At 33.1% G+C, this 120,927-nt stretch overlaps 7 protein-coding genes and 4 long non-coding RNA genes across 12 annotated transcripts; 7 read left to right on the top strand and 4 right to left on the bottom strand.

Moving 5' to 3' along the window:
• Nucleotides 1–2,226: 2,226 nt before the first annotated feature.
• On the top strand, nucleotides 2,227–5,709 carry LOC130636247 (uncharacterized). Its single transcript, XR_008982247.1, has 4 exons — nucleotides 2,227–2,385; nucleotides 2,958–3,111; nucleotides 4,619–4,707; nucleotides 5,573–5,709. It is a non-coding gene; the product is annotated as an uncharacterized LOC130636247 (long non-coding RNA).
• A 4,864-nt stretch (nucleotides 5,710–10,573) lies between these two features.
• Nucleotides 10,574–12,618, bottom strand: LOC130636240 (uncharacterized). Its single transcript, XR_008982245.1, has 2 exons — nucleotides 11,565–12,618; nucleotides 10,574–10,826 (listed from the first exon to the last, which is right to left on the bottom strand). It is a non-coding gene; the product is annotated as an uncharacterized LOC130636240 (long non-coding RNA).
• Nucleotides 12,619–12,831: 213 nt separating this feature from the next.
• On the top strand, nucleotides 12,832–15,374 carry LOC130636232 (uncharacterized). Its single transcript, XR_008982244.1, has 4 exons — nucleotides 12,832–12,935; nucleotides 14,681–14,820; nucleotides 14,946–15,045; nucleotides 15,312–15,374. It is a non-coding gene; the product is annotated as an uncharacterized LOC130636232 (long non-coding RNA).
• A 5,570-nt stretch (nucleotides 15,375–20,944) lies between these two features.
• On the top strand, nucleotides 20,945–28,325 carry LOC130636197 (KAT8 regulatory NSL complex subunit 2-like). 2 transcript variants are annotated; one of them, XM_057445842.1, is made up of 7 exons: nucleotides 20,945–20,967; nucleotides 21,722–22,056; nucleotides 22,285–22,386; nucleotides 22,634–22,756; nucleotides 24,581–24,826; nucleotides 25,835–25,979; nucleotides 27,364–28,325. In XM_057445842.1, exons 1-7 carry the CDS (start codon nucleotides 20,960–20,962, stop codon nucleotides 28,151–28,153), a joined length of 1,749 nt encoding a protein of 582 aa, XP_057301825.1. In that variant the 5' UTR covers nucleotides 20,945–20,959; the 3' UTR covers nucleotides 28,154–28,325. The 2 variants fall into 2 exon arrangements, with proteins under 2 accessions (XP_057301825.1, XP_057301832.1); XM_057445849.1 differs by lacking the exon at nucleotides 20,945–20,967 and adding an exon at nucleotides 21,044–21,092.
• A 190-nt stretch (nucleotides 28,326–28,515) lies between these two features.
• On the top strand, nucleotides 28,516–31,608 carry LOC130636216 (probable ribosome biogenesis protein RLP24). The gene is made up of 6 exons (XM_057445874.1): nucleotides 28,516–28,677; nucleotides 29,254–29,367; nucleotides 30,087–30,159; nucleotides 30,607–30,670; nucleotides 31,073–31,152; nucleotides 31,470–31,608. The coding sequence occupies exons 1-6, from the start codon at nucleotides 28,597–28,599 to the stop codon at nucleotides 31,538–31,540; spliced, it is 483 nt and encodes a 160-aa protein (XP_057301857.1). The 5' UTR covers nucleotides 28,516–28,596; the 3' UTR covers nucleotides 31,541–31,608.
• Nucleotides 31,609–36,473: 4,865 nt separating this feature from the next.
• On the bottom strand, nucleotides 36,474–37,936 carry LOC130636225 (uncharacterized). The gene is made up of 2 exons (XR_008982243.1): nucleotides 37,898–37,936; nucleotides 36,474–36,972 (listed from the first exon to the last, which is right to left on the bottom strand). It is a non-coding gene; the product is annotated as an uncharacterized LOC130636225 (long non-coding RNA).
• On the top strand, nucleotides 36,646–38,426 carry LOC130636212 (uncharacterized). The gene is made up of 4 exons (XM_057445863.1): nucleotides 36,646–36,779; nucleotides 36,896–37,211; nucleotides 37,385–37,574; nucleotides 37,656–38,426. Exons 1-4 carry the CDS (start codon nucleotides 36,652–36,654, stop codon nucleotides 37,976–37,978), a joined length of 957 nt encoding a protein of 318 aa, XP_057301846.1. The 5' UTR covers nucleotides 36,646–36,651; the 3' UTR covers nucleotides 37,979–38,426.
• A 3,265-nt stretch (nucleotides 38,427–41,691) lies between these two features.
• On the bottom strand, nucleotides 41,692–44,025 carry LOC130636187 (apoptosis regulator Bcl-2-like). The gene is made up of 2 exons (XM_057445831.1): nucleotides 43,367–44,025; nucleotides 41,692–42,270 (listed from the first exon to the last, which is right to left on the bottom strand). Exons 1-2 carry the CDS (start codon nucleotides 43,802–43,804, stop codon nucleotides 42,148–42,150), a joined length of 561 nt encoding a protein of 186 aa, XP_057301814.1. The 5' UTR covers nucleotides 43,805–44,025; the 3' UTR covers nucleotides 41,692–42,147.
• Nucleotides 44,026–73,538: 29,513 nt separating this feature from the next.
• On the top strand, nucleotides 73,539–83,845 carry LOC130636180 (vacuolar protein sorting-associated protein 45-like). Its single transcript, XM_057445821.1, has 15 exons — nucleotides 73,539–73,705; nucleotides 73,962–74,096; nucleotides 74,216–74,276; nucleotides 74,371–74,450; nucleotides 75,288–75,356; nucleotides 75,437–75,574; nucleotides 76,282–76,392; nucleotides 76,817–76,909; nucleotides 78,025–78,177; nucleotides 78,982–79,149; nucleotides 81,027–81,185; nucleotides 81,631–81,741; nucleotides 82,258–82,379; nucleotides 82,459–82,590; nucleotides 82,965–83,845. Exons 1-15 carry the CDS (start codon nucleotides 73,613–73,615, stop codon nucleotides 83,059–83,061), a joined length of 1,722 nt encoding a protein of 573 aa, XP_057301804.1. The 5' UTR covers nucleotides 73,539–73,612; the 3' UTR covers nucleotides 83,062–83,845.
• Nucleotides 83,846–87,225: 3,380 nt separating this feature from the next.
• Nucleotides 87,226–89,645, top strand: LOC130636173 (potassium channel subfamily K member 2-like). The gene is made up of 2 exons (XM_057445809.1): nucleotides 87,226–87,677; nucleotides 87,759–89,645. Exons 1-2 carry the CDS (start codon nucleotides 87,314–87,316, stop codon nucleotides 88,283–88,285), a joined length of 891 nt encoding a protein of 296 aa, XP_057301792.1. The 5' UTR covers nucleotides 87,226–87,313; the 3' UTR covers nucleotides 88,286–89,645.
• A 7,155-nt stretch (nucleotides 89,646–96,800) lies between these two features.
• On the bottom strand, nucleotides 96,801–116,703 carry LOC130636165 (uncharacterized). Its single transcript, XM_057445796.1, has 13 exons — nucleotides 115,985–116,703; nucleotides 115,592–115,622; nucleotides 113,287–113,523; nucleotides 109,765–109,917; nucleotides 105,439–105,626; nucleotides 104,512–104,693; nucleotides 100,450–100,642; nucleotides 99,986–100,199; nucleotides 98,297–98,689; nucleotides 97,930–98,023; nucleotides 97,538–97,590; nucleotides 97,217–97,468; nucleotides 96,801–97,122 (listed from the first exon to the last, which is right to left on the bottom strand). Exons 1-13 carry the CDS (start codon nucleotides 116,024–116,026, stop codon nucleotides 97,055–97,057), a joined length of 2,100 nt encoding a protein of 699 aa, XP_057301779.1. The 5' UTR covers nucleotides 116,027–116,703; the 3' UTR covers nucleotides 96,801–97,054.
• Between the last annotated feature and the right edge of the window lie 4,224 nt (nucleotides 116,704–120,927).

Below are 120,927 nucleotides of genomic sequence, written 5' to 3'. Positions count from 1 at the left end.
GCACGTATGTTTATATAGAGAAATCTCGTCATGGTGGGCTCCACCCTCATAAACACATGTTGTTGTTTTCATATTTTTTTTGCTTTTTTGTGGAAATAAAAAAAAAATTAGTTTATTATACTTTAATAAACGACTGACATCGCATACCGACTAAATCAAAGTTTACATACAAAGTAAATTTTTTCTTCATTTTTTGCTACTTTTGACTCACGTTGCCTTCTAGAATAATTTATTTTGCATATTTTTGTTTTTTCTCTTATTTTTTGTAAATAATTACTTAACTGTGTAAATTTTTTTTCTACAAGCAATCATTTTTTAAGAAACACTAGACCGAGCATTCTCTGAGCAACACTCTTGGCTAAGATTAAACCCTTCCTAGTTCCGAACATGGAATAGATCATTTAAATAATTTTTAAATTAAATTGTTAATTAAAATCTGCTTTAAAAACTTGATCATTTTCTTGTTAATTTTTCTCATCGCTAAAATACACGATCACCCTGCATACGAGGTTCGAAATAAAGCTACGACGGAACAATTTTACGTAGAGACAGACAACCTTGATGAATATATATAGCTAAAGAACTTAATCTTCATGGTTATAAATGTTAAAAAGTTGTTATGAAAATATATATTTCTATCAGATGAAAACAACGATTTTTTTCTAGGTTGATTATGATAAAGCAAAAAATTAGGTTGGTGCACAATGTTTTGTGAGAATCAGACTTTCATCTTCGCGCTAAGATGGCGGTTAAAAATGTTCTAGTGCTTAGTGTTCAGCACAAGAATGTGATTGATACCTTAGGTGGGTTTCTGGTTGAGCGGTTGCTTTACTTGCATGATTCCTGTAGCTAATATAACAACTTTAAACAAACAAAGGTTCTCATCACAAGACTCTTATTGATAACAGTACTAGCAGGAAATGAAGAGGCTGTCTCCTGGGTAAATAGTTGTAATAAATGATTAAATAATTTGACAAGATTCAGTATGAATTTAGAGGCTTTTTTAAAAATTTAAAAAATTGAGTTTTGATTTTTATAAGCTTGGTTGTTATAAAGATTAGCGCATGCATAAATAGTTTTGTACAAGTTGTCTGTGCTTACCCTACAAAATTTTCGACTTGTCTTATTATTATTTGTCTTATTATTTCGTGTAGAAAATACTCAAATGATGCTCAATAGACAAGTTTTCTCTTAGCCTAGCTACGCGAATTTTTTGTTACAAGATACAAAGTAACGACGCTAAAATCAAAATTTAAATGTCGTTAATTTCATCTCTTTATATTTTAGAAAAAAATGAGAATTTTCCCTGTAGGTGCATATACTGAAAAATTGTCAAGTTTCATTACCCAAGTTTTATCCAATCGAAAGTTAGCTATAGTAAAATATACCCAAATCTATTACTCCTTAATAATCCGCAAAACAAGAAGGTCTATTTTTATTAGAACTAGAACATTCATTTTCAGCTAATAATGTTCACATATTTTGTCTCTTATTATTTTATTATGTTTTAGGTATATTTTTTTCATTTTGCAGCGCATTAAAAATTTTGCGACCTAAATCTAAGTTTTGCAAAATCGCAACAATTAATTATTCAAAAATTTCTGCCTTATATAATTTTCATTTTTTGTGTGTTTCTTCAGTAAAAAACAGAAAGTTAGTAAAACCTAGCCTTGCCATTCTTCTTCTTTTATTCCTATTTTCATCTATTCCTTCCTCGTTGTTGTCATAATATTGTTGATACGTAAGATAAAAAATATAAGAAGGCAAATATTTAATGGCAGCTTGAGAAGTACTTGTAAAACAAATCTTGTAAAAGTCTTGTGAAAAAATGGACAAAACATATATTTACAAAAGGAAGTATAGAGATTATCCTGAATGAAAATATAAACAGTGGAGATTAGAGAAAGATGAATCAAAACTTAAGTATTCACCCCATCCTTCCTTCCGTTTCTACGATACAGAAGAAAACTATAGTTTTTGTTGTTTTTTGTTTTCACAATAAGGATATTGTTTCTTCCATTAGTTTTAACAAACTTAAATATCTAAAACTGGAAAGTATTTCTTTAGACATAAAACATATTGTTTATTCCCTTTTATCCGCTAAAAAATACTAAATTTACACGTGCGTTTTTCAAATATTAACTGTTGCGGCACGAAGAAGCTGAAAAACAAAACTTTTTCAAAAAATTCCATTTAAAATATGGGCTTTTGAACATAGTTTGGACTCGTAATAGCTGTATTAATCATTAAATAGCAGGGCGCTTCATATGGACGTCTGTGTTTCGCGTTCCATTGAATTACTAACTTCTGCTGCTGCATAAAGGCATGATATTCACAGAGAGATATCCAGGGAATGTTTAATGTTACTGAAAAGAATAAATGCGCGTAAGTTATGACACAGATCTTGAAACACTGGTTTATTTACTTCATGTACAACCCTTTGAAAAGTGTACCGATTAGGAAATATCTATAGTTATTTTTAACTCTTGAAATCTTAACCAGAAAAACATGGTACTCGACAAAGCAAATAAAATTAAGTTGTTGGCTGTATTTTTTCTGTTTTCTAATTTAACCTGTCCAATTGATTCAATATGCGATAACTATCTACATAGATACACTGCTTCTCCCTTTTTTTTTTTTTGGGGGGGGGGGGGGGGGCAGTTTTAAGTGAAGATAAGAACCAGACCAGCTTGAGACCAGGAAGAAAGGAAATGGCTAGCACCTCTTCATTTATTTATATTCGATCCTTCGCCTCTTTTGAGATTAATAAGCTTATCTTATACCTTATTTTCCACTACATTCTCCACATGATTGTTACGGACAAAGATGCTTGAAACTGTGAACTGATAATCTCTCTTTTTCTTCTTCATCACTGATAATATCAACATACTGAGATAAATAAAGCTAATATATATTAAAGAAATACTATGATAGCTATATTATTAATTTCATCTTAGATAAGTACACAAAAAAATGGCGAAACTTCGAACATTGGTGTTGTCTTTGGTGATATCAGCTATCTTTCTTGAATGCGTTTTTACACTCTCGTTCATGGGTCAAACACATAGAGTGGATACAAAATGGGGAAAGAGAGATGGAACTAATGAATTGGTAGGTTGATATTTGTTTGGGTTTGCTTAGATTTTATAATGTTTTAATTGGAAACTCTAAAAAGTTATCACTGAAGTTTTATGGGGTATGTTAACATGTGTAGAAAACATGCGTTAACTAAATGTTGATTGCCTAAATTATATTTTCGCGTTAGTTTTTATCAAAATGATGATATAATCAAGTAAGTAACGGGAAGTTTTATTTGTCTCTTTGGATTCCATCCTAACAGTTGGAAGTTTAGAAGCTGATGGAGGATGCAATGGAGTTCTGTTCAGCTGGTTCGGGTGGAAGAAGTTGACTTTGCTGAACGTAGTGTCTCGGCGTGAAGGCCAACCATGGTTTTGTCTGTGGGGAGACTTTGAAAATTTCCACCATAAGATTGGTAGGAGACGCATTAAAATTCCTTTTATGTACGATGGATCGATTTTAAAGGGATGAGGAAACAAAATTGCTATTTTTATGTTTTTCCTTTGAAAAAACATCATTTTGAAAAAATATTTCTTCGCCCCTTTTTCTTCCACCTCCGCTTCTTACGCACTGCACGATACTAACTTTTGCAGACGTGAGCATGGCCTGTTTTTCTTATTTTTTGTGCAATCCGGTATACTTCTTTTACAGCAGAGCATTAGAAAGGCACTGCTGTTTAACTAGTTCGTAAAATAATCAAAAAAAGCTCATTTTCTAAAATTCTAAACAGAATTGTAGATGTAGTTTTCTTGTGTTGTACAGTGTTGCTTGCAGAAAGAGTGTATATGTAGGAACGAAGTTTTAATTTCTCCAAGTCCTTAATTATTGACTTAGTCAAAAAATGCTCGTCTTAGCATTTTACCAATGACGTCATCAAATTTGCAAAAATGGGAAAACTTGGCTTAACTTTGAGATTCCGGAAATTATTTGTGTACAATTGCCTGGAATGCAATCACATAATTGCCTGGAATGCAATAACTCTTTGGCCAGGAAATTAGAGCTAGGAAAGTAACAAAATACCAAGCTAAAAAGGCGATAGGCTATATCACCCCCTATCTCTCCCCCCCCCTCACCCAAACAGGAATAGGGTTAAAATAATGATCAAATAAGTCACTGCACTTCTATGCATACTAACGTCATTATTTATTTATTTTCTTAACGTCATAACTTTTTATAAATTGACTTTTTTGTGTACAAAATTTTCTTGTAGTAGAAAGGGAACAAAAGTAATAAAACTTCTTGCCCATCACCTCATCTTGAACGAAAATTGAAACAAAACTGTCCTTAATGTACTTTACATACTAAATTACAAAAGAGGGGGGGGGGGGGGGGGGGCGAAAATAAAAATTCAGTACAAAGAGGGCATAAGGGGGTCGAGGGGGAGAAGGGAGGGGACAGTTGAGAGGGAAGGGTGTAAGAGGTTGCGAAGGACGCAATGGAAGACTGAAGTGTTAATAATAATTCTAGTGATTAATTAATTGACCACGAGTATAATTTCTAATTTTATTGGAATTTAGTTTTAAGTTTTATTTCTCTATAGAGTCTTCGTGATCTTCTCAGTTTAGCAGAACGAAAACGGGACATGTTAAAAAGAATATTTAAACTAAAAAGAAATGGCTGGAAATAATGGTAAGTAAATATATAAAAAAGTCTCTTCATCACGCCCAATTGTCGAGACTTAAATATTTATTATTAATCTGTAAACAAGGTGCAAAGGAGGATAATTTTATAAAACAAATTATAGTCAATAACAACACCGGTAACGACAACGACAACGACAACGACAAAAAATAACATGATCGCGACGATAGCGACAAAAAAGGAGAACGATAAAAACATTAACGATAATAATGACAGCAACGACCATAATAACGAGACAACGACAACGGAAATAATTACAACGAAAGTGACAGTAACGATTGTAAGTACAGTTAACCGACAACCGTAACGATAGCAACGACAACGACGGTAACGACAGCGACGATAGCAACGATATAACGTCAACAATGATAACGTTAGCAACCAACGTGACAACAACGGTAGTAACACTAGCAATGATGACAGTAACAACAGCGCAAAAAACGAGTCAATCGAAGCGATCATGTCTATCATTTGTGACTTATATAAACACAGTATACTTAATCTACTGAAATCTACATAAAAACGAGACCAACCTCTTCAATCTCATTCCCAGGGCTTTCTGTCTCTCATCGGCGCTGCGACCTCTTTAGAAGAAATAAATTGTGGTCTGAACTACAAATGACTTTACATAGAATTACTTTGCCATCCTCTAGAAAAAATATTAACTTCCCAGATGGCTCAAACATATTGGTATCCCCTTCAAATAACAAAATTGATGACCGTTCAAAACAAGAGGCGTCAAAATTCATGTTTTGACATATGTCAAGTTGTCAATAGCAACAAAACTCAATCCTGATGTATAAATTGGTGTTTTTTGTACTGTTATTAGTTTTTCTTTTTCTTAATGTTTTAGCAGCTGAGCAAAACGAAGAAAAAGAACATGTAAATATATAAATTTATCTGGATTAATTATTGTACAAAAAGAATAATAAAAACCAAATTTTAATATGTTGTTTATTGCTATGCAGTCGGAAAAATCATCAGTTAAAAAAAAAAAAAAAAATTGTTTGATTGAATCGTTTTTATGCAAGTTGCATTACATTATACATAACAGAAAAAAAAATTTGCAAAAATTTTTTTTTGCGATTTCCGATGTTTGTATTACTATTTTTCAATAATAAAAATTATGAGAAATGAATAAAATTTAAAGAATTTACTTTTCTGAAAAAAAAATTAATAATTGCTTCTGTTGAATTAACCGCCCCTGCCAAATAAGCGCCTTTTGTCAGGGTTAAATTTTTAATTAAGCCCCCCGGGCGCTTAATCCCTTATTCACTGTATTTCAGACCGATCCTTTTTCTCTTTTTAAATAAAAAAATCTTTATGTCAGTTTTATTCTTTTTTCTTTAATGTTTCGTGTAATAACTGTTAACAAACTTTCTAAAACCATTCAAAATTTGCGATTTTTGCGAATTTATTCTCTTAAATTTGCAATTGTTTGTCAGTCGCCAAAGTTACTTTAGTTTTGTAATCGGAAGCTAACACGAGAAAAAGTAAGAATTATTAGTTGTGCTTAGCAGACTTATTTGTGAAATCGAAGCAAAATGACGACAAATAATAATGGTTTTCAAAATAACGCAAGGTAGATTACCTTTTTTAACATCATCATTTCATACATCGTATTCAAAAATTTTAAACCTTTTATTTTTGTTCGATACCTATTTTTGCGATTATCCAGAAGTTAGTTTTGCGATAAAGTTAATTTTTCCCCAATCAATTCTTGTAAAAATCAAGGTACCGCTTTTTTTTAATCTTTTATTACAAGAAGTAAGAACACAGTGAACCCCTATACCACACATAATTTCATCCGATCAAATAGTTTACCTGATACTCCAAACTAATGCACTAACCGACTCGTTTTATTTACATTAACCGCCATACTAACCAGGAGATCATGATTTAAAGGCCGACATAACAAAGGATAGTTTGTAACACATTTTTCTCATTCAGCAGAGCTGCCATGACGGGGAGCAGCTGTTGAGAGTTACACCATGTTCGTCTTTGCAAATGTAAATAAGAAAACATTTATTGACCAAATCAGTTCAAAGGTTTGCGAAATTTTTTGACATATTTTCCATAATTTCTTCTCCCAATATAAAATATATTGCTTATTGTCCTGCTGAAACCCTTGTCAACACGAAGCACGAAAAAATGCTAACATCAACGTTATAAAGGGCATTATCGAGGTTTTAGATATCTTCATGACGATAAATCCTTATTTATAGCATTTAACCCATTAGTGGATTAAATGTGTTACTCCTTCAGTACGCCCTTGTTTAAACAGAGGCATAGCCAGTTAACATTTTATCTCCTTCAAAATGTTTAGCAGTTTTGTGTTGCTATCGCCTTAACATCCCAGCAATTCTGTGCTACAACTAAAGTAACAAAGTCCCTACATGATTCAATTATGTCCAAATGACAGGATATATTTCTATTCATTTGACTCTTCATTATAGAATTGCAAAGCAAAATTTAGTTGTCGTTGTACATCTTGGTAACATTTTTAATAACGTGAGCAAAACAGACACAGTCGAAATGAAATTTGCTCAAAGTGAATATGTATACTGCATTATTCTATCGAACCCTATCCTAATGAATTTGTTTTTTACCGAGTTAGCTTTAAATGGCTTTAAGCAAGGGTGACCTGCGGACCAACCTGCAATTTTTTTTATAATATAATAATTTTCGTTCTAAAACGACTTGTCAAGTTGTTCCTTCTTCGTCCGAAGACTTGAAATTGGATTTGTAGCAATTTAATTAATGTTTTGAAGCATTTTTAAACTGAGAGTCATTGTACAATATCACGTGCATACATCTAGGCATTCCTGTCCCCACGGTGTTTTTCTAATCCGGAAAACTCAAAATTGGAAAGAAAAAAATTTAGGTGACGGCTTTTTTTTAATTTTGTCAAAAGCAGTGTTAATAAATATGTAAAAGTAAATCGTGACTGCAAAATCATCTCATTAATTCAAATAATAATTAAAAATTCGGAAAACTAAATTACGTACGTGATTCTAAAAACGGCTTTCATCGGATGTGACAGATGGGAGGCTCATCATTTTGACATCTGGCAGTGAAAGTGAACTCTTGTGAAATTGACAAGCATATAAATCATTGAAATTTTTGAAATATTTATAACTCAGGACCATTTAAATAACGCGTATAAAAAGAAAATTTACATTGCAGTTTTGAAAAAAGAGAGAGTGAAATAAAAAGAGGTATTTATGTATTTTTTAGAAGTGAGATGTTGAACTACCATTAGCTTCCAGAGATTCGGGAGCAGCGCAAAGACTTTATAATCCAATCTTGTTCCCAGGACTTGTAAGTTGTTTTACAGGCCATTCAAATATAAAAATTCCTAACAAGTTCTGCAGACGAGGTTTTTAAAAAGCGAGGCGACATTTACTCACCTGTAAATCCGCAATGATTGGGAAGAGGGAAAGAATTAAAATACTTTCTTATATTGTTTTTGCATTTGTCTTGTTTGATTTACCCGCGGTATTCTATGCCATTAACGGCGGCAGTTTATACCATTACCTGTGCTATTTTATACCGTCTCCCGCGGAATTTTTGCTATTATCCAGGGAGAGTTTCTATCTTTACCCGCATTATTTTGTACCATTATTTCGGTTTTTTATACCATCGCCTGCGGCAGGTTTTTATTATTACCCTCGATATCTTATATCATTAACCACGGTATTTTTTACTACCAGCAGCAGTTCATCACTCTCGAAATTTTATATTCAACCTATAGTGGTATGTTATAAAACCAACACGCGGTATTTTACACCTGAACATTGCTTAAATCATCCAAATTTGCGTCATTCCATAACGTCCTTATATGAATAAAAAATAAATAAATAATTGAATGTGAATGAACCCTTGTTTTAAAAGTAGTTTGTAAAATAAAAGCTTTTTTGATCGTTTTTTTGGTACCAGTGACTCTATTACATAATTTACCATATTCATTATTTAAATGAGAGTCTTATCAACGACCCCGAATGATGATTTTTATTCTTCTTTCACTATATTATTAAAATTCAAAAAAATTAGGAAATTATTAATTTATTTCTCAATAAGATTACGTAGCGTTACAGTTGTCTAGGAACGAAATAAATAATCAAATCGGCTTACAAAAGAAATGATATTATTGAACAAAAATAAAACGCAAAAACGCAAATTAAAAAAGTTGTTTTGTGAGACTTTATCAGGAAATGGATAGTGCGTGTTCTTATATCTTAGTTTATATAACTTTTTTTATTCATCTGAGCAGAGGAACTTAATAATAAAGGATCATTTTCACTAAGCGAAATGATTTTAAGTATTTTGATTGTCTGGAAGTAATTTGCAGAGTTTAAAACTAGACTTGATTGATATATTTAGCGAATTAGTATATTCTGCGAGCCATTTAGAATTTAATTTTTGATCATTTCGCCTCATACAGATTTTTTAGGCCTAGCGGAGATGAGCCTAAATATAATAATGCATTCTAATGTGTTGATATCACAGTAACTATAAGTTAGATGGCTGTGTATTAATGATATTTTTTGGTTTTACTTTGTTTCAGCTCTAGTAAGAGAACGAAGCAAGAAGATTTACGTTGTTCATAGTTAAGGTAAATTATCCTTCTTTGTTCCACATTGTTTTTATTTTTACTCGCATCGTTAAGATGTATTATTTTTCGTGTTGTTTTTTTTCTGTGACAAACATGCAATTCTTTGGCTAAAGGTGTGTTAGAAAATCTAAAACGGCTATTTTAAAGTGACATTTAATTTAAAGCAAAAATCAATTTTTTTATAAAATTTATTGCGAAGATTTTTTCCTTGAAGGTAATTATCGCGCATGTTAGAAATAATTTAAAATTTTGTAGAACTTTCCTGCTGTGGTCTACTAAACAAGGCGAACTTTCAGAACAAAAGATTTAAAAGATTTTTATATTTTTAAAAGACAAAAATGCGAAATACTTGCCATGCATGATATCATATGCAGATATCTAAATTAGCATAAAACCGCAGATGTTTCTTTCATTTACATCAATACGAACATATGTCAAATCTATCTCTTTTGTACCCGTTTTTTCAAAGTTGGTTCACAGTACAGTAGGCGTTCCAGGAAACAGATATGTCAATTTTTGATAGTAAGACAACTCTTCTCTTTCACCCACTAAATTTCAACATGACATATGTTATTATCCATCAATCAGATGAGGTCTTAAATATCCAATCACGCTCTTTCAAATGTAATGTTTTTTTTATACACAAGAAATATCATAGCTTTGATAGTTTCAAGTGAATCCTAATTTTTTTTCCAAATATTAAAATACATGAAAATTCGAAAAATAAACAGTTTGCGAAAATCGAAACAAACCTTTAAGTTTATAATTGAAAAAGAAAATACGTGGACAAACTGTCCACAAAAATAGGTTTGGTGGTTATTTAAGTGCATATGGGAGCATCCATAAAATACGTACGCATCTGGGGGAGGGTTGTGAGACTAAAATCATACAGGTGCGTACAAGGAAGAAGGTGCGTGCGTACACACTGTGACCGTCTGTTATTCTATTTTCTTTTTTACATTTTTATATTTCGATATCGTGTCCATTTGCAAATCTTTTATAGACTATTATTATTATTATTTGATCTGTAATGTCTCTGTAAGAGACTTACGTGGGGTTTCACTAAAAAAATCACTTGATCAAGTGGGAAGGGGAAGGAGTGGGTGAATGTATGTGTATAGGCGCAAGGGAGGGTGTCAGAGAAAAATCGTACAGGGGGAGGAAGGGTCGAAAATGAGCAGTTTGGTGCGTACGCACTCAATGGATGCCCTCCATACTGAAAAACAATTCATTTTTAGATTGACGAATTATTAATTTATTTTTCAATAAGATTACGTAGCGTTACAGTTGTGTAGAAACAAAATAAATTATCAAATCGGCTTACAAAGAAATGGTATTATTGAACAGTGTGTGTCTTTCTTTTCTGCCTAAAGATCAGCAAGAGAATGGCATTGATTTCTTCTGTGGTGGTTTAGTTGAGCGATTGTTTTGAACAAATAGGTGCTTCAAATGCACTAGCACCCCCTTCGTAGGACCATCATTGATAACAGTTCTATTAGGAATTAAAGAAGCTATCCTAAGTAAATAATAGTAGTAATAATAATCTCACATGTGAAAATATTGTTTTGTTCATATGGAGAAGAGTTGGTCCGATTGATCGCGCTGCCTTATTTAGGCAAGTTCTCGCCTTGTTTCAGAAAATCTTTTGTGACTTTCTTCAGTCCGCCTAACCGGGCCAGCTCGCCTCATATGAACGTATAATAATATCTGTCAACCGAGCTAGAACAAAAATAAAAAAACCTGTTTCAACAGGTTTTTTTATTTTTGGACCACCAGTAAATTCAACTGTTTTTCAAATTTCAAAGTTGGGTAGTGTGTTTCTTCCCGTATTACAAAATAAAAGTAATCAGATGTTCAATGTAATATAAAAAATGCACATGCCCTAATGTTACGTTCGTTTAGTCGGAATGTCACGTAGTACCACTTTCGGTTGAGGGAAAACACGAAGATTTCACACTCTAACTCTCACAGAAAAAGCTTTGATTAAACAAGTATCTAAATTAACAAAAAAAACTACACAATATGTCAGGCTAGAAGTTAAAAAACAAAGATTTTATGAAAAATTTACCCCCTATTTACGAAAAATTGATCGCGTGAATGTCGTGTCTTCACTCAAATCATAATGTTTACCTTAAGAACTGCTGCTTTGTAATTGGTTTAAAATTATCACGTGATATTTGCCGACCGGTAGAATAAGAGTGATTTAAAGATAAAAATTGTTGTATCTTACCAAAATTGAGGTAATCCTAAAAATCGCATTAGGCTTCGTGGACGAAGTAAAATTTTAGTGCTAATTCTGTCCCAAAAAGATGTTAGAGCAAGTTTAATAACATTAAGCTTCCCCAGTTTGTGTGTCTTCTCTGTTTAGAAGGATCATACAAATTTTTGGAAGATAATCCAAGTTTTTGAATAACAACACACACCAAAAACGTTCGTTTACTTGATGAATCACGCATGTTAATTATCATCTCATCTTCAATGTATTGTTTAGTTAATACTTAGACCGCGAATTTCGGTGATTTTTTTGTAGGCGCTTAATAAAAAAAGTAGTCAGAGGAATGTGAATCTTTGAGAACAAAATAGAAATAGATAAGAAGAAAAGATAGAATATGTGAACACGAATCGTAGTTGGTCGTAAAACAGAATTGTGTGTTTATTCACACGAGGTGTTAGGGTTTGTTTTAATTTTTTTTATTTCATTTTTATTGATTTTAATTTTAATTTTTTTATTTTATTTGCATAGAAATAAGAATAAAATTTGAATTTGAAAAATATGAGGATGTATCTGATAAAAATAGTAAAGAAACGGTACGTAGCCACAATGTGCCTCATGCTCTAACTGATGGATAAAAAAATGTTTTCCTACAAGAAAATAAGGCTGAGCTGGAGCTTTAGAAGTTCAAGTTAATAATAAATAGCTTTTGAATTTTCAAGCAACTTTTAAAGAACTTCGAGGCTCAAATAATTGACGTCTGAAGCTCAAAATGTATATTTTATTCCTGACTTTTCCATCATAAGAAAAATTTTAGGAACCCAAAAGTATAATTTTAAGGATTGGCGAGCCAACCTTAAAATCTAAGACTTTTGTTTATTTCGAAGAAAAAAAAAGCGCTAGATATTTCAAAATACGACAAGAACCATTGTTTAGCAATATATACAACTACCCCCCTTGCTTCCGTGACTCTACTTAGTTTTACATCTTTCATGCAAATTAGAACAATCATGGCATTGTATCAATCTGTTCACAGGAAGTATCGAAAGGGATACACTTGGAACGTCTCGTATTTGTTACCTTCTAAAAATGATAAATGATATTCAAACTGTCAATTAGCTCTCTTCTAGTGTGAAAATAACATACAAGCTTTCCTAAAAACACATATTTGTCAAAATATCCACACAAACACATTAAAGCTTGCCTCATCGGATTTCCACTTCATAAACCATCTGCCATTTGTTTATTCACAACATTTCATGTACCATCTACGTATAAATTGTAATAATTAACGCCAATTATCACTGCATAAATTAGTTTAAATATGTGTGCATCTTTATATTTTTTCATTTTCGGAGAACCTTGTTTTAGCGAAACACAGAATCTCAGGTAAGTGAGCAGATAGCTATCAATAAAAGCTGGTTTACATTGCATTTTAAGGCAGATATGAGTAGCGAAGTATCAAACGTTAGGAATTGCTAAGCAAGAGGGAACATAATGTGTATTTTGTTTCGTAAAGTTATGAAAAGACAGTTTCATTTCATTTTAAAGCTATTGCATTTTTTTCTAGAGCGAAGTTTGTTTCCAAAAGCAAAGTTAGCTTCTATCACTTCTGTTTTTAAAATTATCCTCTGACACTTTCTTCATGTTTGAATGCATAACGACACTTATTACTGATACTACTGATACTCAACATATCACGCTTGATCCCAGGCCTTTTCAATCTCGTCCCCAGAACTTGCTAGGCTTTTATTCAAATATAAAAAGCCTAACCAGTCGTTGGAACGAGGTTGAAAAAAGTGTACCAGCATTAGGACAGGACAAGGATGTAGAATTTAAAGAACTCGTGTGTTCCAACTAAATTAGAAAACAAGGATAGTATTTCTAATGAGGGTTGTTTTTCCTGTCCTATACACCATATGCGATAATCATCCTCTCTGTAAAAATCACTAGCCTCATGCTAAGCCTAAAATCTTTTTGAATCCATCAGATTAAAAATTGATGCAAAATCTATATATAAAAGTTCATCTATATTATAATACGTCTGCCCGTCTGTCTGTCACGCAAAATGGTACCTTAGCTGCGGAGGTGTAAAAAGGACGGGCGAACCTGTGGATTTTTCCACGGGCTAATAACTAGTGTATCGCAATATTCGTAAGAACGAACTTGTGTGTACCGATTAAACGTTTTTTGTGTTAGTAAGATTCACAGAAAATAAGATACAAATTTACAGAATTGTGAAGACTAAGACTGAAAACTCAGAATCGCAGTTGATAAACACAGTATTTGAGTTATTTCTGATTTCTTTGCTTTTATTTATTATTATTTTATGAATGCACTTAAAGAATTATTTATTACTCTTAGGTTTCATTCACCGATAATTCACCTTTCGTCTAAGCCGATAATGTGACGTTTCTATGACGTATCTGTGACGTTTCTTTGTTGCATTTCTGACGTTCTATGTCGTATCTGTGACGTTTATACATATGTTCCATATGTGACGTTTCTATGTCGTATCCGTCACGGCTTTATGTTGCATATGTGACGTTCTATGTCGTGTCTGTGACGTTTATATGTTCCATATATGACTTTCAATGTCGTATCTGTGGCGTTTCTATGATGCATCTGTAGTAGTAGTAGGGAGTGAGAATATACAGGAATTCGCTCCTTTTACACCTTTTAATCACAATCACCCCGCTTCCACCATTTCCACCTCCCTACTACTACTTCTGTGACGTTTCTCTGTCGTATCTGTAACGGTTCTATGTCGTACCTTCTTCATTAGTATTAATTTACACCGGGTGAAAAAATTCACAGGTAGTAACTTTCGCGAATGTTATTTCGCAGCAAATTAGCGGGTGTTAAACTTTTCAAAAGACGTTAGCAAATATTTATGAAGAAAAAAGGCAATTATTCAATTAAATTGCACATTGATCTTTTCGTCAGATTTTAAACAACAGCGTTCTATTATTTTTTAGGCACACAAAACTGTTATTTGTTTATTTTTTACCGATGGTATCGTTAAGAAAATTTCGAGGGGAACTAATTTTGGGAGTTTAGAAAAAAAAAACGCGTAGAAAAGGTTGCTAACAGATGTTTTATAATCTACGACAGGTTATTTGTTTATATTTTAGTTTGCAAGATGGCTAAATGTAACATTCTTGTTGTTCTCTTTGCGCTCACAGTGCTCACCCATACTGTGTTCGGTTTGACCTCGCTGGGTAACGAAGCACATGTCTTGACTGGTGTGGGAAAGCGAGACATGAAACGAATGGTAAGCTATGTATAAGTCTCGGTTAACTGTACCTTTTGACGTGGCTTTCAAAAAATTCATCTATTTTTTCTTTTCACTTTAATCTTTGATTTCACAATTATTATTAACCTCTGTTGCTATTGTAGAAATTCCATGACGCAGTGCAAGCAAAAAGAAGCAAATATGCGAGAGAGGCTGCAAAGTACAAACGGTTCCTTGCTCACAAAAAAAATCATGAAGACTGAGGTATACATTGTCTATTTTTATATTTAAACAACCTCGTTCCAAGGCTTTCTTCTCTCTGATTGCGTCCGATGCCAAAAGACGAAAAAACAGTACTAGAATTGAGGTTGATAATTCAACTGTTATGAATCTCAGGCACCAAAATTACAGATTTTGCTTTTCGGGATTTTTAATGATAAACCTCGTCACCAGGTTCTTTTTTTTTATACAAATAGGATGAGGTATGTTGAGTTTGTTTGTTTTTGAGACTTATTCTTTCTTTGTTTTAGATCACATCAGCGCTTCAATATTGCATCTTATTTGCGAATGAATAAAATCTAATTTATCTTCAATTTTGTTTGTTTTGTTTCGTTTTCTGATTATGACCTCCATTTTCAAATCTCCTATATGAATACAAAAACTGTGTTTACTTTTCTGTGACAGGCAAAGTCGGTGTGTTCATTGTCTTTTTATGTAGCCGACACAGTTATTATGTCCAATTTGTTAACTTTTTTGACGTTACGGCGCGACGCAGATATACTTCAGACTGACATTTTTAAATAGATTTTTTAAATTAATGAAGTCATTCCGCTCACTGCTTGGCAGTATGTTAGTGATAAACAAAGTAGTTCTTCTTGAATATGACTTACACGCATAATATTCGCCCGTCATGATCAGGGGTCTGATCGGGGTGAAGCATTCTCTGTTGAGAATGAAATACGGATGTGCTATGATAAATATTCACTTATATGTATACACACCATCCGGATAAATTATCTGAGTTCATCACTAATTGCTGCACGTAGTTCATCACTTTTGCCGCACGTAGTGTAGTGGGTTCGTCTGCGGCTCCCAGTTCTGGGGACCGCGGATCGAATCCCGCTCACTGCTTGGCAGTATGTTAGTGATGAACAAAGTAGTTCTTCTTCAACATTGCATTGTACTTTAAGTTTAAAGTTAAATAACTTGGAAACAGATGAATATAACTGACATCGTCTCCTGCGTGTGTAACTAGGGCCTGTCTGGGACCAAATTCCTGAGGTTGAGTTAATTCAATTGTTTCAGAAACAAACATGTTGATTGCGTCATCAATTCCTATTAAACCCTAATATATCTTCAGCGTTTTGTCAAAAAGAATACGATTCTATGCATTTCACGCTCTATGCAAAGAAAAAAATTTTCAAACAAATTTTTGAAAAAAATTCTTGCAAATGCCCAGTAATGTACATTACTGGGTGTTTGCTGACGTAAGCGAAATTTTTAAAACCTTATATCTCCTTAATCGATTGTTTCAATCACTTGATTTTATACATTATCAGTGTTTGAAGCTCTTAATAATAGAATCAAGGGGGTAAATTTCGTTTTCTTTTTTATGGTCTTTGCGTGATCTCATCAAAATTCAAATGACGGATCTTTTCTATTGTTCTTCTGCATAAGTGGATCTTTCCATGGGCTTACCGACTAGTCTATCTCGTTATTAATAGCATTATTTAAATTTTTTTTTCCTTTTACTTGCTATGGTTTTGAGGCAACAACAAAGACAGCAACATGCTATGTATAGAAGTACATTTCTCTCGTTTCATATTAACTATACTTGTGTTTGAGGGAAGGAGAAAGATGTCAGGTTCGGTATCGGGGATCCAGATGCGTGTGTTTTCATTCTTACCCGTATCTCTTGGAAACGTCTGTATCTCTCGTGAAAACGCTAACTAACCTGGGGTGTCTCTCGCTAAAATACCTACGTCTCCACCAATCAACCAACCAACCAACCAACAGCCGTTTTGTAGCCCTTTTAACAAAACCAATTTTCTGATAAGAAAAGAACAAAAATATAAACTTTGGGAAGATTCTGTAAATTGTTAGATTGCTTCTTTGGTAAAATTGTTTTGTTCTAAATTGTAAATAATCATCTGTTCACAGGTTCGTATAGTTCATCCATAAAACAGAAACAGATAAATATTTGGAGAACGTGAAAAAGCATATTTTTAACTAATTTTGAAACCAGTTTTGCTGAATGTGGGACCAAATAAAATTTGTGGAGATAATTATCTGTATGTACGTTACGGTACTTTTTCAAAAAATACTTAAAACACTTATTATAGGCCCCAATTTAGTTGAATTTCCTAAAATGCCGCGATTATTTGTTATCTGAAATTATCATTTTCTAACATTTATTAAGTGCCTTTACTGCAAAAAATTAAAAAAACCTAATAAACGAATCCAAAGACCCGTGACGAACATAAATAAGGATGCAAACAAACTATTCTAATTTTAGACCATTTTAGGTTTGTTGCATTGGCAACAAGATTTTCCCGCAAACGGGACCAAATAAGATTTGTAGATAAATAATCTGTGCCACCATTTGAAATTAATTATAGGAAAAAGTAATCATAATTTTTAAAGATAAAATCAAAAAAATTTCGCATATAAAAAAAAACGCGAAACTTATGGAACAAACTTTCACGTTTCACGGTTTTAGAACAAATTTCGCGGAAAAACTTTCGCTAATCGAAGAAAAAGGTTATTTTCGCGTGAAATGAAAAAACTTTCGCGAATGAGCAAAAATAAGATTTTTTTTAAAATTTTCATAATCTTTCGTTGTTTAAAGTAAAAAAACAAATTTTCTTTGACTTTCCACTCAGAATCAGTATCGTCATCGGTTTCTCCATCTTCACCAATATACACTGAATTATACTACCACATAACAATTTAAATTCTTTTACCGTGACATCACAAACGGCTAGTAGATGACTATTATCATCCACTTGCCTGTCATCATCACCAAACATTGGGTAGATGTTACGGTAAGTATCGTAAGATGGATGGCATCTTCTCTGGGCTTAAGGTGACAGTAACCCTTTTTTAGCTGTCCAAATAGCTGAATTATTTACTCAGTGTTTCATTTATACCATTCTTTTTTACTATTTCTTAAAAATACAGGCTTTAATACATAATATACTAATTTTAACTTAAAACTAAAATTGCTGATTCAGAAGAAATTTCTATTTAAAAATGTATCATAAACAAGTCAAAAATCGGCTTCTACGAGCTCCAACATTTTACAATCTCGTTATTTTTCATCAGCTTCTGATTATTAAATGAACCTTGGGTTGACCCTGTTAAAACGGTGTGCGGATTTTTTTGTTCATTCTTATTTTTTAAGCAATAGCCTTTTGTTTTTTTCAAAAGATTTTTTTGTTAGCATCCCCTGCTGCATCGAACACTGTTAAAAGAAAAATATTACGAATAAAAAGATTTCCGCACACCGTATCATGGCTGCATGGTTCACCAAGCATGTCTGAAAATTTTAAAGTAAAATGAAAATGCTATCGAAAGTTAAAGATCGTACAGTGTAGCATAATGAAGATCGTCTTAAATTTCCTCATAATGCGCCATCTTTGTTGTTATTAACGTTTCTCTTCAATAATTACGTCATTTCTTTCTGTACAATTTTGTAAGCACGTAGACTTAAACCATATTCGGCAGAACTAATTAATTATTCATGAATTTTGTTTTAAAGAGGAATTGTTGAGGCTGAATATTTTTGGTGAAAGATATTAGCATTTTAGCCGTAAAATTGTGACAAGTGTGTTATATCAAAAAAAAAATGAATATATAGTCTGTAAACAATCTTTCGTAACTAATTATGTAAAAAGAAAATTTCCGATTTTTAAAGGGTAGATTCCGGAAATTGACATTTTTATAACAACGAATTTGTAGTAAGGGACCTTAAAAAAGATTTGTTCGCGTAAAAAAACTTTTGCGTCGTGCTGTTTTGAAATTTTCAAAGACTAAAACTTTCGCGAAAAAGGGCTAAGAACGCGAAAGTTTCTGCTGGCGAAAGTACTGTGTAAGTATCCCGCAGCATGTTTGGAGCCCCTTTTTCCAAATTCGGGCTATGATGTCAAGCCGGGTTTCATCCGAAAACACAAAATCGGCTTATATTCCATTAGTAAGCATGTTGTACGCAACAAAACATGACAGAGAATAATAATGTGGCCTTATTGTTTGTTTATTATTTTCAGTTTTATTTCATAAGATTTAATTTACGGATTCTTATGATATATAGTTTTTACTCTATTTTCTTTAAGCTATCTTGAACCCAACAGATCCCAGGAGAACCCACCTGGGAAGCAAACAGCAAAACTGCCCTTTCCACAAATATCAAGGGATATACCCTGTCAATTATTTTCAGAAGGGGTCATAGCTTAGATAGGGAGTCCCAGAGTATGGATGACTTTCATCGTAACGCATTGTTTATAATCCCCACAGATCTCTTACGCAGAACGACAGGCAAAATAATGCAGATAGTGAAGCCATGGACTAGTCAGTCCATTCCAAACTTTATTTTCAGGTAGGAAGAGGCATCTTTTGATCTTGAAATTGGAATATATATAGCTCGCATGTAATTCAGATTTAGATATATATATTATATATCACATCAGTAAAAATATGCTAGTAGCCATGCGCAGTACAAAAGGTTTTAACCATAATTTGACTTTCTTCACCTAAGGTCTGCATTTTTTTGCCTGTTGATTTTTTTCGCACATGTGCTAGAATCCAATAAAAACGTAAACATTGTAATTCATTTATTTAAAGCTCATTTTGAGCTACACAGACCCAATGAGGGTCCATGCGCTCTACCAGACAACTCCTCGCAACATCCAACGACCCACACAGTGTGTCATCTCCCCAATTTCCCTCACATGGCTTAGGTTAACGCGGGGCTATGGTAACATTCATTTGCCCATATTGAATTTCCACCAAGGGTAATCAAACCCAGGCCTCCTGACCAAAGTGCGATAGTTATAACCACTAAGCTATGGCGCCAAGATTAATATTAGCTGAACATAATCGCACCAAAACCAAGCATTAAACCCAACAATAACTTTGTTAAAAAAAATGCAGCTATAGCTACCCTGCTCGCCACATAACGTCATGGAGGTCGACTATAAGCCATCCCTAAAAACAACTTGCAGGGTTGAGAGAAACGTCCTATTTCTGTGATTAACTTCTTAATTCCTTGAGGTGTTTTTTCAATGTGAGATCCACTGGAATTAATTTCTGATTAAAATGGTTGCAGTACTTGTAGAATATTGGTGAAGCCAGTTACCAAGGGATCTGTGGAGAGCACAAATAACAATAAAAAAATTTTCTTAAAAATACTCTCCAGCTTGTCTAGTGTTTCATAATAATATAGGTTTGTTTGATATTTAATGAATGGTTACAAAGATAACAATAGATTAAAATGTCATAGCCCCACTGCACAAAAATTTCTCTCATCTGTGATCTACTCCAGCAAGTTTTAGGCTGTCTGTTCTGTAAATGCACTATAGTTTCAATGCCAGTGAAAATGGTAATAGTGCTAGACGTAAGGCTTAGGATATCAGGTCATAGCCATCCATTGTTGCCAGTGAAAAGAGGAAGTTACCGAGAACGGTGAAGTTACGGAATTAGGACATTCACATGGTTAGGATGGTATGCTATATATATTTCTGTATGTACTTCAGCCCTCTGAATTATATATAGGAATTAATCAATATTTTATCTTTTAAATTCAAAAAAATAATTAAAAAATAAATATAAAATCTTTATAGCTTAATGTTGTTTGTTCCGCAGGTAATAAAAAAATTTAATTAATGACTTCACTCGCAATTTTGTGTATATACATAGGTTTAAGCCGGGAACTTTGATAGAACTTGCTATTTGTATGTTCCCCGTGTCAAAACAGCTTCTGCACAGTGTAAAGGAATTTTGTTTTGATTCTCAAAAATTCAATTTTTAAAGATCGCATGCGCACCGCACTTTTCCCATAATCTTATGAAATTATCCTGTAATGATTGTCTTTTTACATAAAAAAGTTGTGACGGAAAAATTTTGCTGCCATAAATTTAGAATATGATGGCTTGTCGACGGCGAAAGCTGAATTAGCTATTGGATGTTCAGGTTGGCTTTGAATATAGAGGTTTTTGTTGGTTAATTCTTTCTTAATAAAACAAAAATGATTTTTTTTGTTAGAACAGTGTATATACTCTCTGGGATTTCGGAAGTAACGATGATACAATCATCAGGTTTGAAAACGTTATTTGAAGCGCTAGTATGATTGTCTTTTGGAGAAAAATCAGTAAAAAATAAGAAAATGTTTGACAATAACAGATTATTATTTTAACCGATTTTCATGTTCCATCATTAACGTTGTTATTATTAGATGGCGTCTAACTTTTCGTAATTTAGTTTACATTATATTTGTTCCACAAGGAGTCAAAGTTAAATTAATGACTCAACTTACAACTTTTTGAATTTCCGGGGTGTGAGCATAGATGGTAGATGTGCATATTTTACCCAGGCTATTCTGTTCCCTTGCTGGACCTAAAGCTTGTCAAAATTTAATCTGTGAAATGCAAAAAATTCAATATTCACAGAATTCTTTGGTTTTTGCTACAGTATAATTCATGTGACATTTTAATAATTGATAACTTACTGTATCAATAAAGTCTAAAAAGTTCTTTCTCTAATCTTCTAAATCTTTCATTCAATGCCATCTCAGAAAAAGTGATAATGTATAGAAAAAAGAAAAAAAGTTGTTGCAAATATGTTAATACAAAAAATTATTTTGTTACATTTTTGGCGTCTAATATTAGCAATTTTTGTGTGTACATGTTATGTGAATGGCCCCAATGTAGCTGTTGCTTTATTTTAGGTTACACTATATGATGGCTTCAGTGTTTTCGGACAAAACTACTTCAGTAAACAAAACACCACCAGTTGAGGAAACTTGGTTTAAACCATGTGTAGAGAGTATCGAATCACCACAAGCGGTACAAGAGGAAAAAGATAAAGTTGTTGACAGCATCCAACCTAAAACAAATGCAATGTTGTGTCGGTCAACATCATGTGTTTGCACAGCGACAGCTTTGAAGGGCTTCGAGTTTTGTCATAAACACATTTTAGAAGACAAAAGTAGCCCTTTTAAAAAATGCAGTTATACATCAAGACTGGACAATGTTCCATGTGCTAATCCTGCACCAAAATTAGGTATTTATATTTATCTATTGTTATTTGCAGATTCAGTTTTGAATACAAGGAGACCAACCCTAGGTCACCACGATATATTTTTACCGAACTGTTTGTATTATTTAAAATGGGCTATATGAGACACAAGTAAATTATTTTTGTTTTGTGTTTATACACTGAGCACCCTCCATTTTGATTATTATTTATTTTATTTTTGACAACTTAACAATTTTTTTGTTATTCAATCAGGAGATAAAAGATCGTACTGCTTACAACACGAAGAAGAAGTCAAGAGGATAAAGAATGAAATCAGAAATAAAAACAGGAAGAAAAAGAGGAAAGAAAAGGCTTGTATGTATTATTTCATGAATTAAATTGTTAGTGTGATTTTTTCCAATGAGGCTAAAAGAAGTGACACATTTAAAAACAATTTAAATAAATATATATGTTCTTTTTTCCTTGGTTGGTATAAGAGTACTCTTTTGGTTTTCTCAATGTCAAAACTAATGTACAAAGCTATAAACTTTGTATCACTATTAAAAAAAATGTCTTGTGAACTTTCAATTAACTGATTGTTTTTGATTTTTGTTTGTTTTAGTAAAAGCATTAGAGCAGGGTACGCAAAGCAAGAAAGCTGCAAAAGAGTCATCATCTGAAGAGGAGGAATATAGCTTTTTTACCGATTCTGTCCAAGTTAATAAAACTGATTGCCTTTGGTTAGGTTAGTGTTACAAAAATTACGTATTCTTGTTGATTGCAGCTGAAGGATTTTCAAAAATTTTGCAAGCAACACTTTTAAATAGAGTTTTTTCTTTAATGAAAAATAATAATTTTTTTTGAGGTGGGATGTGATTTTGCCATATTTATTTAGCCATATTTATATTTTTATCCTATCACAAGGACATTTTACCAATCCCTATTCTAACATGAACTCAATTTTTTTTTTCATTGTAGCATTTCTGAAGTTTTGTAATATTTACAAATAATACGCTTTTTTACCTATATATAGGGCCATGCCTTTCGTTCCCATCCCTCTTCATTTTTTCTTCCCAGCAGGAGATAAATGCTATATTCCCCTGTGTATCCTGGTGCTGTGTGTTTGTTTTAGCGATATATTTTTAGACTGAGAAATTATTTTACAGTTTCGCATCCACCCCTGCCCGCATACGTTTGTAATTGTATATATAGTAATTATATATACTACAGCCCTCTGAATTAGCGAGAATGTTCGATGACAAAATTTTGCCGCCGTTAAGTCACCTCCGACGGCAAAACAAAAGTGACAACGGCAAAATTTTGCTGTCGTGGAAGATTTTAAAGACAGCAAAACTAACTAATTAAATTTATTGGGGAGACTGGGCATGTTCATTAGCTTGTTTCAAACTTTCGTTGGACAAAACGTCTGATAGATTTCCGTCTTGGTCGGACACCCCCCACTTTCAGATCTCAGAATTATTGAATAGTCCTGGTCCTTTTAATCCGTGAGCATGACAATTCATAGCCAACCTGACCATCCTAGCTAATTCACCGACTCCAGACTCAGTTAAAAGAACTACGTAGACATAAATCTCTTTTGCCTGGGCCCTTCGTTGTTGGTAACCAGGTCAAAGAAAAGAAATCCAGCCATGCGGTTCTTAACTAATGCGGAGGTGAACGCTGACGGAGTATGGATAAGGCCAGTCTGCAAAACTCAACTTACAGGCGGAACAGACATTTTATCATGGATTTAATTGTAGATATTTTTTTCATTTGACAAAACAATTGGAAACCACAGCAGGTCCGAATTTAATGGATTTTTTTCTTTATGGTACAAGTGTTTTTCAAACAATTTTAAAAATGAAACCCATGTGCGGTAAAAAAATGTTTCTGTATTATGAAAATGACAGTATAGTCATGCATACTATTTCGGACATGTAGAAAAGGAAGTTCAGATTGAGAGAGTCGCTATACGTAGACACTCGATCATCGTGTTTAGGGTTCACAATTCAAAACATCCCCCACTTCTCTACCGCAAAATAAATGCGCAACATGGCACGTGTAACATCCTTTGCATGTGCGTTTTACATCGCACACGTTACTTGATTCAAATATTTCTGAAAAAGACTGACATATGATCTAACAAAGACTTGTTTGAGGAAATAAATAAGTAACTAGAAAGTTTAGTTGGAAAGAGTACTTTAATTTTTGTGCAGCCTATAAACCACTCCGGCAAAAGCCAAATGCCGTCGTGGATTCAGAGGGCTGATGCTATTATAATTGCTATATATAATTACTTACTACATATTTGAATCTAATTATAGTTGTCCTAAATATTTTTAAGGCAAATTAAGCAAAAGTAAATTAAAAAGATTAGAAAATTGTTTTCTTGGAAATGTCATATATAAAATCAGTAGTAATTATTTCATGTTAAATAACTTCTGTTTTAGTCAGTTACTGTGCCAAGTTTTATAGATTACATCCCCTACTATAAAAACGTTTTAAGATTGTAAAAACTGTTAAAATATTATCATATTGCATGAATGTTGTATTTTTTATCTAACTTTAGGAAATCAAGCAAGTGATGCCGAGTCAACGGATAGTGAAGATGAAAATCCTCTAAATCATGCTGGGGTCTGGACTCTTGAAGAATGTGTTCGTATATGTAAAGAAAAAATGACACGTTTACGCTACCTGTATTCTCAACAGTTTAAAAGATTAAATTATACCCTACGTGAGGAGCGTCGGAAAATGATTAATGAATATGACATGGATGCATTTGTTTTAGCAAATGTTGGTTTTGACAAGCATTCAGGTAACGTGTTATTGTTACTAATAAATTGTATAGATAAGTTGCTTGGTGTTGCATTAAGAACAATAGACATGTGCACACATTTGCACAGGCAAAAAATATAAACAACAGACCGCAACAATTGAAGAAATTAAGTGAAAAAAGATTGATATTGGAGCTGGTAAAGTGTGCCCTTAAAAAATTCCCATGCATTTTTTAATGTTCCTAAAAATCAAGGTATAATGTGGACCTTTTTTTCTTGCCTGTCAGGATGGGCTGTCATATACGGAACTTTATAAACATTTGAAGCTCATCTATAAGCCTGTTGTTACTTTGTTTGTGGACCACTTTTCTTTCAACCAACCTGCATGTTTGTTAACTTTACATTTAATGCGCTATTAAGCAGAAGACCTGCCAAACCAATCAATGCTCGAAGTACCTGAGTAATCTAAGTGTTTCTGTTGTCCTGTTTTTTATGTAAAAAATGTGTATTCTTAATACAGAATGCACACAGCTAAGTCGTCATAAAGCTGAAACATCCATATTTCTACATACTGTGATGGTAACTCAAATCTTACCACAGTCTTATCTTTAATAACAAAACCCTTCAGGCTAGAATAACCAAACTTATATTAATACATGCTTTATGCGTGTTTGTCTGTCTTCGATTATATTTTTTATAATTTTCTTTAACAAAGTCTATAAAATAACTTGGAAACGTGTGGAATTATAACGTCATGTCCTGCGTAAGTAACTAGGCACTACCTGAGACCAAATTAGGACCAAATTCATAAAGGTGGGTCAACCCATTTGTTTTAGAACAGACAATAGCATTATCAAAAAACTTAAGTCCCCATATGCCTTCAACTGTTTGTCAAAAGCACATCATTCTATACATGTTCTTGATCAGCAACAGGTAAATACCTCCTTAACCGCTGCCCATAACGCAATCCTGTAACTTAATTTGTTCAGTATTTCAAGCTTCACGCAATACAGCTAACAGCTAAAACAAATTGACTGCATATTTTATAGAAAACGTGTTAAATGACTATTTGGAAGATGTACATCTCACCAATTATCAACGTGTGAGCGGTGTAGAACTGTTAGCTGAAAAGCAAATGAAAGAAAAAAGAAGTAAAGGAGTTTACTTGCACCACAAACGATCAGACCTACCACGGTATGAGCAAAAGTTAGTTTGATACAATAAAAAGATAAAAACGTTTTATCCCTTTACAGGTTCGTGGTCAGCAGATATAGCTCTGAGTAGAAAGACAATACTACCTTTAAAATCCGCCAAATCTACAACTTTGTGTCGAAATCGAAATCACTAGTGCTACGCCATATTCGATTTTTTAATAAAATATTAAGAAAACAATTCATGTAGCAACTTTTATGCCATTAAATATTAAGGTTTTGTATCGCAAAGAGACTTTATACCTTAGCAAAACCTCTTTTCTTTAAGTAATATACTGGGATGAAGTAAGTGGTAAGAGAACGCAGAGAAAATGTACCAATACGAAATTTATTCTGGCATAAACTTTATATGGCCAAATTATAAAAATTACACGATGAGAGAATGGTTACATGTACCACAAGGAAATTCATGTTGGTATAAACTTTTATGAGGCCTAGTTATTCTCATTTTGGGGTATGAAAATTCAAACCAAAGCTACCATTATTGTACATTCAGACACATCCAAAAAATTTGTCATGTCATTATAAAATCTTATGTTGCCTGAAACATGTAATCTTATATTCCAGTATGGAGATATTTTAACACAGACGTTAACTTTTTCCAGTATGGCTTTTGGGTCTCTGCATGTTTTACTATTAAAGCACTCTCAATTTGCAAAAAGTGAATAATAGGCAAAAGGCAATAAACTGACTGAAAAAAGATATTGGCTAACCCATGTAAATGCAACATGAAACCTTTTGGTGCGATAAAAAAGGTCCTAATTATCTGTTTTTATAAAACAATTTTTAAAAGCAAAAGCTGCGTTAATAGTAACCTTTTGTCAGGTGAAAATTATATTCTGCATGCAATTTTGTCTGCCATAAGTCGAAATTTTGTTCACTTAGCATTATTGTTTTCGTACTTAAAAGAGCTGATGCCCACATCTTCATGTAGTGCAAAAATGCGGTATTAAAACAGGCAGTCGTATAGGTTAAATGTGAAGATTAATGTTCTAGAAATCTGGCCAACTATTTTTCAATGATCTCTTATTTTCGTTTCTTGTAGTACCTTAGGAAATTTTAATTTTCGCGAAACTCGGATTGTTTTCTTTCTTAAAAAACGATTTACATCATTTCTCATTATTAATATTCACCCAGAACTATGCATGTATTTTAATTTAACCAGTCTTTTTGAAAAAAGGTATACTTTGAGGGACAAAATGTCATGAAATTCTTTCTTCGCAAATTAAATTACTTTATTATTCTACAAAAATTAGGACTTGCCAAGTTCGCGAAAATTAACATCCTAAAGGCAATAAATTCCCATAAACTGGTTTAAAAGTGTATTTACAAATACATGCATGTTCTGTGTTTTTTTTTAATTTAAGATGTCAGTTCATCAAAGACGGTCAGCGATGCACTTCAAGAGTAATGCCGTACTCTCATTTTTGTTATCTCCATATCATAAGTGATACCGATCAGTATTTGCTCTCACCGTGTACTTTTAAATCAAAATCTGGCACAAAATGCTCTGAACCTGCCAATATTTTCACTTCTACGTGTGAAAAGCATTGTGACTTACTGCCGAGTGCTTCTGAAAAATGTTGGGAAAGTTTTGAAACGTCAAAAAAAGTAAGAGAAAGTCGAAAACGAAGGTTAGAAACTAGTCAAAAGGAGAAGGACAAGAAGGAGCAGTTCCATAGAACACGAAGAACTTCCAGTCGGAAGTCTGAGTCTAGTTCTGTTACTACACCAACTATAAAAGAAGAAGATACAAACTTAGCTGAAATTTTATCATGTTCTCCTGAAGATATAAAAATAGATATTTCTCGAAAGATTCCATCTTCCAGTTGTACCCCGGATGCATTAAGTTGCTTAAGTGCAAAGAATTCCCTTCATACTGAAGAACATGTTGATATATGTTCAGTGCAACCGGCAACCGCAGAATCCAGAGCAGATACATCAATCCAAATGTTAGATACCTCAACTCCAGTAAACGACAGTTTATATAAGTCAATTCAAGTGAAAGACGGGGTTGATGCATCAGTACTTGTAAAAGACGGACCAGATGCATCAATTCTTGTAAAAGACGCGGTAGATACGTCGATTCCAACAAAACCTGTATCAGAGACATCAGTATCCTCAAAAAATGAGTTAGAAGCATCAACTGTAGTTTAAGTTGAGTTAGATAAACAGAATATAGTAAAAGATGTGCTGGATGCATCAATTCGAAATGAAATTAATGAAGCTGTGGACTCACTTTCCAGTATCCAGCAATAAAAAGAATTACATTCTTTAATGTGAATTTCATTGTAGTTGTTGAAAGAACATACTATTTATAGTTTCTGGTCTTACTTCGTGTTTAAAAACGCTGTTTTTGTGTGTGGATGAGGGAGTTTTAGTGTGTGGATGGATATGTTTTCTTCGGTTTGTTTTGCATCGTTTTATAAGTACTTAATCTTTGTCCTTTATTTATAGCAACAGAAGGTTTTTTTGAAAAAAAGGTTTTGTTGTATCAAAAATTTTTTCTAGGCCTATTTCTTTATATGCATCTCATTTAGGCAGAAAAAATAACAAAAAAAATAACAACAACCAACAATCTGTCGCCATAGCAACACAACATGCGTATTGAGAAGTGTTATTTCTGTTCATCATCAGTCTATCCGGGACATGGAATAAGATTTGTTCGAAATGACAGTAAGGTATGACAAATATTTTAGGGGATTTCGTTTGGAACTCTCTTTTTTACATCATGATTTTTTATTTTATTTAGAAGAAATGCATTAATTTTTTTACTTATAGCGTTCACCATGAGAATAAGGTCGATATCTTAAGGGATTAATTACTCGAGAGTTTGCTGTGCTTGCACGGTTTCTTTAGCATAAATAAGGGCTTTGAATGAATTAGGACACGCTATGCAGCAACCTCATTGACAGTACCAATATTAGCAATGGGAACTGAAGAGGCTGGGGTAAAGAATAATAATATACTGCAATAAAATTATGCTGGGTCGAAAGAGAACTAACGTATATCAATTATATTTTCCTTTCGCAATTCTTTGCTACACAATGTTTGTTATTCCTGTTGGCAACAGGAAGAAATACGTTAGATGTTGCTACATTAGTATTTGCGTTGGAATCTTTTAACAAAATAAGGAATTGTTTCAAAAAAAAATTACTTCGATATTTTAAAATAACTATCAATCGCTGGTGTTTGAGTACAAAAATTGCTATAAAATTAATTTTCAGCTCATTAATATGAAGACTTTGTTATTGTAGGCGTTCCAGTTCTGTCGTCGAAAATGTCATAAAGCCTTTAAAATGAAGAGAAACCCCCGAAAGGTGCGATGGACGAAAGCGTTTAGAAAATCTCATGGAAAAGAACTTACAGTGGTGAGAAACTTATTTCATACTCAAATATACTCTTCTGTATTTTAGTGTTCTAAAATTCTCCAACACCCAATGAAATAAAGTTATTTGTAGTGTTTTTTATCGTAAAGAATTTAACAACTCTTAGAATTCAAAATTATTTTCCACCATGTTGTCCACTTTGTTGGTAATGTCATGACAGTCAGAATGTTTAAGGTAATTCTGAAGTATTGGAAACGTCAGGGAAACTGGGAAACCGCCCCTAATCTTCTTAATCTTTTGCACCAAGAATGCTGATTTCTTCTAAAATAATCTTCCAAAATTGTTCATCCTTACATGCATTTTTTCTTGTCAAATGTTTCCACCTCGTAAAAAAATCGGGATTATCAATCATTTATTTAATATATATCTGAAAAATGTCTGGAATTTTAGTTTTAAAGGGCCAGACAGAACAATTTTCATTCTTCAAAATACTGAGAATGTTTTATCAATATGCTTGCACTTTAATTTACATTTCTTAGGGCAATCCAGAGCTCCAAATTTTGTAAGTATGTAGGCAAAATAAACTTAAAAACAGAGAATTGAAACATGAAGTTTTATTTTAAAATTTGTTTCTACAGTAATAGTCAGGAAATCTAGAAAAATCAATGAATAACTTAACAAAAGCTTTATAACAAACTCTGCAAAGTATTTTCATTTATGCAGTAAAAACATTGTAAGATCAAAAAATGGTGTTGTTCTAGGATCCCTCGTTCGAGTTTGAAAAGAAAAGAAACGTCCCATTAAAATACGATAGAGAACTCTGGTCTAAAACAGGTATGTATTTTTGTGTAATACTAGTCGTTGGCCCGTGGGAAAATGCGTATACCGCATTACGTGCGTCTCGCTACTTGCGCAGCTAAGCTACCATTTTGCGTGATAGAAAGACAGACAGATAGACAGACATATACGGGTATTATAATATAGATTTCTTCCAGGTTTCAACTCAGGTCTAATTCCTTTTTACAGAATGCAAGATTACTTTTACAATTTATCCAAATTATTTTTGCGATTTGCAAAATTCTTAAGTTCAGATTCACCACAAATTGCAACGCATCTTTTTTTAATGTGTAGAAATTGGTGGCTGTTTACTGGTGGAGCTTTTAAGAATTTAATTAGCGCATTATCTCAATGTGTTGTAAAGTTAAGTTGTGTACTAGGCGTTTGGATAATGAATGGTGTTGATTAATTTTATTATTATTATTATTTGTCATTCAATCGTAGTGACTGCTATAAAGCGAGTTGAAGAAATCAAAACAAAACGACAAAATCATTTCATAAAAAACAGGTTTGAACCTTTATTGCATTTTACCTCGAAGTTTAATTATATATTTACTTTCTAAACCTAAATTCTTTGAGTAATGTTTTAACCTCTCCCACATTTCATATCCTTACTATAGGGGTATCAATTAAAATAGTGACAGGGTTGATCCGAGGACGCAAAACATTAGGGGTAAAAAGGTGCTTGGTGGTTACATCTCGCTCCAATTCTCAAAGTTTTTTAGGAAATGTTTTTCAAGTCGCAAGCCACTTAGCTACACTAACACTGACGTTTTCAAGTATAATATAGCGGCACACTGGTGAAGACGGAAGGTCTAACGACGGCAGTTTCTAAACTAGATGTGTCTTTAAGTATTTATTATGCTTGTCTGTTGTAGAAGGAATAATTTTGATCGTATTCCCCGTTTAGGTTAAACAAAGCAAGAACATTAGCAAAAGAAGTAGATCGCAAAGAAGTACAGACGAACATCAACTTGATAAAAAGCCCAGGTTAGTGTTTACTTTTTTAACGGTTGTTATTGAAATTCTGCGCTCCGTTGTTAAAATATTATGGATATTTAAGAAAATATTGGATATTTGGGTTATGTTTACAAATCTTGCAAAAACCTGGGAAAAAAAGAAAGAAAAAATTAAAATATTGGAGTGACTTGATTTTGGCTTCTCTATCATAACGTAATTAACACTTCATTGTTTTCCTTGGCTAATTCTTTTTTTCTTTAAATACTGACTGATTGTCTACTTAAAATGGCAGGTGTATACAGGTTATTGATTGATTCTTCTATGCATTTTTATATTATTATTTTTAGTGGTACGCAAACAAAAAATTGCACTCACGCAAGAAATCACAACAACAGAACAACAAATGGAAATGGATTAACTGTCGTAGTTTTGTATTTAACACATGTAGTAACGCTGTCTTTAAAAAAATTTATCTTTTTTACTCGTCATGATGCGATGTTTTTGGTAAGTTGGGGGATTCTTGGAAAGTCGAAGCATTTTCGGGATTGTTTCACAATTTCGGGAAAAATTATGATTTTCTTAGACACGGTTTTACAATTTCGGGGATAATTATAACATTCTTAGAAAAGTTTTAAAAATTCAGGTAAAATTATGAGGTTTTTAGGAATTATTTCACAATTTCAAATGGTGACATTGTTAGAAATTGTTTTACAATTTCAGAGAATATTATGAAATTGCTATGACTTAATTCACAATTTCAGAGGAAGTCAAAACATTTAAAGCATTGTTCCACAATTTTAGCGAACCTTTTTTTATTTGACCATACAAGTTGATCTAATACATTAGCACTTTTATTTGCCTAAAAATTGTAAAAATTATGACATCAGCAGGTAAAAGTATACTCGCACTAGTGAGGATGTAGCAACTAATTCAAATTGGTAGTAGAGTGATTACTTGAGGCGGGTTGTCTCGGGACTGAATCTAAGTTTGTCAACCCCCTGGGCCACAAGGTTTACTGTATCAGATCACTTGGTAAAGTAATTTCATTTTTAGTTCACTTTGTTACCTCTGTCTAATCTAACAACTAATTGGCTTGGCCCGTACTATTGTAACAACTTGGGCTGGTCCTTGTATAAGCGTGCGCAAATCGGCTATTTTATATATAACATTAAATATACACACATCCCAGGACAAGCTTGTTTCGATGTATCACGGCTCATTAGTTGGGCTAGTGTGGGATTTGTACCGCGTATCTTTCGATTCGTAGTATTGAAACTCATTACACTTTTTTTTTCTTTTTTTTCCTCCTTTTTTCGCCATTGAAGAATTTACAGTTTAATAAAATACAAATCTTAAGCTATTATATCGTATAATCTAAAGATAGTGTTGCATATGTTAAAAATGTTAGCTAAAGAGGTAAAAAATGGCAGGAGCGAGAAGAAGGCTATAATACACCAAAATAGGCCACAGACGATGTACTACGTGTGACCAGAGTGCTCAGTACTCCTATGGCAGAGCTATTCGCATAGTATGCGTATCTCTTTAATAATGCCGTGTCTGTTTTTCCCACAAATGGTACCCCAAGTAGCTAGACGCATTATAAACAGAAGAACCCGTGGATTTGTTTACAGGCTACCAACTAGTAGTATTAAATGCAATAAATAGATAGAACCAAAAGCATTTAAAAAATTCGCGGTAACCCGCTTCTAACGCAGAGTTACCTTCGTATTTTAATTACATATCTACATGATTAAAAGGGGTTGGTAATGAGGAGTCAACCTCATTTTTTATAAGCTTGTTTCGTCCTCATTTCCTAATACGCAGAGACGAAGAGTCCAAGGTAACTTCTGGATATTACATTCCGAGGAAATTTTTTTATGAAAGGGCTTCCGTTCATTTTCAGTCTTGTTTATTAAAAAGAACACCTTTTTTTATATTATTAAGATAAACAGTATAAACAGTATAAAATTATTTAGCCTTGATTCTCTTTGTCGATTTATTACTGTTTTTCTTTTTCACACAGCTGTGTTCATATCATCGAAACAAAAGATCTGGGGACGAGTTAATATATATCTGATGTAAATATCACGATAATAGCGGAAGGTGTTTCTAGAGTGCACTCCCCGGATAACATTTATGTTGATAAATAAAAACTGTTGTTGAACAAAATAACAAACTCCTCCGCAGATATTTTCAACCAGTGTGTTAGCTATTCATATCCATTTATTTATCTGCATGTAGAGCTGATATAAACAAATATTGCTACAGAACTTTTGACAACCTCGTCCCAAGGTATAACAAACAGTCAACAACATCAGTCTGTTTTAATCATTTTAGTGAAATATCTGAAGATACTGGGGCCCAGGTTGTTGTTTCAATTCAATTTCAAGCGGAAAGAGGTATGACTGATGCGTATGACAAAATTAGTTCCCAGGGTTTCTTTTCTTCTTTTAGTCGAGTCAACACAGTAGTAAGAGCATTATTACTTGAAAGATCATCTTTCTGAGATTTTTAAAATATAAAATACAATGTAAATAAAAAATGCTGAATCACCAGTCTTTGATTTTTAGAATTATAAAAAGAATGCAAAAAACTGCTGAATCAGCAGTCATGTATTATACCGCCCACGGAGGTTAGATGACAGAGGTTTAACTCAATAAACATCTTGTTGTGATAGAAAATAAATAAAAGATGCAAAGACTGACTTGCTTTTGACACATGTTTCGTTCTAAGAAAATAAGCAATTGTTTGAAATTTGTGTGTTTTATCGAATCGAAAAGAAAAGGCATTTGTTTTGATGCGTTATGATTCAGTTGTGTATCGTCCTTGCCGTGTTCTCTTGTTTCAAAAAGACAGAAAATCTTGGGAATAAGGGTGTTGCGTGGCCTCGAGTTTTTTGGTTCGTTTCGCAGTTGTACAAGACAAGATATTAGGGGATCATGTTTGCGCTCTTTATTTTGAGGCTTTCCACACGGGTGATTCAAACGGCCGTACAATGGAATTTAAGCGCATTTGCCGGGAGTCTGGGGCGAGCTTCCAAAATTTTGTAACAAAGTTGCTGATAAAGGCACAACTTCTAATGTCGATAACAGAAATTTTACTCTCGCGTGGCCTTATGTAAATCTATTTAACTAGCATCTAAGGTCTTCAGATGCTGTGGAAAAAATCAAAAAACAATTTTGTTGTCGTTTCCAAGCGCAACAAACGTAAATAAGACGAGACGGTAAATGTCGAGTCAAAAAGTGACCTAGCTAACAGGTCGGCTATAACGTTATATAGAGTTTTTCACCTAATCAAACTTATATGTTACGAAAGCCCAAGGATTATACTTTCTATTTTTTAAAGTTCCATACTGCTTTCAGTTTTTTTCTGAAAAATATTTGTCATCAAAGTTGAACAAAATTCAAATTTTTAAAATGGTGGCACAGACAGGAAAAAAAGCTTATGGTCATGAAATGTGAAACTTTATGTTTGCAAAAAGCTTTTGACTAAGTTAAAAAATATAATTGGAAAGGCAACGATTAAACTGGTTACATAATATTATTTTTTAGAATAATTATAGCTATAGAATGGCAGAACATACAGATCTAACCAAACTTTGTCGCATATGTGGAAATATTTTGAATGGAAGAGTTTCCTATCTTGTAAAGGAAAACCTTTCTGGCCTTCAGTCAGCATTTCAGGAGGACTTTGAGCAAGATGTAAACAAAATACATCCACCAAAATTTTGTAATAAATGTTACTGCACAATGCAAAATTGTAATTTGCGGGGCACAAAAACATCAAAATGCCCAGTAAGATGGAAAGAAGGCAGTGCATCAAATTTCTCGAAAATTAAATCTAAAGGGGGACGGCCTATAAAATCTAAAAAAGGTGGAAGGCCGAAAAAAACCATTGAGCCAGAATTGATGACACCCAACGACATTTTAAAGCTAAGTCCGTCTAAGCCTGTACCGACAATTATTGAAAAATGCATGACACATTTGGTTGGTATCAAAATTAAACAGTCAAAACTACCGAATCAAACAATTCAATTTGCTACAAAAGGACCACAGGTATATAAATAAACATTTAGAATATACATATTTTTCTGCATTTACCTGAAAATTATTCATATTTCTACTATATATATATATATTATATATCTAACAAAGACTAAAAATAAAAAACATTTCTTTATTTTAGCCAATAACGGTTACACCGATCAGCATGCCAAGAAAGTTATCAAATGAAAGTAGTAAAAGAAGCTTATCTGATCGGAGCAAAACAGCTAAAAATATAATCAACATGATTTCAGGAAATTCAAATGATGCATTTGTGAAACAAACAGCTGCGATCATGAAAAAATGTGACAAGGAGCAGCGAAAACAAATAATCGCAGAAATCCATCATGTCTCCATTCCAGCTGAGACTGCTGCCGCCATGAAAGCCACCTTGAATTTGCCATGGAACCTTATGCGAAATATTTCCCGATGGCTTGCCACTTTTGACATCAAACTTGCATCTGAAAAAACAACAAGACAGGTTGCAGACAAGTGGATAGGGAAAGGGCTTGTTGCTGAGCTAGCTCCTCTAACTCGAAAATTTAGTAGTAGTAATAAGCAGCTTGTTGTAGATCCCAAGCCTTGGGTATACCTTTACAATGTTGTAGGTCATATATTAAACCGGTTAACAGAACTGAGTAAAAATAATCAATTAGTTCATCACTCATTTATACCGGATGATGAAATACATGTTAAAATTGGTGGTGACCATGGTGATAACAGTTTCAAAATGAGCTATCAAGTGGCAAATATTAGAAACCCTAATCGCAAAGAAAATACGACCATCTTCAGCATATTTGAGGCAAAGGATTCCGTGACAAATTTAAGAATCTGCTTAGAAAGATTTAAACCACAAATTAGGATTCTACAAAAACAGAAGTGGAATAATTTGAAGATCCGTCTCTTTATGTATGGAGATTACGAGTATTTATGTGCTATGTATGGAATTAGTGGGGCAAATGGTAATGACATGTTTTATTAAATTAAAATAAATATCAAATTTCACATTAAGGAAAAACAAAAATAGCTTCAAAAGTTCCTTCTTTGGGCACATATCACTTCAGATTCCTTAAAAAAATTATGTGTATATTATATATCAATAATACAATGTGTCTTATATAAAATAAAATCTATCTATAAAATTACCTTAGTGTTTTAAATTTTACAGGCCGTCACTGTTGTCTCTGGTGCAGCATAAAGACTGACCAACTTTGCATCCCAAAATTTATTCGTGGATCTTTTCCAAAACGTAGCTTGGACAGTTTGAACACAAACCTGCAGCGATTTCGTGACAATGGATCGTTAGTGAAAAACGCCAAACACTATCAAAATGTGATACATGATTGCTTCTTTAACATCCCCCTAGAACAAGTAAGTATAATGTACTTCGTGCAATGTTATGAAAATTCAGCAAACCTATTTTTTATTACTTTTTATATAGGTGGCTATACCAGGGCTCCACCTAACACTTGGGATATATTTAAAAATGTTCAACAACTTGGAAAGCTACTGTCAAGAAGTTGATTTAAGAATTGCCACAATTCATGCTCAAACTACTGATGGTGAAATTAATATTAAATTTGCAGAGTTTATGGCAAATATGAGAATTTTAATGTATGTACACCTTACTAGATTTTTATTATTATTAATACTACTTCCAATCATATCTTGGGCTGCATTTCTTTATAACATATCTATATATATATGTATATATATATGTATATATTTAGCAATTTACAAAATGAGTCAAAAGAATTGGAGGACGAGTATGATAACCAGCAGGAACATATGAACTGGATGGTTATATCTAAACAAATTACCAAGGATGAGTTTGAAAAAAACTACAAACCAGAGTTGGATAACTTAGAATTTGAACTGAAGGAGAAACATAGAAGCATAAAAGCATTCAAAGAAAAGTACCAATTGGAAATTGGATCTGGTCCTTGCGTATCATCCCTAGACGATACACTGCAGGAGCTTGGTGTTGAGAGGCAGGCGTACCACGGAAAAAGCTTTATTGGCAACCATTGTCATAAAATGCTCAAGGTTAGATTTATTTTTGCAATTTATAAAAATTTTCGTTTACTTTATCTTGTTTCAATACAATGCTATACAATTTGTATTGAAACAAGATAAAGTAAACGAAAAATATGAAATTGTATTATGCATAAGTATAATTTCACAAATTGGTTTACAACAAACAGTAGACAATATTATAGGATGGCAACATAAAGTATTTATGTGATCGTATTCCTGAAATTGTACAGAATCAATGTGATGATCAAGTTTTATATCTGGAGTGTCAAGAAACATGCAAGAAGTTTGAACAACTGTTCAAGCTGTATGGTTCGTGTCACTCAATATTCAATTCTTCATGTATTATGACCCAAGAAATGTTATCAAATTTAGGTAAAATATGCAAGTTTGATTTTTATGAAATGCTTAAAAGTAGAAAAGTCAATTTATAAAATTTGTTTAACCAACTTTTAGAGACATCTATCAATCAGTTCATGTGTTATTTAAGAGTTAATTGGCCTTCAATATACATCAGTCCAAAGCTGCACATACTAGAAGACCATGTATTGGATTTTGTAAACAAGTGGAGAACGGGCTTAGGTTTTTATGGTGAACAAGGTGGAGAATCTATTCACCACGATTTGCATCGTATGAGAATAAATTATTCAAACATCAAAAACCCAGTTGACAGGCTCAAATACATTATGAAACAGCACCTTTTGACAACAAATCCAGAAGCTCAAGACTTGAAGCCAGCAGCTAAAAAGCGTAAATTTACAAAAGGCGAGGAAGAGTAGTGACAGAATTTTCTACTAGCTGTTAAGTGGATGTGACTGTATTTTGTCGCCTACCTAGCATGTATATATATAAATATTTTATGTTAACCAACCTTGTGTTAACCAGTTTCTAGCAAATTTATAACACAGTAATGCCACATTGGCTTAGTTAAACGATATTGAAGCTTTCATACGTATTTGATAGTTATCGTGAAACTGTGAAAAATATGCCTACTTCAAAAGTCATTTTCTGATTAAAAAAAACTGAAAGCACTTCAAAGTTGTATTTTTCTCTTAGGGCCATGTGTCCTTGATGTAAAATAACTTTTCTACAGCCCTAGAAAACTCTGAATAACAAGTTAATTACCTTGACGTTAGCAACGTAACGCAAATAAGCAAAAATCTTGATTTTTTCTTTCATCTACTTGAGTAGTCTTGTTCCTCGTACCTAGCTCCACTACAACAAAAATGTTTCGCTGAGCCTCTTCGTTGACTTATCACATGTTCGTTTACGGCTAAATTAGATCTATTGGAATATTAGATGGGAGGATAACAATAGATTTAAACTTGCTCTTGGTTTGTTTTGACTACGTAGTTTGATGCCGGCCGCCATTATTCCTCCACGGATGTCGTTAAAAACCCGCGCATGCGCTAACTCTTAGATTCCGCTTCGAACCACCCGTGTCCAGTCTTTCTTCCCTTGTGTACAGTTTATAGAATATATTTAAACTCATTCATGTAGCTATGTAGAAAGTGTATTAAAACAAAAATTAAGAATCCTTGAAAATAAGGTTAGGAATATCATGAACCTGTCCAATTTAAAACCAGGACCTGTTTCTCTTTTTGCATATCGGACAGTATGTCAATTTTTTCTTCAGATGTGTCAAAAGCGCAGCGCCTGGATAAGAGACAAGAAGGTCCGGGGATGAGGTTGATAAAGCTATGAAATATGGATGGAAAATGGAAAAAGCAAGTACAAGATTTTCAGGAAAACTTACGAACGTTGACGAAGTATATCGTGTGTGTCTAAATTATCGGAGAAGAACATGTCGGACAAAATTGACGGAATTTTTACTACCTGATGAATATTTTGTCCGACGAAACATTTTATGCGCAAGAAAATGTTGCTCGACGAATTATATGTAGTACATGAACTTCAAACCTTGAAGAGATTATGAAAAGTGACTGAAGAATTTTCAAAAGTTAACAAAACATTCCCAAGTGGCAAATAGTCTAATCTTTCCGACTAAAATTTGTGCCAGCAAATTTTGTCTGATAAAGTAAAACGGTTTATGTGTAGGAGCTCTTTAAGAAACGTACACGCATCTCTGGTTCCATGTTCTTTTTGTTGTTTTAACTAAAACCATACTAAAACGAAGTTCACAAGTCACATCTACATCCGACCACAAACATGATGCAAAAATTTATAAAAAGTTATTATAGACATGTTCGGGTATTCAAGTATTTTGGCACAAAGCATCATTTCCTTGGCACTTATCAGACATTAGGAAACGTTACAAGGATATACTGCTTGAACTATAAGATTAAATGGTCATTATAACATTCCTTAGTACTTTTATATAGATGCTCTAACTGGGAAACAAAGTCATACTGTGTGCAGTCATAAAGCCACCCTCGTTTCCAGGGATTTTTGCCTATTTGATATTTTCATCAAAATGTTAAAAATTCCTTAGGATAGGAACGAAGTTGGTCATAATGCATTTTTTATGCCTACTTCGGACCCAGAACCTTAAGCTTTTTTATACAAACGTAAAAAGTTGCTCGGGGACGAGGTTGTATTTATGCGTGCTTTTTATATGTATATTCCGATTATGATGTCGCTATGTTTCTTGAAAGGATGTAGAAGTTGTTGTAGTGAGGAAGAAGTCAACCTTGTTCCCAATGCCTTTTGTCTCTTTTTTATACCAGCACGCGATATCTCGCTGTCCTGTTGCCAGAAAAAATACAAGATGCCCTGAGGGGTTGGAAAGAATAAGGAATGGGAAAACATTTGCTTTTATATCTCAACCTCGATTTTCTTTACATTTTCAAAAAGTTACTGCTTAAAATCAAGTCCCCAGAAGTTTTTTTTAATTTTGATATGCATGCTGACGCGAAACAAGTAAAAATCGAAAAAGAAGTCCTGGTAACGAGATTATTGCTAGGTATTATTGAAGGTTGATAAACAATTCATAAATAATTGTAGCGGCGACAAAACTTATTTAAACATAGTTGTTGTGTTGAAGGAAATTAAAAAAACAAAATTATAAACCAAGGAGTTTTCTAACAAATGTTTACAATTTAGACAATCTTAGCCTGTTGTTAACTTTACCAAAAATGCATTTTCTTACCAAATCCCAGACTAATCTGTAGTTTGCACACTAAGTCCTTTCTTTTTGTTTTAATGTTTGACTAACTGCGTTTACAGTCCCGCTTCCACATTTAGCCCCAGGGTTCTTTTACCGCCTTTTCTGATATCAAAAAGGCAACAAAACAAAAATTGGGGACGAGGGTGGTCTCAACTCTTAAGTTTGACAAGGAGTTGTGGCGAAATTGAATAGCTTTGCAAAAAATCCCTGCGAATAAGGGTGGTCGTTTTGATCAAGTATAAATGATTCTGTTATGAAATTTTGGTCGTTTTTACTTTGCTACCACGCGAACTGTCATGCGGTAAATACCGCTATGAAATATCGGTAGCATGATGGGCTACCCACAACACATAAACCTAAATTCAGCTAATAGTCAAACTGCATGTCTTAACAGGCTATTAAAATGTGAATTGTAAAAAATCGGCATGCTTAAAATGTAAAACCCGTTGGAGATACCACTGATTACAAGAAGATTACCTAACCTCTTACCTAGGATTCTTTTCCTCTTTTTAATAAAGGCAAGGCAATTATTACAAAATGAAAAAAGCCCTGGGACGAGGTTAGAATAATACCGTGCGATAGAAAATGTTTCAAAAACTGCATGCGTGACATAAATTTGCTTTCCTTTCTGTTGACAGTACAAAACTTTTTTCAAGTACAAAATTACCACTGACTATCAAAACGTTTTTGTTCAATATGAACAAGTGATACATTCCCAGAAAATTAGGTTAAGACCGCATTATACAATTCAATTGACGATGGAGTCTGTTAATTGCATTTTTGCAATATTTTTTAAGATAAGGAATTCCTACGTATCTATGTACAAAATTAAAACGCGTTTATTTAAAAATTGTTATAAAATCCCACGAAAAATTGCTGATTAAATGCTGTGGTGATGCAACCCCGTCCCCAGATTTTTTTTTACAAGATTATCAGAAAAAGAAAAAAAGACCTGGGGACGACGTTGGTGGTGATGCAAATCGTCAAATTAGTTTTTTACCCACAGTAGCCTCTTCAGTTCCTGTTGGTATCGGCATTATTCAATTAGGGTCCTGGGCAAGAGGTTGTAGATGGTCTTTTCAATAAACTTTGCTTGACAGTTTAACTGTTTAGTTAGATGAAAAATAACAAAAAAAGAATAACAAAAAAGCCTTGTATTCCTTCATGTCGGTAATCTTAACTATTTGATATCTTTATTGCCAACTGCGATGAGAAGAACCTCATTCTTTTTAAGCTCTGACGAGCAACTTTTAGGCGTAAACATGGCTACTTATCCAATGATAAATGAAAGAGCACCCTTTAATTTTTTTCTTATATAAACACAGTTGGCGTTCACACGAAAAACAACAACAACAACAACCAAGCTATTTTTAAATTATCTGATCTTTTATTTGAACTAAAAAACATCTGTATTTATTAAAATAAACATATTTACAATATTCTCTTATCGACATTTTTACAAGATATAAATAAAATATAGTAAAGAAATAAATATCTTCTTTGCTTTTCTTATTGCCAAGAAGTAGGATAGAATTTAGTGTTACCATTATGACCAAACGATTAAATGGTTACAGGCAATAGCTTTTAGCTATAGTGTTACCATTATGACCAAACAATTACGCGGTTACAGGCAATAGCTTTTAGCTAACAGAAAATGACCATACAAAACGTATCGATCAACATGTTTTTTTGTCCACATGCCAGTAATATCAACTTACGGAATGTTGTAAAATTGACATTCCACCGGCATTATCAACAGTGTGAAGAATAACCAAGAGATGACGAAAGATGTCATTAATGTGATCCTTTAATGTTGGACATCTAGCTTTTGATTAGCATCGCTGCTGCAAGAGTACCAAAGCCAATGGTAGCCGCAAACATACCTTGAAACCAATTGTTTTCATTCTCACCTTTTGATTCACCAAATGCCTGAATAAATCCAGTCTAAAGAAATAAAGGTTTTAAACGTTTAACTTAAAAGCTTCAATATCTTATAATAGAGAGCTGAGTCTGAAGTTGCTGTCCCGATTTTAAAATTCGTCCAACAGTTTCCTTTTAGGTTTACCTATAGCAAAAACACCTGTTTTATGATTATTTTTTATTTTCAAGCTTTATATTTAACACTGGAAACTAAATTTGTTTCAGTTCAAGCACAAACACAAATATATCAATTATTTTTATCAAAAGAAAATTTCTCTCTGTGGGGAATGTGCGGAAATTTTTAAGTGAACTTTAAACCGAAAACTGAGAACTTATAAATAAATAAAATGTGATTCATAATTTTTAAAAATAATAATAACAGTTGGTTAATCGAGACAATGTTGATACCCGATCAAGTCAGAAAATTCTCCGTCACTACGTTGGCATAGTGACAATTTCGAAAGAGGTGTGTAATGGTTCATTCATTTCATGATGTTAGGAAAAAGAGCGTGGGCTTCAAGATGTCCTTAAATGTGTTAAGATGTCCCTTAATGAGTCTAAGTTTCTGTGTCATTTTCTGGATTTAGGAGAAAACAAAATAACTTGTAATAATGTTGTTAGTTAAACCATTTTCCAAAACGTATTTTATATATTTCATGAATTAAAACTCTGTAAGAATTTATTTAATCGGAATTTACACGGAATCTGACGACATTTTTTGTGGTGTCGTTTTGACGTTGTGTCGTGTCGTTAAATTAAAGTGTTTTCGTGCAGATAGCGAGTAAAACAGAAAAAATATTTTCCTTAAGGACTTTCTGTTATTTTTTTTGAAAAAAATGTTAAAGAAAACTTTTTTAAATCTTTTAATTGCTTTATTGTCAACAACCGACCGGAGAATATTTTTTTTAACAGCTTTGATCTGTTCGGTTTTCTATTATTAACAGTAGAGCTTGCCAAAGTAAAGTGGGTTGGCCGTTGAAAGAAAGGACACTTTTCCATACTGTTTCGTCAACTGTTAAAAAAACCATTCGTAAAAGGCCATAACTCATGGGGTTTTCATCACGGAAATAAAAATAGAATAATAACGGTTTAAATAAATAAAAAAATATTTAAAACTTACCCATCCATGTCCGCAGTCCCGTATCCACATAGATTTTTTAGAAACAGCAGTTCCAACCCAACTGCCTACTTTATCAACAAGTTGTTCGTTATTTGTTCTTTTAAAATGTTGCGCTAATTTGCCAGCAAATGCGTATAAAACTATAATTCTTCCCCAGTTTATTCCCTCTTGAAATATTTCTTCAGCGATTTCCATAAACACGTAATGAGCGTTTTCGTTGCTAACATTCAAGCGATTACACATGTTGGCTAAGTCGTACATATTATCTATTTCATCGGTCAGTCTCAACATTATTTCGACTTCTTTTCGCAGTGCTATGTTCTTTATTGGCTTGCCTACTTTCTTGGCAATGTATTGCGATGCGACTTCTCTAGCGATTTTACCTTCAGGGGTATTATTCGCGTTTCCAGTGTCGTCAAATTCGATTTTCTCTGTCATTATCTGTGAAAACTCTGTCTTTAGATTTAACCACTTTAGAAATAAACCAACTCTCTTTACCGTAGCGCGAGATTGTACGTCGATAGTCAAGTGTCGATATATATTACAACAACAGTCAGAAAACTTTAAGTTCTTTCGAAAAGTTTCTTTCCTATAATATATAAGTTTGAACTTTTTTTTGTTTTTTTTCTTATAGTACTACCTACTACGTTCAACCTTTATACAGCTGTCTGTTATATTATCTATTCAATCTCGAATTTGATTGGCTAATACATATTACTATTCATTGTTTTCATTGGCTCTTTGTTGTTTCGATTAATTCGTTCGAAAGAGCGAATAGAAAGCAAGTAATTTTACTTAATTCATTTGGGGAAATTAAATAAAAACGAAAGTACACTTAAAAATTATGAATAAAATTTTCTCCCGAGATGTAGTAAAAAGTCATGTGGACAAACTACAAAAATATTTTAGTTTGTTAAAAATATATCAAAAAAAACATAAAACTAAAAAAGCATCTGCAATGGAGTGCTGCTTATACATTATTTACCATAATAAAAAAATTACTATAATTTACAGGGGAAAATTACTTTGTGCCCAGATCGTTTTGTAAAAACACAAGAGATCGTTTTGTAAAAACACACTGGTGACGAGTTGGCTGTACGATTAATACAAGCTTTCGAATAATTATGACGTCACGTAAGTATTCGGGAAATGTGTAGAAGTTTACAAAGACATTAAATTTTAACCATCATAGATTTTGTGGATTTTCGGGAAGAGATTAGCAACAAGAACTTCTCCTTCACGGATTTTTAAATATTGTAATGTCAGCGAGGTCTCTGAGTTATATTCCATCGCCTAACCATCAGGAGAATTTGTCAGAAAGCGCTATTGACAAATGTAGACCTGGAGATAGGGCTCTAAAATAGCAAAAACGATAACGTCGCTCCCAGGATTGGCTACTTGCCCAATTGCCGCTTTAATGTTAGTTAGGGGAAATACAAAAATACCTTGGAGGCAAGGGTAATGACTGGATTCGTTATCCACTTCAAATATAAGATGAAGGACGAGACATTTTAGGAAGATGGTAAGGCAAATTACATTTGCAACCTGAAAATAATGTGAAACATGTAAGGGAGACATCAAAAGATTTCTAAAGTTCCCAAAGACTTACTAAGGCATTCCCACAAGCAAATTAAAATATTGTCCTGCAGAAATTCATACTGCAGGGGGAAAAGGAAAAGGAATCACATGTCTCTCAAATGAGCTCGAAGCCTTTTTTACTATGCACAGGAAATAGCATTTATACTTGCTCATGGGAAAATTGACATCAATGGGCAACCTATACAGCTTTTGATCCAAAAGCGTCAATAAGCGAACGATGACATTCATATCAGTCATTTTTTTTTCTTGCGCAATCTTTGTACAAATCCTTTATAACACATCGATTCCATATTTGGGGTGATAAAGGGAAATATTTTATCACACTGTTTGGAGTTAATATAGCGTTTAAGATATTAAAAAGGTGTTTATATGTTAATATATGTCGTTTTTAAATTGAACTATAAAATCTTAAATTAAGACGAGTGATATTTTGTTTTTCTCACAGTTTTTATAAAAGTTATGCACTTTTATAGTTGAAATGGTAAATAAAGTTTTCTCCCGGTTTTAATAATAGCTATACACTGAGGTCGTTAAAATACTAAATATAATTTTATTTATAGTTTGGTTTGTTCAATGAATGTTCTTATTCTAGCGGTTCTGTAGTGACATCTTAACGGTGTTACCCGGGAAGGATGTTCCTAATGCACTTTTTAACGGGAGGAAGCCCTTGTGGGAAGCACTGGAGCGCCCTGCTAAGTTGGAGTGGAAGAAGTTTCAGATTTTTTGCATACCAAATTAAAATTTAGATGTAAATTGTTTTTCAAGTAACCATGTGTTTAACCAGCTACATCATTACTGCACTTGACAAATATTACTCTATTTGCTTTGGGTTGAAACTCATCAATTTTTCTCCTTTTTATTTAAAAGGGAAGAACGAGCGTGGTTGCAATAGGGGAACCATTTCGTTTCTCAACTCGTGATGTGTTTGCAAACTACACCAGTAGACAAAGCAATGAATTTAATTTTTTCCATGACAACATATCTAAAATACCTGAGCGTTAAAAATTTTCTATGCCAACATATCTGTAATTCTATGTTTTTTGCGTTAAAAAAGCCGATAAGAAATCAGTTTTTTTATATATCAAATGATGAGCTTTTTTATTAACACGACAACAGTGAACGCCCAATTTATCTCGTGATGGTGCTCCTGACGTAATATCTTCATTGTTTGGTGTTTAATCTACATTTCGTGGTATGCCAAGACAGTAATGAAAGGTCTTCATGGAAGCACTAAAACAATTTGTTTTCTTTTAAAATATTTTTTGTTCATCTGTCGCATGTATAACCGAATGACCTATGGAAATATTTTTGAATAAGTTTACTTTAATGCACGATTTAGCAACTTTTTACGATTTTTGACATTAAATAATAGTGCAATTACCGCAGTAATAAAGGACTGTCTTTGCATTTGGAGTTCAGAAATGTTAACAAGGTGTCATTGACTAGTTGTATTTCCAACCATAACGTAATTTTTTAATTTAATCAATTTGACCTATTATTTCCGTTTTGTGGCCAACATGACGAGTGCGGTGGCCTCATAAAAACAATCAGGCTGAGAAAATTGTTCTAGAATTTTTTAACTCTATCTATTTCGTGCCAGATCTCTCTCAAAACACATGCTATGTAGCATGTTCTATAATCAGACAAGGTTTAACCTAATGAATAATTCAAAATTATTTCCGAAATTATCCATTAAAACATAATCAGTATATAGATGGGTTGAAAATGTTTACAAAGTTCCGTATATGCGCGCGCATCCTGACAGGCAAGAAAAGAAGACCACATAGCCAATTTGAATCTTTATTCTAATTTATAGATTTTTAGGAAGGTAAGGTTGAAGATGAATCGAAATAGTTTTTTCTCAACTATTATCTTCTCTATTTAAGAGCAGACATTACCAATTTTAGCGTCAGTTTTTTTTACACTTAACATTTTCGATCGTCGCGGTCCGCTGTTTATATTTTTTGCCTGTGCCCATGCGTGTCCATCTCCATTGTTCTAGATGCAAAAGCATTACTTTACACCGCGACTTGTCTATATATTGGTCATCATGTGCAGAAAGGCCAACGCCATTTTTATGAGTGATAGAGGCAGCCTTTACAAGATTCATTTCAGCGTTGATATTTTATTTCGCCCTTAAAATATTCAGGTAAACACGATTTACCCAATATGAAACGTTATTACGCATGTGTATAAAGCTATTGCGCATGCTCAGAAGGTTATTGCGCATGCGCAGTTCACACAAACACGATGTGAAAAACTTCATGTGTCTTCAAAACACAACGCCATTATATTGCAGCTTGAAATCTTATTTCGAGTCCATGTAAAGACTTCCGTAGTCTATCGCCTGAACACACGATTTAGTTATCGGCATTCTTGACCCAAAAACTCTTTGGGATCAACCTCGTTTTCAGCACCTGTTGTCTCTCTTCTATAACCAGGGTATCGCCTCCTCGATGTCACAGAAAAGACACAAGACGCCCTGGGGATAAAGTTGCTTTGAGATAAACCTCGAAAGTAGTGACAGCTTTACAGGTTTTCATTTTAAAGGGACGAGAATAAGTTATCGGGCGTTTATTACAAATTCCCCTTTGACGGGCATTTAGTAGGGTGGTATTAATAAAGGAGAAATTAGAAATGGTTGACTTAAGGGCGCAAGTTCAAGGTTATGTTCTTTTGTTAAAAATGAACACTAATTAATTCCTAACATGGTGAGTTAAAATTTTTTCACCTGGAATTTCAAATTCTGATTTGGAACATGCTGATTGAAAATGACTTTTAATCAAAATTCATATTGACGTTTGGAAGTGAAGAGACCACATTTCACTTCAGTCCCTGGTTTGACAAGATTACACACCCATAAATATGTTACAACCTTTCGGAAGTAATAATGTTTGTATATGCCTTGTGTTCGATACATAAGAACAGTTTGAAGTACTAAAATATACTATCCATTGAAATGATCCATACAGTTCATTTTGTTAACAAGTTTAAAATAACCTTCTATTTAAAACATGCAGGATGTATGGTTACAAAGATGGTATCGTTGCTGCGAAATTACTTCCTTGTCAGCATTGTTTACAAATCAATTTGTTTTCATTGTTGTTAACGTCTTTTAAAAATATCTTTTATCGCGGCAAGGGAAATTACCTACACATAAAAATTCCATTATTTTGCAAAGATGTTACGTAGGTGATGTGCATACCATCCGACTAGCATGGTCAATTTCTCCTTTCCCATATTCCCCCCTTTGTTCAACTGCCTATCTTACAGGGGAATTTCTTCGCAACCTTTTTTAACTCGGTCCCACATAATTGTACAATTGTTTAGTGAATCTTAGTAACCACTCTGTAATAATGACTCTTAGCAAGATCCCCTACAACCGAGGTCAAGGGGAATACGTATTAAATGTAAGTTCTTTTCACGGTAAGCCAACGCTCTCATTATAAACTGCATTTTTGAAATTTAAGTCTAATCAGAATGAACTTTGGACCTTCACTAAATTTTATAGAGTGGAGATAATATAAACGTATTTTAGTGTGAACTCAACCTCTTCCCCGGGTCGGATTTGGTTGTATAAAAAGCCTAACAAGTCTAGAAAACGCGATTTGTGAGTTCTTCAACTTTATTTTATGAATTACTACCCGTGACCGTAGTTCTCTACAACGACTATGATATGCTAACGGGACGGTTCCTTTAAAACAATACACCAGTGGTATATTTTATAACGTTGGCATTTTAAGGACAAAATTAAAATTTCACCCTAATCGTAATAATGCTGAAGAAATATGTTTAAACAATAATATTATGGAATACACAGAGCTGCGCATAGATATGAGTCAGAATAATACGTAGCTAGTTTGTCAATTACGATCAGTTTTTTAGTACGTTTTTATAATAGCAAAGCAAAATGTCATGATGAAATAATTGAAAAGGGATCATCCACTTCTTAAAGAAAATGCTGATTTTAAATTATAACGTTTGTTACCAGGGCAACAACAGCTAATTATAATTGCGTACTTCTGTAGGTTTTTTATTAAAAAACGCTTATGGGATATTATTATCAACAGATATTAAAATCAAATTAGCATAAATAGCTTTGTCAGCAAAGTTCCGTCAGTTTGACGTCAACGTAATAGAATGTCGCGTCATATAGTGATGATGGAATATTTAGAAATGCACGAGACGGATATTTTTAACACGTGCGACAATTTTTTTTGCCGGCGCGACTTTATCTTCCTGGCATTGTTGGCACGTTCAATCAATTTAAAAGAAACGTAGAAGCTTCTAGGAACAACCCAAAATAAAATTCATCAATAGTATGGACGGAAATGACATTTCTTTTCATATATTTTTGCCAGTCATGATTCAAAGCTTAATGCATTTTAAGACCACCTAATCACACTGTGCTTTTTCTAGAAGGTTTTCTCTTTGCGTAATATGTTTTTGCCATCTATTGACCGCCATGTAATATGTTTGAAGTCTAACTTTTGCAATTTGCTGACCGCCAACCGAATCACGTGGCAAGCAAGTTAGAGTTACGTTCCACGTATATCTGCTGATAATGTATAGTAAGTAACGCCATAAGACAGAAAAAGCCAACTGTTAGGTTGAAATGTACAAAATGTTTTGTTGTTTTTTCCCGAGAAAATATTTTACTTTTTATTTTTGGTGTAATACTTGATTTCCAGCTTGTTACCAAGTCTCTCATAGATAATTGGGATAATAAACTCTAAATAGGACACTCTTGCGCTAGTCACTGCGCTGAGATCTTATTCTGAGACCTTTTCTGTTCAACTAGCTAGAAAATTCAGGACTGTGCGTCTGAGTATCGCGCCTAGTATCAGTAAAGCATGGCGTACATTTAGAGTGACGTACTTAGTACAGATATGTCATCTCGCACATCTAATTGAGAGTTTAGAGGTGCAATGTCTCTTTTAAAAACTAAGTTTGCCTCAACTTTGGTTCAAGTAAGTTCATAAAAAAATATTTGCCCATCATTTCTAGCAGAGAAATCGTTGCCTTGTGTTAAGATTAAGTTATAACTTAATAAGTTATTCTACTTTTTGATGCCCCCTATCTTCAAAACCCGAGGTTTATTACATGGCAGTATTGCTAAATGAGAGAAGCTGACTTTAGAATCTTCGTTATTTTTAATGCCTTTATTCAGTTCACATGCTGTATTCAATTTGGTTGTTGTTTTTAACTTCAAAATTTTTTATTCAGTCGTTGTGTGTTAACATATTTCTTTTTCGTAGCTTGAGAAAATAAGACGAGTTACTCTTTAAATATTAAGAGGTGTCGTCTTACAGTTGAAAGATGAGAACACTTAAATAGAAACTGGCTTTTGATGAGCGGTTGTTAGTTTTACCTCATAAGAGAAAGTTCTATCAAATTCATCATGTAGCACCATTGTTTTACAGGGCTATCACTAAAAAATTGCTGATCAAGTCATCCTTGGTAAACGATAATAAACAAAAGTGTTATTACTAAGTATCCTTACCTCAACAATGTAATATTCTTAATCTCATCCATTATTATTATCATAAGGTAATGCCTATATTTATATGTGACGAAGAAATCAGTGCAATTGAGGACTTTCCGCAGCAATAAGCCCCAATTATGTATAAGTAAGAGCAACCCACGGTTGTAGTAAAATAATGTTCGAATAAAAGCCCTTTTTTATTCCCTTGAATTTGTTATTGCTGTTACTCGCAGATATTCCCAGGTAAAACACATAAGAGCGTAGTCAATATAGGGGTTGATGTGCACTGACCATGGTGGAGTTTCCTTAGTCACGTAGCATGAAAGCAGGTCTATAAATTTTATTTTTTGCCCCTGAAACTGAAAGCTTGTCGATACGTTTCCTGATGTTAAGTGTTCAACATTAAGTAATATTTTCTACAAGTCGGGGATTGAATAGCGCTTAGGAGTCATTCCGAATTAACTGTGGGTCTTAAATTCCAGATCAGATCTTAAATTTTAAAAGTTGATTAATAGAGTATTAAAGGTTTTTTCTGACAACTGCTACACATTAGTGGTAAGAAAATTTACAGCAATCGTCCAAGAAATTGATTTTGAATGTAAATATCGCTATTATAAACATTTACCGAACTTCTGTTACACAATTTAACTAGTTGAATATTACCACAGTGGAATTTCTCTATCTCGAACTCGCAAGGGACCAAACAATTTGTTCGAGATAGAGAAAGTTCGAGATCAAGAAAGGAAAATACTTTAGGCGGACCACAAAGGGACCGAGACTTTAGTTCGAGATAGAGAGTAGTCGAGATAGAGAGATTCCACTGCAGTTTATATTAGCAAGATATTTTATGTGTGACTATACACATTCAGAGACCAACTTCTTCACTGTTTGTGTCATCGAGTTCCTGTGGACATTTCGACGTGTTATTGGCTAGTATAAACAAAATAAGCGCACGATCGATTGGTTTTTGGCAATCCTGCGCGTCAAACAAACAAATTTCATCCTGCACATTGCAACAGTAACGTGCAATAATAACAACTTATACTCGTCAAGCCATAGAAACAAAGAGGTTTTAAAAACGATGACTGTTATAAAAATGCCCAAATTCTAACCAGGCTGGACATTATTTTTATTTCTCTATTGTTCTAAACAAAACACCTTTTGTTTTCAACCTGAATTCTTAGCGTGATATTTTTATAAAGCGTATTCTGATATGAAAAAGCGTGTATTCACTGATGACGTTGTTTCGTCGAGTGTTTCGTGTCGTGACAAGTTGCAAGTTCGTTTATAAAATGACGGCAGGTAATTTGGCTTTTACAGACAGGGATTCGAAACACGTCTTAATAATGATACAGGAACACCACTGTTTTCCGTCCCGTTCCGTCCCAATCTTGCAACTCATCGGAACTTTCTCCATTTTCCATTGTTTCCATCATTTTTCATGTAGTGTCTTCTTTTTTTTCCACGTTGTTACGTCATATATAAATGAATGACAACATCATGTGAACAATGAAATTCCTTTATGTATACCTTATATGGATGTATCTATGAGAAAATGGTCCAATCGAAACTTGTTTGATACTACCATATTTAAACAACATGGCTCTTGATAGGTGAAAAAATGGCGCCGCTTTAATTGACCTAGTGTTTATTTTGAGTTCACTTTTCTTCCTACATTAACAAGAGTTATTGTTAATTATTTTGATACATGTTTTTCTCTCTTCATTTTGTTTATGTGTGAATGCATTGGATGTTATCTTTAACAATAAATAAACAGAAACCTTGTTTTTTAACAACCTTTCGTTCACCGCAAAAAAAACATTCAAACAAAAGAAAAAGGTGTCATTCTAAGAAAAACAAACAAATTTGTGCGTTTGTTTGCAAGAATGTCCTGATAACAGCGAAGAATGAATTGTAATGTCGAATTTATGCGATGATCAGATAATTTCTTTAATCCATGTCTGATTATCCATGATCCATGGCCGTTTATCTTTGTGCAATAAAATACTAATGATGTCATTTTTGTCATTTTGTCTATAATGATAGGTTTGGCTAACTTGACGTGAAATTAAGATCAGATGAGATTGAACTACTGTGTTAGTAAACTCCGTAGGATAAATGTTTATTTCCTTAACAAAACATCGCACCGTCAACAAATGCGATACTTGTTGTTTCGCATAATACCATAGGATACATATGTGCTATACAATTACACGATACGATACATATCTAGGATACATGTACGATAAATGTACGATACATGTATATACATGTTGCAGTGTAACAAACAAAACATAAAGCTAAGAGTATAAATTTAGAAAAAACATTATCGCTTCACTGTCACCACTCCTCGCGTTAAATTAAAAACAATAAACTCATCTTTACGATGCCATTATTTAAGTCAATAAAATTCTTCTCCTTAAACTGTTTTTAAAACTGTAAATAATAACGATGAATTAATTGCTCAACGCTTCGGAATGGATTTGTTTTCCTTCATACCATGCATCCGATTAAACACCGCTCTAAAGTTCTTCTTCAAATGTTTTCTACCATATTTCAAAGAATAACTCACATAGTCGACCCCTTTTGCACCGCATTACATAAAATAAAGTCGTAAATGCATGGGTAATTAAAGAAACGATTTATACTATACACAGTAAGAAAATATATCAAACCAATGAGAGTTTCATTAAATTCTTTCTAGTCAGGTATGTTTTATCTTGTTCCTTGCTGATTTCAATACTAAAAAATTTAAAGAACAGTATAACGTCTCTGTACCAAATACCATTAGGACCTAATACATGTGTCATCTAATTACATTGCTTTAAAAAACCTGCTCTAGGGTGTTTCACCGCAACAGTGTCGGATGTTTTCTTTTCCATTTTTACGATTATCTTAATCGTAAGGAAAAATTAGTTTTGTTTGTTAATAAAAATTTTGATCCTCTTTTTAGTATTTATGAATGCTCTGATAAAACCAACTAACTTACAATGATTATATTACAACCTTTGCTGTACATTCATGATCCTATCCAGCTTGAACATGGTTTATATACCTAAACCACGGTAGCTACTATACTATGCAAATTCTTTTCTTTGCTTTGTGTTCAATATAAGAACAGTAATTGGCAATGCATTAAGTGATCCAATAAACGTTAAGCAATATGATGGTCTCAGAGAGTCAATAAGGAAAAAAAATAAATCCTTAGAACTGGAACAGTTGTTGTACTACCTACAAGAGTTTTGATGGGGCTAAGTTTTTCTGCATTTTTGACTGATATTATTTATAAACAAGGTTAACGTGGATTCTATTATTCTGCCTTTTCCTTGGTAACAACAAATATTAAAGTCCTGAAAACATAATGCATGTTTAAGGATTTTGTAAAGGCAGGTAGCAATTACTGCTTAATTTAAAAAACTTATTTCAGAAGTTTATTCTTATAATATTATTCCTTAATAATATTCCTTTCAAATGTGTTGAATGTCTTTTAGATAAGAAGATATTGTGAAAAAGTCAAATAAGAAAAAAGATGCTCTTCTATCCTTTATTATTATTCTTTATTTTCTTTCAACTTTTGTGCATTATTTTTCAATTTTATTTAGTTGAATGGTTTCATAGACAAGTTCTAAAACAATACATTCATCTCAGTTTGTTTACATAGGGGCATTTTTAGATGCACTTACCAATGTTGATAAAGATGGCAGAATACTTATTACTAAAGATAGTAAGGATTTCATTTTAACAAAGCATTTCCAAAATGTTACAAGAGAGACAATTATTGCAACTTTAGTTTTATAGATCTGCCCAGCAAATCCACGTTCAAATTTTTGTTGTTGAATCCAGTCATTGCGGCTGGTAGTACAATGCAACCTGTATGTTGTTCGACTTTTTTGTTCCTTATCTGATTGGGCATGATTGCTAAACCTCCTTAAAAGTCGATAGTTCTCCTCAATTTTAAATTTTTTTTACAATAATATCGCCATCGTCTCAAAAAAGGCTGACAATTCTGCTCAGATTTGAGTCTAAAAAGAGGGGCGATCCTGCTGGGGGTATAAAAGTACCTAAGTGATTAATGAGATTTTGAAAGTTAATTTTGAAATTCTTTTCTATTTTGTTGCTGTATTTATGTATATATAAGTATATATGTATCTTATATATATGAATACACAACCAAATTCTGTGAATCAACTAAACCATGGACTGTCGACTCAAACAAAGTAACTTTTGCACGAACCCTTTTCAGAGCCCCACAAAAGCCTGACCTGAATAGGGTTAATGATGTTAGCAGATCACATACCTATAATTGTATTTCAGGCAAATTTTATATCAATTCACTAACAAGTATGTCAAAAAATTTAATATTTTTTGACTCATTTGTTTTTCTTGGCTAGCTAACTCTTTAATATTTAAGACGATGTAGGCAACAGGTATACAAACTTTTGATTTGATAAACGGTTGCAGAGATACTAGGGTTTAAAGGTTTTTTGATGACGTCATTAACCCACCCATTCCGAAGCGGGTTTGGGGACCCAGGTTTGGGAGAATTACCCAAATTGGTCCTAGGTGATCCGTAGTTACCCACGTGGTAAAAAGTCATTGACGTCACCACCTCGTTTCTAAGTTATTTGGCCTCAAAACTTTAAGTGCACTGTAATGGCTTCATTAATTCATTAAGGATATTGACGTTAAAGTAGTGTTATTGACCTTGCGCCGTAACGTCCGAAAATTTAACATTTGAGGCATACTTTTTTCGGCAACTTCAAGGAAAAATTCGGCAACATCAAAGGAAAATGACAATATCCACTATGACCGTCACAAACACTTCGTATTATCATATAAGAAGTACTAGATTTGAAATTATGAACCTTCGATTTCAAATAGATTTAGAAAGAGATTAATGTAAATATGATGTGAAAACTTTGTCATTTGAAACACCTGGGTAAGGGAGTCATCATCGACACTGGACAAATCATACAAGTATATCAGAAGTTTTTTAAAAAAAACGAGTAGTCAAGAATAATTAGTGTTTTAAAAGTTTAATCAAGAATTCATAGAAGTATTTATATGGTTATTTGCTTTGTTGTTGCTAAAACCATTTGCATATTTCTAGGCCTAAAATGCAAAGAATTGAAAACTTTCTTAAACTTTTTACAAGTAATACTTTAAAAAACAATGGATATTTCGAGTTTTTCAAAAAATGCATTTAACGTACCCCTTTGTGTCTCCTTAAGGAAAGTTCCTCTAGATTTTTTTGAATTTTAAAACCTAGAAGTCAAGGTGTAGTCTTTGGCAGGATGCAATGTAACATATCTTGCACAAGTACAGATGGTGACAGGAAGTCGATTTGGTTTTCATGATTTTCATTTGTAACTACATGATTTAATTTTGTGGAACTAATGCTAGTCGTATGGAACTAATTCTAGTCATATGTAACTAATGTTAGTCGTATGTAACTAATGTTAGTCGTATGTAACTAATGTTAATCGTATGTAACTAATTCCAGTTGTATGGAACTAATTTTAGTCGGGTGTAACTAATCTAGTCGTATAAAACAAATTCTAGTCGTAGGAATCTAATGCTAGTCATATGTAACTATTTCAATAGGATGAAAGATTAGAATTTAATAATGTATGTATATTTTAAAATATGTTGCCAAATTCACTTGGATCGTTTGACTTGTTGTTATGGCAATATTGTGTAACAAATACGTGCTGTCATTTCTTTGACGTGAGGATAATCTAATAAAAAATTACTTTAAGAATATCATTAAAGAAAGCAAAATTTGTAATATTATATTATACCACATATATTAGTTTGATGCGTAATGTCACTTCAAACGAGACATATTTTATCAACCATCACTGCGTCATAGTTTAACTATTTGGAGTGCTATATCTGTGGGAATAATAAAACTTTAATAACCATATAGATAGTGACGTTAAAATGTCGGCTCTATGAAACAAACTCCTCCCAATTTAGCAGTCACTGATTTGTGTGATGTGGGAAAGATTTATTTCGTGGTAATGCATTGTGTGGCTTAAGTTAAAATATTAATACGTATAATGTCCTGACTGGGATCAGATAGCTGTGCCATTAAACTAAATTGGAATGCATAGCTAATTAACTTCTATGTTTTCTCACTAATTAGAAACAGTTATATAATTGGTTATTTCCTGTAAAGGTTATTTGTGATGAGAAAAAAATTATTTTTTTGTGCCAAACGAACTTTATGCAGCCTTGATGAAAAAGCATTAGCACTATTTCGTACCCAAGAAAGACTGAAAATAATTTTTCTTTCAGGTTTCAATTTGATCTTGATATTCCCGTAAGCAAAGTCACCTACTTAACTTCGGAATATAAAGTCTAATAATGAAAGCTGAAATACGAAAGTCAATTTTTTATCATATTCCTTTGTGCCCAGGATGTTTTAGTCCATGAACTTTTATCTCAAAGTTGAAGTGTCAGGGAATGAGGTTGCTCATCCTACAATATAGAAAACAATATAGCAGTGTTTAGAAATTATACAGCAAATTTGAATGAATGAATGAATGAAGAAATGTGGTTATCATATTGAGAGATACCATCAGTATCTTTCCGTGCTGTGCAATATTTTTATTCATAAATAAATCTTGTCTTTTTCTCCTCATGACGCACAAAGGAATATCACATGTCCGCTTCGAAATGCTTCACACGATATCTACAAATATTTGAAACGATTTTATGAACGTCAGTCGATGATAAACTGCAACCATACGCCAACAGTTTGTTGAGATGTCTGATAAACTGATGTTTGTCATTTTTTTTTTATGGAAATCTTCACGGGAGTTAGGGTGTGGTGTCTATCTATAATTAAGGACTTAATGTAGTAAAGAAGAAGCCGAATTGCGAGCAAGCAAACACAAACACCATTTTATAGAAGACATAGACGCATTACAAACTCTTTAAAGTGACCCTGCCATTTTTAAATTGGTCATTAAATCTTCTGCTCCCTGAATTGTTATTTATGACAGCCATGTATTGTAATGAGAGTTTTGTCCCACATTTGAACTTGAACCTTTACAGGTAATTGGTCTACTTAAAAGAAATTATGACTGCTTCCTCTGCCAATTTTATTTTTAACTACATTTATTTAAAACAAAGTTCTTCGAATTTCGGTGTGCATTTGAGCAAAAGTACAAAAAAAGTTTGAAAAAAAAAGTTAGAAGAAGAAGAAAAATGTGAATTTTCTAAAGTTTTTTACGTTTAATAGGATTAAAGGTTTTACGATGAGACAAAGCCTGTTCTCAACATGTCCTCTGCATTTTGCAATAAACACAGATGTAGAATCGATGAATTGTTATAGACAGGTTTTAGAAAATTTACAGACATTATACAGCAAAACGTCCTTATTGCGGACACCCTTTATTACGGAAATCTCTCTACTGGGGACAATTTTTAGGAACGGATGAAATGACGATCGAATGCTGATAATAAAGCCTCTATGTAAAGATTATAGCAAACACTTTTCTTAGAAGACGTTGTTTCAAGCGTGGAAGTATATTTTTACTTCAATGTTTTAACTGACATGTAGAAACAACACTTATACAGGAGAAGAGGAGGGGGATAACACTTCCAGAAAATTGTCACTATATTTTTTCTAGGATTAAAGTTCCCCATTTCACAATCCCTCTAAAATATACCTCTTAATGCAGTTAGATGTTGCACTCAATCAAAATAAACTCAACACGGAAACAAATGCTTTATTGTAAAGTCTTGAAGCTGTTCTATTTATTTTATTTAAGGGCGACGAATTTACAATACATGAAGTCTTTATGTTTCTTCTTCTCTTAAAAACATTCTATTGCCACCCGTTCAATTTTACTGCACTCTAACATAAAGTGCAGGTCATGTCAATCTAAAGGAAGCCTAAACGTGGATCTTAATAGTGTTTGCTACAAATAGGTTTCACTGTGATTATTTTAGTACATTTAGTTGTCATTCAATCGATAAGTTCTATGTTGTGGTTCGTGACGCTGGATTTAAAAGATTCAAATACTAATTTTAGAAAGTACTCATGAAGCTAGATTCGTTTATGCAATTTATAAAATAAAAGTTGTCGGTAGTTAAGTAGTAATTTATAAAACAGAAAAACGCGTGAAATGCAAAACAATTAGTTATCAGGAAAAAATTGACAGGTGGAAAGCAAACCAACCACGTCCCCAGGAATTCTTTTTAGAAATTCATAATCGTATAAGAGGCCCCTAGGAACAGGATTGAAAGTAATTTTATAATGCTTTTTGCGACCCAGAGGTCGACAGAAGTAGACTCAATCCATTTAATTGTGTTTGAATCATTGATTCGTCATTTTGCTTTAATTGCATATCGTGGTCAGGACTTTAACCTGGCCCCCTAAACCTTTTCGTTATCTTTTTTATGTTAAGGATAAAAGAAAGCTGAAAAAAGGTACTGGGAGCTAGGTTTAAGGGTAACTTTGTTCCCAGGGTTTTTTGTCTCTTATCGGCGCTGCGCTTATATTGATATCTTGTCGTCCGATATGCAAAACGAGACAACTTGTCCTGGGATCGAGGGTGTTCAGGGGGTTAATTTTGTCACCCTCATTGGATTCATGAATGGACACAGGCTGTGACTACGAAACTTGACTCAGTAAATAAAGCAAAATAGAAAAAATAAATTGACATCAAAAAATTAATGTTGACGTCATTATTTTTTGCTCGCGTAATGATTTTCTCCTAAAAAACGTTTTTTTATTATTTCTGTATTATTATTTTCACTTTATTTGACTCATTTGACTTAATATGTCAATATATTCAAATCAGGCGAATTGTTTCCTAAGAAACTCCAACTTCTAGCTTAAAATGAAAAAAAAATCTTTTTTTTCTTCTTGGTAATAATATTTTTGTGATAACAGGGAAAAGTAGAAGTCATAAAAGTATGTGTATGTAGAACGTTTATCTGTAATTTTGATATATAGTTGTGATGTATGTGTTGTGGTTGCTTCTTTTGGCGAAAGACGAAAAAAAATTAAAGCGTATATACCTCCTCTCCTCATCTAGAGAACAAAAGTTATTAAGGTGGTACAACACCAACATGGCAATTTTTTTTAAATATATTAATCTTGACAAATCTTCTATAAAAATTCAAACATACTCAAGATTGAAAGACAAAAAAACTTGAAAAAATTTTTTTTTCATGTGGCCTATCCATAATGGCGGAAAAATACCCGAGAAAGCCCTGTTTTCGGCCCACATTGAAAAACAGGATAACTCAAGCTAGCCTCAACAGTTAGTCTTCAAACTTCACACACTGATTGAAGATGGTCTAAGTAACAAATTAACAGATAGGTTTTGTCAAGGATAACCTATATGAAAAATAATATTTGTTTTTTGAAAATTTCAGACAAAATTTTGCATAAAAATTGACCTCAAAGTGCCATAAATAAATTTCTAATGCCTTATTCCTGAATTGTATACATCTGTTAGTTTGATTCCACAAGATCATTGAACAACCTGTCAAAATTTCAGGTCTATTAGAGAAGTAGTTATTGAATAATTGTGTTTTGAAGTCTCGTGAATGACAAAAAAAGTGAGAAAAAGAAAAAAGCCGTTAAAAAATAGTAACATGAAAATTCTAGATAAATGATCCTAAAAATGAGAAAAACTTTAGTATCCTCCAGCAATATAACTATCTTTCAAGTTTTCATCGTCAATGAATCCCTTCTTGATGGATCTTAATGTTTTACGTCGTTTTTTCCCCTTCTCCGAGGACTTTCGTTTCATGCGGTTAATTCGGATTTTGTTCCCGTGTGACGTAGAAACTTCAGATACAACACCACTTAAACCAAAACATTTCAAAACATCTAGAACACCTTTAGCACCATCATTGTAAGCTATTATAGCTGAATAGACACCCATTTCTAATGATGGTTTGCCAACAATTACTCTTTTTGGAATACGCGACCAAATTACCCCATTCAGAGCTTCGTTCGCATTTTGAGTTTGACCGTGTAAGCATTTTTAAAGGAAATCATCTGATTGAAGATCTATAATGATTGGCATTATCAAATCCTTTATCCATACAGGTATTGATGAATTAGGAATGTAATCCTTTTTATCTTATGCCCAGTACTTACACCAGCTGTCACTGCCACGTGGACAAAACATATGACGAGTACTAATATTCGGAAGATTGGTATAATGAAACAATATTGCATACACTGCTTTCTTCATACCATAAAGATTATCTGTGTTAGATCGAATGGCATTTCCATAATAATTCTGCATAGTATTAATTGTTTTTTCTGTCAATTTGCCTTTCCCTGCTAAAGGTGTGTCGGTTCCTTTGTGCGCCTTTACCAAGTTTCGCAATCGTGTGCCAAGCCTTTTTTGAACATGTCCAACACATTCAAGTTTTATAGGCTCTACATTCTGATCCTTGTATACATTCGCCTTTGTCACATTCACAAAAGAGGACGTATCCCCGTCTCCAAGGTACTCCTTGTATATGACATTATGTTTCTCAATTGACCTTTTAAACATAGTGACTGCCCCTACTGACTCCATACTACCAGACGACGCTGAATGATTTATTTCACATTCATGGTCTAATAACCAGCAGTTATACTCAGGAGTGCCTTTTTTTGAACTCCACATCTTGCATCCATTGCAATGCTTCGTCAGGATTTCAACATCTACACATTTGTCACCTGAAACAGCTGTTACAACTCCATTTTTGGACACATGTCCTCTTTTTTGCCAAGAGCCATCAATGGAAACCCGTAATTGTTTAATACCAGTCGTATCGCCAAGAAAATTTGCCTCTGAAGCAGCTCTTGACATGCTTTTTTCTGCTACATTTTTATATACTATTAACACAGACTGTTTGATTTTGTTATAACCATTTGGTGTCAAGCAATTCATATTCAAACATGATGACAAAGTTTTCATTGCTTCATGACCAGTACCGATTTCCCGCAAACCAATAACAAAGCGGACATTGATATCAAAAGGATTAATTGATATTTTTGAAGCTTTCTTCTTCTTTGTCCCATCAGTAATTTTTGGTTTTTATCCATTTTGTTTTCAACTACTTGAGATGAGCGGAACCTTTTAGAATAATCGCAGAGCGTACATTTTAATTCTAACAGATGACAAAAACCCATGCGTTGTTTAGCGATGTCAACAATAGTCATTTCCCCTTCAAGGCAATCAGGACATGATGTTGCAGCTACTAACTCCTTTAAAATCTCAAAGTTCAAAGCGATAAAGTAATTGTTTGAGCTGCCACCTTGAGAGGATGAATCCAGATTAAGTTTACGAGAACTTGCACAAGAAACATTTTCAAAGTCGTTGACAGGATAACTCAGTTGTTGTTGTTTACGATGTTTGGATGGCACAACACCATTCCATTTTCTTTTTCTCTTTCTACATGGGTTTTTTTTCTTAATGCTAGACATTACTGAACTAAAAAGCAATTTGGAGTAGTCAGAATTGTCACAGATCCACTAAAACAAAAGCAACATAGAGATGAACATAGACTGACATTACATAAGTCTGCAACACCAACCATCACAAAATAAACATGTTGAGGTTTTGAAAAATAGCTTTAAGATATTTTCCGAGTTTTTGAGCAAAGAAGATACGGGGATGGTAAAGGGCGCGGAAATCCCGTGAATTTTAGGCCACTATTTTATTAGAAAAGCCCCTTAGCAACCAAATTAAAAATTTAGTCCTAAAAATTTACTTGATAAATAACTTTTAATTTTTATTAACTTCTTTCTCTTAAAGCATCTTTTTCCAACTATCGTCCACAAGGTATGTTACAAGGAAGTGAATTTTGAAAATGCTCCAGGCAAGTTCGGGAAAGTGCGGGCGGTTTTGGAAGACAATCACTAATTTAATTGGAAAAGTTGCCCGAACTTTTCAGGAATAATAGACCAAGAGAAATTACATCACAGTTTTTTGTCCACCGCCCACGTGTGTTTGAGAACAACCCACATAACAAAGTTCATTATTTTTTAAATTATTTGTGTAAAAATTACTATTTCATTCACGATAAACCATTTGTCAGTCATTTTATTTGCCCAACAAAGAATCCTATCCAAGGTGCTTTTCTATTAGTGCTGAATTTAATAATTGACATGGTTCAGCATAGTTTTTAAAAGGGTCTGATTGCAAAATATGATTGCCAAAGTTCAGCACTTGTAATATTTGTGTATTTGTGTACTCAGCTTCTAAAACACACACAAGAGACATTATAATTTCCTCTGGGTGATTACATTAATGTTGGTTGAAAAAAAACCGAATGATGAGAAGCATATGTTTTTAAATGGGTCTAGGACAATAAACTTATTTAATTTCCCTTGGCCTTGCATCAATCAAATTCTGAAAAAATAAACACTTCTAAAATTATTTTGTCAGATTTGGAAACTGTTGGTATGGTTGGTCCTACCGTTGCTAAGGAAAAGAATTCCTAGTCCCTGTTACTTGAATAGCTATAACTCATTATAGGAAGGAGATTTTGATTTCAAATTTTCTCCAGATGTTTTTGAATGTTTTTAGCATACCATGGTGTCAAAAACACAAAATTGAAGATTTTTCGAAAATTTGCTAATTTTTGGTGTTGTACCACCTTAATGTATTAGAAAACCCCGATGTGGATAATAAAATGACCACTCTACCCCCACCGAAATAGGGTTAACAAAGTAGTTTTAATTGCTTGTAGATTTTCAGCTGAAGTTGTTTTTTACAGTGTCCTCAACAATCTTAACCCTGCGGACACGAAGTTAAAAAGAGGGACCTGGTAATAGGCCGTAACATTTCCTTTGATTATTTCAGTAAAAATGGTCATGGCTCTAACAAGCATAACAAAAATGGCAGCGACATAGTGGTCGACACTGGCGAAGTAGTTCGTCTTCTTTTTTACTGGTAAATCGAGTTAAACCAAACACAACCTTTAAGATTATTTATATGTCGAAGTATCGTACTAAATAGCTTTCTAAATACTTTGTTCTCCAGTTCTTTTCGTCACCCATTAAGCATTTTTAACCTTCTCCCCCATAATCTCCCACCTCATAAAATCGCTTATATTCAAAATATCCGGTTTTGAAATAAATTCAATTATAATTGCTTTCTTTTTTGATCTAGCATTCCTAAAAACGACTCTTTGTTCATTAATTGGCTTCTTCTTGTTACATTATAATTGCTATGATCTGTCTGCTAGATAGCAACTCTGCTTTGCCACCATACCATAACTTCTTCGTAGTGTATATTCGTACGCACTTTTGCCCATTTTTGCGTATGTATATGTTCATCCGCTATTCGTACGTAAAGTGCTTTAGGGTTAGGGTTAGGGTTAGGATTCTTTTTCCTTTTTTCTACGTATGAATAGCGCTACGCACTATTAATACGCACTTTATGTCATATTAAAGTGCGTACAAATACAGTGCCGATCGCGAGTAAAGCTACACATCTTTGAGAGTACGAGTGCAAATAAATGCGAGTAAAATAGTTCAGAGTGAGAGTACAATGCGAGTGCGAGTAAAATAAACGAGAGTAATCTTTTTAATAACGCGAGTACGCAATAATTAAACTACCCGCGAGTAAATCTTTAAAAAAATATATCATGTTACTCGCGAGTTATATTAAAGAAAAACATAAGACATTAATTTTAATTCACCATTTAATTTTTTTTTAATTTAGTTTATAATTAAAAAATAAATTTTTAAGTTCAACTTTTGTGTCTCTTCTTTAAATGCTTTCGCTACTTTCGTTATGTGAAATCACTTCCAGCATGTTCTTTCGCAAACACAGAGTCAGAATGATATCTAATTATAGTTATGGTGATCAATTGCCACATGCAGACTTTGCTTTCTGAATATTTTTCAACAAACATTGCTTTATAACTCAGACAACAATCTGTATAATTTTAAAATATCGCCGTAGAAACAGGACGTCACTAAGCTTGTTATCTTTTTGTTTTTGTTGGGATGTTTAAAGATCGAAGCAACAAAATAACGTGAGGGATTTTTTTTATAAAAAAAAACAGTTTAATGTTTAATGATATATTTTTTTAAAAAAATCTAAAAATAAAAAATATTTACATCTAAAAAAATATTTACAAAAAAGTTATTAACTGAAAGAGTTTTATGACTGCAACATGCATGATTTATAATTTTTCTTTGTTCTGTTGCTACGTCGTATAAATTCATCAATTGCACGTTGACAGTCCCTCCATGCACCCGGTGCAGCCATGTTGGTTGGATAAAACTTCCAACAAAAAGCTTTAACAATATCTTGTTTGTAGCCATCAATCGCAGGTTTTTTAACTCCTCGACAATTTCTTCCTACAAGCTCCTTGTGGTCAAATAATTTAGCCAGCAACAGATAGCTAAAGTTTTTGAAAGATGTCGCCCCTTGTCTCACTTCATTGGCTATCGGCCAGAATTCGGTCGGAATTTCTATAGTAGGAGCTGTGTCCACCTTGTATTTTTTTCTATTTAATCTTTCATTTATTTGAAAATCGTCATCATCAATATTCGTCCTCTGCATCGCCTTTAGTGGAGACAACCCCTGGACTGAAGGTAATGCTTCGTCACTGTCGTCGATAAAGTTTGCGGATAAGGCAATTGCATTCCCTTCCAACGCAGCTAGTCGCTTTTCTAGTCTTTCAATGATTTGTCGCATAGCAGCACAATCGCACGTGCACTGCTTTGTTTGCTCGGGATAATTCGGAAAAACTTTAATACATTTATCTTCATCGAAGAAGACGCATGCATATTTGTATGTTTTAACTCTTGTTTGACTGAAAAATGATGATGCCATAGTGAACTCAGATAAATGAAGACACTTAAAATGAATTCCTAAAGAAGCAAACTCTTTTATAGCTAGTTTTCGGCTTTTTTCATTTCTTACTCTCATTGTACTCGGGAGTGCAAAAACAGAGTCATTAAATAAGGAATTTGATTTTCGGCTTTTTTATTTATCACTCTAATTATACTCGGGAGTACAGAAACAAAGGTTATTAAATGATGAATGAAATGTTCGGCTTTTTTTTATTTCCTACTCTCATTGTACTCGGGAGTGCAAAAACAAGTCATTATAATAGAAATTTAATTACCTGCTTTGTTTTATACTCTTACTATACTCGGGAGTACAAAAACAAAGGTTATTAAATGATGAATGAAATGTTCGGCTTTTTTTTATTTCCTACTCTCATTGTACTCGGGAGTGCAAAAACAGAGTCATTAAATAAGAAATTTAATTACCTGCTTTGTTTTATACTCTTACTATACTCGAGAGTACAAAAACAAAGGTTATTAAATGATAAATAAAATGTTCGGCTTTTTTTTATTTCCTACTCTCATTGTACTCCGGAGCGAAAAAACAGAGTCATTAAATAAGAAATTCGATTTTCGGCTTTTTTATCCCTTACTCTAACTATACTCGGGAGTACAAAAACAAAGGTTATTAAATGATGAATGAAATTTTCGGCTCTTTTATTTCTTACTCTAACTGTACTCGGGAGTGAAAAAACAGAAGTGATTAATAGGGAATTTGTTTTTCGGTTTTTTATTTCTTATCAACAAACCAAAAAGAAGGAGCACTCGAAATGGGGAAACAATTACCTGATCATGTTCGTCAAAGAATTATCAATTTAAAAAATGAAAACCTTGGTGTCACCGAAATTAAGAAAAGACTTAAAAGTGAAGGATATAATGTTGGAAGGTCAGCGATATATCGTCTTTTTCAAAAGTGGGCCAAGCATCATTCTATCGCAAATCTTCCAAGGAAACCGAAGTCACCAATAAATGTTACAAACCCCATTCTCGATTTTATCGACACCTGCATGGAGAAAAACGACGAACTCACTGCTAACAAGCTTGGACAACTTTTGCTTCAGCAATTTAATGTTAGCTTTTCTACAAGTAAAATCAAAAGATTAAGACGTGGTCTCGGTTGGTACTCCACTGGGACAAAGTACTGTCAACTTGTAAGGGAAGTAAATCGTCAAAAAAGGCTTATCTTCGCTAAAAAAGTACAAGAAATGGAAGATGATTTCGGCAATGTTTTATGGACAGACGAGAGTTGCATTCAAATGGACTGGAACGGAAAGGTATCTTTTCATCGCTGGTGGGAGCCAGCAAAATTAAAAGGAAAACCAAAACATCCTTTTAAACTTAACGTTTGGGGATGCATATCAAAACGTGGCGCATCTCCAATTTTAATTTTTCACGGCATAATGGACAAAGAGTTCTACTCTGAAGAAATTTTAAAAAATACGTTGAAACCGTTTATTTCCGATGTATTTCCAGATGGGCATAGGTTTATGCAAGATAACGACCCCAAACACACCAGTTTGAAAGCGTCGCAAGTGATGCAGGAAAATCAAATAAACTGGTGGAAAACCCCGCCTGAATCACCAGACATGAACCCTATAGAAAACTTTTGGCATGAAATGAAGGAAAAAATTCGAAATGATTATAAACCGCACACGAAAGAAGAATTGGTAAATGCAATTTCGGAAATATGGTCGGCTGTGACGCCAGAAAAATGCCGAAAGTATATTTCACACTTACGCAAGGTAATTCCGAAAGTCATTGAAAGAAACGGAAAGGCATCTGGTTTTTAAAAAACTACTTTATGTAATAAAACTGAACATTCAAACTGAACGGTAAAAGTTATTTGTATATATACTTTCATTTTAACAACTAATACATTTTTTACTATACTTTTGTTGTTGTTTGTTTTTTCTCTTTTTATCCTCAATGTTTTTGATGATATTGAAACGTAGTTCTGGGCACAGACTTTTTATTAATAGGCAAAAAAAAAATTAAAAAAAAACATGTAATCTCTTACTCTCAGTTTTTTTATGCCACAATAAATTTGTTTTACTTTCTAAACAACACAGTCTTTTTCACTATTTAAAATTAAAGTTTAATTTTTTTAACTTAATTTTTTTAAAGTTTACAATATAATATCTCTCGCAAGAAAAGTTTAATTTTTTTAACTTAATTTTTTTTAAAGTTTACAATTTAATATCTCTCGCAAAAAAAGTTTAATTTTTTTAACCTAATTTTTTTAAAGTTTACAATTTATTATCTCTCGCAAAAAAAGTTTAATTTTTTTAACTTGATTTTTTTAACGTTTACAATTTAATATCTCTCGCAAAAAAATTAAATGTGTTCACGCGCGTATTACTTTGACTTTAAAAACTGTACTTATGTGAGTACACTTGCGAGTAAAAATATAATTAATCATTGAGAGTATGATTAACAAAAATGCGAGTAATATCATTTTAGTTGTACTCGCGTTGTACTCGGGAGTGAATTACTCGCACTCTCACTGTTTTATTTTTGTACTCTTACTCTCGAAAATGTGTAGCTTTACTCGCGATCGGCACTGTATACAGTTCCTAACTTCTTCATGGTTTTTACTATAAGCAAATCTTACCTCAATTTTTTTTTCTTATATTCAAAATATATCTGATGTGGATAAAGAGTTCAATATTTATTGGTTTCTTTCCAATCTAGTATCTGCAAAAAAGCAAACTCTTAGATAGATAGATGGATGTGCATAGATAGATAGATAGATGTGCATATTTTACATGGCTAGCCTCACAAATATCGAGGGATATACCCTGTCTATTATTTCCAGGAGGGGCCATGGCTTAGATGGAGAGTCCTAGAGTATTTAATGCTCATTTTGAGCGACGCAGACCCAATTAGGGCCTGCGCTCTACTAGACAACTCCCGGCAACATCCAACGGCCCACACAGTGTGCCATCTTCCCAATTTCCCTCACATGGCTTGGGTTAACCCAGGGCTATGGCAACATTCACTCGCCCATGTTGAATCGCCGTCAAGAGAAATCGAACCCCGGTCTCCCGCACAGAGTACGAGAGCTATAACCACTAATCTACGGCGCCACATATTTTACATGGCTAGCTTGCCTCACTAATATCAAGGGATATACCCTGTCTATTATTTCCAGGAGGGGCCATGGCTTAGATGGGGAATCCTAAAGTATTTAATGCTCATTTTGAGCTATGCAGACAAAATTAGGGCCCGCGCTCTACTAGACAACTCCTGTTAAGCATCATCTCCCCAATTTCCCTCACATGGTTTGGTTTAACCCATGGGCTATGGTAACATTCATTCGCACATGTTGAATTGCTGGCAAGGGAGTTCAAGTCCAGTCTTTCGCACAAAGTGCAAGAGTTATAATCACTAAGTTGCAGCGCTATTAAAAGACGTGATAAAAAAATTTTTATCCTCTAATAACATCTTTATAATAATACAGAGACTGTGTGTGTGTGTGTCTGTAAAGTGGATGTGTTCATTTTCCTTTGATGTTGCCGAAAAATATATGTCTAATATGTTAATTTTCTTGACATTATGGCGCAACGGCAATAACACTACTTTAACGTCAATATCCTATATTAAATTGATAAAGCCATTACAGTGCACCTAAAATTTTGAGGCCAAATAACTTTGAAACGAGTCGGTGAGGCCAATGATTTTTTACCACGTGGGTAACTAGTGACCAATTTGGGTAAGTTTCACAAACCTGGGTCCCCAAATCAGTTTCGGAATGGACGGGTTGATTACGTCATTAAAAAACCTTCAAACCCTAAAATATCTGCAACCGTTTGTCAAAAGTACATGATGCTATACATTTTCTTGATCAGCATTTCAAGATCTATAAGATGAAAGTAGCAGGTAAATAAGTTACCAAAAAAATATTTATGTGTGTTTTGGCATGCCTTTGCTAACGTCAGCAAAATTTTAACCCTTTTATCTCCTCGGCAATCCTATACATTATTTTGATCAGCGTCTTAACCGCCACTCATTACAGGCAACCAATAAACTATATTGTGCCAATTCTTTTTTTCTGCACTGCTGATATCAGCAAAAAACTAAAAAAAACTATTTTTTATTGTCCTTCTGCCAAAGGCGATTCCCATTTAATTAGTTGTTTACGGGCGAAGTTGATAGTAACTTACGGAGGGTCGGTTGGCAAAATAAAAATAATTTTATCGAGAATGTATGGTCGGAACAACAAAAAGAATAATAAAAATAAAAACGGAGAAGGGTGTTACGACAACAGTTTTTTTCTATGTATTTTCGCATAATATTTTCGCATGTATTTTCGAATAATAATAATTTGTCTCACTGAAAAATATGTAGTTCTCAAGGTGAAAAGATAAAAATACTTGCATGATTGAAAACTTGTTTTTAAAAGTTAATACAGCAAGAATTATTCTTGTGCTGTTTTAAAAGTTGTAAAGAATATACTTGTATTGTTTTGAAATATAACAGCAAGTTATACTTGCGCTGTTTCGAAACTTTTACAGCTAGTTATTCTTCTCCTACTTGAAATAATAAAACAAACAATTTTAGTGTTATTTTAATGTTTTTGCGCAGTTTTATAGGAAAATTTAAATTTATGTTTAGGTTGTTTATTTGAGAATATTTAGCGTTAAAATCATTTTTACAACTTTTTGTATTACAACTATTTTAGCGAACGTAGCTAATTTTTGTTATAAATCACATAAAAATTTAAACTTCTGTTTAAGACATTAACTATTTTTGTGATAAAATTAGCGCACCACACATTTTAGTTTTATCGCAACAAATTACCACAAACAAAGAATCAACTTCCAGTGGCCTTACCAATGGTGATCCTAAAGTAACGTTATTGATTCACCTTGTTTAGTAAAATTGTAGATGGATATTCAACCAACAAAAAATAACATCATTGATATCTTCTATGCTCATTTTATTTTGATGAGATGGGATGAGAAAATGTTGTTTTTTTTTAAATGTTTTTTATTTAAAACTTTAATATTATTCTTATATTTATTTGATATTCTTCTTCTTTTGTTTTCGTGAAAATTAGGATCTGTTGGGCCCATAGAACAAATAATTAAATTGGAGTCACCTAAGTGGATTTATAAAATGTGGATATATAAAATGTCATTTTCAATGCAGGAAACCCTTTAAAGAAGAATCCATGGAAGTAATGTTTGGATAAGCAAAGAAAACCTCTGGGACAACTACTTTATTTCTTCCCCAGACTGTTTTATTCTGCAATTTTTATCTTCCTTGCCAGGATGTTATATACAACATCCCCAGGCCCCATTCTGATATAGATCTGAGTACATTCACTTTGTACACCCACATTTTTTACCCAGGCAAGTTATACAAGGGCCCTAAAGTTAGCCTAAATATCATTAGCCTAACTTGTATTGATGGTCACCATGTCTTGCTTCTTTTTTTCACATTCAAAAATCTAGTGAAATTTTACCTGGACTGACAAAAATGTTGGGTCCCATTTAGTAAGGCTATCTGTGATAATGCGGGCAGTTAGGATTTACCAGGTACTTTTGCTAGTTAGACATTTTTAAATGTATGCATGAGAAATTTTAAATAATATTCACTTTTTCCTGTACTGTACATTGCTGTAGACTTATAGGCAAAACGCCTTTGCGTGACAAAGTAAAACAAAAGTTCTTTACGAACAATTGTTTTTTTTAAAAAGATAAAAATGATTTTGCACAAAGTTCTCTTAAACAATTTTTTTAAAAAAGATAAAAATAATTCTGCATATATCTTCTCACACAGCTGCTGCTGTGATATTAAACTAGATATTAACTTTTATTTGAGATGCAGGTTGTGCATGATTTTTATTCCAAAGGAATTTTATTTGAGATGCAGCTTGTGAAATTTACTGAACGTTCAACATGTCGCACATATAAAAAAGGGTAGAGGTGGGTTGGTTAAGGGGTCTTGAATCAGCCCTCTTTAAAGCTTGAATAGGGTTAAAGGCAGTGGCAGTCTTTGTAATTCAAGACATTGTTCAGCATTTGCGGACATATAAAACAGCGTATTTTTAAAACATGATACTGTCTGTAATAATTTTCTGTGCTAAAATTGCAAATGAGAAGTCCCTTGGACTCTGTGCAATCACACGTGCGTAAAAAAAGCCAAAGATAATTTAAAGAAAAAAGGAATTGTTTTTCCAGAGTATAGTTCGATTAGATCCTACGGCAATGCACAAACAAACCCTAAGCAACAAATGAAGTGACATTTTTTTGGCTCTGCAACTACATCATTAAAAACAGTTTGTCAGCACTTTTGTATAATTAAATCATTACAGAAAACCCTAAAATATATTTGATTAAATGCCGTTTTTTCTGCCTTTACGCATTTAATTTATTTTTTGTTGTGTATTATTTATCCCCGGTAAAAAAAATGTTTTTAATTTAGGAGGTGGCTAAAACATTTTTTTGTGTTTTGTTGAGCTCAAAATTTAAAAATGAGCTCTAAATTTTGCCAATGTGATTTAGAAACTGCCACACTATTCCAAGCATATCAATAAGAAAGTAAGAACAAATTGCTCACCCAAAGTAACAATAATTTAGACTGGGCGAACATCTTAATAAGGTTGAACTTAACTGAAAAAGTTTTTAACACACATTTTATTATATACATTTTTTTATCTATTTTATCTTGTCTCTTTTATATATTTTATTTATTTTTTAATGTAAAGAAAGATAACATTGATTTCCGTGGGAGATGAATTGATATTGCTCAGCCAGACAAATTGGGAATTGGGTGAGCAATTTATGGCTCAACTAGTTTCTCATTTCTCAAATTCTTTGCGTGAGCAAGAGTGATCGCTTTCCTCCCTTTTTTGATAGGCTTGTATTCTAATAAGTGCGAAAATTGCTTTCTTTACGTTTAGCCCTATGAAATCCTAAGTTACAATAAATTTAAAACACTCTGTCGAAATTAGTTTCACATGTTAGTCTGGCTGACCAGACCTGTATCTAATGTTAAGTATTTGTGAGCAAGACTACTTGTTTTGACCACCGTAAAATAAAAATAAAAATTGAGTTAGTAATTGAAAGAATGAGATGGAAATCTTTCTATTTTGATAAAAACAAGACAAAGTTACAGAAAATTAGGGTTTAAAATGTATTAATGTGTCTGCACTTATTACAGGACCACATTATGTATGGTTAACAATAATATCCAAAAACAAAATATAGAATCAACACTTACATTTGCTAAGTAAAAAAACTACAGTACAGTCTGAATGTAATCTACCGCATACACGCTAATATCACACCTTTGTGTGGAGGACGGCAGTCGTTTGTCTTTTGTTATAATTAAATCCCTTGAGCGTTTTGCGAGTTTATATATGCGTGTTTAAAAACAATGCGCTCGCGAAGAAATATCGGAGCAATTATATTTTTTCTAATAGCCAGATGCATTGTGTAAATGTATTGATAAGCTATTCCCTTAAGTATTAGCATGAAGTAATTAAATAATAAAAATCTTTCGCGAAGTTTTATAATACATTGTGCGAGAATGTATTGTTGATTTAATTATTTAAAAAAATTCCAGCGCGTTTTATCTAAGAAACATACGAGAAGCATTGTTCACAACTATTTAATGCCGCTATTTGTTTTTAAACTTTTAAAATGCGATTAAAAAAACATTTCTATCGCCTCTTTTCGATTTTAAGCTTTTAAAATGCGATCTAAATAAACATTTCTATTGCCGCTTTTTGTTTTTAAACTTTTATAATGCGATCTAAATAAACATTTCTATCGCCGCTTTTCGTTTTTAAACTTTTAAAATGCGATCTAAAAAAAATGCTTAATTACTGCAATTAAAATTTTCAAAAGAGTTTGCGCAAAATAGATTGCTAAAATTGATCTTGGAACCTATTGTGATTAAACAATTGATCGCGTGGGGTCATTGTTTATCAGCAAGGCAATTATTTCTTTAAAAAAACAAAAGCTATTGTTCTGTGTAACTATTCATGCGAGTTTCGTGTCCGCGGTAGATTACATTCAGACTGTACTGTACCAAAAAATGAATTTTGATATGCTTATCTAAATTTATAACAACTTTGTATATGTGATTTATTTACGAATCTTGACTTTTTGTCTTGCTGCTTCACGTTTTTTTGCCAACAGAAATTTACAAAAATTGAAATTCTAAAAAAACAAAAGCATGGTCAATGCTATAATAACACATTGCAATATATTAACAAGAAGAAAAAAGCAAGGTAAAATAAAACCAATAATTTTCTTATTTTTAGAGCAAAATTGAAATATTTTCATAATTAATTGACACTAGCTGCAAGGTCATAATGAATGTGATAGTAGCTGTTAAGCAGTACATCACAAAGATGATAGACGACGCTGGGTCAGGAATGAAAGTTCTTTTGATGGATAAAGAAACTGTAAGTTTTATAAGCTTTACAAGTGCCAAGGTTGCACTCACCACACGCCTTCACACACAGCTGAAAAAGAGTTGTTTGTGCTGTCTTTAGGTCTTAATCTTAGGCATACACGAATATCACTCATGCAAAATTTTATTAAGATTTTAAAAATTACACCTATGGACATTTTTGTACTTGTGTTGTACTGTATGCTTTAGCCTTATGCAAGTTTTTCAGGAATACAATTTAAGATTTAGTGTATTATTTTTATCTGCAGACTGGTATTGTTAGCATGGTGTATGCACAAAGTGAAATTTTGCAGAAAGAAGTTTTTCTTTTTGAAAGAATTGACTCACAAGCTCGGGAAACCATGAAACATTTAAAGGCAATATGCTTCATAAGACCAACAAAGGTTCATTGCATTATAATATATTATATATAAATATTTTTATTTTGCACTTCTATAAGTGCAATACCCCTTGTTATATTCTGTATATGCGATATATACAATTACATTATTTTATATTTTAGGAAAATTTTGATCATCTTAAAAGGGAACTAAAAATCCCAAAATATGGAACTTATTATATATGTAAGTTTTTTCTAAATAATGCAATGTGTTTCCTGTAGTCTCCTAATGTTTTGGTTTTTTACAATATAAAATTTTATTTATTTATTGCTTTTAGATTTTAGCAATGTTGTACCAAAAAGTTATGTGAAGCAACTTGCAGAAGCTGATGATCAAGAAGTAGTAAGGGAGGTGCAGGTAAAGTCTTTCTAAATCATGTTTGAACTTAATTAAATTTAAACTTTTTTGTTGCCTGACGTATCTGTGTTTTGATGAGTTTTTATATTGAATTTCAATCAGCACCAGAAAGATGCGGTTGCATAATTGTTGTAAAAAATTGCCTAGCAAAAATAAATCTGCACAATTATTTTGTTTTACAAAACGTTGCTTTGTTAGGATTTGTTCAAGGATTTTTTTAAAAAATTTGTTTTTATCCTTCTACTTGCAGAAATCTTAAAAATCACTTTGGAAATGTTATTTTTTCCTTTCTAAGTGCATCTCAAGTAAAAATATAATTCGCATCATTAACTTGATGCAAAAACATTAGTCTTCCTCAATCCAATTGTTAGTTTCAAAGAGGTTTGTAACATGTCACATTTTTTGTGGACAGCTACATTGTCGTAAGATATTTGCACCTCATTTTTTTATAATTGTGCTTTAAATTCTACACTTTTGCTCTTCCCCAGGGTGTCACTCTGTCCAGAATGACAGGGAAATTAGGAATTTTTTGGCATTTTCAAAATTAATGGTAAAATGTCAGGAAAAAGCCAGAAATTTTAGGTTTAAATGTTCATTCAGAACTAATTTTAATTTTTAAAATGTTGACAAGGATGCTTGTAATAAATCTACGTTATTAGGGTAGTCCAAGATTTCAATATGATGCGAAATTTCAGCTAAATACAGCTGAAAAAGGAGGAAATTACTTAGTCAAAAAATTTTTAAAAAATGTTAGGAATGTGAAGAAACCAGTTTATATTAATGTGGTGTCCAGTTGTCAATGTGTTTAATTTGTTTTTATATTTTATTCTTGTTTAGGAATTTTATGCAGATTATTTTGCAGTTAGTCCACACGTGTTTTCCTTTAATATAATTGGCTGTTCCAAGGTATAAATAAGACTAGAATTTATCTTTGTTTTGATTTCTGCCATGTTGTATTTTTAATAGACTAAAAAATATCATTTTAGGGTAAAAATTGGGACTATGAAAAGCAGGAACGTGTCACTGAAGGCGTCATTTCATTGTTGCTATCGCTTCGAAAAAAACCTATCATCAGATACCAGCAGTCTTCTCAAATGTGCAAGCGACTAGCTGAAAGTGTAATGGTATGTCTTTTTCAAATAAATGTGATTGAAATCTCAAATAAATCTTTCACAATAACTTCACACCTGTCAATTTTCCCAACAGTAAACCTTAACTGTGATGTTGTGTGCAATTACTTTGCACATAACAGGACAGGACATTTTGTTTATTAATTTTCATGCAATATCATTTTACATGAATGTTATTTACCCTTTGACCAGTAGCGAATAGTGCTCAGTGCAGACAAAAAGGGTAGAGAGACCAATAATTAGGGCTGTAAAATTTTTTGTAATGTAAAATTTTCAAAGGCTAATATTTTCTGTGTTTGAATGGAAAAAATGGTGCTTTCGAGGCTATAAAACTATTTTTGAAAAAGTGAAGGGAACATATCCAGTGGCCTCTGGCCACGATCTCATTAGTCTTTTGGTTGTATTACTTTGTTTGAGTACCCTGCATGGCACATATCAATACCAAGATATGGTGTCAACGGTAATAATATCCAAAAAAAAAATTGTAAGCAAATGGGTATACCTTGTTTCATATTTTGAATGGTGGATTTATTATGTCTCTTGAAATGTTGTTTCACTTATTTAACTTGAACTTAAACTCCAGTTTTAAAATAATCCTTAATTTTTGATGAAACTAAGGCCTGATGCTCTGATAGTCTGAACTGACTCTGTTAAATGTCTTTGAAACTTGAAGTTTAATAGTACGTATATTTCTGTTTCAGCAAAAGATGTATCAAGAATCGGGATTGTTTGAGTTTCGCCATTCAGACATATCCCCTTTGTTATTAATACTTGACCGAACGGATGATCCTGTTACACCGCTACTCAATCAGGTTAGTTTTAACTTATATTAAAGGTAAACAAGTCGACAAAATATAGTTGAAAAAAAATTGTCTGCTTAAAGTTTAGTCTCTTTTTGCAGATTAAGTTTCATTATGAGTTAGAGTGATCCGCTAACCGGTCGAAATTTTGACGCTGGATTCCATTTAAGGTGTGTGTCTTAAGTTAGCAGACATAGGCATGTAGCAATTTTATTAGCGAAGCTGTTTGTGCTTGCCTTATAAGCATATCTTGGCTACTGTAAATGTGCCAGATGCTAATAAAAACTCTATATTTGTGATTACTAACTATAGAAAGTTGTGCCACCAGTCGCTATTAGTCAGTTTATTTCCAGACTTTCTTGAATTATTTTTGTCGAAAAACCTTTTCTTTTTGAGTATGGAGTGAAATTTATAAAAACTGAGTCTTTTTTTATAGTGGACATATCAAGGTATGGTGCATGAGTTGTTGGGTATAAAAAATAATCGAATCGATCTATCATCTGTTCCAGGTATTTCCAGAGAGTTAAGGGTATGTCATCTGTTTATAAAAATTTAACTGTACCATAATCTGATTTTTCTTTTGAAGCGGAAGAGGACGCAAATTTATAGATATTTAAATTTTAGGAATAGACCTTTTTCTATATATAATTTCGTTCTGCGAAAATGTTCATCTCCAAATATCGAATAACATGAAAATAAAATTAGCTACGAGCAAATTTTTAGTTTGCAGCGAAGTAGTGCACATTGGTTTGTTTACCTGCAATATTGCAAAATTAATTTTTTATATTTTTCTTCTTAATAATATTTGTTAGTACCTGGCAAAGTAATGTCTTCTTTGTATCAGAAGTTTTTATTGACTTGCAATGATCACGTGAGCGGTCGCTATCTTTCTGTAGCGACGGCTAAAATCTAAACAGAAAAAGAAATCCACTAAGCACCACTCCCTAATTATCATCAACCACCCGTTCAAAATGTGATGTGATGTCTCCTCATTTTTTTCAAATATTTTTGGTTTACATAAAAATCGACCACTTCACCAACGGTGAATTCGAAAAAAAAAATAGTAGAATGTTTTTATGTTTGAAAATTATTTCTTTTTTATCAGTTGATCGAACGTTTAGATCGTTTTAACACATGGTTTCTACATAAATATGTATTTTACTTTTCATCCAAATGCCAATGTTTTAGTGTGAAAGACTTTGACCTACTTTGGCTATAGATTACTTTAATTGCTATGTTTTTATCAGAATACCAGATTCTAAATGACTTGTAAACCTTTTACCGGGGGCTACGGGAAAACAGAAACCTTTGTTGTTTCCACGGACCTCGCTCTTTCCGGTCATGACGTGATAACCCCAGGCGCTATTTTTCCGTAGCGCCTGGCTAAATGGTTTATATAAGTCATTAGTAATAATATGGGATATTAAGGATGTATCTGGAATACATTAAACAGACACTAAAAAAGCACTCGAATCGTATACTTTTACTTTAACTTCTTGTAGTGTTTTTTAATACAGGTCTCTTTAAAAATTCGCTTTAATTAGTTAAAAATTCATGATGATATTTGACTACTTATTGAGTCTTTAGTCGCAAAAATATATTTCGTTAATTTAGTCGTTTTTTTTCTGTATTTCGCTACTTTAGGAAGTAGTGTTGTCAGCGGAACATGATGATGTGTACAGAGATAACATGTACTTAAATTTTGGAGAGATCGGTTCGAACATGAAACAGTTGATGGATGAATTTCAAAAAAGTGCAAAAAGTAATCAAAAGTTGGAATCAATCGCTGATATGAAGGCAAGTAATTTGTACCTTATTAGCGCTTATTGTTGCAAAGTTACGCGAAAATGTATGTTCTGCGTGAATTACAGTATAAAAATTTCAAGCAAAACCTTTTTCTTGGAAATTATTGCGCAGTTTGTACAAGAAACAGATTTTACTATGTGTCCTTGTTATTAAGCGCAGATCTACGTGAAAATTAATGCCAATGAAATACGTTCATATCAACATTGCGCAAGAATTGAGACGCGTTAAATACCTTTAATACGAGTACGCTCAAAAAAGTAGGGATAAGATTGTTAATTCCTACTAAGGGTTAAATCTTCTAAGATGATCGTATTTGCCAGTAATATTAAAACTTCCTGTGATAAATGTGCGGATTATTACCTTCTGTTGACTGATATATGGAGCTCAGTGGTAGAACACTTAACCAACTGTTATAGTAGCTACCATGCATCATGGCTTAGAGATTAGTCTCACGGTACTGGAGCTGTATTTCTATAACAGTAGGTCACCAGTCGGCATTGCTGTAAAAAAAAATCTGATATTTTTAAAACTCGGCATTTCACATTCTCCTAACTTCATACAAATTTATTGGCGTGTGTACCATCTGTTTAAAGAAAACAACTATTCGTTGTATCGAACTGGCGGTATTTGAAGATTTTTCTCGCCTCTTCAAAGTTTGTGATACCAAGAGGGTAAGGGGTAAGGGTAACGACAGTAGCGACGGCTGAATTCGCATAAATTTTTTCAACTTATCTGGGGAATCAAGTGCGTCAAGTATAAATTCTGTATAAAGCACCATTTTTTTATTTTATTTAGGCGTTCGTTGAAAATTATCCCCAATTTCGCAAGATGTCAGGAACAGTTTCAAAACACGTAACAGTGGTCAGTGAATTATCACGTCTTGTTAGTGAGCGTTGCTTGCTGGAGATATCAGAATTGGAACAAGATATGTCGAGCAGGTCGGATCATACAACACACATTCAAGTAAATGAATCTGTTTTTTTGTTCGACAGTGTTCTGTCCGTTTGTTTGTTTGTAGCGGGAATCCGAGTTCTTGCGTCATTTGCATAAACTGTGTAGGATGGCAAAGCTTTTCCACGGACAAACCCGCGAGACACGGCTAGCGACGACGAGTTTAATACCTTAACCCATCCGGGTTTAGTAGACACGATTTTTGATTAGAATATAAAAATTCTAACACCTTCTGGGACATCCGGGTTTAATAGACACGCTTTTTTTGATAAGAACATCAAAATTGTAACCAGGCTAGTCATTATTCTTATTTCTCTATTGCTCTAAACAATAGACCTTATCTTTTAACCAGAAATCTCAGCCTGATATTTCCATAAAGCATATTTTACCTTTTAAAAATAGACGTGTTATCTGAATCACAAATATTTTGAAGCTTGTGCTAAATTTATCTAATTAAATACCAATACAGGTATGTCTTTTCAAAAATTGTTCCCTGCGTTCGCTATTTCATGCAATATACTGATATTCCTTTGCACAAATATAAGATTGGTTAATTCAATAAAACTTGGCGTTGTTCGCCCAGTAATCGGTCTTACACCAACACCACTCGGGCGTAGTGTATGCCAGATTCAAAGCAGAAAGCCATTGCAGTATATATTTTGAGAATAAAACATGATTTGAAAGATCATTGAACGAGTAAAGTTTCAACCTTTGTAGGGCTGTGTGCAAGGGGATTATTTTTAAACAGTTTTATTTTTAAATATTTTTCTCTTAAACATATATAGGATAGTTGACACATATATAAAAGAAAGAAAAAGATAAGCAAACACTATTATCTACTAATTAACCACTTTAGTTAACAAAAGATAAAACGCATGTACATACCAAGAAAAAAAAAGAGATAAAAAAGAAAAATGTGAAATGTGAAACATTGCATTTTTTTAATGCCAAAGGAACAGTTTTTTGCCTCAGAGTGCCATAGAATAAGACAGGGTCACGTCTACCTAACCCTCGAAACATTCAAATAAGAAATCAAAGCAGAGCTACATTGTGATCCGCCTATGAGGATGACGTATACTTCACGGGGAGAAAGTTTCGCGGGGAGAAAGTTTCTTGTTTTCGCGTATTTAGCCATTTTCGCGAAAGTAAGTACCCGCAAAAAAGATTGGCATGCAGATTCGCAAAAGGTTATCCCACACGAGATAGCCTAAGAAACCGATTAGCGAAAGTTAAATTGAAGTAAAAAACTCAAGCGTCATATGTTTTTTCACGTATTTTTCTTTCGACAGCACAAGTACTATATCAGTCTAAATCAAAATCATCGGCTTTCGATTTTTTTTTTCTATTTAAATAACGTTCTAATAAGAAAGAAAAATTTCTGTTTGATGGAAACAATCTCTGTTTTATTTGTCAAAAGTCAAGTTAAAGATTATTCTACGCGAAATAGATTTAATCACTCATTTGCCCTCGCGAAACTCTTTACCTGTAAAATATACGTAAAAGATGATTTATCATTATTGGAGATTATGGTCAATGAACGTTTAGAGTTAAGCCTCCATCTATACTAGGAGACTTCTTCACCCTAGAAAATAAATCCTTCCAAATTTATCTAGTTTTATCTAGAAGGTTCTTTACATTCTCAAGAAGTATTATAGTTTTTAAATACTTCTTGTTCTTATTTTGTTTGTTTGTATGCCTAATAATCTTCAAACACTGGAACAAAATATTTCAAGTTAAAAATCAACAACCAAAGTAAATCAATAAAACACAACCTTGAAAAGTTGGAATTGTTTTTAAAACATCCGTAGGAACATCAAAAGTCTCCCTGAATGGGCAGTGTTTTCCCACAAAGAGACACACCCTACAACGACATGTGGTATTTTCTTTAGGCTATTCGAAAGCTGTTAGCCAATGAAAAAGTCAAAAACATCGACGCGGCACGGTTGGTTCTGTTGTATATGTTACGTTACGAAAGAAGTTCAAGCAACGATATCAAAGGTTTACGTAATGATCTTCAGAAAAGAGGAGCGGATGAAATGCTGATCAAAGTGAGCGTAGTCTGTTTGCGTTGATTTAATTGTAATCTCGGTGAGGTAAATTTGAACATATACACTTAAAAGAGGAGAAGGCTAGATTTTTACCCTTAAAAATGGGCCGAACAAGCAAAAATCAAATTAAATTATTAATTTTAAAGCTTTACTGGAAAGAAGAATTTTGGTAAGATGTTAGGAGTTTTTTATAAGGAGGTAAACAAGACATTTTTGTAGCAGATAAAAGGCGCACCCACACCCCTTTAAGTAACGCGCTTTCCCTGATACGCTTTTATACATTTTCTAAACTACGTCCTCACCCAACTTACCCAATCGCTTTTCTGAGCGTACGTACTTTTTAAATGATCCTTTAAGTAACCTACGTACGTTACTTTATCTGACTTCCTGCGTATGTAATAGTTGTTTTTGATTTTTGTTACTTACTCGCGAGTCTTATTTTTAGCTCGTGTATAATATGGTCGATTACGCGGGTGCTACTATACGTGGAAGCGATATATTTGGCCAAAATAAAAACGCGTTGGCAATGACGAAGAAATTCATCAAAGGACTAAAGGTATGATTGTTCACATTCAGTGTATTTTTATATCCGTACTCGTGTCAAGATTCATCAAAGTGTTGCAACTTACATGTACTAGAACTTGTTAATCGCAGTCAGTTTAATTTTATTATGAATCAATTTCGCTCCCCAAGAAGAAAGCGGTATAAGAAACAAGGCCTGTGCGTCTGATGAACCCCTTGTTTATTAGGTCATTCTTTTACCCACACAACATCTTTTCTTTCATACTCGGAATCCTCCGCCGTAGAGTAGGAACACTCAATCGCAAAGTAACAATTTTATCGCCTTAAATTGTAAAAATGCGAAGACATAGTTAGAATATTTGTCCAACGAAAATGTTGTCTTACCAAGTTTGGGCAGTTATTTGAAAAAAATTTGTTTCTATCTTTTTCCAAAACCGAAGTCGAAAATAATTTAAAACTGCATAGTGTGACCTCCTCGACGCTAACTAAGGGGGCAGGGTGGGTGGGGGGAGTGACGTCACCCTATTATACCCGTTTGTTTTTGTTTTAGGGCGTGGAAAACATATACACACAACACAAGCCACTATTACACGACATTCTCGATAACATGATCAAAGGGAAACTACGCGAACAACAATATCCCTATTTAGGAAAAGAGACATTCCGAGACAAGTAAGTACCAGGTCAGCCTGGTTTCTATATATTAACTGGAGCATTTTTCTCTTTATGTTGTGTGTTTATTTTCACGCAGACCTCAAGATGTCGTCGTTTTTATTGTTGGTGGTGCTACGTACGAAGAAGCAATCGCAGTATACGATGCCAACCGAAATAATCCTGGAGTGCGAATTATACTTGGTGGAAGTACAATACATAATACTGAAAGGTAGTCGTGTTGATTTTGTTTTTGTTGTGAACACTTAGGGACGACGAACTAAAAACTAGATTATTTGGGGTAATATTCTATATGAAATATGTTTATCACTAGAGCCCTCGTACGAGTAGGCGCTCTGTTCGAATTATCGTCAACAAGTATATCCAAAGAATAAATTCGGAGGAAAAGAGCGGGGAGCTATTTGTTTGTCTCTGTGCCTTATTCGGATTTATGTTTTATTTATAGAAAGGAATACTCTGTTTGTATTATTATTTTGTTAAGCACTTCTCGTGATTAAGCGCGTCCTTAGGAATGCGATTTTTAAAACTTAGCGTTACGTATTTTTGTAAACTTGGTCGTTTTTTATAAATCTTCTTGTGTTTTAGTTTTCTAGAAGAAGTGAGAGAAAGTACAATGATTGGTCACAGTCCATCAGTTTCTTATTCGTCCGGCTCCCGAGGACACACTCACGGCGTATTTTAAACAACAAGACCGCCGTATAATACGGAATGAAAACAGGTACTGCTCTAAGTTGTCAATAATACTAAAAATTGTAAAATCATATGAAGTAAATTTTATTTATTATCCAGTGATGAGTCCCATTGGAAATTCTTCATCATACAAATTGAGTTTTTCGATAACTATCGAAAGATCTCGATAAAAAATCGATAAATTGGAAACTCAAGTATTGACATTTTTTGAGCTAGTAAATCTCTGCAATTCTGTTCAGTTGGTTAGTGTATTTTGTGTACTGTTATAATGTGAAATACCGTGTCTTGAAAAGATCGTCAGAGAAAAGTGAAAAAAGATTTCTGCTGGATGATGAAATTTTTTAAATAATTATTCCACATTTTTTAATAGTTTTGTTGTCTGTGTATTATTTTATAATAATAATTTAACGAAATTTTTCAGCGAAATATTTTTATCATGGTAAACGTTTCTCGTCTTACGTTGCTTCTTCCTTTTGGTTGTAACACACGTTTTGTGATTACCTTTTATCTTCTTTTTTGCACTTACTAAACCATTTATTTTAATTTCATTCCAAATATTAGTACATGCAGTCATTTTTGACGCATTTCGCAATTCTTAATCAAAAAACCCCAACAATCCGCATATTTATCTAAAATGTTTAAAGTTGAATTGACAAATACGACTACGATCGCAGTTTTAGTAAAATATAGTATTTTTTATATCGTTTATGCTTTTAATGATGACATAAACGGTGCTGACATCAGCAGTAAATAATAATGGTAATTTTCCTTTTTGAGCCGAGTTTGCTTTCTTAATGTAACTCCCCATATACATCTGATTCACGTAGTGGCCTTACAAATATATAATGTAAATTTGATAGTAACCACCTTCCCCGGATTAGCAACTTCGAATTAAGCACTCACCTGAAAGAGCTGTTATAGACCCTTTTTTCTTGGAGAACCCTTAAACGCCCAAGGTAAACAAGCGACCAAAGAAATGTCTCTGTTTTGAGGACATCTTTCCAGGAAGAGAAATTTGCTAAACATATTTTTGGTCACTTGGATAGCGAATCGACCTATGAATTAGGGTCTGGACGTCCTTTTTTGCAAAAAGTTAGCTACTTATCAATAAATAATGCTAGAAGCTTCAGAAAAACCACACAAATTTGCCTAACAGTAGGTTTTTTTTTAATTTTTCCCCTGAAATTGTCATTACTGTTTGTATTTTTCTATAAATGGTCGAAAATGTTAGTACAGTTCATTTCCTACAAGTTTTATTTGGTCTGGTATACAGAGAAACGTCGTCGCATGTATATGGTTAAATACATTTAAAAAGCTTTTATTTGTTGCACCTATACGAAATAAGAAATATTTATATAGTCCGTAAGTTTATAATGCATATTATTTTAATTAAAAAAAGATTAACCTTCCGTTCCGTAACCTAGGTTTTACTCTCTTGAGTCCCGGAATCCTGGGTACTACTTTATCCGTATGCCATAGATTTTTCGTAAATTACCATCTGAATCTTAGATCCTGTAACACTACAAAAGACCCTAGGGTCAAGAAGTACGTTTAGTCCTGAGATGATTTGATAATACTAGTCGTTAGTCGGTGGAAAAATCCACGGGTTAGCCCGTTCTTTTTATGCTACATTGCGTGCGTCTCGATACTTGCGCAGTTAAGCTACCATTTTGCGTGACTTTCTGCCGTTTGAACTTTTCGTTTTGCAAAAACTAGTGTATACGATGTGGCACAAGGCTGTGAGAAACCCATGACTTGCAAGATGTTGCTAGAATGACAATTTTATGTTTTATATTGTATTTCAGTACTTATTCTGTAAAAATAGTGTGCAGTAAAAAGGAGTGTCGCTGTGTTTCTTAAAAATTGAGTATTACAAAAAAAAATCACAAAATCAAGTACTGTTGTTGGTAGCTAGCTTGCAGGGAACTTTAATGCATTCTGTGGTGGCAGATTTTATTAATGCTTTTAAAAAATTGCTTTGGCAAAAACCCAAACTAAAGTCAAGATTTGTGGAATATGGTAGGTCTAGCGCTGATTGCAGAACTAACAAATCTAGAGTAAAACCACAGCAACGTTATAATACGAAAAAACGTCTGCTGGTGGAAGTGGTAGGTAGACAAAAAAGAACCAGAAAAAGATGAGAATATAGGAACATTTTTGGTATATTTAATGCATTTTGATTTTACATATTTGTATACATATTTTCACTTTTTTAAGATAAAAACTATTAGTCTGATTCGAACATTTTGCTAATTCGAACAATTTTTTTAGTCCCAAGGCTGCCTTATGCTCGTTTATTAGAAATTTTGTGTATCGACAAATAAAATCTTACGGGAAAATGTTCAGACGGAGTTATGTATTTTCTGAAAATTTGAGGATATAAACCTACTAGAAATGGAAATAATGGTACTTCAATATCTTGAATTTATTGGGGTTTTTTTCCAACCGCCATATTTGACGGTCTTGTTAATCTCTTATTCTCGTCTGATAAGCGGGCCGTCGCAAAATGTTTGTGTGAAACCGTAGGTAAACAAACGGCCTTATCTTTAAATGAGCACGGAGATGGAGTTTGATAAAATTGCCATTATGGTCGGCTCCGTTCACGCTGTTCTCTTTAGCTTGTTTTTCTTTGTAAAACTTGGCATCAAAAAGTGGAAAGAAATTTTGGTTCTGTTTAAAAAAGTGGCCGAGCTTAAAAACATTCGTATCACTTTCTCCACTTAGATTTAATTTTCTTCTATTCTATTCGCCATTGTTTTTGGAGACCAGACAAAACAAAACAGAAAGAAGAAATCACAGCATTGCCTCGTGGTTATTAATTATGATAATTAATGCTGATCACGCTCTTTCTTTTTTATTAGCATGACCGGAATTAATGCATATTATAAGCCGAAAAACCCAACGGGGAGAATGCTCATTGTGATAGTTGAAGATAGTTGAAGCACTATGGAGATAATTAAATTTAGAGCATGAAAGGAGAAATTCTGAATATTTAGGTATTCTAATTGTGTAGATTTAATACTGTCTCCATAAGGAAATGACTACCTGTTTGAACAAATGTAAATAATCAAAAAGTAAGACAGCTAGCGAGGCGAAGCTGTCTTCAGAAACAACAACAAGAAGTGGTCTGTGTCGCAAAAAAGTCCGATTTCAGTAAGTTAAAACGTTTAAATAATAAAGAATAACACAGAAACTTCGCTTGATTTATCTGATTTATCATGTTCGGAACTTTGTTGATATATTTATAAAAGCATTACGATGAAACGCAGCTACGCATACTCTCCCTCCTTCATTATTTTTTCTGTAATGGCATGAATCCAGCAACCATGTGATCGGTTTTGCCGTGCGTTTATTATCGCATGATTCGTGCAATGAAATGCAATGGCGGTTCTGTAAGCGAAGAGAAATTGGGGTGAGTTTGTTATTTCTATGAAACATTTGAACATGTTCTGGTTGTCAGTTTTCAATAAAATTTTCGGGATAATGTTTTCTTATGTATATCTGTCAATTTTTACAATAAAATAGGCAGCTCTAAAAAAAGTTGCCTACAGTGTGATTACGCGCCTTTAAGTTGTCTACAATTTTGCTAGCTATATAGCTATGCAACTTTTAAAAATCGTTTTTTTTTCTTAAATCTGTTAAAAAATTATTTTTTTTTAATTTTTAAAATACCACCACATTTTTTTTTTTTTTTTTGGTTATTGATTATCATTTAAATAAAAAAAAGCAATCAAAAATTGTTTTTATTGTTTATAAACAAGTTCAGTATCATTAACGTAACATTTCTAACAAAGGAAAGATTAATTGAAAGATGAGCCTGTTTTGCCCAAACTGAGTGTTGTGAAAGCAAAAAACTAATAAATACATACAAAGGCAAGTTTCAATATAAATACTGTACTATCTTCTCATGTATGATAATTCACACTGTTACTGCTTAGATTAAAAACAAGAAAATTATTTAAAAATTGAATTAATAGAACAATAGGCCAAAATAAATTATTTTTGAAAGTATTGATTTAGTAATTAAATATATTTTTGTATTTTTGACGATTTGATTGGCTTTTTTTATTTGTATCGTAAAAGAATTATCACCCATTGCTTGTGATAATAAATTTCTGTGTTTAAAACGTTGTTTTGATTAAAAATATCAAAAGAAATGAAAAAAGTAAAAAAAAGAAGAGAAAAAAAGAAAAAAATTAAGAAATATTTGTTCCATGTCAGAAGATTGTAAAGAGCTTTAAGACATGTCTCTCTCAAAACACAAAAAAGAATTAAATGAATTGTTCAAAGAAGCAAAAAAATATCTGCTTCGTTACTTACTATTTCTTTCTTTCGTATATGCTTATATTGCACTTGGTGCGTTTATATTTTTTTATATTGAACAGTGTTACGATGTGATTCCGGCTTCCTTAACTAAAGCTGAAAAGAAACTACAAATACTTTGTTCCAATATCACGGACAAAAATGCCATCTTGAATAATTCCCTACTTTCATATGAACGTGAATTTTGTGAGAATGTGATTTATACAGAAATTTATAATTGCGAGTTAAGCCTTCAGGCATTCAATAGATGGACTGTGTATACAGGTACCGTTGTCACCACCATAGGTAATTTTTTTTCTGAAGTAAATGTTTTTCATTTTTCTTTTTATTGAGTTGGTTTTAGTTGTGCGTGCATTATTTTTCCAGGTTATGGAAACGTTGTCACCAAGTCGGATACCGGCAAAATAGTTACTATGATTTACGCCATACCTGGGATTGCATTAACTGCTGGAACATATATACCAGCAGCCCGTGGATTGATAGCTCTGACAAGGTCTTTTCTAATTGTAATTGAGATCGGTTGGTTAAAAAGAAAATGTATCAAACATTTTCCCATAAAAGTCTTTGCATTCCAAACTTGCCTTAGCATGTTATCGTTAACTGTGTGTGGTTTACTGTCCACCTTAAAAGAATTGGAGGACTACTCACTATTAAACGGAATTTATTTGGCATTCGTTTCTTTAACAACAATTGGCTTTGGCGATTATTATTACAAATATGATGAATATATGCATCAACCTTGGTTGCTTTTGCCGTCAATATTTATGTTTTCTGTTGGACTTTCTACATTTGCTTCGGTTATTTCAAGTATCAGTGATGTTTTAGGAAAATATGCTCCTCAAGAGAAGAAAAAAGGAAAAAACACTGTTACTATAGAGGTTGCTAACGGTTAAAAGACTTATTTTAACGTGGATTGGTTATTTCTTTAACATTATTTATTCAACCCGGCCTTTTTTAAGCCGCCTAACACCAGCACTGTGCATAAAAATTTCGCTTGTTTTAAAAATCCAATCGCCCCTAAAACGTTATTTCTGATTAAATTGGCTAATCATAGCCCAAAATTTTCTGCCTTATTAATCTTTTTGTAACTATCTAGCCAGATATTTAGCTACCTATTACCTGTATGTTTTGCAGCTCCATCAAAAAATCGGCAAAGAGTACTTCTCAGTCGGCGAGAATTCCTTTTTGCCGAGTGACCAAATTATACGGAATCAGATAATGCTTTCAGGTTTTAACCTGAATATCAAATACGGATAAATGCTAAGTCGGTGCAGTGGCGCTCGGAAAAATCGGCCAGACTGGGAAAAGCATCCAGAAAGAGAGACCGCAACAAAACCCGAACAGCGTAGTAAAAACAGAACCCAAATGTAAATATTTAGAAAAGATCGTTGGGTCTCCAAATTTTTTTTTAGTCGAGCTCTGAGTTTGTCGATGTTTACAATTTTGGGGAGATGTTTTATCGGCGCATTTAAGAAAAAAGGTAGAAAATTTAAATGACTTCTCCTATCACAGAAAGACAGACACAGCACACTCAGAACACTTTTAGAAAAGCACTTGGTTTTTAAAGTAAAAAATAAGGAAAAAATAAAATGTATTTTTATTTAGTAATGGCTTATTACACCTGGCTATGTACATGTTAGCAAAAAATCTAGCTAGCTACATGTCTTTTCTCACCTAGAAAATTGCCAATTGTTAATCGTATTGTATTTACAAATCTTTAAATAAAAAATTCTTTATTTTCATTTTAAATGTGAGTAATGAAAATCTACAAAATAGCATCTTTTATAAAAGTATTTACTGTTTGGCTCACTATTTCTGTTAGTCAAGAATCCTCTCATGTTTCCATGTTTTTGTAACAAATTCCGCCATCTTAAGAGTAAATCATTGTATAAATTATGACGCGTGAATAAATAATCTATGTCAGATGTAAATCTATGGCATTACAGAAATCACCAAACTGCACTAGGGGTTTCTTCGCCGCCGGCCTCGGATGTCAAAAAGGAAAGAATCCCTGGGGACGAGGTTGCAACTTTAGCCGTTGTTATCTCGTCATTGCAAAAACAATCAGTGAAAATTTTATTTTATTTTCTCAATTCATTGTGACAACAGGCCGAGTACTCAGTACAGCTAAACCATGTCGCACATGCGTGTAGGCGTAATACCTTTTTCAAAAAAACTTTATCGCAACTTCGTTAAAATAAAAAAAACCTGTCGTTACCCCTGCCCACCTAAAAAAATCATGGCACAATTTTAAATTTTAGAATAGGTTTTTAAAACAGTGTAAAAAAGTGTAAAAAAGGTGTAACTACCTAACTGCAGTTAGAATGAGAATTGTTGAGAATTTTCACTGTCTAGTGTCAGAGGTAGCAAAAGCTAGGTCGATAGCCACAAACCCATATACAAATAAATAGAAATGTACGAAATTAAATAAAAACTTAGGAAGAAGAAAGAATAGGAATAAGTAATGCTAGATATAGCTAGGTTTGATCGTCAAAACCCTAAAATTGGTTTGTGTAAGATTTATACATAGCTAGAAAAAGTTATGAAGTATTCATCATAACATGTGAAAACACAAAGAGAATAAATATTCCTATAGATGCAAAATATTGTAAGGAAAAAAAGATTAAAAAAGTCCTAAAAAGCTTACACCATCACTTCCGAACTAAAACAGCCTTTGTAGCATGTTTTGGTTTCGTTTGCGATTCCGAAATTAGGTTGCGTACTCCCAAAAGGTTCGCCAAAATCGGGTTTGCGCTGTTTTTCCGAAAAAAATCTGCGCGCAACCATTTTGAACACACAGAATACGACTATTATTATACAAACTAGTCGTTAACCCTTGGAAAAGTCCACGGGGTCGCCCGTCCTTTAAATTTACCCGTCGCTACAAAGTAAATAGAAATATATCGCATTTGATATTCGTGTTTTTGCAGCACGTCTTTCTAAATCTGCGGGGGATCCGCGCAGAGACAGACGAAATACGGCTATTATTAAAGAGATTGAAACTATTTTTTTGGCCGTGAATATATATATTTAGAAAAAACATTGCTCGTCGTGCGACGTAGGTTGAGTTTGTGAATTTTTTCAAAAAAATCAAAGTTATAAAATTTAGGGCTGGAATAAATATATTTAGCATGAAATTAATTACATAGGAAATTATGTCTTGCGAAGTAAAATTTTAGAAAGAAAAAGTTAATGAGAAAACATACCACATTTATCAAGCTGTCTATGGATAACTTGAGCTATCTAAAGATATCCATATTAACGTGAAAAAAGTCTCCCATATAGCAGAACTGGTGTAAAAAGTGAAGCCGGCACCAACACGAAAATTAAATATTTGGCTGGACGAAAGAGCGGCGACCTATATTTTCTAACAGAAACAAGACCATCGAAGCCAGGCACAGAAAATGGGGACTCCGAAAGCCAGATTTACACGCCGAGGGTGTGCGCACAGGTGTTACCCTGCTTTGTTCAGACTTCGGGCGTAAGATACCTTAACGTTGAGACAAATTTTTGCTGGTGTATTTCACCAGTACGTAGCTAAATCCGTTTTCGATAGTACCATTTAATCTTTGGCAAGTATTAGTTACGTATAATTGTTCGCGCACCTGCTCTCCAACTTTTAAAAGTTATTATTTCTGTTTTAGTCATCAAAATCGCAAAAGCCAACATCACATCCACCGCACGACCAATCGCACGACCCAACGCACGATCCAACATCACAATTATCGCAACAGTCAAGCCGAATATCACATTTAGGCAGATAATCAGCGTCAACATCTTCAAAGTGTATCAAACAAAATACGTTTCTTCTTGCCTTTTTCCAACACATTAACACAGAGTTCTGATGAATGAATTAGCAATAAATATTATTAGTTGTGTGTGAAGTCATTTGCAATTTTAAAGCCAGAGAAACAACTATTACCTATGCAAAGCGCATTTGAGAATGTTTTGGGCAATGCCATCCCATTTTTATTTTCTGTTAGTAGTAAAGCATATCTTCCGGTTTGTGCTATTTAAATTTATAGCAATACCATTCGTATTGCTAAACTTCTGAAGAATCCAATATAGTTTCTATATTCAACTAGAATCTTAGACGAAATATTAATAAAAACACTTTAGATTTTCATGCTCGTATTATCATTAGATCAGAACTTATGACATTTCCCGTTTCAGAGACTTTACGATGGTGGTTTTGAGAAAATGTCTAACATTTCATTTTATGCTATCCAAATTTTTAAAAGAAGATACAAGTGAAAAACATATTGATATATAAATTCGTTGGATAATTTTTTCTTCGACACAAAATAACGTTAACAATATTTTGAATTTTCCGGTCTGTTGGAACTGGGAAATTAAGGTTAACTTAGAAGATATACATATATATGCTCAAGTTGAGAATTGGGTTATAAAGAGTATTACCTACTACTATCAACAAAATAGAAATTACAGGAGTCAATACGATACCAATCCATACCATACATCTAACCATTTTATGATCTAACTAAGAATTACAAAAGCAGAAAAATAACTTTCAGTCACTATTCTTTTAAAATGATGTGATTACTGTTCCAGAAAATTGAGAAGAAACACATATTTTAAAGGAGAAACTTCGTCTAGATAAACTCCTTTTAGACTTTAAAATGCTTATAAAAGATATTGTATATAATGTGAATTAATAAATAGGCAGAGCTCATGCTGTAAAGCATTCTGAAGACATAAAACAAAGACCAGGCAATGTAGCTTTTTAGAAAATGTTCAGTTGTCGAGCTTGAAAGATGGTTGTTACCAAGAATAACCTTTTCTGTTACCTATTATTTAAAATTTTCAAACAAAATGAATGTCATTTTTGAAATCTTCACCTGAAACTTGATAAAATGTTAAATCTTAAGAATCATACAGCAAGCTTTCAAAAACATGCAATTCGGGAAACGTGTAAAACCTCATGTATCACCACCGCATGCACAAGATGACAAAAGCGGCGTTTATTTAGCCAGTATGCAAGGCTATTTACGAAGTCCTTGTACCTAATTACATAAGAATTCGTGAAACGCAAAAAGAACAACTTGATGTGACGAATGACCGTTTGGGATTTTTCCAGATGCTTTTGCAGCGGCTGATGGTAAACTTTTCGGCATAATTTGTTCAAACTAGGGTGGACCGCAGTATTGTAACTACAAAGAATTTCACAATGTTGTTTTGCTACGTTTCATTGACTACGATTCTAAATTTTTAGTTGCGGAGGTTAGCTATAAGGGTAGAATTAGTGACGCTGGAGTTTACAAAGCATTGATGAATAGATTGAATCTGCCGCCACCAATGCAACTGCCACAAGATCGTGATCTCTAATGGGATGATATACAAGCACAACCTTTTGATTCCGTGGTTGTTGCCACCAGTATTGGTTGCTGGTGATGTAATTCCGTTGAGCATCTATTCAATGAAGCCGTATTCACATAAATCAGCCACTGAAGAAAAACCTATATTCAATTGCTGTTTGTCTCATTTGAGAAGGATAATTGAAAACAGTTTTGGAATTTGTGTAGTGAACAGATTTTGCTTATTTGTAACGAGAGCCTCGCTCTCCAGAGAAAGCAGGAGTTACTGTTATGGTAAGCCTAGCATTCTACAATGTGTTTCGAATGAAATCAAAAGACTCTTAAACCCCCAATGGCTTTGCGTATCAAGAAGATAAAAGTGGCGCGATAATATCTGGAAGATGGCGTAGCTTAGCTAAGGGGAGTGTGGGGTGTCTGGTGGATAAGAACGTTGCTGAATGCTAAATCCTGGCGGAAATCGTATCTGTTAGACCAGACGTTGAATTTAGTAATTTTTTTCCTTGACCTGCATTTCCTTTATTTGTTTTGCAAGCATTTTGAAGAATGAATCTTCGGATGTTTTTACTTTAGTGCTCTTCTGACGCTTAGAATCATGTATGTCCTCCAAAACACAGATAGCTAGGGGTTTCCATGAAAATATAGCTTGCATCCTCTCGTGAGTCATTCTCATCTCTTTTCTCCGGTCTTTTTGACATTTTAGGATTTTGTGAGCAACTGAAAGTCTGATTCTTGTTTGAAAGAACATTGTTTTTGTTCAGAGGATTAGATAAAGTTCCTCTGGATACATAACTATCGCTTAGAAAAAAAGATTTTCGTAAAAAAACCATTTAATTTTTATAACGTCGTCTCTTTTTGATCCACTCGACGCTTCTGTTGTACTTCTTCTTGCACAATAATACACCCTCAGCCTGTGGATTTTAGCTGCTACGTCGTCTGTGGTTACAATAATTTCAGATTCTGCCAACGTAACTAGTATTCTTCTGATTACAATAATCCTTCTGTTTTTGTCAAGATAATCTGAGCACGATGTATTAAAGGGACACTCCGGGTTGCCCCACAGATCGATCAATTGAATAGTTTCGTCTTGCACCCACTGGCGACATTTTTTTCCCATCACTTTCTTTTGCACTACTAGTCTTCTTCTTCAGCAAGTGATGGCTTTTCCGTGTTTGACTTCGACTGCAAGCTAATTTGTTGAAATTATGCATGACAAAAACCTCAAGGAAAACCAAAAATAAATTATACTTACAAACGTGTTAACATTTTCTGTATCAAAACTTTTTAAAAGTTCATTAAAAATGCCTCAAAAGAGAATTAAGAATTATTTGATATTTTCTTGTTTGTGGAATACTTCAACTCTTTTTTGTGCTTTAAATCACAGAATACACGATTAAGCACCAGTTGAAAGAAGTGTTAAAAAGTTTTACGGCGGCGCCTTGAGGGTTGCTTATTCCAGATTTGTACCATTTCTTCATCACTAGAGTTTACTAGGCAACGTTATTAGATATTTTTCTGTGATCTTCGTCTGTAACAACAAAGTACATGTTATTATTCGTTTCGAATCATTCGAAGGAGCTGAAAATTTGTAATTTGTGCATTAAATGCATTGATGTGGAATATGGACATGGAGTTTAACTCAAGAATGGAAAACCACGAGCCACTTGGAACAAAACATTGGTGCACTTTCGGAGAGCGGGGCGAACTCATACGTTTCCAAATTGGCGGTGGACTACGTCATTAAAAACCTTTATACTTCCTTAATCCTTCGTCAAAAGTACATATGCATCATTTTATTCTGCGTTTCAACTTTACGGGAAAAGCAAAAATGTAATTTCTTACCAAATGTTTCAGAAAGAAAATACATAAGGACGTCATTAAAGTTTTATTTCCATAAGTGTTCGCCTTCCCAATGAAGTGGTTTTACCAAGGGCCAATTTCGCATGGCAGGCGCAACCGACTAGCGTATTGGAAACGCTGCTGACCTAACCTACGCATCTGAAAAAGTAGTACGTCCACAGGGTGCTACAAGTGTGTGCATAATTTTGTGGAAAATTGCAGTTTTTGACTATTTCTCGAAATGGGAAAAGAGCATTGCCTGAAAAATGCTATGAAACACTGCGAATGTCCTACTGATTCTGTGAATGTCCTACTGATGCAGATGTTTGGGTGAAGAAGATAGGCTAGCTGCAGTTTCTGCGATGTCCGCATTATGAAAAAATTAACACAATGGCCCGGAAAGGAAGTGTTATTATAGCTTAAAGATATTTTGGATCTAAACTAAGATCGTAAGTCTTAAGTCCGTTCTTAACATTGACCAGTGAACTTTGTGCGTGAATCTAATAAGAATAGGTAATCATTGCTTGTGGGTATGATCCTTGAGATTAAGCATTTATTTAAAAAAAATCTTTAACACGATTGTATTTGCGGAGAATTTGCGAGATTAAAGATTGAAGGGCACAGATTGATAGCAGTTTTTCACTGATTTGTACATCCTTCTAAAATATTCATAATAATAACAATAATAATAAGGACGCTTTCTGCCATTTTTCTAAATATGTTCCTTTGTCTCAATGTTTTGAAGAGTTGATGTAGTAATTATAAATTTATATGAATTCAAATGATCGACATTCATATGATTTAACCAATCAGGAACAAGCTGTTAAATTGATGTGATGTGTTGGATTGTTTCCTTTCTCCTCTGGTTTTAGCTTAAGATCCCTATCACTATTCTTCGTTGCATTCCAGTTGAACCAATCACAATTTGCCTTAGCTTGGTGGTATTTAAATCTCCATTTCTTACTACTAGAATATCTTTTTAAATCTTCACTTCGTTTCGTACCATCTCAGTCTTTACACAGGATCTCAAAAATTTCATTCTTATTGGTTGTTTTTGTATTCTTACCACGACAAAACCTTAACATATTGTTTTTTCACAGTTGACAATACATTTAATGTGATTTTGCATTAACCATTATCTTAATGGGTTTAGAAGTGGGGTGGGTTGGATAAATCACACCTTCCCTGTTCAACTCTCTTCTCATAATTTTTAATGTGTTGATATTTGCGAATAGACTTTTTTAGAATTTGTTACCTTTCTGAACTTTTATTTATCCTTAAACTTTCCGTGATTTATTTTTTAGAAAATATGCCCTGCCATGGAAACCTTTTTCTTGAGTGAAACCGTTCAGACTTTTTTATTAAAAATTTTTATTTAAAATTTCATTTCTATAAATGTAATGGTATCATTGGCAAAATTGATGACATTACTTACTTACTAATGTAACTGTTGCATATTTTTGTTTTTTCTCATTTGCTCCACTGCAATAATAGGGGAAATGTAATAAAACGTCCTTAAAATATGTCAAAAATTCCTAATACCACACCACAATTGCACCTAATTAGCCATCACTGTAACACTAGCTTAAAGCCTAAAGTCGCCTTTTGATTTACGGTTAACAAAGATACACTTAAATGGCAGTAAATCGGTAGACATTGGAAACAATGTGAACGAAAAGAAACGCGTTACTTGTTACTATCAATTTGAATATGTCTTTTAATTCAGAAAAGTAAAACTTCTCATACACAAAGGAAATTTTTCGTAATCATGCATGTAAATTCAAAGAGCAGACTTTTCGTTTCCTATCTAAATTCTTTGCTTGCTTTAATGCAACTGGAGGAACTTTCATGGCAGACTGAATCTACTGTCCATCAAATTTGATGCACGAACAATCTTTATATTCCTAATAATATTGAGTATTGAATCCTACTATATCATCATTGAAGAACTGATGATTGATTTTGTTTTGTCAAAATATTGTATATTACTAAGAAAGATAATGGTGATGTTCTATGAAGGTAAGAGATACACATACTATTTAAGTGCATTTTTTAATATTATTTTATCTATGTACAAGGTGAAGCTTTGGCAAATAAATTCTAATAAATATCGTTAACAATTTCGTCAATTATCTATAAAATTCAAAATTTACGGTTAAAACTAGTTATCGCACTGCAGAGTCGTACAGTATGACATATATTTTTCACGTTCTGATATGTTTCTTTTTTCGCCACCTTCCTGGGCACGTGGAGTCTTAGGCTAAGAAAATACCCAGACAAATGTATCAGAACTGGAAATATATTTGCCATATTGTAATCTCAACTTTGCAATAATTTTTTACATATTAACATAATAAATTAGTATGACTCAAAAGTGCTTGAAGCATCGCAGTACGAGCGAAGTTTTTTTTGCAATTGTACCTTTTGGTTTCTCATACACACACAAATATGATTGTCACACTGTTCAAGCTCTCCCAATATGCTTTATTTTTAATATCCCCACACGAATATTTTCTTCAGAATACCATTTACCATAAAGTAAATTCCATGTGATGATACTATGATAAAATAATTAAGAATAATAAATTGTTGATAAAAAGACAAAGCTTATTTACCCAGGAGTCCATCACGGAGAGAAATTTGAGAATGTACCTTGAACGTCTGACCCAAACAAAGTTTCCATTGGAACGGTTGGCAGATCAACATTGTTGAAAGACTGCGTGTGAATATTGGTTTCCTGTGTAGACATACCATTGTAATCAACATTATTGAGAGGTTTGACATGTCCAAGCAAACCACCTGTTAGATTCAACAGGAAATATTGTTTGCCACGATTCATCGTGCCATAAATAGATTCAGAACTTGTGGAGTAACCGCGAATGTTAGTGATTAAGGCATCCAGCGCTAAAACCATGTTGAAAAACGTTTGAATTTTGTTTAAATGCATACGTTTTATAAGAATCATTTAGTTACCTGTCCAAGATATTCCCTTATTGTTTGAATAGAAGCAGTTGAATGTATTTCCTCTAAAATGTCAATAATGAAATATTGAGACAATCTTTATACCATTAGGAAAAAGAAGAAACCACTTAATTCTAAGCCTTCTTACTTGAGCCAATCATCAACGTTATGTGCAAAATGAAGAGTCTATAATGTCTAGCTACTCTCACTAAAGGTATAAAATAACTTTGTGCCCTTCTTTGGTACTACCTATGTATGTGACACCAAAACATGGAAAATGATTTAACTAATTATGTTATTGTTGATTTAACATTTTTTAAACTATTGCATTATTATACTGCAGTATTCAAGAACACACTAATTTGTGGAAATCTTGATTACGGCTAAGATATGAAGATACTTACTTGTCGCCTCCTGGGTTGCAAACAAAAATAGTTTCACCAAGTGGAGTTGTTGTTTTGAGTACGGATCTCATGTCAAGGTTATAATCATCCCAAACTGGTGACATAAACAAGAGAGTAAAGTATCTTTCTCAAGTTAAATTTGGACAAGAATTTAAAAGAGAGAAAATTATAATATGAAAACCAAAGGCTCAAAGCTGATTTATTTTCGAAATCGAGATTTTTAAATTGTGTTTTGAAATTTTAATCGACTTTTTTAATCTGCTTTTGTAAGAATGATATATTTCCTAATTTTGAAGTCAACTCATGAAATCATAATCGAGTATAAAATAAATAAATAAATAAATCAAATAAATTTAAATGATACTACCTTCCAAAATTTTTACAGCAGTTGGCTTAACTCCGCGCCATGGTGGACACTTCGCTGTTATGCGTATGCGTATGTTGGTTCGGAAAATTATAGTTTCATTTTCCATTGCGCAATAGAGATAACGGATGGATGAGAACTGACTGATGTGATTGTCTCTGTTATAGTATAATCGCATGCCACGATACACATGTGCTTGGAAATTATATCTTGCATTCCAAATAGCAGTGTAGTGATACAGGCTTTTACCACTGTTTGTATCCATTACATATTTATTATTCGTATATTCGAATTCAGTTTGGCACTTGGTATTAGTTCTCACATGGTCATTGTCGTCACGTACATTCCAGCATCTTCCACTGTTCACATTCTTGATGCGAAACTGTTTGTATTCATCTAATAATAATATTTCAGATAAAAAGACAACAGGAACAGTTAGTAACAAGTCTTAAGATTTTATTAGTCTTATAAGGGTTTAGCACCATTCATACAAGAGTTATATGTCTTACTGTCCGTCCGTTTGTCAGCCCTTCCTGTCTGCCTGCCTACGGATGTACAGACGGACGGACAGGCAGACAAAAATATGACAGATGAAACAATTTTAAAGACTTGTTATTCTGAATTCACTCTGATGGAGAGTCTTCTTATAGAGCGTGCCCAACCTATTCCTAATAACGCAGTTAAAGCGATGCTTTTCGAATTATTTCAATAATTTCTATTGTTACCATTTTTATTTTTTGTACATTTTTAAGTATTTAATACGTTAGAAGACGAATTTGTCAATTAGTGTGATTATGTCAACCTAAGAGATGGCGAAAGCTCGCATTCAGAAAATAAATATGTGGATATGTCAATTTGAATTGTCAGTTTATTCAACATGAATATTTAACTGAACTTCTCCATCACAACTTGTTATTTACCTCTCTTGTTTGCTTATTTTCATTGTTTTGTTACAAAATTAGTCAAATTGACGAAAAAACAAAAGTGGCAAACAGTTGCTTTTATGGATAGCGGCAAACTTTTGAAGGAAGAATAACCAAGGTGATGGGAGGTAAAAGGTTTTAGGAACTGAAGTAATAATAATTAATTCTGCTCTCTGGAGTGACGATCAAGGGACGGTTTTAGTTGCAATTGTTTAACAATTATTTAGCTATAATCCACCCCATGTTACTTGCGTTTTCTAGTATCTAAGACTTTGCATAAATCGTTCGCCCTTTGCAATTCCTTTATTATTTTTTTGTTTAAAAAGCATGAATCTGTTAGAAATGTTGCCTAGGCCTTGAGTAGCAACTTGGTGCAAAAATTGTGCATGTCAGCATTTTTGCTAATAACATCATCAATTTGTTAAACTTGGTAAACATAAATTACCTAAATTTTGAGATTATTAAATATTTGTATAACTGCATTGTATTTAGTATCACCAATGTGACAAACAAAATAACGTGTCAACATATGCTAAGAAGTCCTTGAATTTAAAAAAATAACTCAAAAAAAAAGACCTAAAAGATAAAGATAAAGAAAAGGTAAGAAAATAAAGTCACATAAAAGTGTAACTATAAGCCCATAAAAAGTTATGGAAAAAAATAAACAGGGGAAGTGGTTGACTCACTCTCCCCACCCTTCCCCATAGCGCGATTTCGGTCAACGTTGCACCATAGTTGGCACTATTTTACCGCAATACTTATTTTATACCTAACTTGTTTCTTCCCAATAAAGTAAATCCCCATTTGAATTCTTCCATTTGGTAAGGTTTATTGACGGAATTGCATTCTCGATACGGGCAGTATGTGAGAAGACCATGAACGTAGTAATCCATATCTTTGCGAGTGGTTCTGAGTTCTTCCGCACCAACATACCATCGTAAATAGAATTGACAATAAACCATAGCAGGATCAACAAACTGAAGCTAAAAACGATAATGCAGGAACCATTAAAACAAACTTTGATAACTAAAAAGCACCAGAAAGTGCAATGCACAAACAAACCGTTGTCATGTATATTTTACCAAGCTAAGCAACAGGTACACATTGCATTTTTTCGTTATGCGCTAAATTCAATTCTACCAAATTCTGCTAAATTTAATTCCCACCAAATTTTTCGTATTAAAGTTTTTCATATTAAAATTCTTTCCCTTGGTAAATAATATAACATCATACCTTAAATCGTATTACATTATTTTCCTTTATATCTTCGGCCAGAGCATTCACTTTTCCACAATTTTGAGCATATGATGGTTCGGGCAAATTCTCCAAATTCGCAAGGGGTGGTAAAAAAAAATCAAGTGTGTAATTTGTTGCTGTTGAATTTCCATAGTTAATGATAGCGAATGGTCCAATTCTTTTTATATGTCTAAATAAAAAGGAGGTTTAAAGACTGAATATTTCTTCATTAATTTCTCAGAATGCGAATACTTAATATGTATAGGAAACAATGTCATTATTTTATACAGTTGTAAAAATAGTCATGTGTTCCAAAATTTGTTAGGATATCAAATTAAATCCGAAATTTTACTAAAACCAGCCGTGTTTTCTTTTTTCTTTTCCTTCACCCGATTTCTTGTAAAGGATAGTCTTAACTTCGCTGATTTATCAGCCAGAACAAAATGTGTTTTCCGTCAGATCATCGACCTTGCGCACAAGTCACAAAGGACTGGAAGATTGTAAACAGAAAGCGCTCCAACAAACGTCTTATGAGTAGGTTTTTACCTCATTTATTCAGCTTCTAGACATGTCAAGGATTTTACTGTTTAATAGACCATTTTTTTGCTTACATTGTCTAATATCTCTAAACATTGGGTTCCATTGTATATATAGCAGGATGTTAGCATATACACAGGAATTCTTAATTAATGTCATTGAAATATTTTTAAAGTTGGAAGCAACTGGAACTTTGCTCTTACCTTCTCATATCTATATTTTTACATATTAGAAACTTCTGCAAGGAATTAGGAAATGAATTTCCTGTTTTATATTGGGTCCAAACAAGTGCTTTTATGTGACTTATCTTCGAAAATGAATTTGTCATCAGTATATCTGCACACACTTTAGCAGTTATTGTTGTATTGCATACTGTTACCAATCAATGATTCTTTAAAAAAAGTTTCGAGGAATAAAATTTAAAATTCAACCAACATAGTTTTGTTTGTCTCAGGCCTGGAAAATATTTCTCTACATAACAAGAAGCACAAAATGTCTTCTTGATTGCATTAAGGACTTATGCATGATATATATTTTTTCTGATGATTTGAATACTAGTCGATAAGGCCCGCGGAGATATCCACTTAGGTAGAAGGTCGATAAAAAGAAATTTGTTTCCGATGTTTTGCTGTTGTCAGCAGTGTAGTGCAGATAAAAAATTCGCGAAATTTATTCATTTGTTGTCTGTAATGTGTAGAGGTTAAAACGCTGGTCAAAATAATGTACAGGATCATATGTTCTCGACGAACGCCTAAGGAGATATCGGGGATTAAAATTCTTTTAGAAATTTGCACACTTGTTTCATTTATCGTATAGATCTTGAAATGCTGATCAAGAAAATGTATAGGATTATGTACCTTTGACAAACGATTGCAGAGATTTTAGGGTTTAAAGGTTTTTTGATGACGTCATCAACCGTCCATTCTGAAACAGATTCTGGGACCCAGGTTTTCGAAACATACCCAAATTAGTCCTAGGTGGTCCCTAGTTACCCACGCAGTGAAAAATTATTGACGTTAGCACCTCGTTTCCAAGTTATTTGGCATCAAACAATATTTTTTAAAAAAGCAAAAAAATATTTATGCGGTTTTTTAATACTTTCGGGTATGTAGATTCCGAATATGAAAGTCGTTTTTCCGATTATTGTGCGATTTGAAAAGAAGGGAATTTTGTGCTAGGGTCTGATTCCTAAGTTTTAAGGTATGTTTCCATTGAACAAAGGAGGCAAAAAACGAGACAAATGTGCATAAACTGTGTTCTAGAAAATGCTGCTCTGTTCAATGCTGTTAGAAAATACTGGTAGTATTCAGTGTTACTTCCCTGCCTAGATTTCTACAAATATTCCAAAAGTTTGCTTAAAAAAGCAAAGAACAAAAACAACTAAAACAACTAAAAAAGGAAAGGATATTGTGGTGAAAGATCATCTGATCCTTCCCAAAGTATTGTCCCTAGCAGCCCTGTAAACTGTGTAAATAGCGAATCAAATTCCTATGTAAATATCAGTAAATCACCTTGTACATCTGAAAATAGCTCAAATCCGTTTAATTTATAGAATTTATCAACTGCATCTTAACACATCTTATTATCGACATCGAGATTTTGTCCAATGTTATCGAAACGTTGTTATGTCCTACTTGCGAAACATATACGCTAATCTTAATTGAAATTTTTTCAGAAAAAGTGGTTTAAATGTACGTAAGTTTACAACTGACTTTTATACATCCAAAACAGCAAAAAGAGGATTTGATATAAATAAACGAATAACTTATGCGTGTATTAGGACAAGGAGGCGGAGGCCATTTGAAAATTTACGCATGTTATGAATATGCATAATTATGACAAAACCATAAAAAACACGAGAAAACACAAAACGCGAATGAAATTTTCAACGGCACAATTTGGGATTGCATTCCGAAGAACAATTATGTTGGTTTCGACAACTTGCAATTGGCGACATATGATACCGTAGCTGATTTTAATATTGGGTTTAAAGCTAGTATATTAATATATGAGAAGCTGGGAATGATTCCTGGAAAGTATACTTTGAGTGGATGTAAAGGGCTGAACATTAAAAATCGAAACTTTCTACGTACAGAGCGGACAAGTCTATTAAATTTAGACGACAAATCGTTCAGGCTAAAAAACTGCGTCGATCAGATGAAGCTAAAGAAAAAGAAGGAAAGGTTTATGAAGGTGGTGGGTTTTGAATATGCTTTCTGTAGAAATAGTCTAAAACAGTCAATTTTCTCATATATTTTTTTGTTGTTTTTGCGATTTTCTTGAAACACATTTTTTAACACGCCGGCCGTAATATCTCATAAACCGTTAAAGCTTTTACGCTGGAATTTTCAGCAGTTATTCTTTGCAATAGAAGCCGTAATAAATTAATTAGAATTTTGGCTTTAAAAAGATTTAATTCTTTTTTCCAAATTTTGGCCACCGTAAAGGCTATTTTTGCTTGATTTTGATAGCTTCTCCCGGTTACTATAGCAACCAGTCGTCATTTGAATTTTTGGAAACATTTTTCTTGGTTTTGTTCCATTCCCTTTTCAGTGTAACCAACTATTTTACTTAAATATAAATTTAAAAATTAGGGGTTCCCCCTTAAGTGCACTGTAATGGCTTTATTAAATTAAAGTATACTTCTTTGACGTTTATCATATTTACGTTAAAGTTTGGTGAATTACAAAAAATTATCAAAAAAATCAAAGAAAATGGTGAAGAATATAATCCACTTTGTAAAAGTCACTGACAGGCAGAACTGGCGTATTATTATATAGATATGTGAATACAACATATGTGCAGTTAAAAACAAACTTTGCATAAACAAGCTATGTACATTATTGTTTATTTAAAGTTTTTTGGTGTTTTTCCCATTAAAATTTATTATATGTTGATACATTCTTGTAGCTAAAACACGAAATGTGCGTAATAAAATGTCAAGAATACAACGTCCTTTATTTCTTTTTACCCATATACGTATTAGGTATGTCTTAATCAGTTTTTGCATATTTTAGTAGAAAGAATCCTCTTGGTTATTACATATTTTCACGAAACTTTACGTATGCATTTTATGTATTTCAAAAACTATTGTTTAAGTTTTTGAACATTTTCTTGTTTCTATTTTGACTAGCAATTTTTTTTCGAAGTTCTTTTTTGAAGTATATTTGCGCACTTTTTTCTTCCTAATTTGGCATTAAACAATTACATAATTCAGAATGTATGTTTCTGCAGTCTAGTTAATTTTAAAATAAAAATTGAAGGAAATTTTTTGTTCTTGCATTGCGAGATTAATTATGCAAATCAGGTCCCAAAATTTTTTGGGTATTGACAGATTTAAATATAGGTTCTGGAAAACTTAATCCTGCGACGATTGATCATGCCTTAACTATTCATCTTCAGTTAATATTTAAAGAGACAGCAAGGTAAAAACATATAATAAATATTTTTATTGGTAGAGTTGCTTAGCTCGCATCTCGCAAAATTTAGTTAAGTTACAAATCAAAGTAAGAGATCACATACCCAGATAATGCTTTATCATCACTAAAATAATACGAAGGAAGTTTTTTCAGTGAAGCACGGGACTGGTCATTTCGCTCCATTTGATGTATAAAGGTATGTCGAATGTATATTCCATATTCTTGGTTGTGGTTTACAACAAACGCTATAAACAGTATGTCAGTGCTTCCCGAAGAGTCTCCCATCTAAAAGTAGAGTTGTAAGTAATGTGTAAAGTTCAGTTCTTGTCTATCTAGATTGCTAAGTTTATGATGAAAAATAAATTAAATACATTTACCCTATCCGTCCGGGGGTTTTCAGAGATACTATGACCGGGGGGGGGGGGCTCAATAACTTTTCATAGGGTTGTTTAAATTGAATCAAACGCGGCACACTTATAGTACGTCATAAAAGGAACAAAATGGCAGCATTAAATTTTTGCTTGCATCAGCACATCTTCTGTGACGTCATCAAAAGCTTGAAATTTGTTAGAAATGCAACTATCTGCTTAAAATTCAATTACTTTTGTACCAGAGCGAATTTTTGCATTATGCTTGAAGTTTCTGACAGCTAAGTAAAAATAAGGTTAAGATTTTTTACGATTGGTGTCACTTTCATTCTCCGAGCAACTGCCTTTTTTGGCCATTAAATTAACCCTTTTTTACATTTTGTTGCAATTAATGTCGTCTAAAATGCTCCATCTCCGTTTTTTGACAAGTTCAGCATTCTTGCGCATGGGAATAGCCGTTTCTCACTTGCAATCAAAGACAGCCTTTTCACCTTGCGTGATGATCCCGTACTTAACAATAACATCAGAACAGCGCTGTTGTAAGGAGTTTCCTCTTTGAATAAAAAAACTGAATAAACATTATAACCTTTCTGTAGGCGGAGACAAATAATTTTGTTTAATAACGTTGTTTAGAAACTTACTACAATTATTCTTATAAATACCTTAAAAGTCGTTCTGTAGTAATGCTGATTTTCAGTAAGATTTCCTTTGTCTAATAAATATACGTATCCTTTTGATCCATGTAACCGGTATTTTATGCCAAAGTCATCCAAATGTGTACCAAGACGGCCAGATTGATGAGGAAGATTTGCCTTTTTCACTGAATGGCTTAATGTATCTATATTCATCGCTAAAAGAAATTCAACGTAATTATCAGGGGCGATAACTTTGAGAGAAGGAGTGGACGTGTGCCAGAAGGTCAAGACCACACCATCTGCTACCAAGTGTTTAGCCAATAAGGTTAGTATAAAAATACTTTTATTTTTTGCATTGTGTATAATTAAGCCCTCCTTTCTAGGGATTTTTTTTCTTGCTATTTTTCGCCTGAAGAAAAAGACAAAAGAAGAAAAAACAGCATTGTTTAGAAATTTAGAATGTGCAAATAAGGGCAAACGACAGTTTTATTATATAATAATAGAAAAAAAGCTCTTGTTGATGTGTCAATATCAGCTAGTTTTGCTAATTTCAGCGACATATTTTGTTTACTTTCAACTAGCTTACATTGTTACCTGGAATTAGCTGCACTTGGGGACAAAATTAATGAAACAAAGACGACGACGTGATTTTTTAAACGTGGTCATGAAGCAATCTCATATCCAGAGTCTTGTCCCCCCCCTGCGTTGTTACTTCGGAGTGGTCAATAATGACCCTGGCACAGACTAGTCACGCGATAAAAAATACCGGGATGTGCCAGGCAGTTTTGCAAATCCTGTGCTAATAATATGGAAACCAGACGTTCGCTTCAAATTGAAAATTGAAAAATGGCGGACGAAAAAAAACAGAAAGAAACTTTCATATTTTTGTAGATGAAATCAAAGTTGACACTGTTTAATTACTAATCAACAATACTTAATAATTGCGACTGATTTCCCTCCATACATCTTGCTTAGCTAAATTTGTAATTATCTATATTATAATGCCCGTATACGTCTGTCCGTCCGTCCGTCTGTCTGTCACGCAAAATGGTAGCTTAGCTGCGCAATAGCGAGAAGCACGCAATGCGGTATAAAAAGGACGGACGAACCCGTGGATTTTCCACGGGCTAACAACTAGGTAGCAAAAATCCTTTAACTTATAAAAAGCATTGTCAGCTATTTCTTGTTATTTTATGTGATTTGCGGCTAGTTACATAGAGCGACAGATATATAAGAAGATTAGCCACATATTTAAAAACAAAATATTTAATGGCTTATTCTTCAGGTGGGGTATTTTTGACAACATCTTAAATATTATATGAGAAAAGTTAGACACATTTTTAGCTGCAAAGGACAATTTCCCTCCTAATATGAACAACAACTTTTCCAATTTATATAATCGATTACTATATAATTATATATATAATTATGTCAAACTCCTACCAGTTTTAGAATGCAAATTTTTGTTGCGTTTTTTAATATGTATACCAAGTCCAGGAATTTGTGTTTTACTGCAGTTAGCTTAGACCAGAAAGCAATTTTTGCAGAATTATTTTTAGACATTTCGCAAGATGCTATTTTTCAAAAGGAACAACAATGGGTGTGCTATATTATATGCAGGGTATTAAACCTAAAAATTGTTGGACACAATATATGAAAACATGTTGTTGAAGTATAATCGCTGTCCTGACAATATAGGATTCTTTAGGTGTTAGTTTACTTAGTATGTGCAATGACCTGAGAAGAATTAATTTGTTTAAAAAACCTTACTTACTTATTTTTTTGTCAATATCATACAAAATTTTATCAGTCTTAATTAATACTCAATTTCTGAACTTTAAAAAGTATATAAAACTAATAAAAATTCATTTTTGTTCATTTATCAGGACTTCACAAAAAATTTGCTATGCAAGAAATACCTCTTTTTAACTCAAGTTAAGTATATTTTTGTTTCACGAAAGACTTTAATCAGATAAAAATTGAAATCATTTATTCCCAAATATTTTCCTGATTACCGTGGGCATGTGAGGCCATGATATGACTACTAAAGTCCTTTCATATGCTAGCCGCTAGGTAGAAGTAAAAAATCATTAAAGGGGCTACGAAAGGGCTTTTGGTTTTCGACTTTAGTGACTTACACGAAAGTCGAGCTGATGGCGGCGAAAAAAAATTGGATATTCTTTCTGGTATGTATGTAACTTACAGACTCGAACATATAGATATATCTAGAATTTTTATCTTCTCAAGACTTGGTCATGTTTTCATCCAGAATGAGTCTTGCTGAAATATTTCTTTGTAATATACTTTTCGAAAAAGAAATATTGAACCAGTGAACAAAGTGCGCTGGTCTGTTCATTGCGCAAACGCGTTTGCCGGATTTTTAATATGTGCGCAGGATATACGGAATGTGAGCATTTTAACCGGTTCGTAGCCATTTTAACCGGTTCTTATGTAATACTAAATTATAAGATCTAAATAATGACATTCTAGCATGATAATGGTAAAGTATGCGATATGGAGAATTAATGCATTTTTGTAAATAAAATCTGGGACATGTCGTGGTGAAAGCCAACAACACACAAAAAGGTACCAAGAAAGTTTATCTGTGTTATATTCGGCAATCAACAGTAGGTCTTCCCAGATCTAAACCCTGAAACTTCTAAGTATACAGGTAATATAAAAATATTTCATGCTATTGAAAAGACAATGGTCGAATAATACGCCAGGTAATGTGCAAAAAAGTTTAAATTTTAGTTCTACATGTGTGCAACTTATGGGTCTGTGAGTAAGATATCAGATAACGTAATTTGTTTACATACATATAGCAACATGGTTTTAAGGCAAGAAAATATTTCTTACAAATGTCAAGTGTAATTTCTTACTTACCCTAATAAAATAATTAGGCCATCTTGTCACCAAAATCTCAATAAAAACAAATGAAAAATGTATATCTAAAAATGATTGCAGGATATTTTTTATATGTTAAAGTAACCATGATGGCTTATATGATTTTGTTGCAAAAAACTATCTTTTCATAATTAAAAAACTCAAAACAACAGTTCAAAAGAAATAGTTGAAAGAATAATATAAGTACCTTTTTAGATCTACTAGCTGTGGCAAATTTAAATTTCATTAATAGAAATTTCACCCAATAGTCTTGTCGTACATGTCTAACAAATTCTGCAAAGCATCAAAACATTTTGTAAGTATAAGCAAATCCTCTATAGACATAAAAAGTTTTAAATTTTGTAGCCTGCATTTATTTTGACGTCTTACAACTAGTAAAAATACAGATAGCACTCCTAAACCAAATAAAAAATATCTTTTATATCTGAAGGCAATATACACATAAAAGAATATATGCACTATTACGAATGTGATTTTTTTTAAAGTTGTTAATTGTAATTACAAAGAAAATTTTTTTGGTTTAGCTTAGTTGTGAAAGGTTTGCTTTGTCTTGCTAGAACAGAAAATGTATGGCCTAAATGTTGCTCTTTTTTATCGCATAATCTGGTGTGATATTAAGCAAAGATGCTACGGTACTTTTTGCCTTGTTATAACAAGGTAAAATCCCCTGAAAAAGAAGATGTGTAATTTACTTTGATTTTGATTAATCTGTGACTGGAAGGTCTCGTGGATCAGAATAACCAAGTCACGATTAAGTAGTCGTGTGAGAGCTTAAATAATAAATAAAAAATGTGTTCTGTTACAATTCTGATAAAGTAGAACTTTCATGTCTATTTTTTCAAGTTTGTAAATATTTTTAAGTCTCGGTTAGTAGGCTGTTGAACAGCTACAGATGCATTGCTTAGGTAACTAACGTTTAAAATGCAATAGTTTCGCTTTCTAAGACGTCTGTCGTAAGAAAAAATTCAGGTCTGGGCTATAAATAACTAGATATTTTATAAAAATAACCATGCTTGAGTCAGCAGCAGTCAGCAAATTTATCATCAACTTTGAAAATAAACAAATAACTAAAAATTTAAGTCTGCTGTGGATTTTGACAAGTTTAAATTGCATAAACCTAGTATAGAAATATCCAATATATTATTTGTCGAACTTTTGAATTTGCCACTTTGTCTTACGTATAACAACATATGACAGACATAGACAGAGTCTTTAGTTTGTCTGCCATGTCGCAGAAAGGAAATGTTCCAAAATAATTTACGATTTCTACGCTTACTAATGAGTGGAATGCAATTCCAAACAAACTTGGCAAGCTGATCTACTATATTTTTACCTACTCACAAGTTAAATGCTTGTGGATTTTCTCTTCGAAGATTGACACGTACTTTTAATGTATTGTATCTTGCAGATGATCAGGGTTAAAATCAATACATGATAATCACTCACGGTGCTTTTCTCTAACAGACAGGGATCCAGCGTATAACCACGTATATGCCGTGCCAAAGAGATTGGTGTATGACATGCTGAATAAGTGTTCGAATGATTCCCTTGCTTCAATACGGTGCTCTTCAGGCATTTCAAGAAGAGTTAGTGATAATTCTAAAGGCACAAGCACATTTTGTGGATTAAATACAAATAAGATTTTTTAAAAGGTCTGTCCGTTCATCAATAGCGAGAGTAACGCGCTATAGAAATTTTTTGTTATACGACAAATTTGATTGCATCTTAAATACCCTCACCTAAGTGGTGTAAGGCGACAACATTTTACACTTTTAATTCTGAGTCAGTGCGCTAGAGCTTACGATAGCACAAGATAGTTCCTTTTGTTAAGTAAGGTCCGCTAACGAGTTTTTAATGAACGTTTCTCAGTAAATTTGTTGGCTTTTTGGGGGCACGAAAGCAAACAGTGTGCAAAAAAGCATTTTTTATTGTTAGTCCTTATGGCCGAATGTGTTAACACACAGTTTAAATCTATATCATTACATTCAATGTCTCCCTATAAACTCAAAATTCCATACTTTTTTAAATTAGTCGGAAGCCTGCTAAAAGACTACAACAATTCGCCCGTTAATAGTCGCAGATACCATTTTTGGCTCATAGACGCTAAGTCAGGACCTCATAATACATACTAGTTGCTAGACAATTGAAAATTTTAATTTTTGCGTGTCGTACATATTCCCCGCAGTCTGTCCAAGAAAGTTTCATTATTTCACGCTAACAAACGGCAAGAAGTAGCGATTCACGCAATAACAATGCGGGACTGCGGTTATAAATAAAATACCTCGCTGATTTCTCTAGGTCACAAAAATACAACCCGGTGTCGAAACAACGGTTTAAGCCACAAGTAAATGTCGTTGAACGCCAGATTGAGCCTCTAATTCGGTTGTACTGTCACAGTGATAGTACGTCTCTTTAAGTTACCCCTTTATAGCAAAAACAATCGGCCAGCGTTTTTTTTAATTTTCGGAATAGGTTCACTTTAAAGTTGAAAAATTAATTGTGAATTATAGATGAATTAGCACTTAATACAGTTGGACCATGTTGTGTGAAGTGGGCAGTGCCATGTCAAAAAAGATTATTGCAAGGTCGATTTAAAAGCACAAAAACACCCGTCATCTCAACCCCCACCCAATCCACCTTAAACACTTGTAACTTTTCTTTTGCGGAAAAGATTTTCATGAAATACGGGTTTCTCGTATTCCCTGTCTTGTTTTCAAGTCACCTTAGAACGGAGGCTTGGAATGATAAAGTATTGTCAAAATGGCTACGGAAAGTGGAAGAAGCATTGAAGTGAGAAGAATTGTTGGATTGTTGGAACTGTTATTTAGAGATATTGATTTACCAACTGCAATTATTAACGAGTCAAAAAAATAAGTTGTGAATTAGAAACTTGGGAAAAGTCTTTGTCTCTTCTTCCTGCGTTCACAACAAAAGAAAATGATGAACATTGTTTAAGATGTGGAGAAACGCCAGAGAGTTCTATAATAAAAACTCTTGATCGTGGGAGAAAGTTTAAAAATGAAAGATATTTACCTTGAGATTCAGTGAGTACAAAATGGATGAACAATGCTTTTATTTAAAATGCCGATGTAGGGCAAGCATGAAGAAAGAAAAACGAGATGTGTCTGTAGCACTGTGTAGGTCAAGTGGAAAAGTTAGCAATAAAAAATGTTATTGTCCTGCTGGCTTAAGTGGCTAATACAACCACATAATGGCATTCCCACTTGAGATTGCGGACTATTCCTTAAACCTGCTTCCAAATGTGCCAGAAGAAATTTCTTGTACAAGTCGTCTACGAGAATGGAGGGTTCCAGGCGAAGTGTCGAATAAAGCTCCTGTTATGGATACAGTTATTCAAAGCCAGACTTCACGGGGAATATCACTGACTCTATACGATCCTAGGAGAGATGAAGATACACTGCAAGATAGCTTGAATTTAATGCAAGCGAAGTAGCAGGAGAGGGCCAAAAAAATTGGATTTGCTTGTTGTGTACCGTCTGTTGGATTGAACCAAGAAAAAATAAGTACAAAATTTGGTCAATTTGTTGTTAGTTTACCTCTTTCTTTTTAAAAAATTCGTTATATAGCTAGTTCCAAAAGATTGCCTGAATTCAGTTGGTTTTACAACGAAAGTTGAAGCAAACATAAATAAAATAAAAAATTCGTTATATAGCTAGTTCCAAAAGATTGGGTCAATACTCCTAAAGACCAGAACTATTTAAATTCTATCAAAATATCTAGAGAAAAGCGCAGATTGTTGGAAACAGATACATTTTCACAAAGTGAAAATGAGCTGTGGAAGTTGTCAAAAAAAGGAAGATTGGTTCAAGCGAAGCATCGGAAAAAAGAAATTTAAAGCCTTGTTGACATTTTTTTATCCCAGTAAAAGAACAGGATCTTCCATACACTGTACGTGAGAATTTTAAACATAGGAAACTGTGTGGACCTATAGCTCGAGAAAAATCTGAACATGTTATGCAATTTACTTAAACCGCGATTTCGAAGTACGAGAATGTAATGTGTAATTCAACCAAACCTTTTTTGGATTGGCGCAAGTCCTGATGGCATTGTCAGTGATCGATCAGTTGATAATAACAACATATTAGGACCAGTTAAAATTAAATGCCCAAAAAGTAAAAGGAATCACAATATACACGACCTAATTTCTGACAGCTCGTTGTATGTCAATAAAATTGATGGCAAAATTGCTTTAAAAAAAGATCATCCCAGTTGATATTACACTCAAATTCAGATGGCAATGGGCTTGTCAGGAGCTATGTTTTGTGACTTTCTTGTTTTTGTATTTGATGGATTGATTATTGTTAGAACTCCTTTTGATGTAAATTTTTTCTATGAGTTAATTTCCAAGCTTAACGAATTTTATAAAAAATACATGTTGCCTCAAATTGCAGAAAAATGTGATGACATATTTCTAAATAGTTTGTTTTCTTTCTGTCTGAGTCGTAAAGAGCACTTTTACAGGCAGGAATACAATAATAATTCCCAAATCCACCAGATAATGTATTTGAGGACGAGTTTTACAACTACCTACGTGTATTTCTTGTGAATGAATTGTATATTTTTGTTTGCTAACTCAACTAAAAGATAGTTGAAAAAGATTTGGAGGTAAGCACGTTTTTAATGTGCACAAAACTTTTCGAGGGTCAGGTGTTAAAAAACGAATTGATTTCGCCAACTTTGTTTACATTTCACCATTTCAAGCCTCGTTTCCATGTATAGCGAAGTATTGCGAATTCAGATACGAGAAACCCATATTAGTGTGTTGTTACAAAATCAATTAAGCGCAAAAAATACCCTGCTGTCTCATTTTTGCCCAAGTTTATATTACAGTAAAAGTTGTAACCAGCCAACGACACTTTTTGCAGAATGCTTTATCATGCTTTAAATTCAAAACTGTTTGTTGCCAAAATCCTAAAATTCATTTTGCTCTTAGTTACATTCTCTTACCTTCAACATGGGGTCCAAAAAAGCATGTTTTTGTTCCATTTGGACTTATGGGTATGATATCTGTCATGTTTACCAAGCATCTACACTTGTTTGGATAAAAAGAAACTCCATTGTAAAAGTTTCTCTTGTTTTCCATTTGGTAACGGTAGCAAGTTTTAACGCAGTCAACCATACTATATCGACCTGTCGAGGAAAATGCTTCTGCAATGGGAAGTCCATCTTCCTCCACACATTGTGCTACAAAAAAAATTGGTTAAGTTTTCACTCTATAATTAGTAAAATTCTTATCCTGACTAGCGAAAAAAAGAAAATATACTTTCTATTTAGCTATTGCTTAATTTTTAATCGATTTTATTATTTGCACAACTTATAGGTATGTCCACACCCTATAATTGTAATATCAGTATATTTAATAAAGTTCTACAGAAGTATAGAAGTTGAGATTTCGCGCCTTCATGAATTTAATTGTTCTTGCTATATGCATTAGCTACAATCTCATGCTAGTAAGTGTTATCAAAAAGCATGTTAGCTCTCACATTCGTGTCGAAAAGCTGCTTACAGTTGTTTTGAAATTTCTGCGTCGCTTGTAATTTTTATTATGATAGAAAAGCTTGAACAGCATGTATGGAAAAATGATACGTGTTATTTTATTTGCATCATCGGTTACAAAAATACATTGTGGAACAACGTGCAGTCGAGTAGACTTTTGGTCTACAAAAAAAAATCCGATGTAACCGTTTTTGTTTCGTTTCAATAAATAATTGATCACGGGTGAATAAAAAACCTCAAAGATGAAAGTTAGAAAATGTTTCAAAGTGATATTTTAATTTTTGGTCAGAAATCCTTTTAACATATTTAGTAAATTATTGATCTACAATTGAATGTTTTATTGTTCTATCTCCCTGATATAAAAATAGGTAAAAGTAAAGGGGTTGTTTTCTCCCTGAAATACACTTGAGTTTTTGTAAGTTTTTATTATTAATTGTGTGCTGCAATTAAAAAGCTTTTCGCAACGAACGTATTCGCATAAAGGCTTGTAAAAGGGAGCTGAAACAAAAACAATACAAAAAGGCACTTCCTATTATCTTAAGAAGAATCTTGTTTTAATTTTTAACACTTACGGTGTGCTTTCACATCATTTGGTTTCTTTTTAATAAATAATTGGTCACAAAACAGGTGAATGAAAGTTACAAAATGATTCGAACTAATCTTTCGAGAAATTTTGTTTTTAAGAAGATTTCGTAACAGACTGTAAATAATTGATATACAATTGTATGCTTCATGGCTCTATCTCCTAGATACGATATTCAGTAAAATAAATCTTAACCCTATTCGGTCCGGGGGGGGGGGGGCGGATTCCGCCCCCCCTGACGGTTTTTTTTTAATAACTCCTGATTGCTTTCTTATATGACTATGATACTTACTGAGTTTCAACATTTATCTATTAGACACCTGCATGCTAAATTTTTAGGTCCCATACCTTTCAGAGGCTTTGATATTGGCCATTGCTCGAAACTACCCCTAAAATCTGTATGAAATCCTTATAATGGGGAAAATATAATAACTCCTGTTAGGATTATCCTTAGAACTTGAAACTTGCAACACAACTTTGTTTCATCAAGAAGAATCATTTTGAATAATTTTGACACGTGACTATTCCGATTTCCCGTTTTTGTCGGATTTTACCCGAAAATCGGAAGAAAACGGATTTTACCCGAAAATCGGAAGAAAACGGATTTTCGGGCAATTTTTGGCAATTTTTTATTCGATCCATGTAAAAACCGGAAGATATGTTAAAAAAATTTCATTTAGCTTTCAGAAACTTCAAACAGAATGTAAAAATTCGCTCTAGAACAAAAGTAATTTTATTTTAAGCAGATAGTGGCATTTTTAACAATATTCAAGCCTCTGATGACGTCACAGAAAATGTGCTGACGCAAGCAAAAAATTTTTGCCACTATTTTGTTCCTTTTATGACGTACTATAAGTGTGCCAAGTTTGATTCAATTTGAACAATCCTATGAAAAGTTATTGAGGGGGGGCGGAATCCCCCCCCCCCCCTGGTCATAGTATGTTCGAAAAACCCCGGACCGAATAGGGTTAAAGTAATCTACTTTTCAAAAGACGTTACTTCTCCCTGGAATGTCCTTTAATTATTGTAATTTTGAACAATTACTTGTGTGCTGGAGTAAAAATGTTTTTTGGAATAAATGCACCGCATAAAGGTTGTAAAAGAAACAAACACAACATCCAAAAAATTTTCTATTATCTTAAGAAGAATTTTGTTTTGATTTTTAATACTTACGGTATGCTTTCACTTTCCTAGCCAGATGTAGCTGCAAGAAAAAAACATGCAATAGAATATAACAGTCTTGAAAACAAATACTAATAACTATTTAGTAATTTTGTACATTTACCTATGTGAATTTTATTAGGCAAAAAACAGGACCAAGTAAATGGCGATTAATGAGATTCATAGATTATTTTTATTGCCAAAATAATTTTCAATAGGCACTGAAATTTATTTTATTTACTATATTGTAGTCTTTTTTAATTAAGTTTCAGAAATTTTTGTTATCAAGATACCAACGAAATGTTGATATTTATGTTATATTTTTGGGACAGAGTTTTGTGCGTAAATGACTTTATGTTAAAGAAAATAACGGAGAATATCATGGGCAAAAAAGGGAAAACTTACCATCAAAATAACAACACTAAAACACCTTTGAAACAACACCATGTTTACCTTCCCAATGTCCCGAAGGAAGTGATAGTGAAAAAATTTGTTTTTGCATATCTATTGAAAAATGAATTTGTCCTTTCATCCGATTCAGCATTTAGTTATTCAACTTAAATTAATTCTATGTACGTTGCTTTGATACCCACTTTAAAATCGTAAACCTGAAAGCAAAGTTCATATTAGAACAATGTATAAATAATTAAAAAACATTGATACTTTGGTTCGATACCATTTAAGTATTTCCATTAGAGACATTAATAAAATCAAAAAGTAAATTGTTTTTAGAAAAATTCACAACTATGGTTGGAACCTTTTAAGAAATAACAACAAGGCGGCTTAAAATTTTCAACAATCACACTGTTTCTAAAACTTGAGTCAATTAACGCTATTTAGCGCCTAACGCACGCAATGGTAAAGTTGCTTGACTTTATTTTCGCCTTGTGAAAATTTAACTTAACGAAAACGTTATATAGTCTGTCACTTTTTGAACATATCAAACGAATCTCTCTCTCAAAAAAAAAAAAAAAGAGAGAATGACAAGTAGAAATATTGTAGACCGAATCTAACAAACACGACAAATTATTAAGAAAAACTTATTACAAGTATAATTTTTTCTGCATAATAATGGCATAGACAGTATATCTCTAAGAATTTAGGATATTCCTTTATAGCACTGATGATAAACATTTTCCGAAAAGCTCTCGCTTAAAATTTTAAACACCTTGTTTTTATTAAGGATTCATTATATAGCTTTACTTTCTAATTATTTGATACATTTATCAAAGTATAAATATATGTTTTATATGTATTCATTATTTATATTAAGAAGAATCAGTTTACATACAGAATTTACCCGATCGTGTAACACATAGGTATTTCATTATAAACTTCCTTTGGAAGTTATCTTTATATGTTATTTTATATGCTTCAAAAAAGCGAAAAGCAAAATTAGTGCTTACATACATCCATAGCTCTCAGCATACAAAAACAACACATGCTTTATCCGAATTGAGGTGTTGCAGTTCCTAATGGTTATTTTACCTATTTTTTTACATTAAATGAAAATAAATCTAATAGAAGAACCCATTGTCGTACACTATAGATATTGAAAGAAATTTAGTTTGTGGGAAGGTTTCACTGGTATTCCTACATATTTGTATCACAATTCATTTCTGGTTTATATATTTTCAACGTTCTTTAAATTTGTTATTTTAGGAAATTTAACAACCCTTGCTCGTTTAAAAGCAGCTGGTGGATTATTTGTTAGCGGATTTAATTTACTGTCTATCACAATGGATATCGACACAGAATTCTTGGACCTCTTGATATCTCTTAACGAAAATCAGTATTTACTTCCAGTTGTAGAAAATCTGATGATCGATTTTGTTTAAGATAAGTGAGAAAGAATAAGATCTCAAACACTGCATATCACAGATTAAGATGTCGATGATATCTTCTCTATAAGGAAAAAAAATACACACGTTATTTCAGTGCATTTTTTTTTAATATTTTTATATCTGTACAATGTAAAACTCTTGTTAAGAAAGAAAGTTTAAATTAGACGTCTTAAATTTTAATAAATATTGTTAACAACTTTGTAAATTACAAAACGAAAAAAATGAAAAGTAAAAATGATCAGATAAAACTGAAAGGGTCAGAAAAACAATTAAAATCATTGCATGGGCGACTAGTTACTTGTTCGACTTAAAACATCCTTTGACGATGATTGTGCGGAACAAATTTTATTGGAGCGAAAACGATTGTGTTAACACGATCATGTGCTATTATCTTCTGAAGATTTGTCAAATAAGACGAAGTGCTGCACAAAAAAATGTTTACGTGCAGTTAAATTATTGCTAAGTAAGATTAAAATAAAATTTGCTACACTTTTTACGACATTAAGAGGAACGCAATGTAGATGCTAATATATGCCTATGTATAATATTGCCTTTGTGTGTGATCAAATTCTAAGGGACGTGCGAAAAATTTGTAGCAAATACGATATAGTTCTACCGATTGCCTGCGGAGTTGTGTAAATTAAAATTATTTTCGTGAAGTTTTTACATGGATAATGATGAAAAGAAGTGTTTTCTAGTATAACTAAAGTTCTTCTTTGACGCGTTGCAAACGTGCAAAATGCTTTTCGGGAATGTTAGCTACTTCTTGTTACTTCTTGTTTCCCCACACATGAATTTCACACTGATGTTGGTCTCCCCATTTGCTATATATTTAAAAGCCCCACACGAATACTTTTTTCAGAATACCATTTACCATAAAGTAAATTCCATGTGATGATACTATGATAAAATAATTAAGAATAATAAATTGCTGATAAAAAGACAAAGCTTATTTACCCAGGAGTCCATCACGGAGAGAAATTTGAGAATGTACCTTGAACGTCTGACCCAAACAAAGTTTCCATTGGAACGGTTGGCAGATCAACATTGTTGAAAGACTGCGTGTGAATGTTGGTTTCCTGTGAAGACATACCATTGTAATCAACATCGTTGAGAGGTTTGACATGTCCAAGCACACCACCTGTTAGATTCAACTGAAAATAATATTTGCCACGATTCATCGTGCCATAGATTCCATCCAGGCATCCAGCGCTATAACCATAACACCGTAAAACTTGCAGATCCTTTTAAAATTATTTATAAATGCATGCGTTTTATAAAAATTATTTAGTTACCTGTCCAAGATATTCCCTTATTGTTTGAATAGAAGCAGTTGAATGTATTTCCTCTAAAATATTAATAAACTAACAATATTAAGACAATCTTTATACCACTAGAAAAAAGAAGAAACCACTTAATTCTAGGCCTTCCTACTTAAGACAGCTGAAGGTATTAAATAACTTATGCACTTACTTTGTGTATGTTTGTGACACATACATATATAACTCAAATATGCAAAACGATTTTAAAAAAAAATAAGTTATTGCTAATTCAGCCTTTTTTAACTATTCTTAAAAAAATATAACACAGCATTATTCAAGGAAATAATGTTTTGTGGAAATCTTGATTCCAGCTAAGATATGAAGATACTTACTTATTGCCTCCTGGGTTGCAAACAAAAACAGTTTCACCAAGTGGAGTTGTTGCTTTGAGTACGGATCTCATGTCAATGTTATAATCATCCCAAACTGATGTCATAAACAAGAAAGTAATTTTTTTTAACAAGATGGATAAATTAGAACAAGAAAATGAAAGAGAGAAAAATATAATATGAAAACCAGAGAGTGAAAAGTAATTATGTTTTAAAAGTTTAATCAATTTTCTTAATCTACTTTTGTAAGAATATTAAATTCCCTAATTTTGAAATCAACATATGAAATCATAATCGAATATGAAGTAGATGAATAAAGTAAACTTAAATGATGCTACCTTCCAATATTTTTACAGCAGTTGGCTCAACTCCGCGCCATGGTGGACACTTTGTTGTTATATGTCTACCAAGGTTGGTTCGGAAAATTACAGTTTCATTTTCCATTGCGCAATAGAGACGATGGACCGTAGAGAACTGAGCAATGTGATTGTCTTCGGTATAGTATAATTGCATGGGATGAGACATGTGTGCTTTGAAATTAAATTTTACATTCCAAATAACAGTGTAGTGATACAGGCTTTTACCACTGTTTGTAACCATTACAGATTTATCATTCCTATATTTGAATTCAGTTTGGCACTTAGTATTAGTTTCGACGTGGTCATTGTCGTCATGTACATTCCAGCATCTTCCACTGTTCACATTCTTGATGCGAAACTGTTTGTATTCATCTAACAATAACATTTACGATAAAAAGGACAACAGGAATAGTTAGTAACAGCCCATAAGGTCTGAACGTTATAATCATCTCAAACTGATGTCATAAACGAGAAAGGAAAAAATATTTTCAACAAGATGAATAAATTGGGATAAGAATATGAAAGAGAGAAAAATATAATATGAGGAGAGCCAGAGAGTCAAAAGTAATTGTCTTTTAAAAGTTTATTCGACTTTCTCAATCTAATTTTGTAACAATATTATTGATCTGTTAAAAAAGTAGTCAAAAGAAAAGAAAAAAAGTGGCAAACACTTGCTTTTATGAAACGTTTCATCATAACTCATGTAATTTTGATTAATTCTATTTTCTGTTGTGACGACCAACGGAAAGTTTAAGTTATTGTTGTTAAAAATCTACTGCATACTACTTTCGTTTTTTAGTGTCCAAAATTTATATCAAAAGAAACACATTATTCATTGGTTTTACCTGCTTTATACTTTTCTTTTTTAAATTTCTTTAAGTCTGTTCATACTAGGCTATTTTGCGCTTATCAATTTTTGATTTAATTCCTTTCAGATTTCCTGAAGTTATGTTTAAAAAGCATTACACTGTTATTAGTTTCAGTGTGACCTGGGGTAGCAACTTTGCCAAAACATTTTGTATAACTGCTTTGTATTTAGAAATATCAATGTGACAACCACAAAATAACGTGTTAACATATAAGAAAAGTTTGGAAGGTCTGATTCTCTTCTCCTTCCATCCCCCCTCCCAACCTGCAATGAGATTAAAAGCTTACCGCAATAATTATTTCCTACCTAATTTGTTTCTTCCCAATATGGTAAATCCCCATTGGAATTCTTCCATTTCAGTACGTTTATCAGCGGAATTACATTCTCGATAAGGGCAGTAATTTAGAAGACCATGAACGTAATAATCCATATTTTTACGAGTGGTTCTGAGTTCTTTGGCACCAATATACCATCGTAAATAGAATTGACAATTACGCATGGTAGGATCAACATACTGAAGCTAAACGTGAAATCATGTTATGTCACGCACAACCAATGACAAATACAGAGCGACCTACATTATCAAAAAGTACAATGCACAAAATTACTGTTGTCCTAATTATCTA

This window comes from Hydractinia symbiolongicarpus, chromosome 1, assembly GCF_029227915.1.
Source record: "Hydractinia symbiolongicarpus strain clone_291-10 chromosome 1, HSymV2.1, whole genome shotgun sequence".
NCBI lineage: Eukaryota > Metazoa > Cnidaria > Hydrozoa > Anthoathecata > Hydractiniidae > Hydractinia > Hydractinia symbiolongicarpus.
This window is presented reverse-complemented; position numbering and strand designations above follow the sequence as displayed.

Bases quoted from the DNA above. Each gene is read 5' to 3' on its own strand.
- LOC130636197 (XM_057445842.1), top strand. The intron at 22,757-24,580 runs GTTAGTGTTACA...ATCTAACTTTAG, and splicing joins AACTGATTGCCTTTGGTTAG to GAAATCAAGCAAGTGATGCC. The intron at 25,980-27,363 runs GTATGAGCAAAA...TTTTAATTTAAG, and splicing joins AAACGATCAGACCTACCACG to ATGTCAGTTCATCAAAGACG.
- LOC130636216 (XM_057445874.1), top strand. From the start codon at position 28,597: ATGCGTATTGAGAAGTGTTATTTCTGTTCATCATCAGTCTATCCGGGA. The intron at 28,678-29,253 runs GTATGACAAATA...TTGTTATTGTAG, and splicing joins TTGTTCGAAATGACAGTAAG to GCGTTCCAGTTCTGTCGTCG. The intron at 30,671-31,072 runs GTTTGAACCTTT...TTCCCCGTTTAG, and splicing joins AATCATTTCATAAAAAACAG to GTTAAACAAAGCAAGAACAT.
- LOC130636212 (XM_057445863.1), top strand. From the start codon at position 36,652: ATGTTCAACAACTTGGAAAGCTACTGTCAAGAAGTTGATTTAAGAATT. The intron at 36,780-36,895 runs GTATGTACACCT...GTATATATTTAG, and splicing joins GCAAATATGAGAATTTTAAT to CAATTTACAAAATGAGTCAA. The intron at 37,575-37,655 runs GTAAAATATGCA...ACCAACTTTTAG, and splicing joins AGAAATGTTATCAAATTTAG to AGACATCTATCAATCAGTTC.
- LOC130636187 (XM_057445831.1), bottom strand. From the start codon at position 43,804: ATGACAGAGAAAATCGAATTTGACGACACTGGAAACGCGAATAATACC. The intron at 42,271-43,366 runs GTAAGTTTTAAA...TTATTTCTTTAG, and splicing joins GGGACTGCGGACATGGATGG to ACTGGATTTATTCAGGCATT.
- LOC130636180 (XM_057445821.1), top strand. From the start codon at position 73,613: ATGAATGTGATAGTAGCTGTTAAGCAGTACATCACAAAGATGATAGAC. The intron at 74,451-75,287 runs GTAAAGTCTTTC...ATTCTTGTTTAG, and splicing joins AAGTAGTAAGGGAGGTGCAG to GAATTTTATGCAGATTATTT. The intron at 82,591-82,964 runs GTAGTCGTGTTG...CTTGTGTTTTAG, and splicing joins ACAATACATAATACTGAAAG to TTTTCTAGAAGAAGTGAGAG.
- LOC130636173 (XM_057445809.1), top strand. From the start codon at position 87,314: ATGTCTCTCTCAAAACACAAAAAAGAATTAAATGAATTGTTCAAAGAA. The intron at 87,678-87,758 runs GTAATTTTTTTT...TTATTTTTCCAG, and splicing joins TACCGTTGTCACCACCATAG to GTTATGGAAACGTTGTCACC.
- LOC130636165 (XM_057445796.1), bottom strand. From the start codon at position 116,026: ATGGTGTTGTTTCAAAGGTGTTTTAGTGTTGTTATTTTGATG. The intron at 98,024-98,296 runs GTAGTATCATTT...TTATGTCACCAG, and splicing joins TGCTGTAAAAATTTTGGAAG to TTTGGGATGATTATAACCTT. The intron at 97,469-97,537 runs GTAACTAAATGA...ACATGGTTTTAG, and splicing joins TAAGGGAATATCTTGGACAG to CGCTGGATGCCTTAATCACT.